The 144,179-nt window shown below is 38.7% G+C and overlaps 7 protein-coding genes and 2 pseudogenes across 7 annotated transcripts; all 9 read left to right on the forward strand.

The window, feature by feature from the left end:
• Positions 1-22,501: 22,501 nt before the first annotated feature.
• On the forward strand, positions 22,502-26,477 carry LOC117672990 (vomeronasal type-2 receptor 26-like). Its single transcript, XM_087893436.1, has 4 exons — positions 22,502-22,686; positions 23,346-23,631; positions 24,735-25,592; positions 26,469-26,477. The coding sequence occupies exons 1-4, from the start codon at positions 22,502-22,504 to the stop codon at positions 26,475-26,477; spliced, it is 1,338 nt and encodes a 445-aa protein (XP_087749562.1).
• Positions 26,478-27,957: 1,480 nt separating this feature from the next.
• On the forward strand, positions 27,958-31,244 carry LOC148113834 (vomeronasal type-2 receptor 26-like). Its single transcript, XM_087894457.1, has 2 exons — positions 27,958-27,976; positions 30,349-31,244. Exons 1-2 carry the CDS (start codon positions 27,973-27,975, stop codon positions 31,242-31,244), a joined length of 900 nt encoding a protein of 299 aa, XP_087750583.1. The 5' UTR covers positions 27,958-27,972.
• An 11,309-nt stretch (positions 31,245-42,553) lies between these two features.
• LOC148113835 (vomeronasal type-2 receptor 26-like) lies at positions 42,554-48,132 on the forward strand. The gene is made up of 3 exons (XM_087893437.1): positions 42,554-42,708; positions 43,820-44,111; positions 47,245-48,132. Exons 1-3 carry the CDS (start codon positions 42,554-42,556, stop codon positions 48,130-48,132), a joined length of 1,335 nt encoding a protein of 444 aa, XP_087749563.1.
• Positions 44,329-45,232, forward strand: LOC117673060 (histone H3.3A-like; annotated as a pseudogene).
• Positions 48,133-50,339: 2,207 nt separating the features above from the next.
• On the forward strand, positions 50,340-58,498 carry LOC117673036 (vomeronasal type-2 receptor 26-like). Its single transcript, XM_087893438.1, has 3 exons — positions 50,340-50,567; positions 56,721-56,847; positions 57,579-58,498. The coding sequence occupies exons 1-3, from the start codon at positions 50,340-50,342 to the stop codon at positions 58,496-58,498; spliced, it is 1,275 nt and encodes a 424-aa protein (XP_087749564.1).
• Positions 58,499-59,368: 870 nt separating this feature from the next.
• On the forward strand, positions 59,369-68,550 carry LOC148113836 (vomeronasal type-2 receptor 26-like). The gene is made up of 7 exons (XM_087893439.1): positions 59,369-59,741; positions 61,720-61,885; positions 62,554-62,845; positions 63,612-64,472; positions 65,068-65,172; positions 66,000-66,126; positions 67,649-68,550. The coding sequence occupies exons 1-7, from the start codon at positions 59,369-59,371 to the stop codon at positions 68,548-68,550; spliced, it is 2,826 nt and encodes a 941-aa protein (XP_087749565.1).
• Positions 68,551-74,229: 5,679 nt separating this feature from the next.
• On the forward strand, positions 74,230-85,492 carry LOC148113837 (vomeronasal type-2 receptor 26-like; annotated as a pseudogene).
• A 4,572-nt stretch (positions 85,493-90,064) lies between these two features.
• LOC117673035 (vomeronasal type-2 receptor 26-like) lies at positions 90,065-108,969 on the forward strand. The gene is made up of 5 exons (XM_087894458.1): positions 90,065-90,718; positions 99,261-100,121; positions 103,669-103,896; positions 106,681-106,807; positions 107,914-108,969. Exons 1-5 carry the CDS (start codon positions 90,395-90,397, stop codon positions 108,813-108,815), a joined length of 2,442 nt encoding a protein of 813 aa, XP_087750584.1. The 5' UTR covers positions 90,065-90,394; the 3' UTR covers positions 108,816-108,969.
• A 1,863-nt stretch (positions 108,970-110,832) lies between these two features.
• Positions 110,833-114,456, forward strand: LOC148113838 (vomeronasal type-2 receptor 26-like). The gene is made up of 3 exons (XM_087893440.1): positions 110,833-110,975; positions 111,912-112,287; positions 113,647-114,456. The coding sequence occupies exons 1-3, from the start codon at positions 110,833-110,835 to the stop codon at positions 114,454-114,456; spliced, it is 1,329 nt and encodes a 442-aa protein (XP_087749566.1).
• Positions 114,457-144,179: the final 29,723 nt, after the last annotated feature.

The raw sequence follows: 144,179 nt of genomic DNA on the forward strand, positions 1-144,179 counted from the left end.
CTCATGAAAAGAAAATTTTAAACCTTTGTCTGTTTGCCTCTGATTAATTATATATACCCAGATATGTTGATCATGCTTGGAAATATTCCTTTGGGGATATATATATATATAGAGAGAGAGAGCTTGTCCGGATAGTTTTTTGAACATCAGTACTGTAGGTGGGAGGGGTAGATATGGCGGGAGCAGGGGGCCATATCGTGTTAGGGGAGTGCGCACTCGCTGTCTACGAGCGGTGGTGTGCTCCGGCCCCCAAGGCTCTACTCGCTCCTCAGGTTGCATAGACCCTCAGGACCCAGGCCTTCGGCTGATGCTGTGCAATGCCAGGTCCGTAGTAAATAAAGCCCCCCTCATCTGTGATCTTGTTCAGGAGGGGGGTGCGGACCTGGCAGGTATTATGGAGACCTGGTTGGGCCAGGAGGGGGGGGTTCCCCTCGTTGAAATGTGCCCGCCAGGTTTCCAAGCATTCCATCAGCCGAGGTCACAGGGGAGGGGCGGGGGGGGTAGCGGTTATCATTAAAGAAGGTCTGAGACCGAGGGAGGCCACTGTTCCTCAGACGGCCGGCTGTGAATCCCTTTTTGTGAAATGGGGTCATGGGGTTCAGATGGGTTTGCTGATCATGTACCTGGCTCCCTGCCACGTGGCAACAGCCCTGCCCGAGCTACTCAACGTCATCGCCGCGGTGGCGGTTGATACCCCTAAGCTGATGGTTATGGGGGATTTCAACCTGCCGTCCGTGGGTGAGACGTCAGAGATGGCTCGGGAGTTCATGGCTTCCATGACAGCTATGGACCTGACCCAGTTAATTCATGGCCCTACCCACACAGGGGGAAACACGCTGGATCTGGTTTTTGTCTCTGGACAGTGGTTGAGGGATCTTGATATAGGGGATATAGTTACTGAACCCTTGTCATGGTCAGATCACTCTCTCCTTCGTCTCGACTTTCAAACCGCTGCACCCCGCCGCAGGGAGGCGGAGCCAGTCAGATGGTTCCGCCCCAGGCGCCTGATGGAACCTGACAGATTCCAGACGGAGCTTGGGCCATTTCCTGAGGTTCTGGCACACGCCTCGACTGGAGACCTGGTGGCCGCCTGGGATAGGGCGGCTGCTGGTGCTCTGGATCGGGTCGTGCCTTTGCGGCCTCTGACCCGGCGCCGATCTCAATTGGCTCCTTGGTTTACCGAGGAGCTGAGGGAGTTGAAGCGCCGGAAAAGACGCCTAGAGAGTAGTTGGAGGGCCAGTCTTCTTGAATCTGACCGGACACTAGTAAGATCCCACATTAGGAATTACTTAGTGGCGATAAAAGCAGCGAAATGTAGTTATTTTGCTGCTCTTATTGCGTCATCAGATAATCGCCCGGCCGCCCTCTTTAGGGTGACCCGCTCCCTGCTCCACCAGGAAGCGCGGGAGGACCCCTTGGAGGGTAGAGCCGAGGATTTTGTTCAGTATCTGTATGACAAAATCACTCAGATTCGGGAAGATTTGGACTCCGACTGGGTAGTCTCAGGGGGAGAGACAGGGGCAGGTCTTGAGAATGTTATCTGGGATGAGTTTGATCCTGTGACCCCTGAGGACGTGGACAGGATTCTGGGTAGACTGAACGCGACCACTTGTTTATTGGACCCGTGTCCTTCCTGGTTAGTACTGGCTTCCCGGGAAGTGACACGAGGCTGGCTCCAGGGGATTATAAACGCTTCGCTGAGTGAGGGTGACTTTCCCGCCGCCTTGAAAGAGGCGGTGGTGAGGCCTCTCCTCAAGAAGCCTTCCCTGGACCCGGCAATGTTGGTAAATTATCGTCCGGTCTCCAATCTTCGCTTTGTTGCGAAGGTTGTTGAGAGTGTGGTCGCGCAACAGCTCCCCCAGCACCTGGATGAAACGACGTATCTGGATCCGTTCCAGTCGGGCTTCAGGCCCGGGTACAGCACGGAAACGGCATTGGTCGCGTTGGTTGATGATCTCTGGAGGGCTCGGGATAGGGGGTGCTCCTCTGTCCTGGTCCTGTTAGATCTCTCAGCGGCTTTTGATACCATCGACCATGGTATCATGCTGCACCGGTTGGAAGAGTTGGGGGTGGGAGGCACTGTGTTGCGGTGGTTCTCCTCCTTTCTCTCTGACCGGTCGCAGTCTGTGTTGACAGGGGGACAGAGGTCGACCCCGAGGCCCCTCATATGTGGGGTGCCGCAAGGGTCGGTCCTCTCGCCTCTCCTGTTCAACATTTATGTGAAGCCGCTGGGCGAGATCATCCGTGGTTTCGGGGTGGAGTACCATCAGTACGCTGACGACACCCAGCTGTACATCTCCATCCCGGATCACCCCAACGATGCCCTTGAAGTGATGTCCCGGTGCCTGGAGGCCGTACGGATCTGGATGGGGAGGAACAGGCTCAGGCTCAACCCATCCAAGACTGAGTGGCTGTGGTTTCCGACGTCCCGATATAGTCAGTTGACGCCATCACTGACTATTGGGGGCGAATCATTGGCCCCCACGGAGAGGGCTCGCAACTTGGGCGTCCTCCTGGACTCACGGCTGTCTTTAGAAGAGCACTTGACGGCCGTGACCGGGAGGATTTTTCATCAGGTTCGCCTGATTCGCCAGTTGCGTCCCTTTCTGGATCGGGACTCTTTACGCACGGTCACTCATGCCCTTGTCACCTCCCGCCTGGACTATTGCAACGCTCTCTACATGGGGCTCCCCTTGAGGAGCACCCGGAGGCTCCAACTGGCGCAGAGTGCGGCCGCGCGGGTGGTAATGGGAGCGACATGGCGTTCCCATGTAACACCTCTCCTGCGCGAGCTGCACTGGCTCCCGGTGGTCTTCCGGGTGCGCTTCAAGGTTTTGGTTACCACCTTTAAAGCGCTCCATGGCTTAGGACCCGGGTACTTGCGGGACCGCCTACTACCACCAATAGCCTCCCACCGGCCGGTACGCTCCCATAGAGAGGGGCTCCTCCGGGTGCCGTCAGCCAAACAATGCCGACTGGCGGCCCCCAGGGGGAGAGCCTTCTCTGTGGGGGCACCTACTATCTGGAACGAGCTCCCCCCAGAGATACGGAGGATCCCGGATCTGCGCACCTTCCGCCGCGCCTTAAAGACCTTACTATTTCACCAGGCCGGCCTGGCCTAATTTTCCCCCTCTTTTATAAAAGATTTTTAAAAATTTTAAATATTTTTTAGTATTTATATATTCAATTTTAAATTGGTTTTAAAAGTTTGGGGTTTTAAATTTGTCGGGGCCAAAATTATTTAATTTGATTTTATTCTATTTTTTAAATTTTGTATTGTATGTGTTTTTATTGTTTGGCTGTGCACCGCCCTGAGTCCTTCGGGAGTAGGGCGGTATAGAAATCTAATAAATAATAATAATAATAATAATATATATATATATATATATATATATATATATATATATATATATATATATATGATTAAATAAGAAATATTCTCTCTGTTCTATGTTTTTGAAAACTGGTGTGTGTGTGTGTGTGTGTGTGTGTGTGTGTGTGTGTGTTTGTGGATCAAACCACAACATGAAGCCAGAAAAATATACAGAACATGTTAATTTACATCTGTCAAATGCAAAGATAGCAGATAGAAATGAAACGTCACCAGTATCTCATATATCACTGTTCGCCCAACAGTGGAAAGAAAAAGACATACCAGCTAGTGCCCAAATTATAAATAAAGTACTAGAGTGCGCTGAAGTGGACAGAATGACATATAGGTTGAAAGAAAAAGAGGATTCTGATTTTTTTCAAAGTTGGGACAGTTGGTATCAGTGGTTAAATAAAAGGATTGAGATGAAGTGAGGGCCTAAGTTAATATGAGGAGAGATATATTTATCTAGATTGAAAGATAATTGTATCAAAACCATATTTGGGGATTATTTACTTTATTCTGTGTTGTGGACATAATTATTTATTAATGAGGGCAGGAATATTATCTGCTGGGATAGACATGTTTGTTTGTTTAGTGTTATGAATGGGGGAGGGAGGGGGAATGTATGGTTTTCGTTTTTATGTATAATCAATGTTTTTGTTTTATGTTAATTTTAAGTTGGAAAACTTAATAAAATTTATTCTTTTTAAAAAGGCAATATTCTCTCTGTTCTATGTTTTTGAAAACTGGTGTGTGTGTGTGTGTGTGTGTTTTCTTGGATCAAACCAAAACATGAAGCCAGAAAAATATACAGAGCATGTTAATTTACATCTGTCAAATACAGAGATAGCAGATAGACATTAAACGTCACCAGTGTCTCATATATCCCATGTACTCTACTACAAACTAATTATTTGGGAACTTATATTTTCTAATTTTTCCATCTCATGCTGCTTGCTTCACAAGTTCTGGTCCTCTGAAAGATGTGGCAGCTGCCCTTTTAGTGAATGCATGTCTTCTACTTCTCCTTTTCCTCCTCCTCCTCCTCTTATTTTCTTCTCCTCCTGCTTCTCCTTTCTCTATCATTTTCACTTCTCTTCCTTCTCCTGTTATTATCTTTATTACAAAATGACTATTTTTCACCATAGTTTACAAATACAGGTTGTCCCCTAATTTATGACTGGTAGCTTAGCTAAAACTTCTCAATGTCCTTTCATTTCATTCATTCTGGTATTATTTCCATGATTTTTAATTTCATGACTCTCATGTCATATTTCACATAAGCATTTCTTAAATAACTCATTCCCGTGACATTTAATTTAGAAAAGAAAGTTGAATGTAAGATCCTCTATTAGATATTTGTGCACATAGGAAGGACAATGATTTAATTGATTTCAGGTATGTTTTTTTTTTTTTAAATTAATCTTTCACACTAGTGGTCCAATTTCCGATATATATAAAAAAATCACCAATTAAAGTTTTTTGTTAGATTGTTTTACTGTATGTTTGTGCAATTATGTGGCAATAAAAATGGTATAATTTAAGACAAAAAATTAAATCAGTATTTAACTAAGATTTGTGAAGGGATAAGCAATCCCTGTTCCTCTTTTTTTTTTCAGTTTAAGTATTTTAATTAAAAGTGTTAATGTTGTTGAAAGGAAAACATTGCTTTTCAGGGGAAAAAAAATACTCCATCCATGATGGCAGCAAGGTCACAATTTGCTGCCTTTGGACCAGGATGGCTTGCCATCATTAATAGAATTGTGAATCCTGAATTGTACCACACTGGTTACTGAAAGCAAAGATTCTAATATTTTTGCCACACACAAATATATAGCTTTGCATCATTTTTTTCAATAAATATATGCATAAATATAATGTTTTTGATTAATTTGTTTAATTGGATTCTCTTTCTCTAGTTTTAGGACTTGTGTCGAAAAGAGATCCATTGGAAGGAAATTTGTCTTTACATTTTTTTTGTAACATTTAAAATAACCAAAATAATCAAGCAATGTCTTGAAAAGCTTGGTATAATTGGGATTGTTCAATATTTAGACAGTGGTCAACCAGAAATTCCAGGAGTATAGCTTAGACCAGTGATGGCTAACCTTTTCGGGACCAAGTGCCCAAAGCGAGCACACCCAAACTCCCAAAATGCAATGCACACACAGCCCCAGTACATGTGTTCCACCCATCCCCAATACCAGAAGTAGAAGATGAAATTCTACTTCTGAAAGAATATAGGAAGTCCTCAATTTACAACCATTTATTTAGTGACCATTCAAAGTTACAATGGCACTGAAAGAAGTGACATCACTGTTTTTACACATACTATGTACATGTTAACTATACTTTATAGAAATTATTATTCTTCTATTTACATCTTGTATCTTTATTTATCTAGGCAAGTCTCTGGGGTACCTGGTATGTTTTCTTTTGAGATGCAATACACTTTTTCTGAGTGGAAGAGCTCAGAATTCTGGGGTGTTATATTAATTAAATACTTGTTACCTGTTTCTCTTTTTTAAACCCATGGGATCCCAAGACAATTGAAGAAATAAAGATTATTATTACTATTCCCATGATATTCCAACCATGGTTGGAAGCCACAAAGCTCTGTGAGTTTATTCAATAGGATGTTGCACTGCCTATTTCTGTTTGAAAAACAGAAGAAGTCAGTGCTGTTGGAACTATTTGGAGACATCCAAGGATCATGTGGCAGACAGGGGTATTTGTATACAGAAAGAAGCCATTCATGGAAGATGCTTATATTCCTGCAATCATTGCTTCTCTTAATGCCTCAAGTGGTATGCAATGAATCCATCCATCATTGTGATTTGGAAGAGCCTCTTCCTATTCATCACACATATCATCAGCTTGGAATTATTAACATTGCTGGCATTATTTCTGTATTCTCAACATATTCTGATCCCCTTGATTTCAGTCAACATCCTTCTCAGGGATTTCATGATAGACTTATGTAAGTACATCATCAATTTATTTTCAAGCTCTGGACCTTGCTGTTCAATCATATGATGATCAAAATGTTATCTTGTAATAACAAAGACTCCAGAAACAAACACATTAAATCGAATTTTCAATCCATTCCAATATAAAGTTGAAAAAAAAAAGACAAAGCTGAATGTCTATTATAATAAATCACATCTAGATATTTATAAAAATAGATGTTGCTGCAGATTAATTTATAAATCTATAACGAAAACTCGGAGTAGGAGGCTATATTTCCCCTGATAACTTTTATCATTTGAAATTTACAGTGCCAAAATTAATCAATTTCCTTTTGGATATAAACAGTTTTTAGAAGATGGAGTTTGATATTGGTCCTTTTTCATGTATTTAAAAATAATTCTTATAATTTCAAGACAGTGTTCATCTTGTATTACAAAGAACTCCAGAATCTGCAGGAGTACATATTTGTTTATATGTTTTGCTCTGAATTATCCAGAATTCTAGGCAAATAGTAAATATTTTTCAGTAAAATACATCAACTACATGAGGTTTAAGCCTATCATATTGTGAAGCAGACCCTTCTAAATATATTATATAATTTTTGCTATAGAATATTGTTTCAGAATTACCAGCACATCCTTGCCATAGCATTTGCTATCAAAGAGATCAATGAAAATACCCAGATCCTACCCAATGTCACTCTGGGCTTCCAGATTTATAACAGCAATTTCAGTCCAAGATGGACTTATCTTGCCTCAATGATGCTTCTCTTAACTCAGGGCAGATTTATCCCTAACTACAAGTGTGGGGTCCCAAAACATTTGGCTGCAGTCATTGGGGGACCTGACATCTCTCTCCATATGGCAACTCTTCTGTGCATCTACAAAGTCCCTCAGGTAAGATACGTTGAGTATGTATGGCACTACGTGAAGTGCCATCATGCTGCAAAGTCCTTTTGCATGGTTCAAACTATGCACCACCTTTTGATCTATACTCCATAAGAAAACTTTAAAGGTGACTAATAGTCCTTGTTGATGAACTAAACGCATTTGGCACACAACAATCCATGTCTTGTAATTCAGTGAACATTTATTACCACCAATGAAGGTATGGAATCCAAGAAATCAAATATTTTCTTGGGTTAATAGCAAAGGTTTAAGGTATTCTAATTACCTAACTTGCGCAAATGATCCATTTGGTTCAACACTCCAAATAAAAGTTAAAAAATAGAAAGGTAAAGTTTCTTGTCCAGTAAGTCTGTATACTTCTCTGGGACAAAGAAATACATTTTGGCCTTTTGGAGAAGGAATACTTTATTAAAAGAAAAGATTGGATGGTGACATCACAGTTGCCCAGTGGTTGCCTAATTGAGGGCTCCTTTCACATACCCAGTAACTTACTCATCAAAGTGGTACCTATTTATCTTTTTGTAGTAGCCCACTTTCAAATGTCGGCAGAAGTTGGACCGTGTGACGGGAGTTCAACCCATCATATAAATCAAATTAAAAAAAAAAAACCACCCCACTCAGCAGCAACCAGGACTCGAACACGAGCCTGCCGATCATCACCCTATCATCCTAACTTCATGAGAACTGTGAACTACGCTCCCTATCATTTATAAAGAATTCTATTATCAAAAGTTGGAAAAAACATATTTCTTTATAGTTTAAATATTTCAAATTATTGTAACGGATTATTTATAGATCTTCACCAATGATATCTATGATCTGCTGCAATTAGTTCTTCCCTAGATTTTATTTTATATTCTGCTTGACAAAATTCGAGTGCTTCATGATGAATTAGCCATTTGTGTTTGCCTATTATTTCTCATCTATAATATCATGTGGTGACAGGCATGAAGGTGTTTCTCAGAACAATATGGCTTTGTATCAATTCCATAGTCTCAACTATGTCTAACATGCATCAGCTGTCAAAGCAGGTACTGACTGAAACAAAAACTTCATAAGCAAGGCATTCATTTTTATAACTGAACTTCTCCCAGTGCACAGTTGCTGTAAATTAAAATGAACTATGTAAAGCAACAAAATTATGAATTATTAACTATGATGATCTGCCAAGGTATATGGAACACTGTTACCTTCCCAATGAACTGCTACCTATTTATCTACTCGCATTTGCATACTTTCAAACTGCTAGATGGATGAGATCTGGGGCAAGGAAAGGAGCTCACCCAGTCATGCAACATTCAAGTATCAAACCTTGAATCAAACATTCAAGTATCAAACCTGGGCTTTCAGCTTTCCACTGAGGCATTGCAGGTCCCCAAAACAACATAAAATTGTGAGAAAGAAAAAGTATGTTAAAATTACAAGAAGGAGAGATTATATGAATGAACTATGCAGCCACACAAAAAGTAATTCATCAATTTTATTTCAAGTTTTATAAATTCTTCCCTATCATTTTTCTTAGCTAACATATGGCTCTGCTCCAGTCATGGATAAAGAGACTCAGGCAGTTTTCTTCCAACAAATGCTTCCAAATGAATCTCACCAACATAGGGGGCTCCTCCAGCTATTGCTCTATTTTAGATGGATCTGGATTGGAGTTCTTGCTGTGAATGATGACAATGGAGAGAAATTTGTACATGAGGTGTTTCCCATGTTTTCCCAGCATGGCATCTGTTTTGATTTCATACAAGAGTTCACCAATGTAGCTTTTTACAGTGATTTTACTGATGTAGTAGATGAAGGAGTCCAAATATACCGAGTTCTGATGAAAAGCACAGCCAATGTGATAATCTTGTATGGTGAAAGTAGGTCCATGTCTACCCTAAGAACATTCCTCCAGTTTTCAGAAGTGGAGGATATTCTAAGGAAGACAAAAATCTGGTTGATAACAGCTCCGACAGATTACACCTCAGTTTCCTTTCACACATCTTGGGATATCCATTTCCTGCAAGGTACTTTATCCTTTGCAATTCACACAATGGAGATCCAAGACTTCCAGAAATTTACTAAAAGCATAAATCCAAGGAATGATCAACAGGATCATTTTCGGAAAGACTTTTGGGAACAGGTGTTCAATTGTTTGTTCTCCCATTCTGTGACAGAGAAGTTTGAGAAAAAATGTACTGGACGGGAGAGGCTTGAGACCCTTCCCACGTCTGTGTTTGAAACACTCATGAGTGGCCAGAGCTACAACATTTACAATGCAGTCTATGCTGTGGCACATGCTTTGAAATCTCTGTATTTATCCAAGTCCAGACACAGAACAATAGTGAAAGAAGGAAGGAAACAATTTCACAATCACGTGTTGTGGCAGGTAAGACTTTCAGCAGAGAAATGCAGAAACCTGGAAGGATTTATATTCTTGCAGTCATTTGGTCTTTATAATTTAAATCCTTCCCTCCTCCACCATTCAGTCAGAACCAAAGAATCTTCTTGGTTGAGAAGCAAAATGTCTTCAAGGAAAAACAGTCCCGTTGCCTTTTGAAAAAGCAACTATTAACTTGGGTCAACTATGTCCGGGATGAGTGATAATCTCCATAGTCAATATTCTGTAAGGGTATCAAAATAAGGTCGAAAAGTTAAATGAAACAATGTCTTAACCAACTGAAATATTTATATCATCGTATTGAAATGACAAAAGGCATTCTACAAAATTATGAACACCTCTCTTAGAATTAGCTTCTGTCCATTCAAGTAACTGCCATTTCAGCCTATAAGTAAATGGAGATACTAAGCAAGCAAGTAAGTAAGTAAATGCTACCTCTTGATCATGGGTGTCAAATTCGCGGTGTCATGTTTCCATCACGTGATGTATTGTGACATTTTTCCCATTCATGGAGATGGGGTGGGCATGGCCTTCATGTGACGCATCTGGCCCATAGGCCACCAGTTTGACACCCCTGCTGCTCTGAATCATTCTTTTGTTCTAAATGTTTTGTTTTTGAATGCTTGCATTTCGTCAGCACAGTTCTTTCTATTGTTGAAAGTATACTCATACCCTCACTTTTGTTGTGACCCAGGCCCAAGTAGGTATTATCAGATGCAATCAGTTCGAAAACAAACAGACTTTATTAGAACAGCTGAGAATTAACTCATTCTCAGCGTAGCCCAAACTAATTCAAAACACAATTCTTCAGCCTTATCACCAACCTTGGTCTACTGTGGCAAACTGCCAAAGGCAGTTCAGAAAGTTCAGAAGCAGAAGATGCCGACAAGAAATAAATGCAGTAGGACAAGAAACAAATCTATCAATGTTGTTTTCCGACAAAGAACTCTAGAGCCATTGGTGGTCTTTTAGGACTTATGGGAGGGGCCAATCATCTCTTGGCCTTATTCCCAAGTCATCCTTTTTGCTTTAGCTGCTTTTGCCTTCTGGCAGCTCTTCTCATGCATGCATTAGGAACAGGCTCCTCCTGTTCCTCTGCCTCTCTGCTGTCAGCCTCTGGAGGCTCCAGAGTCCGCACATCACTCCCAGATGGCCCTGGCCCCATCTCTGCCTCCGACGTAGAGCCCTCATCCGGGCATTCCCCAGCCTCCAGGACTGGCCCATGTTCTTCCTCAGCCTCCTCACTGCCCAACTCCATTGCCAGCTCTGCAGGCTTCTGACGGACCAGGCATTTCCTGATGAGGATCTTCTCACGTAAACCATAAGTGGAGGAGGAAGGGGTGATAATATTTTGACATCCTTACTTAAAAAAGAAGCAGATACTGGAATCGTCCTTTTCCATCAGGGACAATGTTTCATAGGCCATTTGAGACTCACCTGCATTTCTACATATAGATATTCACAACAACAATGTATACTATAACAATGTATAATTTTAGAGCAGATGAATGAAAAAGAAATGGAACAAGTTTATATGCTTTCAGAAACAAGATTCTAGAACAGGGGCATCAAACTCGAGGCCCGCAGACCAGATTTGGCCTGCGGGGTGCTTAGATCTGGCCCCCGGTGCCTCTCCCAGGGAAAACGGAGCTCAAGAGCCTGTTTTTGCTGGCACAGCACTTGGGCCACAGGTGCCCCTGACAAGTGTCAGGGTTCCAAGTAATACCCCCAATGAAATCAAACTCCGAGGCTTGAATTTCCTCAAAGCTAATTTTTTTTATAAGTTATTTTATTTTTATTTTTAAACAAACAAGTCATCATTAATCAATCAGTGTAACATCTGGGTACAATTTTTTGTGTGCCATTATATTCAACATTTATCATCATTTTCTTAGTACATATTTGTCTTTCTTCTTACATTTAAATTTAATGTATTACAACATATTTTCCCCATGTTTCTTATTTTTACATTGTCTATTGTTTATATTCAATCTCTATCCATTGATAAAATTGCCCCCATATGTTGTAATACTCTGATTCTTCCTTCTCTCTAATTGCTAATGTTAATCTACTCATTTCTGCACATTCTAATATTTTCTTAATTAGCTCTCCCTTTGTAGGAATTTTTTCTGCTTTCCAATTTTGTGCAAATACCATTCTTGCTGCCATTATTACATGTATAATCAAATATGTATTTTCTTTACTATATTTCTCTGGTAAGATACCCAACAGGAACAGCTCCGGTTTAAGATCAATGTGTTGCTGTATCATTTTCTCTAACCAAATTTGAATTTTTGCCCAATAATTTTTCGCTTCTGGACATGTCCACCACATGTGATAGTATGATTCCGATGTCTGGTGGCATTTCTAACATTTAGTTGATTTATCTTTGAACATTTTTGCCAATCTTTCCGGTGATATGTGCCATCTATAAAACATTTTATACAAATTCTCTTTATATGCTGTACCATTGTTAATTTGTAATTTCTTTCCTGTAATTGCTGCCATTTACAGTATCTAATTCTATTGTATATCCAATTTTTTTTGCCCATTCTATCATTGTTTCTTTTACTTGTTCTTCTTCTAATTTAACTCCAAGTAAATAACTATATAATTTTTTTTATCATTTTCTTATCTGTTCCTATGAGTATCTCATCCAATTCTGTCATCTCCAAGTAAAAACCATATAACTTTGCATCTTTTTCATATCTCAATTGTATTTGCAGTTGTATATACCACTCCATAATCATCACTTGTTCTACTAGTTCTTGTTTCGTTTTCAATTCCTCCTTTTCTGATAAAATATCTTTATATCTGATAATATTCCCCATATTAATAATATTTGGATGTACTAACGCTTCTATTATTGAAAGCCATGTTGGTATTTTCAAATTTGAGGCCACCAGTACTGTGCCACCAGTAACCTGGTAGCTTTTATTAAATTCAAAACCAACTTAGTCTCTATTACAGTACAATCCGTGATTATTCCCAACAGAAAAAACTGTGGTGTAAATGTAATTTTTTTCCTTAAAATATTTTGAATAATCCACCATATTTTATCCAAAAACACTTAATTTTTTTACATGTCCACCATATATGAAAATATGTAGCATCTTCACACTCACATCGCCAACACTTAGGTTGTAAATTTGGATACAAACAGGCTAGTTTTTTGGGGTCTAAATGCCATCTATAAAACATTTTGTAAAAGTTCTCTCTTAAGTTTTGAGCTTGTGTGAATCTTACATTTCTAACCCATATCTGTTCCCATGTATCCATCATTATTGGTTGACCTATGTTTTGTGCCCATTTTATCATACAATCCTTGACTAGCTCTGTTTCCGAATCTATTTCCACTAATACATTATACAACCTTTTAATATGCATTTGACCTTTATCTCTTATTTGCTTTATCAAATTCTCATCCTGCTGCAAAATGCCAGTTTTTTGATCCTCTCTCCATCTGGCCTGCAGATGACCATACTGAAATCAAGTCCTAATAATTCCTTCTTCTCTTAATTGCTCCATAGATTTTAATTGTAATCTGACTCCTTCCTTATAAAGGAGTTTCTTATATGTAAACTTATCTTGCTTTTGTTCCAAATTTATATTCTCTATCGCATGTCTGGGTACTGTCCATATTGGTAACTTATCCTTTACTTTATATTTATATTTTTTCCAGATACGCAGTAGAGCATTTCTTAATATGTGACTTTTAAAAGTCTTATCTACTTTCTTGTCATACAATAGATAAGCATGCCAGCCGTAGACCAGACCATATCCTTCAATAGTCAGTATCTTTTCCTCCGTTAAATTTATCCAATCTGTAATTGCTGAGAGGGTAGCGGCTTCATAATACAGTCTTAAGTTGGGCATTTTAAGACCACCTCTTTCTCAGGTGGTCTTTTGATTAACTCGTGGTTTCTTCCCTGCCCACACAAACTTGTTTATGCCCTTCTGCCATTCCTTCAGATTTTCATCTTTTTTGAGTATAGGTATCATTTGAAAAAGAAATAAAATTTTGGTAAAATATTCATTTTTACAGCAGCTATCCTACCCAGCAAAGACAGTTGCAATTTTTTCCAATTTTCCATCTCTTTCTGTATTTTTTGCCATAACGGTTTATAATTATGTTGATATAATTTCGTATTTGCAGTCATAATATAAACCCCTAAATATTTAACCTTCTTAACTATTTCAAATCCTGTTAACCTTTCTATCTCTTCTTTCTGGCTTCTGTCCATATTTTTAGCTATTATCTTTGTTTTAGCTGTATTTATTTTAAAACCAGATACTTGTCCATATGAGCAGATTATATCCATTAAGGCTGTAATTGATTGTACCGGTTGGGCTAAGGTAACCACCAGGTCATCCGCAAATGCTCGTAGCTTATATTCATGCTGTCTAATTCTAATTCCCTTTATTATATCAGTCCCACGTATTTTATTTAATAAAATTTCCAGAGTCAAAATAAACAATAACGGAGACAAGGGACAACCTTGCCTTGTTCCTTTTTCTATATTAAAATTATCTGTTAAACCACCATTGATTATTATTTGCGCTGTTTGTTTTTGATATATTGCCTTAATAGATTGTGTAAAATGTTCTCCAAATTGCATCCTTTCTATTAGTTTTAATAAAAATTGCCAATTCAATCTATCAAAAGCTTTTTCAGCATCCAAAAAAACTAGCACTGCGGGGACCTGGTTGTTCCTTCCCAAATACTCTAATAAATTAACAATTTGCCTTACATTACTTTTCATTTGTCTCTCATTTATAAAACCAGTTTGATCATGATGAATCACTTGCTGCATAACTGTCATTAATCTGTTTGCTAAAATTTTAGCAAAAATCTTATAGTCTGTATTTAAAACTGAAATCGGCCTATAGTTTTTAGGATCTGTATAGTTTTGCCCATCTTTTGTAATCAGCAAAATAAAAGCTGTCTTCCAAGTTGGAGGTACCTCTCCTTCCTGTTGTATATTATTGAATAATTCCTTCAATGGTTCAACCATTTCCTCCTGTAAACTTTTATAATAAATAGCTGTCAAACCATCCCTTCCAGGAGCTTTACCCACTTTCAACTGCTTAATTGCAAACATAATTTCCTCGGAAGTTATCAATTGATTTAAGCTATCCCTCTGCTCTTTTGAAGTTATATAAATATTCTCTTTCTGCAGATATCCATCTATATCTGTATCTTGAATTTTATCACCAGTATACAGCCTTGAATAGAACTCTAAAAAAGCTTTTTTAATCAATTCTTGCTCATAAACCTCCTTACCCTTGTATTTTATTTTCCCTATTGTCCTTGCTTTCTGCTTTTTTCTTAACAAATATGCCAACCACCTGCCTGGTTTATTAGCATTACAAAAAGTATTATGTTTTGCATATTGTAAATTGGTTGCCACTTGATCTGCTATTAACATATTAAACTGACCCTTCAATAAATTGATTGCTTCTTTAATTTTCTTATCTGTTGGGTTGGCTATTAAAGCCCGTTCCTGTTTATTAATCTCATCTTCTAATTCTTTTCTTTTTACCCCCTGTTATTCAAATATATCAAAATTCCTCGCATGTATGCTTTACTTGCATCCCATACCATTTCCATAGATGTACCCTTTTGCATATTCATAGCAAAAAACTCTTTCATAAATTTTTTACACTCTTTTACATTTTCTCCATTTCTGAACAAATTATCATTTAACCTCCAGGACCTCCTAGGCCCTTTTCCATACTCCAATTCCTGCCAGACTGGACTACGGTCTGTCAATGTTCTTGAACAAATCTTCGTGTTCTTCACCCTAGATAAGAGATCATTAGTAATTAATATAAAATCAATCCTTGAAAAAGATTGATGTCTATCCAAGAAAAAAGTAAAGTCTTTTTCTTCTGGGTTTCTTTCACGCCAAATATTCCTCAACTCCCAGTCGTCCATCATCTCCCAGAACGGTTTGGGCGATTTTGCTCTTGTTAAAACATTTTGTTTAGGTCCCCTCTTATCTTTTTTTACGTCCAAAACACCATTCCAATCCCCCAGTAGGATACAAGTTTTATATCTCCATTATATCAACTTTGAGTGTAGTAAGTTATAAAATTTTTCTTGTTGTTGGTTCGGGGCATATACTCCAATTACAAGTGTTTTTTCTCCTTTTATTAAAAGTTCAATCACTAAAAATCTTCCTTGATCATCCACTTCAACTAATTTTGCAATTAAGTCTCTTTTCACATATATAACTATACCATTTTTCTTCTCTGATGCTGCTGCAACATAATGTGTACCTAATCTTGCATTTATCAAATGTTTTTGATCTTGTATCCTAACATGAGTCTCTTGTAAACAAATTACTTCATTCTTAAATTGTTTAAGATAGTGAAATATTTTCCTTCTCTTCTGTGGAGAATTCAAACCATTGACATTCCAGGTCAAAAATCTAGTTCCCATCTCTGGGCCTCTGAAGCGTCTGGAGCAATTTCTGATGATCTTGCCTCAATTGACCTTTAGGTCTTGCTCCTCCCACAGCTTCTGTTTTGGTAGTTTCTTGGGTTGTTATCTGCAGTTGTTGTTGTTGTTGTTGTTGTTGTTGTTGTTGTTGTTGCTGCTGCTGCTGCTGCTGTCTTAATTCTTCCTTGCGCTTAGCTGTTGCTGCTCTGGTCTGTCTTTGATCCTTCGGTTCTTCAAATATATCAATTAAATCCACATCTTGAACAGCCATCTGAATTTGTAGTGGTTCTTCTTGACCAGTCAAAGCTCCCCCCTGAACTACTGTCAGTAGCTCTTCTCTCTCTCCTTCCATTACTTCCTTCTTTCTTTTTCCTTCTGGTGATTTGGGTGTCCCAGCCTTTAATATGTTGATGTAAAAATCTCTTGCTTTCCATATTGTGTTAAGCCGATATCTCTCTCCCGAATAAGTCACAACAAGGCCGGCTGGCACCTCCCATCTATACTGTAATTGACGTTTTTTTCAACTCATCCACCAGAAAAGCATACTCCCTTCTGGCTGTCAACATCTTGGGGGTGATTTCTTTCATTGTCATCACTTCCTGGCCTTCTACCTGAAGTTTGTTTTTAAAGGTAGCCTGTAAAATTTTGTTACATAATCTCCTTGTAGTAAAATATATTACAATGTCTCTTGGTAAGTGTTTCTGTCTGGCAACCCAAGAGTTGACACGGTATGCCTTGTCGATCTGCCAGCCCAGCTCAGTTTTTGTCTCCCCCAACAACTGTGCCAATGCCTCTGACATCATTTCTTTCAAGTTCTCTTGTTTATTCTCCTTCACCCCTCTGAATCTTAAAGCAAATTCCATATCTCTATATTGTAACATCGTTACATCAACTTCAGTCCTTTCAAGTCTGTTCTGAGTCTCTGCTAATTTATTGTCCAAAATTTCGGTAGATTGCTTAATTTCTTCCACTTTATCATCCACAATTTCAATATCACCTGCCAAACGTTTAAATGCCAATAATATGTGTTCTCTAATTTGCCGATTCCGAATTAAAATCTCCTCTGAAACAGCCTGTATTTTTTCATTAGTTTCATTAATTTTTTCATTAGTTTCATTAATTTTTTCATTAATCACAGTAGCAATTTTATTTTGTGTGGCTTGTAGGGCTTCTTGTATCATCTCCAATGTTAAAGTCTGTGGGTCTGTTGGGGGGGCAGAGGCTTGCAATCTAGGAATATGAGCTGGGGAGCTTCCAGCACTCCCAGTTCCTTTAATAGGAACGGTCTTTACAGATTTTGAGGCCATTTCAGTTTAAATTGATCATTGTATTTTAATCAGAAGCCAAAAAGAAAATCAAAGGATTTCCCCAATCATAAATTAACGTTTAAAATCCTCCTTCTTGCAACACAAAAGTTCTTCCCAGGCAAGAGGCTACCAGTGAAATGAAACTTTCTGTAACTTTCACTTTCTCCGCCCTTCCCTTTCAAGCTTCAATCACCATTTTGTTGCAAATTGCTAAATTGTTACTTCCGAAGGAGGCTATAAACCTTGGAGTTAAGTGTAAATACTTGCAGTCTGACTTCTCCTGGCTTGTTCTGCCTGCAGCAATTGAAGATATTAAGAATCCCCTCACTTGTTGTCAGCAGAATTGGACGCGGCTTCTAGCTCCGCTAATTAGCGGAGTTCTCCCAGGTCCGGAGCAGAATGACAGGCTTCTAGGGAGCTCACACCCTTTGCGCCCTAAGATTACTTCTAGGGCACTTGGCGGGCTCTATCTCTGCCTGTTGGCTCTTCTCTCTCCCCTTTGCCTGGGGAGAGGGTTTCCAAGTCCCAGACAGCTGTTTTTCGACTGTTCTGGGGCTTTTACGGTACTGGGGATCAGGCGCCCACGGAGGAGCGTCAGCGAAGCTGCGGAGCCAACCGCAAGTCCAGAATCATAGATTCTTAAATGGAATTTAGGTTATCAAAACCAACCCCGGCTCAGCGCAAGATTTCAAATTCCATCACCATCAACAGATGTTGACTCTGCTTTTTCTAAAAAAATAACCAGAAAAGAAATGCCCTTTTGTCATCAATTCCTACTGCTGAATGTCTTCTATTTAGATATCATTTCCTATTTAGAATAATATTTCTATTCTATTCTAAGATTGTTATTCTATTCTAAGTTTCTAAAATTATTTTCTAAGGAGAGAAGCAACCAAGAACTAAGAATAAATTTCCTGACAGAACAATTATCCAGTGGAACAGCTTCCCTCCAGAAGTTGTGGATACTCCATCACTGGAGATTTTTTAAAAGAGACTAGACAGCCATTTGTCTGAAATGTTATAAAGTCTCAATATAGACTCTATAATATCAAACTATAGCCTTATACATACTAGTATTTTATATATATATATTTATATATGATCATCTGGTTTAACTAATTATAGCAATCAGATGATAGATTGCAGTTTTATAAAATTTTCACTAGGGTTATATTTTCTAATCACATATTAATAACATTTTAATTTTATTTCAGTAATGTGAAATTTTGGAATTTCTAATTTGTCTCTTTCTCCCTCTTTACACCTCTATATTTCAGCTTCATTCTTTTCTGAAAGGCATTACATTCAATAACAGTGTTGGTGAAAAGATCTCCCTTGATAAAAATGGAGAATTCATTGGTGGATTTGACATTATCAACTGGATCACATTCCCAAACCAGTCCTTTCTTAGGGTCAAAGTTGGAATGGTAGATCCTACAGCTCCAGCAGAGAAGTTCTTCAATATCTCCATAGATTCCATCATGTGGCCAGTAGGCTTTAATCAGGTGAGCTGTTTGTAGGGTTGCCAGGTCGGCTTCCAAAAAATAACGGACAAGCGGGGAGGGGGGGTTAAGTAGTAAAAAAATTAAAAAAAAATTACAATTAAATTATATATTTTCTTACAAACATTTTAACACGCCATTTTAGGTCAGTCGACACAAGCTACAATGCATTTTAAAAATGTGAACTGTACATAATTTTATAATATATTTTTATTTTAATCTCATCATTAATTTTTTTGGAGAATCGAGTTCAATGGATATTCGACATTTGTCTCATTCTAACTTATGAAAAAAAAAGACAAAACGTGATTCTCCTATCCTTATTCTCTTAGACTGTACAGCTTTAGTTTATGTACCATTTCATCATAAAGCTTTTGAATAAAAAAAATGTCCACTATTTTGTGAAAAAAAATAGTGAACATAATGTGAAAAAAGTGGACTGTCCGCTCAAATAGTGGACACCTGGCAACCCTAGTTTTGAATCTAGATTGCTCAGCATTCATTTATGTAGCATAAGATATCTTTACCAATGAAATTCCCATAGCATCAGTTTTAAATAATCTAATTGCAAATAATCTAGGGAAAGAAAAAAATATATATTTGCAAGAATGCTTAATTTCTAATATCTGGTTTACAATACTGCACCTTTGATTTTGTTCCCCTGTTAATTATGGATAATCAATTCACTGTTTTTGATGTAAAAGATCCAGTTCAGTGTACTAGATTTTATCAATCTAGGGAGATCAAAATTTTAAAACAATGAGAAAATTTATGTAATCAATATAGAAATAGCCTTTAAAGAGTGGGGATGATGGTTATAGGAAAGCCACCAATACCAATTATGACAGATATTCAATGAATTTGTTTGAGAAAAAAATACATATCAAAATAATGTCATCACACTACTTCTGCTTATCAATATATTTTTATTCTGTTGATTCTACAGGAACAGTATCTCACCAAGCAGTTCCTTTACTCTCTGCATCTTAAAATATTCTTTTTCATTTATTGATAGGCATTACCTTTATCTTTATGTAATGATCCTTGTGAGACAGGATACAACAAGGCCAAGAAAGAAGGGAAGTCGTTTTGCTGCTATGATTGCCGTCTGTGTCCAGAGGGAAAAATATCCAAGGTGAAAGGTAGGAACTTTCCAATTATAATGGGACTAGGGTACAACACTGTGCATAATCCGGGTGCACTTCCGGGTGCGCTTCAAGGTGTTGGTGATCACCTTTAAAGAGCTCCATGGCTTAGGGCCAGGGTACTTATGGGACCGCCTTCTGCCACCAATAGCCTCCCACTGGCCAGTTCGCTCCCACAGAGAGAGCCTCCTCAGGGTGCCGTCAGCTAGACAATGCCGGCTGGCGACCCCCAGGAGGAGAGCCTTCTCTGTGTTGGCACCTACCCTTTGGAACAATCTACCCCCAGAGATATGAGTGATCTCCGACCTCCGGACTTTTCGTCGGGTCCTAAAAACTCATCTCTTTCAGTTAGCCGGTCTCTCTTGATTTTATGATTTTATGGTTGGTTTTAAATTTTGATATGGATTTTAAATTGATAAATTTTAATCTATGGGCCAAATTTAATTATTTTAAATCTATTTTTAATCGTACTTATGTATAAATGTTTTTTATTTTGGCTGTTCACCGCCCTGAGTCCGAAAGGAGAAGGGTGGTATAGAAATTCGAATAATAAATAAATAATCCACTATATCAATTCCACTATGTTCTTTTTCAGACATGGATGATTGCTCTCCGTGTCCAAATGATCATTATTCAAACCTCCATCGAAATAGGTGTATTCCAAAGCGGATCAGCTTTTTGTCCTATGAAGAATCTATGGGGATCAGTCTAACTATTCTTTCCCTGTGCTTTTCATTGAAGACAACTTTGGTGCTCACAATCTTTGTTAAATATAAAGACACCCCCATTGTCAAAGCCAACAACCGGAATCTGACTTACACTCTCCTTGTTTCTCTCCTGCTCACTTTCCTTTGTGTGTTTTTATTTATTGGAAGACCTGGTAAGATTGTGTGTCTCCTTCGACAATCAGCTTTTGGACTCATCTTCTCTGTGGCGGTTTCTTGTGTATTGGCCAAAACCTTTGTTGTGGTTCTAGCCTTCATGGCCACAAAACCTGGTTCCAAATTGAGGAAATGGGTGGGTGGAAATATGGTCAGTTATATTATTCTTTCCTGCTCCCTTGTTCAAATATGTGTTTGTGCTGTGTGGCTGATAACATCCCCACCATACCCAGATTTTGATGCACACTCAATGTCTGAAGAAGTCATCCTGGAATGCAATGAGGACTCCTTCATGTTCTGCTGTGTTTTGGGCTTCATGGGTTTTCTTGCTCTGGTTAGCTTCTCTGCTGCTTTTCTAGCTAGGAAGTTACCTGACAGTTTCAATGAAGCCAAATTCATCACTTTCAGCATGTTGGTCTTCTGCAGTGTTTGGCTGTGCTTTATTCCAACCTATCTAAGCACTAGGGGAAAATATACATTGGCTGTGGAGATCTTCTCCATGATCTCCTCCAGTGGCGGCTTACTGGGGTGTATCTTTTTCCCCAAGTGTTTTATCATTCTGATGAGACCCGAATTAAACAATAAACATCATCTCATGAAAAGAAAGTTGTAAACCTTTATCTGTTTACTTCTGATTTTGTGTATGTAGTCATATATTTTGATTGTGCTTGGAAATATTTCTTTTGGGAGAATTTTTGTTGGGTAGAGCTGATTAAATATACAGCATTCTCTCTGTTCTATTTTTTCCAAAACTGGTGTGTGTATGTGGTTATGTGTCTCTCTGTGTGTGTGTTTGTATTTTTTAGGAGCAAACCAAAATATGTAGTCAGCAAAATATACAAAAAATCTTAATTCACATCTGTCAACTACTGCTGAGAGAACTGAAATGCCATCAGTGTCTCATATTTCCTACATAATCTACTAGAAACTAAATATTTGGGAATATATATTTTCTAATTTTCCATCCCATGCTTTTTAGTTCACAAGTTCTAAAATTTCTCAAGGTGTCTCAAATGTTTCTCTAGATATTCATGTTTAACTTTTTTAAAAAGATTTTTTAAAAATATTAGATTGATGTTCATCATTGCTTCTTGATCTGAGAAGTTTTGGTGACAATTGAACTGAATATTTTATTAGTTGCAAAGTTGAAAAAGTTGGGCATATAGTTATCTCCTCTATAATTATAAAATTAACTATGATTATCTATGCACCTGTTCCAAATCCCACAGGATCACAAACCCATGTTGTAAAATTTGATTACCATTCCAATGGCAATCTAAATTATTTGTCAGTTGATCACTGATAAATGGACAATGAAAACCTTCCTTGATAGAATTGAATGACATTAGGTGGATACTGTATCCATATGTGCTCACACTCTGAATGAAGGATTCGTTCCTTAATTATTTATCCACACAACTGGATATTCTGCATTTCACAGGAAATTTATAGGATTTTTAGGCAAGGTCTTGTAAAGTTGCCATTCAATATTCTGATGAATGAGAAGAAGTAAACAGACAAAGAAGTTGATTGATTATTGGGGTATCAACTATAGTTGTTTTCTTGGTATTGTTACTAGTAACAATGCTTCAAGCAGCACATACGGTTCCTGATATTAATTGCAATGTTGATGATCCTCTTCCTATTCTTCACAAGTACTCTCAGTCTAGAGATTTGACCATTGCTAGTATTATTTCTCAAGTTTATACTTTTTCCAGTCCAATTCGTTTTGATCGTCACCCTTCCAGCGAACTTCAGGATGAAGTGATGTAAGTTGTTCATTTCTTCCCATGTAAGATTTCTACACCACCATTAATTCACATGACACAAAGGACAATTTACTTTGAACTGCTAGAATACACTGTATTCCCATATACTGTATCTTCAGCTTTGTAAAAAGGATAGTTTGTATTGTTCTTTATTTTGTTATTCAATTTCTATGATTATTCCAGTATGATGATCTCCCAAAAGTCAACATTCTAAGAGTTATGCTAACAATCCATGAATGAATAAAAGCAAGATCTATTTGTAACAATTCTTAGATGTTGTTCCTAAGCAAAACTTCCTGGAATAGTTTTATATGGCTTAATATTTAGTTCATTGGGCTTGGTTCTCACTGAAATCTAAAGATCCATAGCCAGAAGTCAATTTTTCACTGAGTTCATACAAGTACCTCAAGCATCTCTGTTGATTGAAAATCACTGCTTAAGGTTTATTAGGGGAGCATGAATCCAGCTATATCCTAAAGAATTTCCAAATGATAAACACTGTTGTTCAGGAATACAGATTTGTAATTTTTATGTTTCCATTTTATTTTTCAGTGATAAGCGGAATTATATGTGTATCACACTTTATGAAGTAATGTGATGTAGAACTGAAACATAACAGGTGTTGCAGTGTTTAACAAAGGATTTAATTTTCATGACAGGGTTGTATTTCAGAGTTACCAATATGTCCTGGCCCTGGTTTTTGCTGTAAAGCAGATCAGTGAAGATCTCCAGATCTTGGCCAATGTCACCCTTGGGTTCAACATCTATAATAGCAATTTTAGTCCAAGCTGGACCTTCCTTGCCTCAATGAGACTTCTTTCCATGCACAGCACATTCATCCCAAACTATAAGTGTGACATGGGGAACATTCCCATTGCAGTAATTGGAGGACCTGACATCTGTCTTCACATGTTGAACCTTCTGTCTCTCTACAAAATTCCACAGGTATTCCCAGGATTATATAAATTTCTCTCAGTTCCTATTATAACTAGTTGCAATTCTCTAGAAGCACTGTGTTTTGGACAAGGGAAATATCAGTATGAGGTTAGGCTTTAGGGGTTCAATGAATTCATTATAAGAAATGATTCATGATGTGAATGGACAAACGTCTCTCTTTACGAATCATTAAAACAGCTGCATCTTTTGAGCAGAAACTGCTCAAGGCACAGTATTTGCAAAATATCTGTTGAAAGAAGAAGTATACATTCAAAAAAATTACTTTTTAAATATGTGTTCAGTATCTCTTTTTTTAAAAAATTGAAGGTTGTCATTCATTTAGAGAAATGGATACTACATGCTATTTTTATTAATATAAATCATGGTAAAGTACCCATCCTAACTCAATAACTGTTTCATCTGAGGTGTGACAGAGAGCTCCCTGCCCCCAAATTTGGGAAAGGTGCTCACTCATTGAATTGAAATCAGTTTAGTCATTTGCAATGCAGAAGTGGTCATTTTTCAACCTTAATCTCGTTATGCACATTTTGCAAAAAGGGTCTCCAAACCATTATTCTTAGCTTCTCAGAGGATTGCTGGAGACCATAAAAGGATGGCTAGCTCCCTTATTCCATACTTTGCATGTTTGATATAATGACCCCATTTGGAAGTCCTCTGGAATCTTATATTATATTAGTTAGTTGTTCTTCCACTTCAAGTTGTAGGTATTAGTCTCCAAACCTAAAAGTTTCTGAACAGAACAGAATTTGAGTATATTGAAGAGAACAGTAGTGGCAATGCTAGTGGAAAATATCAAGAATGTTCCTCTAACTTAAAATATATATATGTCAAACACTTAGGTACCAATTGTCCAGTTGATTGCTGTCTGAGTCACCCTTTTTTGGCTCAGATGGGATGTTGAAGCCTCTTGCCCAAAATCTTTACACTGTACCACATTCACACAAGCTCTGAATTGAAACCTGGGTTTGAGCATTCTTGATGTTTAGAAAGCAGCAATAAAATTCAGAAGATATACTTTTATTCAGACCAAGAAAAAAGAGACATTAACACGACTTTTGGTTTGGTGTGGTTTCTTTTACAAAATTCTCTAGCTCACATATGGCTCTGCTCCAGTAATGAATAAAGAAACCCAAGATGTATTTTTACAACAGATGTTTCCCAATGAAGCCTTACAACATCAAGGAATCCTTCTGTTGCTGTTACATTTCAGGTGGACATGGATTGGTCTTCTTTCTGTGAAAGATGAAGCAGGAGAGAAGTTTGTACGAGATGTAGTCCCCAAGTTCTCTCAGCATGGAATCTGCTTTGATTTTATGGAATGGTTCCCAAATGTAGCTTTTTACAGTGATTTTATGGAAGTGATGGATAAAGGACTTGAAATATATGAAGTTCTCATGAAAAGCACAACCAATGTGATAATTATTTTTGGTGACCTTCGGACCATGTTAATTTTAAGAACACTTCTCCGTTTTTCAGAAGTAGAAGATTTAGGATTGAAAGAAAAAATCTGGGTTATGCCAGCACAAATGGATTTTACATCAGTATCCCTTAACAGAAACTGGGATATATGTTTCATCCATGGTGCTTTGTCCCTCTCCTCTAATTCAAAGCAAGTGTTTGGATTCCAGGAATTTCTTCAGAGCAGAAATCCAACAACGGAACCACATGATGGCTTTATCAGAGACTTTTGGGAGCAGGTGTTTGATTGCTCATTTCCCAAGTCTAAAAAACAAATTAAAAGGCCTGAGAACCTCTGTACTGGAGAAGAGAAATTAGACACTCTTCCTACTTCTGCTTTTGAACTTAACATGAGTGGCCATAGCTACAATGTGTACAATGCTGTCTATGTCGTGGCACATGCTCTGCAGTCATTGCATTCTTCTAAACACAAGCAAAGAAATTGGGTGAATTTGGAGAAGCAGAAGTTTCAGGACCTACAATCATGGCAGGTAAGTCTACAGCAGAGAACATCAAAACAATGTATAGTATTTAACTTTTGACTTAGATCTTGAAAAATTCTTCATAACAAAATCTACTTGGTCTTTTTCTTTAAATTCAATCTGCAAAAAGACACTCACTATTCACAACACAAGCCTAAAAGATACAATAAATTATTATATGCATATCCAAACAAACAAGTCTAAATGCACATATATACAAATGGTATGTCTATATCCAAGAACATTGGGGCCCTGTGACTTTAAACATGCTATTATAAAACCCATCAGTGGACATTAGGAGACACATCGTGATGGAAAGATTTCTCTGTGTTCTTCTGTGCAGAATAGAGTTTATTTAACGGTCTCCACCCTGGTATGTTCAATTTGGCATGCCAATCAAGCAATTTGCCAAATGTTTTATATAATTCTTCACACATGCATAAAACAACATACTTAAACAAATCATGCATCTGAAGAACAGACGCATAATACCTGAAGAAAAGCTGAAGAACAATCCAAGATGAAAAAGATATGATGGCCATGTGCTGGGAAACAAAGTCCAATGAGTGTCCTTCAGAGGTGGTATTCAGCCAGTTCGGACTGGTTCAGCAGAACCGGTAGCAGAAATCATGGGTGTAATTAACTAGTGGAACAGCTTGTCTTCAGAAATCTTGAGTGCTCCATCACTGGAGGTTTTTAAGAAGAGACTGGACAGTCATTTATCTGAAATATTATTCCAGCTTGAGCAGGGGACTGGACTTGAAGACTTCCAAGGTCCCTTCCAGCTCTATTCTTATTCTTATTCTTATTCTTATTCTTATTCTTATTCTTATTCTTATTCTTATTCTTATTCTTATTCTTATTCTTATTCTATTCTGTTCTCAGATGTCCTGAACAAGGACTGAAAATTGTCCATGAAGGAAAAGCCTCCTTGAGAGAGCAATGAGAAGATTCAATTTCTACCTATGCAAAAATGCATGTTCTCATCCTGTCATGTCTGAAGAACCACAACTCATCCCAGCTGAAATGTGAATTGTGTAGTTAATGTTTAAGCAATAGCAATAGGATGGAATGCCATTCTCAGTTCCTACATATCAACTTGAGATTTAGCAGAAATGAAATAATTTTACCTTCCCTTTATGATATTTCTATTTCTCTCCAATCTAGCTTTGCCCTTTTATGAGAAGTGTCTCCTTCAACAATAATGTGGGCGAAAAGATCTCTTTTGATAGATATGGAGAATTTATTGGAGGACTTGATATTATAAATTGGATCACTTTTCCAAACAGGTCATTTTCTAAGGTCAAAGTGGGAAGAATAGATCCATTTTCTCCTCCAGACAAAATCTTCAATATCCATCTGGAGTTCATCACATGGCCAAAAAACTTTAATCAGGTAAGAAGATTATGCCTTATTATGTGCAAGGCTGGTTGGAGCTGTGACAATGGGAGCAGGGGAGTAGAGATAGCTGGACTCTTGTATCCAAAATAAAAATTCTTTCTCCTGGAAATCAAGGACATTCCCACCGTGCTGACAAGGCGTGAACTGAACCCAATTGGAGTGGAGACTGTGACCTAGTTGGAACATGTGATGGACATGTGGACTGGGGGGAAGAAACTTTGAAATTAATTTGGGTGAGGAAAACCCAGGGACCTTCAGAGTCAGGTTTTCATCAGATGTGCCAATATGACGTGCCTAATAAATTTGGACCTTGACCTTGGCCTCAGAGTTTTGATTGCATTGGGTCTGTTATTTGGAACCCTGACAATAAATAGGTATGAGTTTAGTGGCAAGTTGACAGCATTCTGTACTCCTTTGGCTACAGATGGAACCTGTAGCATGTCCTCTCTGTTGGATCTTTATACTATATAGTTATACTATATTTGAGATACTGAATTTTGAATATTGCCATGTCCAATCCTAGGAACCCTTTAAAGGAATCTTGACATTTTTGTGTGATAACTTTTTTGCGGAGCAGTTGCGTGATATGTTTCATCAATTGTTAATTACATTGAGAGGCATTCCTTCAAGATGACAACCAGTTTTGACCAAAATATTTATCACGTACATATTTCACCCCCCAAGAATATTGTAGGTTCTAACAGCTATTCTGCAACTCTTTGATTATTAAACCAATAAGTCTTGTCAGTATTTGTCATGCATCCATTTTAAAATGTTGATTTTGCAGCATGGAGTAAATCTCAAATCTATCTATCCTTCTATCCATTTGAATGCTAATATGTTATTTTTATTTTTGCGGGAATAGGCTTACCCCATTTCTTTGTGTAATGATCATTGCCAGAGAGGCTTTCGGAAGACCAAGAAGGAAGGAAAGCCATTTTGTTGTTATGATTGCCTTCCGTGTCCAGAAGGGAAAATTTCAGCTAAAATGGGTAAGAGATATTAGAATAGAATAGAATAGAATAGAATAGAATAGAATAGAATAGAATAGAATAGAATAGAATAGAATAGAATAGAATAGAATGGAATGGAATGGAATGGAATGGAATAACAGAGTTGGAAGGGACCTTGGTGGTCTTCTAATCCAACCCTCTGCCCAGACAGGAAACCCTACACCACTTCAGACAAATGGTTATTTAACATCTTCTTAAAAATTTCCAGTGTTGGAGCATTCACAACTTCTGGAGACAAGTTGTTCCACTGATTAATTGTTCTAACTGTCAGGAAATTTCTCCTGAATTCTAAGCTGCTTCTGTCCTTGACTAGTTTCCACCCATTGCTTCTTGTTCTACGCTCAGGTGCTTTGGAGAATAGCTTGACTCCCTCTTCTTTGTGGCAGCCCCTGAGATATTGGAACACTGTTATCATGTCTCCCCTAGTCCTTCTTTTCATATCATATAATGTGCAGAGGGTTCTTTTAAGAGAAAACTAAGTAATGAAAGTGAATCAGCTTCTGAGCAGTTGTCTAGACAGGCAGCGGTGGGTTTCCAATATTCTTACCGCTGGTTTGCCGCACACGTGCATACTCACTTCGTGCACGCACTTTCTTCGCATGCACCCGGCCTTCCAAACATGCACGTTGCTTGCTCGTGCACCTTCCGCACATGTGCCTGGCCTAGAAAACATGTCTAAATAGGATGTCATAGAGCTGGGGCAGGTGGGTGGGTGGGTGGGTGGGTGGGTGGGCCCACCCCCACCCACAGGCACCGCTACCAGTTTGCTTGAACCGGTATGAACCGGCTGAATACCACTTCTGTAGATAGGTATGCAATCCTCTCACTTGTGAAATTATTCATAATAAAAAAGTGCATGAATTGATAAAGATGCACTTCAGATAAAAGCACAGGGGAGAGGCAGAAATTCACTATGAAGTACAAGGAGAGAATGGGACATAAAATATATAGCAATAGCACTTAGAATTATATACCACTTTATAGTGCTTTGCAGCACTCTCTAAGTGGTTTACAGAGTCATCATATTGCCCCCAACAATCTGGGTCCTCATTTTATTGACCTCGGAAGGGTGGAAAGCTGAGCCAACCTTGAGCCAGTCAGGCTCAAAGGACTCAAACTCCTGGCAGTGAGCAGAGTTAGTCTACATATTAACCATTGTGCCACCAGAGCTTTGAGCTTTGAGTTTCCTATTGAGATTTCAGTGCCTGGATTCTTCCCTGACCAACATGGAGTAAATTTCTAAGAAAAATGCCATTTTAACCAATCTTTACTTCTGCTAACTACATGGATAGGTGCATATATTTTGGGCAATATCTGTGAAGTGGTTTGACTGTGTCTTCTTTCTGAGACTGAGAGGCAGTGAATGGCCCAACGTCACCCAACTGTTTTTCATCTGAAAAGGGAGGACTGGAATTCACATTTTCCCTACTTTTAGACAATCCATCTTTAAGCACTTCAGCAAACTGGCCGTCAAATCAAAGTCCCTATAGTATTAAGTGAATAAACTTGCATTTGACCATCACTGTAAAGTGTCTAGATCAGAACCAGTGGTGGGATTCAATTTTTTTACTACCGATTCTATGGCCATGGCTTGGTGGGTGTGGCTTTGTAGGTGTGGCATGGCTTGGGGAGTGTGGCTTGGTGGGCATGGTAGGGGAAGGATACTATAAAATCTCCATTCCCAGCCCACTCCAGGGGAAGGTTACTTCAAAATCTCCACTTCCTCCTGATCAGCTGGGACTTGGGAGGCAGAGAATAGATGGGGGTGGGGCCAGTCAGAGATGGTATTTACCGGTTCTCCGAACTACTCAAAATTTCCACTACCAGTTGTCCAGAACTGGTCAGAATCTGCTGAATACCACCTCTGATCAGAACTTTCTAGTATTATAGTCCTTTTCAATCATCCCTGGCCAAAATATCTTTAAATCAGAGTTTTTCAGTATTATACATCTTGTATAAATTGCACAGACACAACTCTGTGTCTGGTTGCATACATTTTGGACAAGAGGATAAGTTAGCATGACTATTTTTTATTCCTCCCTTTGATGCCATGGTTATTGGGAGACTGAGAGATTATTTGCCATATTATTTCCAGCAGATTTTGTTTGGGCATTTATTTGTTTCTTTAGTCTCGTTTTCATTTTCACATTTCAGCCTGAGTGCCTTATCATGTTCTGTGAATGGGTCACAGGCTATAAATAGATTTGGGGTGGTTAGTTTAGGCACAGATAATTGTTCTCGAGTTCAAGGTCAATACAATACAAAGTACGTCATTGCCATGTTCCGTCAATACAGGACATATAATGATTAGTGTAACAGATTATAAATTGATTTTTGATTGTTGTTTTTAGATACAACTGACTGTTCTCCATGTCCAGAAGATCAATACCCAAATCACAACAAAAATTCCTGCATTCCAAAAGTCATAACATTCTTATCATATGAAGACCCTCTGGGAATAAGTTTGGCTGTTTGTGCTCTTTCTTTTGCTTTCATCACATCTTACGTGCTCAAGATCTTCATTAAACACAGAGACACTCCCATTGTCAAAGCCAACAACAGGAACCTCACCTACATTATCCTCATCTCACTTCTACTCTCTTTCCTTTGTGTTTTGTTATTTATTGGGAGACCAAATGAAATTGTGTGTCTTCTTCGACAACCAGCTTTTGGCATTATCTTCTCAGTGGCAGTTTCCTGTTTGTTGGCCAAAACCATTGTGGTTGTCTTAGCATTCATGGCTACCAAGCCTGGGTCCAAAATGAGGAGATGGGTGGGGAAGAAAATGGTGAGCTCCATTGTATTTTCCTGCACTCTTGTTCAAGCCATCATTTGTGCTTCATGGCTGATGACATTCCCACCATACCCAGATTCTGATAAACATTCAGTGTTTCAGGAAATTGTATTAGAATGCAATGAAGGATCGGTGACCATATTTTACTGTGTCTTGGGTTTTATGGGGTTCTTGGCCATTGTCAGCTTCTCTGCAGCTTTCCTAGCCAGGAAATTACCTGACAGTTTCAATGAAGCCAAATTCATCACATTCAGCATGTTTGTCTTCTGCTGTGTCTGGTTGTCCTTTGTTCCAAGCTACCTGAGTACCAAAGGAAAATATATGGTGGCTGTGGAGATCTTCTCCATTTTATCTTCCAGTGCTGGCTTACTGGGTTGTATCTTTGCCCCCAAGTGTTTTATCATCTTGTTCAGACCTGATCTAAACAGCAAGCATTTGCTCATGAAGAGATAATTTTTAAATCCTGAAAAATTATTACCAGTAACTAATGCAAATTCTTTTGGAATGGGATGAAGTCAAACAACTCAAAGTCCATCGACTTGTCATCATACCACATTGTGCTGCATTAAGACAAATCAAAGTACTTTTACTACAACTTGATCAGCTCTATTATATTTATTATATAATAGAGAAGAAAAGATATAATCCTCGATTTAGAACCATTTGTTTTGTGATCATTCAAGGTTATGACAGCACTGAAAAAAATAACTTACAAGCGATCCTCACATTTACTATTGTTACAGCATTCCAGACCTTCCCAAGTGATTTCTGACATTTTTGTCTTTGAGGGAAGCTGGCTTAATTTAACAACTTTATGCTTCACAACTGGGATGATTCATTTAAGACCATGGCAAAACTGAGAGTAAAATTGGGAGTGACTCACTTAACAACTGCCTTACTTAGGAATAGAAGTTCCACTCATAATTATGGTTGAAAATTGAGAATTAGTTGCCATGTGACTGCTCTAAACATATTTACATTGATTTTCAATATTCTAAGTAGTGAAGATAATAAGGCATTTTCAAAGTCTGCTAGAATTCTAGTGTCATTATAGATATTGTATCTCTGGAAGGCATCAAGATATTGTCTATGTCTGCACTAATTCAGAAGTATAGGAAGAATTAATTTATATTCCAATTGTAAAGCATACACTTATATAAAACATTTGACATTTGTACATCAGAATGGGAAAATCAACTTTGTAGTAAGATTTTTGCCTGTATTAAAGCTGCTTACAATTATCCAAAGAGCTGGACTAATGGAAACAGACACTTAAGCATCTTTAAGTCAGGATGCTTAAGAGTCTGTTTCCATTAATCCAGATCTTTGGATATTGAGCAAAACTCAAAAATTTGCAGTGAAGTGATGACATGTAGAAAAGAGAGCACTATTTTATTTGTTGTTACTTGTAGTTTCAATCTCCAGAATTGAGAAGTCAGTATTTAATTCTTTGAGTACTCTGAGAATTCAGTAATTAATTATTTAGAAAGCATATGTCTGTATTGTATACAACCTATTAAGTTTACAAGGCACATGTGCTTGCTTTCCTTGTAAATTATCATTTGAGATATTGAAATATCCAAGATATAAAAATGCTCTCAAGATTCCTCAGCATTTTCTCCCTCAGGGAAGGCTTCAAGCCATGATTTTGAAAAGAATACCAAATCCCATTTTTCACAATCTATCTTCTAGATGTGCCAGGTTATGGCTATAACTACCATCATGGCATAGCAGTGATAATCATTATCTACTGTACATGCAATAGACATGATTCTAGTTTATTGTCAATCTACATCTCTTTCCAAATGAAATAATTACAATATTACGCTGCTGGACATTAATCCATTTCAAAACTGTAGATTCTACAAAGTGATTGACACCCCTACAAATTATTATTTTTGTAATGCTCCAATATGCCTCTGCTTCATTTGTAGATAGACATTCTCTTTCTTCGCTTAATACATTAACTTCTCTATAGTAATATATTGCCCAACTTTTGTTGTTGCTCTAAATCAGGGTTGTCAAACTCCCAATCTCACGTCGTCACGTGACATATCACAACTTCCCCCCCTTTGCTAAATCGGGGGGGGGGGAGAGAGATGTCCAGCATGTGACTTTCTTGATTGGGATTCCCTGTGCACAGTCACTCACGCCCTCGTCACCTCTCGCCTTGACTACTGCAATGCTCTCTACATGGGGCTCCCCTTGAGGGGCACCCGGAGGCTCCAGCTGGTCCAGAACGCAGCAGCGCGGGTAGTGATGGGAGCAGCATGGCGCTCCCATGTAACACCGCTCCTGCGTGAGCTGCACTGGCTCCGGGTGGTCTTCCGGGTGCGCTTCAAGGTGTTGGTTATCACCTTTAAAGCGCTCCATGGCATAGGGCCTAGCTATCTTCGAGACCGCCTGCTGCTACCGACGACCTCCCAGCGACCCGTGCGCTCCCACAGAGAGGGCCTCCTCAGGGTGCCATCAGCCAAACAATGTAGGCTGGTGACCCCCAGGGGGAGAGCCTTCTCTGTGGGGGCACCTACCCTCTGGAATCAGCTGCCCCCAGAGATAAGGAGAATCCAAGACCTCAGTGCCTTCCGCCGTGCCCTTAAAACCCACTTTTTCCAGCAAGCCGGGCTGGCTTAGGAAGAAATTTTTTAAAATTTTTAAATGTTTAATTGGTTTGTGGTTTTTTAAATTTTGGGCCAAATTTATATAGATTTTAATTGTTTTTTAATATTTGTATTTCATGTTTTTAATTCTGGCTGTGCACCGCCCTGAGTCCTCAGGGAGAAACGCGGTATATAAATTGAAAAATAAATAAATAAATAAATAAAATAAATTTTTTTTTTTTTAAATACTTTATTGAATTTTCCAATTTTTTAAAAAGACAATGTACAATCACAATCTTGATCCGAGGTGCAATGTTTACTTCCGGTTGGTGACTTGCAGCGACAGGGTGTGGAGTGAGAGCTCGCTGCTCCTCAACACCCTACTATCTGGAACGAGCTCCCCCCCGAGATACGGAGGATTCCGGATCTGCGTACCTTCCGTCGCACGCTGAAGACGTTCCTATTCCAGCAAGCCGGCCTGACCTAACCTTCTCCTCTTTTAAATGGGAATTTTAAATTTGGTTTTAAATTATTGGGGTTTTAAATATGGTTCAGCAAAATTTATCTAACTTGTTTTATTTCTATTTTAAATTTTGTATTTATATGTTTTATTTCATGGCTGTTCACCGCCCTGAGTCCTTCGGGAGTAGGGCGGTATACAAATCTAATAAACAACAAACAACAAACAACAACCTTTAAACATCGCGTTTTGGGGATCCCCTTGGGGGACGCGGGACCCGGAGAGCCCTGCGGGCAAAAGAGGAAGCCAGGCAAGCGGGAAGTGGGTGCGATCACCTCTCGCTGGACCAGGCAGCTCTGCCTAGCCAACGCGGTGAGCCGGCCATTGATGGCGGGCACGAAGCAGCAATAGCCAACAAAGACGGGAAGCTAAGAAGAAGATCGGAGGTGCGGTGACAGATTTAAGCCTATTCCCCTATACCTACGATCGTGCGGCAGAGAGAGGATCAGTGGTGTCGGGAGAGGAGTGCTCAGAGCGGCGAGAGGCAGAGACGGGGAGGGTGGAGCAGCTTGTACTCCCGGCGATCCGACAAGCCGAAGAGCAGACGAGAAAACGGGGAGAGCGGATTGCGTTTGTAAGGAGCTTTGGAGAGTGCGGTGCGGTGAGAGAGTAAAAGAAAAAGGAAAGACTATTGGTGTGGCTGGCTTTTGGTATTGGGATTGAGTGGAAGAAAGCAGAAGAAATAGGCTTTCAGCAAACAGGAAGTGCTTCCATTGAATCGGAAGAGTGGAACAGCAGAGGTTGAACAAGAAGACGCTCTGGCAGAGACTATTACCATCGAGTTTGGTTGGAGCCCAGCAAAGTGGGAAATTGAAGATCTCCTATTTGTATTCTAAAATTCCGTAAATACTATAAATACTATAAAACAATATACTTATACCCATATATTTATATGTCTATATCCTTCCTATCCTTCTCTTGAGTATCTGTGATATTAATAAGTGAACTCTGTTTTTCTCTCTAACTTTATAATGTTATAATTAATATTAATTAGACCTCTTAAGCCATTTTATAGATATATACAAAAAAAAAAAAAGGTTGATTATATATGAGAATTTAGATCTCTATAATTATTACTAGTTAAGGGGGGGGAAAGGGTTGGATTTGTATCTTACTAATTAAATTATTATATAGGATTTTATATTTATTTATATTTATTGTAATTTATTTATACCTATTTATACTTATTTATATCTATTATATCTATTTATATCCAACCTTTATTAAGATCTGAACTTAGAATTTATTAGTTCATTAATTTATTGTGGTCAACTTATATAATTTAGAATATCTATCTGTATTTATTTATATCAATACTACCTATCAGGAACTGAAAATAGAATTTATTAACTTAAAATAATTACTTGTATTGCTAGCCTTTAACAATTTATATATATTATTTACTCTTTTCTAAGATTGAATTTAGATTTTACTAAGTGATTAATTGATTTGTATCGATATTTTGTTTACCTATTTGGAAGAGAACTATATAATTGTATAATTAGTGATTGTTAATTGCTGGAAACTTTATAGTAGCCCACTACAGTACTTTGGAAATTTAGAACCTAGTATTAATTGGAACTTACTGAGAGTGCAGAGAGGACCAATAAAGGAGCGAAATAAAGGTCTAAGAAAGCTCCTCAGAGAAAACGTGGCAAGTGCCACTGGATGAGAATTTGGAGAAAGATAGAGGAGATAATAAGAGACCAAAAATTGGTTCTGAAAGAAATGGCAAGTCTGACCTCCACAATTGCAAAAACTGCTAAAAAAGCGACATCTATACCTACCTTGGCGATGTCTTCCCCAGCCACCCAGAAATCAGTAGAAGGTCTCCAGAAACTAGACAAACCCCCTATAACTCCTACACTACAAACGGTACAAGCATCCCTTCAGTCAATCCAAGAAACAATGCTTGCGATGCAAGAAAAACTTTTGAATAGTCACTCCGAATTAAAATCAGACATCCATGCTCTTGATTTTAAAATGAATGAGATTCAAACTGCTATTGCTAGTAACGAAAATAGAATTTTAAAAGCAGAACAAAGAATTGAAAAAAACGAGAAAAAACTGGACACAGTAGACCAAACTTTGTCGGCACAAAACAAAGAAACGGAAGACGCGCTGATCCAACTTGAGATGGACAAGGCCTCGTTTTTCTTGCGTTTCCAGAACATCCTGGAAGATAAAGATGAGGATTTAGGTGATAAGATAGCGGAGTTGATTGCAGAAACTCTGCAGCAAGACAAGCAGGAAATAATTCGTGAGATCGATGAGGTGTACAGAGTCCAGACAAATTACGTAAGAAGAAACAGACTCCCCAGAGAGGTCCATGTGCGCTTTGCTAGAAAAAAAGTTAGGGATATTCTGTATAATATAGCGCGGGAGGAAAAAATTACCTACGGGGGAAAAGAAATTAATATTCTGAAACAAATTCCGAGAAGAGTGAGGGAAAGGAGGAGAAACTATAGGTTTTTGACAAATCATCTAAACAGGAGAAATATAATTTTTAGGTGGCTTTTGCCGGAAGGACTGCAAATTTCCTGGCAAGGGAGGAAAATAAGAATTGATTGTCTAAGTGATGCTCAAGACTTTTTAGAACAACTAAGGGGAGGAGAGGAGGAACAAACCAGTAAGGAGGATAATGAGATAGCAAATACGGAAGAAGAGATATCCCAAGAGCAAATTACTAGGGAAGACATAGAAGAGGAGAAGAAAAAGGAGGATACTGAGGAAAGAGGGAAAAAATCAAGGCCAGTGAGAGCAGTAACTTTAAAAGGTAAATAAGAACAAGAGTCTAGAAACTAATTTCAGGAATGAACGATACCAAGATCATATCGGTAAATGTGAATGGATTAAACGATTACAAAAAAAGAAGGATAATACTGTCGAAATTGGTGAAACAAAATCCCGATATTATCTGCATCCAAGAGGTCCATATAAAAAAAGATGAAGCCGAATATTTAAATTACTGTAAATTTGGTAAAGTATTTTCCTCACTAGCTGAGAAAAGGAAAAGGGGGGTTGCTATCTATGTTAAGAAAGGAATAACGGCAGAATGTAAATATAAAGATGAAAAAGGGAGAATACTCATAGTTGAAATAATGAGAGGTAACTCTAGACTGTTATTAGTAGGGGTTTATGCACCGAATAAAAAACAAGGGAAATTCTATAGGAAACTGCAGGAACAGTTGGCAAATTGGGCACATCTTGAAATATGTATGCTAGGGGATTTTAATGGAATTGTAGATCCAAAGCTTGATTATAAGTGCGATATAACCAAAAAGAATAAAAGACCTCCCTTACCAAAGATTTTCTTTGATTTGGTGGATGAGATAAATTTAATTGACATGTGGCGTACCTTACACCCCCAGGACAGACAATATACATTTTACTCCATCCCACAGAACTCCTGGTCCAGAATCGATATGGTTTGGGTTACTAGAAAATTGGCATTAGAAATCAAGAAAGTTAACATGGGCATCAATACTTGGGCAGATCATAAGCTCCTTGAAATCAGTTGGTCCCATGATACGAAGAAAATACAACAGAGATGGAGCTTAAGGACCAATCTCCTAAATGAAAAAGAGTTCACACTCAAATTGAATGAAGAAATCAAACGCTTCTTCTTAGAAAATGGAAATCGAGGGACAGCCAAAGAAATTGTGTGGGACACTATGAAGGCCTATGTCAGAGGAGTAGCCATCTCATATACTGCCTTTAAAAATAAGGAAAAAAGAAAGAATAGAGAAGAACTTACTCAAAAATTATTACAAACTGAGGCTGAATTACAGCAACGACCGGGAGATGAGGCGACGAAACAACAGTGGTTGATGATGAGACATAGACTGAATCTATTGGACCAGGAGGAGGTAGCTCAAAAAATAAGAAGATCTAAGCACTATTGTTTCGAGAACACTAACAAGTCGGGGAGATGGCTGGCATATAAATTAAAAAAAGAGAAGGAAAAAAACCAAATACTAGCCTTAGAAGATCCACAGGGCATCCTGTTGACGAAGGAAGAAGACAAATTAGAAAGCATAAGAAAATTTTATGAATGTCTTTACAAAAATGAAGGAATTGAGTTAAACAAGGTAGAACAGTATTTGTTGGAAGCCAACCTTCCTCAAATTCCGGAAGAAGAAAAGGAAATGTTAAATGGGAAGATCACCATAGGGGAGTTAAAAACCGCCTTATCCAAAATAAAGAAGAATAAAACCCCAGGCCCTGATGGTCTCCCCGGAGAATTATATCAAAAATTTGATGACGCTCTGAAACTGGAATTGTTAGAAATTCTAAATGATGTTATTGCTGGCATAACAATCCCAGACTCCTGGAGGGAAGCGTACCTGACGATCATTCTGAAAGAAGGTGCCGACCCGAAGCAGATTTCCAACTATAGACCTATCTCACTGCTTAACGCAGATTACAAATTATTTATGACTATAATAGCGGAGAGATTCAAGAAAATTTTAAATAGATGGATACATAAGGATCAAAATGGTTTTCTCCCAGGGAGACAGATTAGAGACAATTTGAGAACAGTTTTAAATACCATTGAATATTATGAACAATACCCTGGAAAACAGATGGCTTTAATGTTTGTCGATGCCCAAAAGGCATTCGACAATCTGAATTGGACCTTCATGATAAACCAAATAGATCTAATGGGATTCGGGACTAACTTTAGGAGGATGATAGAGAATATTTACCAAAACCAGAGGGCAAATATATTAGTTAACGGAGACAGAACCCAGACATTTCAGATCCAAAGAGGAGTCAGGCAGGGATGTCCCCTATCCCCCTTACTTTACATTCTAGCATTAGAGGTCTTACTCAGAAGGATTAGAACTAATGAAAATATCAAAGGCTTGAAGATTAGGAAGGAAATATTTAAAACACAGGCTTTTGCGGATGACGTTGCCTTCATATTAGAAGACCCATTAGACACCGGCCCAAAATTAATGCAGGAAGTTCAGAATTATGGAGAAGTCGCGGGCCTTAAACTTAATAAGAACAAAACCAAAATAATTGTGAAAAATATGACGAACCCACAAACGAAAGAATTCGAAGATTTATTAGGCCTCCAGGTAGTTAAGAAGATAAAATATCTGGGAATATGGATTACGGCGAGACTCTCTTCATTAAAAGATGATAACTATATCCCTTTATTGCAGAAAATTAATCAAGACCTTGATAGGTGGAGGAGGCTTAAATTGTCCCTGACTGGTAAAATTGCGGCGATCAAAATGAATATTTTACCGAAATTTCTATTTCTATTTCAAAATATACCGATATCACTAGATAAAAATTTTTTTTCGGATCTGAATAAACATATCAGGAATTTTTGTGGGAGGGTAAGAAATCGAGGATTTCTCTCAAGACACTTCAAGGGAAAAGAAATTTGGGAGGGTTCGGGCTCCCTGACTGGGAATCATATCAAAAGGCGGCAAAAATAATTTGGATAAAGGAGTGGATCAAATTACAAGAAGGTAGAATCTTGACACTAGAAGGACACGATCTCCTTGAAGGATGGCACGCTTATCTCTGGGACATAAAGGATAGGAAGAAAACTCATTTCTATAAACATAAAATTAGAGAGACATTGATCCGTACGTGGCTGGAAATTAGACAGAAGATATATACCAAGGTTCCTAGCTGGTTGTCGATTATGGATGCTCTAGTGGCCCCAAATAGAAGAGAGAACTATAAAATGGGCACATATAAGGATATCTTGGATGAAGAAGGGAAGCTCAAGCCCTTGGAAGTGCTGAGGGACCAGGGATTTATTCTGGATTGGTGGAAATATCTTCAGATTAAGTCTAGATTTCAAGAAGATAGAGATAAACGTGGTATTGAAATGAAATATGGATATTTTGACAAAATTATTTGGGGACCAGATAAGAAAATGCTATCGAAAATCTATAACTTTATATTAGATGAGGATAGAGCTGAGAAGATAGCTAAAAATCAGCTAAGCATTTGGGAGAAAAATTTAGGATATGGCCTTAATTTCAATGACTGGGAGATAGCTTGGAACAGAAATCTCAAAATAACGAAATCGGTAACATTCAGGGAAAATCACTACAAAATGCTGCATAGGTGGTACCTAGCCCCGGACAGGCTGGCCAAAATATTTCCAAATTCTTCTGCTTTATGTTGGAAATGTGGAAAGACGGTCGGCACCTTTTACCATCTGTGGTGGACTTGCCCTGAGACCAAAAAGTTTTGGTTAAAGATCCGACTCTGGCTCTCGGAAATAATGGGGCAAGAGATAGCCCTGGCCCCGGAATCCTTCCTCCTAGGTATGATTGAAGATGGTCTCGACAACAATAAAACCCAATTGGCAATTCAAATTATTACTGCGGCTAGATTAGCCTTTGCGAAACTCTGGAAATCCAACTCTACCCCCTCTGAAGAAGCATTAATAAATAAAATTCTAGAGTGCGCAGAGATGGCTAAATTGACGAGCAAGCTAAAAAATGAAGAGAACTTCAAGTACTATGAAATATGGGGAATTTGGTATAACTGGTTAAAGAATAGGATAAAAATATGATAATAGGCTACGATTTGTTAGACACCCGAAATGGACTTAATTGTATAGAAATGTAGAGAATTGTATAGAACTGTATATTGTATAGCTATGGATGAAATTCACTTAATGTTTGATCTATAAATAAAATAAATCTATCCCACGAGCTGCAAGTTTGACACTCCTACTCTAGATTGTTGGCTACAGTCTCCCACAAGTCTGGGTCTAAAATGAGGAAATGACTGGAGGAAGTGAGGTCCATTGTATTTTACTGCTCTCTTTTCAAGCCACCATTTGTGTCCCACAGCTGATCACATTCCCATCATTCCCCACATTTTTATAACCATTTAATATTTCAGGAAATTGTAGTGGAATGCAATGAAGGATTTGTGACCATGTTTTATTGTGTTTTGGAATTCATGGGCTTCTTGGCCATTGTTGACTTCTTGTCAGCTTTTCTAGCCAGGAAATTACCTGACGGTTTCAACATAGCCAAATTCCCTATCCTCAACATGCTTTTGTTCTGCAGTGTTTGGTTTTTCTTTACTCAAGTCTACTTCATCATTATGTTTGGACCTGAACTAAGAAAGATGCATCTATTAATGAAAAGAAGGTACTGAAAACTAAAATGTTGCCATGAACCAAAGGAAGAAACTGAAACTTCACAGTCATATTGAGAATTGTTTTTTTATATCCTGAGAAAATTTTAGGCTGATGATAACCGAAGATAAACTTTTCATCCCTATTCACAGATTTAATCAGAGTCCTCTTTATTTTCTTTGAATTTCAACTCAACTAGATAGAACTGAGAAGATAATTGAGATCTTGTTTCCTTTCAGAAAAGCTGACTAGGAGCATCTTGTTAAGGCTGCTTTGCTAGGAAGGGTGGCCTTCCTCACTTCTAAGAATAAAATAGAAGACAGCTATTGCTTCATCTTGCCTCTCCAATTGCCTCATCATTTGTCTGTGCTTCCTCTGCCATGTTTGTCATATTTCAGAGTTTGAAATATTCTGGTCCCATCTACCCTCTAAAATGACACAGATACAACTTTAGTACCATTCAAAATATGTAACATGAAAGCAAGCTTCTCACTTAGCATCAGTGGTGAAATCTAATTTTTTTTACTACCGGTTCTGTGGGCGTGGCTTGGTGGACATGGTGTGGCTTGGTGGGCATGGTTTGGTGGGCATGGCAGGAGAAGGATACTGCAAAATCTCCATTCCCACCCGACTCCAGGGGAAGGATATTGCAAAATCTCCATTCCCACCCGACTCTGGGGCCATCCAGAGATGGTATTTGCCAGTTCTCTGAACTACTCCAAATTTCTGCTACTGGTTCTCCGAACTGCTCAAAATTTCCACTGCTGGTTCTCCAGAACCTGTCAGAACCTGCTGGATTTCACCCCTGCTTAACATACATTGTTTTGGTTGCTTTCTACAGGAATAAACTTCTTATTCTTGTTCTTCCTTAGTCCATGCACACACAAAAATGACATTTGCTAAGGTAGATTAAACATGTTTTCTTTTTTGATATCTCTTTGTAAAACCTCATATGTTAATCAAAAGAAACATGAACATGATGTTTCTTGTCATTATCAAATTAACATCAAAAAGTTCTCTCCATGTCTCATGAGAGATGCCATAATCATCAAAACTGCAAATCAAAACTGAACTGTGTGCAATTCCCAGCTAGACATGGAGATAGAGGTAGAATAAATATTTCTGTGAGATTTCAGAGAAGTTGTAATTATAAACAAATGAATTGCCTTTCAGGTAATTATCAAATTAATCCCAATTATTTCTGCTTTTTTTACAAGTCCCTGGGCAAGTGAGATATGTCAAACAAAATTGTAATCAAAGACAAAGGTGTACCATTCTTGATCTGAATTTGAAGAAACTGTATTTATTTTTTTATTAAAAATGCTTATTTGACTATAAAGGCCACCTAAGCCAGCAGAGTAGACTTTCAAATGAGGCTATACTATTTAGCAAAGAAGTCAATAAGAGATCATGTGAATCAAAGAAAGCGATTAAAAAAAAAGGAATTATGTCGTGCAAGTTTTGTAACCTAGTTGTCATGTTTTGGCCTCACGTGCTCTGCAAAATTCCTCACATGAATTGCACCATCAGTGATCCTCTTCCAATTCTTCATAAATACTATCAGTTAGGAGATATTATCCTTGGTGGAATTTTGTCTCAGATCTACATATTTTCAAACACAATTACCTTTCAGGAACGACCTTCTACTGATCTTTTCTATGAAACTGAGTAAGAGACATAGAAAATGTATTTGTGAAAGTTTTGCTCTGTTCTGCTGGAACCTTCTTTTGCTAATCTTTCTTCCTACACTCTTTCTCTCATAAAGGCACAGATCAGTAGTGGGTTCCACTTATCTTCACTACCGGTTCAGAATCAGGAGCGTGCATGTGGCACTTCTGCATCTGCCGCCACTACCGATTCGCCTGAACTGGGGCGAACTGGTAGAAACCCACCACTGGCACAGATTGATTGTGCAAGTCCCTGTTCATGAACATTGCAATTGCTTAAGAATGTTTGGATTATGAGATCCAAGCAAACATTTGGATGTAAAATTGCGTGCAGTCTCATCATGTATATACAGTATGATTAAGTTGATTAAGTTTTGGATATTTGTGGTTTAGATGGTGAATTTCTCTGCTCGTTCTATGGTATGGTTTAAAATATTTTATATGTATGTAGTTGGTGAACATTGACAGGATCACCTTGAACCATGAGATCAGTGGCAGAATAGAATAGAATAGAATAGAATAGAATAGAATAGAATAGAATAGAATAGAATAGAATAGAACAGAACAGAACAGAACAGAACAGAATAGAATAGAATAGAATAACAGAATTGGAAGGGACCATGGAGGTCTTCTAGTCCAACCTCCTGCTTAGGCAGGAAACCTTACACCACTTCAGACAAATGGTTATCCAACATCTTCTTAAAAACTTTCAGTTGTGAATGTTGCAGCATTCACAACTTCTAGAGGCAAGTTGTTCCACTGATTAATTGTTCTAACTGTCAGGAAATTTCTCCTTAGTTCTAAGTTGCTTTTCTCCTTGATTAGTTTCTACCCATTGCTTCTTGTCCTGCCCTCAGGTGCTTTGGAGAATAGCTTGCCTCCCTCTTCTTTGTGGCAGCCCCTGAGATATTGGAAGACTGCTATCATGCCACCCCTAGTCCTTCTTTTCAATAAACTAGACATACCCGGTTCCTGATATATGAATCAATATTTATTCAGGGTTATTAAAATTAGATAAAATGGCATTTATTAGCCAGAAATCTTATTACTTTGTAATATATGCCATCTTTTGATCAAATTCTCCGCAAGTCAGTCTTTAAACTTCATTTCAGGGTGGTGACTCAGCTCTACCAACACATTTTGTCTTTGGCATTTGCTATAAAGGAGATCAATGAAAATCCTCATATTTTGCCCAATTTTACTCTGGGCTTCCATATCTATAACAGTTATTTTATCGCAAGCTGGACATATCATGCTTCAATGGAACTCTTCTCAACACAAGGCAAGTTCATCCCTAACTACAAGTGTGACACAGAGAACAATCCAGTATCAGTCATTGGAGGTCCTAATTCAGAAATCTTTATCCACATGGCAGCTATCCTGTCCATTTACAAGGTTCCACAAGTAAGGTATTTTCTTCTCTTTTTTAAATTTTATTTTCATATGCTATCATTAACAAACACACACAACCTTAACTGTTCCCTCCCTCTATAAAAGTAGCATCCCAGCAGAGGGAGGGGACAATTAAGGTTTCTACGAAGGCTGCACAGTACATGTTATTTGTGTATTCAGAGTGGAAGTGTTTTTTTGAAAAAGGATTTGTTCGCGAAAGAGAAGAAAAATGGCCAGTACCAAGCTGACTGCCAGTAAAAAGACTTCAGCTTCAACCACAACAATACACAAGCACATAATAGATACAAACTGATGGTAAACCATGCCAAACTTGATTGCAGAAAATACAACTTCAGTAACAGAGTTATTAATGCCTGGAATACACTACCTGACTCTGTGGTTTCTTCCCTAAACCCCCAAAACTTTTTCCTTAGACTGTCTACTGTTGACCTCACCCCATTCCTAAGAGGTCTTTAAGGGGCATGCATAAGTGCACCTGCGTGCCTACCATCCCTGTCCTAATGTTCCCTTTTATTCGTATCCATTTCATGTATTCATAATTATGTTTATACTTATATCTGTTGTCTAATACATGTTTGACAAAATAATTAAATTAAATTAAATTAAATTATTAAATTAAATTAAATTAAATTAAATTAAATTAAATTAAATTAAATTAAATTAAATTAAATTAAATTAAATTAAATTAAATTAAATTAAATTAAATTAAATTAAATTAAATTAAATTAAATTAAATACCACTGGTGGCAAAGCTCCACGTAAACAGCTGGCTACTAAAGCTGCTAGGAAAAGTGCCCCTTCTACTGGTGGAATTAAGAAACCTCATCGCTACAGACCTGGTGCTGTGGCACTGGGTGAGATTCGCCGTTACCAAAAGTCAACTTTTGATTCACCAGCTTCCATTTCAGAGGCTTGTAAGGGAGATTGCCCAAGATTTCAAGACAGACTTATGGTTCCCGAGTGCAGCCATTGGTGCACTTCAGGAGGCTAGTGAAGCCTATTTGGTGGGTCTGTTTGAAGACATAAATCTCTGTGCCATCCATGCCAAGAGAGTTACCATTATGTTCAAAAACATCCAGTTGGCTCGTAGGATATGGGGCAAAAGGGCTTAAAAGGAAACAGTTTTTATGGTGTTTTGTAGTAAGTTTGTAAAATACTTTAGTTTCAATTTGGGACTTTTTTTTATTTGAAATTGTTTATAATACGTTACATTTGTACTTAAGTCATTCCATCTTTTACTCAGGATGAACGCTAACAGTGACAGTTCACATAGAACTCAGTGACGTGAGCCCTGTTGCTCAGTAGTGACAAATTGCTAATATGCAGAAGGAATGGGTGATCTTTCGTGCTTTTCATGCATATTTCTGTATGTTAATGACTTATTGGGTAGCTAACATTGTAAGGTAGTAGAATTGATATAAATGTCTACAGGGTCTTTTTGCAATAAAACTGGTTATAACTTGATTTAAGTGTTTAACAATTGGAGCTGTTACGTCTGACCATATATCACTGTGACAGAATGTGGACTTTCTGAAGGGGTAAAGTACAAGTCTTAACCACAGTGTAACTTACAGTTTCCTAAAAAATGTAAACCTGGCAGTTATAGGATACACTATGTGCATTTATAATAGCTATTTTATATATTGTAGTGTCAACATTTTTAAGTTAAATGTTTTACATAAGAAAAATAAAATAAACACACACACATACCTTTTTTGGCATGAAGATGTCACACAAATAAGCACTCTAATTAAAATGACACCTTTTTTAATATATTTTTTTCTTTTTATTAATATAAGTAAAAAAGGGCAACATATTTAAAATCCATATAGACAGTGTGTTGTCTGGTTACAGTTTTTTTGAGTAATAAGCATCACAATAACGATAATAGTATTCTCTAATAGTAATCTCATAATAACAGTGCTTTTCCCTCATACCATCAATACATATTAATTGTTAATACTAATCAAAATTAATCAAAGTTAATAAGTTACGGTAAACAATCCTAATAATAAGATTAGTCTTTCTCTTATGGTTTTTGAAGTTCTAACTAATGACACCTTGATCTTTCAGCAACGAGGAAGTATTTATTAAAATATTTTCATATTAAAAATAGTTCTGAAGGAGTCCTTGGTCCATAGCTTTTGATATTAGACAGCATAGGATTTGTCTCTGCTATCATAAATAATGATTTGGGCTTCGGGTAAGTGAATAAATTTGATTGCGGGCATGATGGCTTAGCAGTTAAAGATATTCTGCTTGTCACTTGGGTTTGAGACCCAAGCGCCACACAACAGGGTGAGCTCCCATTCCTGCCCCAGCTTCTGCTCACCTACCAGTTCGAAAGTATGCAAAGTCAAGTCGATTAATAGGTACCACTTCAGTGGGAAGATTACAATGTTCTGTGCGGCTCTGGCATATAGCCATGCTGGCCACATGACCACAGAAAATGTCTTCATGCAACACTTGCTCCATCAGCCAAGACAAAGAGATGAGCACCATGCCCTAGGATTGGACATGACAGGGTAGGGAAACCTTTACCTTTATAAAGTTGATTAGCAAAATAGCATTGAATTCAGGATAAGATGTGGTACCCAAGAGTCCCTCAGTAGAGACATCCTGGAGCTTTTCTGTTTTAGCTTTTCTGTTTTAGCTCACAGTCTAACCAAAGTAAGATTTGTCCCTAATATTGACTGACATGACAAAATCAGGACTAACTTGAACTTGACCTCTTAGATTTCTCTGTAGGAAAAATGCACGTAATTTAATTATTTTGGGACTATGTGATGCACACAGACCCAATTGACATGCCTTTATATATCAATTATTCTAACAACTGGCCCATGGTCAATCAGTGCCTAAGGCAAGACTACAACTCATGGCCTCTTGGTTTAGAGCCTGGTTCCTACACCAAACTGATTATCTAGGATATTTCAACAATTTATAGCCTCCAAATGGAATAATGACCTTCATTACCAAATGGTATATCTAGTAGCCCTGATTCATCCATACTCACTGAATCTAATTGAAATTGAAATATTTAATCAATTTTCAAATCTCTGTTCCATGCCCTCTCTCTCTCTCTCTCTCTCTCTCTCTCTCTCTCTCTCTCTCTCTTTCTTAGTTCACCTATGGTTCTTCTGCTGAGTTAACTAGAAAAACTCAGATTGCTTTGTACCACCAGATGTTCCCAAATGACAACAGACAATGCAGAGGAATTCTTCAGTTACTCTTACATTTCCAGTGGAGGTGGATTGGGGTATTATATGACAATGATGACAATGGAGAGAGGTTTGTCCAGAAAGTTGTTCCCATGTTTTCTCAGAAAGGAATCTGCTTTAATTTCATTGAAAGATTCCCAGTAATCACTTTTGTTGATAACATTGACAAAATGGTGACGGAAGGATTTCAAACATACTATGCTGTAACTGAAAGCACTGCTAATGTTTCTGTTATTTATGGTGATATTAAGACCATGGTGTTTATTAGAATGTTTCCCACTATACTAAAATATGAGAATATTGCAGCAATAGCAGTATGTAAAGTTTGGATTATGTCAGCTCAGATGGAGTTCACATCCCTTCCCTTTCAAAAGCATGAGAATATAGACTTCCTCCATGGTGCTCTCAGCTTTGCAATCCATTCAAAGGAGATATTAGGATTCCAGGAGTTTCTTCATATGAGAAAACCTATCTTGGAAAAAGAAGACAGGAATGGTTTTATTCGGCCCTTCTGGGAAGAAGCATTTGAATGTTTGTTTCCTGGATCCACATTGGACAGCCAAGCAACAGTGACCTGTACAGGTCTGGAGAAGCTGGACGCACTTCTTTCATCTGTTTTTGAGACAAGCGTGACTGCCCATAGCTACAGCATTTATAATTCAGTCTATGTTGTGGCACATGCTTTATACACTATGCTTTCCATGGAAGTCAAGAGGACAGGAAGGGTCCATAAAGGAAAACAGATCCTTCTCAATCAACTTGTCTGGAAGGTAATAGTTTGTGGAAGCTGATATGACTAGGTGGCTCAGTAGCCTGACTTGGTGGCTCAGTGGCTAAGACACTGAGCTTGTCGATCAGAAAGGTCGGCAGTTCGGTGGTTCGAATCCTTAGTACAGGTCTCCTGCATGAGCAGGGGGTTGGACTAGATGACTTCCAAGGTCCCTTCCAACTCTGTTACTGTTATTGAGGGAAATCATTTTGAGAGAGGTACTCTTTTCCCCTTTGGCATGTCATTATGAGGTTGCAGGTTTTTCACACCCTTTTGAAACGGATCAAATTAGGGTTAGGGTTCTAAATATAATACTTTTATTTTAATGTTCCAGTAACAATCTTGCAAGTCTGAGTACGTGTTTTCCGCTGCATGGATTGTGCCTGCGACTATGTAGGGCAGACAGTGTCAGGTGTGCCTTGGTTCAAAACCCAAGAAAGAAAACCCATGACTCCATGTTTATAGAGAAGAGGTACTTTTACTGTGTTTGAAATGAGAGCAACGAAAGAAAAGCAAGATCTGAAGCAAAAGGTGCGAAAGTTCCATATTGAAAGTATCCCCAAATCCCTCCCCCAAGGACCCAGGCTGAATGTCCAATCCCCAATCCATATGGTGTCAGGTGAGGTGCATCTTGTTTTTGCCCATCTGGTATTCTGAAATGGTTGACCTTGACTGGGTATAAACAAGTCCATTCAGCTGGCCAGTAGATCATGAGAGCAATCCTCCCTTTTCATTTACACAGAGCATCTCTCTCCAGCTCACTTCCCCACCCAAATGCCAATCTCCCTCCCCACACCCATTACTATGTCAGCTGATAGCAAGCAAGCATCATAGAAGCTGACAGACAGGGAGAAAGCTAACCACCAGATTGCAAGAACACAAGCAAGCAAGTCAGATGAGGAGACCCAAACTCATTGGTAGCCTCACACTGTAATAAAAAGGACACACATTAAATCTTGCAGTTACTAAGATGGTTGGATGAGCAGGCACAAAGCAGCCAGGGAAGTGATTGAAGCCTGGAACAACTTATCAGTCAACAGGAATGCTGATTACCACCAGTTTATCAAGTTCTTAGGAGACAAGGGCTTGGCAGCACAAGCAAATAGCAGCCAATAGCCGCCATCAACACCCCAATCAACATCTAAAAGCCATGTACAACAGGTACCATATAAATACCACACATAGAACAGCCAAAAGCATACATTCTGCTAGAGAGAAGTTCTCCGTAGGTGGGCTCCAGCATGAGTCTGAAAGTTTGGAAGACTAAACCTCTGGTCTGGTGACCGACCCAGATTGGATTATGGAACATTATCTTGGGATATGTCTATCCACATTCATTCATTTCCTCCCATGCTCACTCTATCTTTGAGAGAGTCAGAGTCATGTCTAAGAATTTTTTTTACCTCAAACTCAAATTTCTTCTATGTGATCACTGTCTTGGTTTTGGCTCTTCCTCCTGTTCCTTCAGGATATTCCTACTGCCCATTATAAAGACATGGATATAAATCAATGACAGTCACCCTAGAATGCTCTAAGTATAATGTCTATTCAAGGGGTCAGGCCTAGCATTCCTGCAAAAGTATTTTTAAGTCATGCTTCATGATCATTTCCTCTTTCATTGCAATACCATTCTGATTCATGCTATTTGCCTTCTTCTTCTGTTTAACATGGAATAGATCCAGGGGCGGGCTGCTCGGGGTTCACAGGGGTTCGAGAGAACCTCTAGCTAAGATTCTGTGCAGTTCAGAGAACCCCCAAATCCCACTCCTGGCTGACCCCACCCTGCCCACCCCACCCAGCCCACCCCTCTCAAGAGTCCCCATGTGGCCCATTTTGGATGCAGGTAAGTGCAGGGCACACATGGAGGCTTTGGGAGGGTGAAAAATGGGCCTTCCAGAAGTTTGGGAAGTCTGGAAACGGGCCTGTTTCTGGCCTCTAGAGGGCCTCTGGAGCCTGGGGAGACCATTTTCGCCCTCCCGGATGCTCAAGGAAAGCCTCCGGAGCCTGGGGAGGTCAAAACACCTCCCTGCCATGGTGCAGAAGCTTGACTAGGCCACGCACACCATGGCCACGCACACCCAGCAACCGGCAGAGAACCCCTTGCTAAAAAAATTTAAGCCCACACCTAAATAGATCTTCTTTAGGGAGATCAAATTCAAATGGGAAAGATTATTTTATTATATACTGATGAAGTGCTCACTTCCCTTCCCTTCTTTTTCCCTTCTTAAGATGAACCATTTTGTGAGACATGTCTTCTTTAATAACAGTGTTGGGGAAACACTTTACTTCACTCCAAATGGGGAACTGGAAACTGGATTTGATATTATCAATTGGGTTATATTCCCCAACCAATCCTTCTTTAGAGTCAAAGTTGGAGAGCTACAACCCCTGTCTTCTGAAGAAGAAATGTTCACTATTTCAGAGAAAACTATAATGTGGGCACACCGGTTTAATCAGGTAGGCTTATGTCTCACATTGCCCTCTTCCTCATATGTGTGGCAATGTGCCTTTCACCTGTCTTTGATTTGGGAGGAAAGTATATTAATATGAAAAATAGTGCTCCCACATTCTATATTTACTCTGGCTTGGAAAAAGATAAGTCTTGCTTGCCACATTAATTGTAAGGAGAACAACAAGTGGAATCTCTCCTTTCTATCACGCATCCTATCTGTAGGAAAACTAAATTTCAATTGCTCTGCTAGATAGGGATATGAGACAGAGAAGTATATACCAGTGATGGCTAACCTTTTTTTTGTCGTGTGCCGAAAGTGCGTGTGCACTCCTGCACCCATAATGCAATGCATGTGCAACACCCCCCATGCACCCCACCCCCCTGCGCATGCATGTGTGACCACCCTATGCTCCCCCGTGCATGCCCACATGCTCCCCCTGTGCTTCCCCTGTGAAACGATTTGGTCTAGTAGGCCTCCCTGCAGCCAGCTGGGAGCAAAATTGGACTGCAAGAGCGGGCCCGTGCCGCACCCCCTGTGCCCCATTTTGGACCTAGTAGGCCTCCCTGCACTTATAAACCATAATGCAATGGATGCGTGACCCCTGCATGTGCCCTGTCCACCCACACATGCACTTGTACCCGCTTCCACTGCCCCTGCGTGTCTCCTGCATGCCCCCCATGATTGCGCACACATCTCCTGCATGCCCCCCACACATGTGCACGTGTCTCCCACATGAACCCGACACCCTGCACATGCGTGACAGAGACCCAAAAATCAGCTGGCCAGCGGGAGGCACATGCATGGTGGAGCTGAGCTGGGGCAATGGCTCACGTGCCCACAGAGAGGGCTCTGCATGCCACCTGTGCCATGCATGCCAAAAGTTCGCCATCACGGGTATATACTATAGTCAAAATAAGAGTTTTGCTAAACTGAGGTTATTACAATGATTGTCTCCCCTTTGATAGACTAAAACCAGTCAGAACAAAACTATAGGAAAGAAGCTTTATAGCTGCATGAATACAATTTGAATCCTACTGCGGAAATGTTTTCTTCTGGGATAAAAATGCAAATCATGTTGCATTTTTCTAAGAAATTCATAAGCACATCAGCCGTTTAATGTTACTAGGAACAGACATTTAAAACAAAAAACTGCATGACTTCTATCCTCAAAGAAAAATGCAGCAATGGAAGAAGCATTAAAAAAAATCAGCCAGAGTTCTAGCAAAAGTGTTTCTGATTACAGTCATAGCCAATTCATATAATACAAATTCATTTCTTCTAAGGGAGATTAGAATGTTTCCGATTTGGAAAAAAATAGTGATATAGTTGGTAAAATCCTACATGTGTGATTTTACATTGACTCATTAAAGTCTCCAGAAACACTTGAAAAGGATTTTAATTTTGTGTACCAGTGGGACCTATATTTACATTAAATATTATTTATATTATGTTATTTATAACAAAACAACATATTTGTCAGATTCGGGTTAATGTCAGGGTTCCAAGTAACACCCCCAATGAAAGAAGACTCCCGAGGCTTGAAGTTCCTCAAAGTTCCATTTTATTAGAGATGTCATATTGGCACATCTGGGAAAACCCGAATCTGAAAGCTTCCAGGTTTTCCCCACCCAAAGGAAAGTCCAAGTTCCTGCCCAGAACCCACAAGTCCATAACATGGCCCAATCAAAGCACTGTCCTAACTGGAGATGCCTGACTAGGTGGCTCAGTGGCAAAGACATTTTTTTTTCTTGAAAAGTTTTATAAGAAATACAAGCATTTTCTCCCCCCAACCATTTCCCCCTCCCCTCCTTCCCCCCCACCCCCCTCCCTAGACTTCCCAGAACAGGCACAGGCTATAGCATTCACAAACATAAAGCTAAAATATGCTAACAAATTATTGCATTCATATTCTCCCTAAATCTTTAACTCCTTATAACTCAAAAACTATAAACATAAACTACTTAAAAATATTTCATTTATAAGCTATATGAATCTTCTTGTTCGGATACTTTTTTTGCATATAGTCAATCCATCTTCTCCATTCTGATATATATCTTTCATTCAAATGATCTTTAAGATATGATGAAATTTTTGCCATCTCTGCCAGATGCACAACTTTTAAAGTCCATTCCTCAATGGTAGGTGGATCTTCTTTCTTCCAGTATTGTGCCACCAGTAATCTGGCAGCTGTTATTAAATTCAAAACCAACTTGGTCTCTATTACAGTACAGTCCGTGACTATTCCCAACAACAACAAAAAAAAACTGTGGCGTCAATTTAATTTTTTTCCTTAAAATATTTTGAATAATCCACCATATTTTTATCCAAAAAGACTTAATTTTTTTACATGTCCACCGTATATGAAAATATGTAGCATCTTCACATTCACATCGCCAACACTTGGGTTGTAAATTTGGATACATGCAAGCTAATTTTTTGGGGTCTAGATGCCATCTATAAAACATTTTGTAAAAGTTCTCTCTTAAATTTTGAGCTTGTGTAAATCTTACATTTCTGACCCACATCTTTTCCCATGTATCCAACATTATTGATTCACCTATATTTTGTGCCCATTTTATCATACAATCCTTGACTAACTGTTTCCGAATCTATTTCCACTAATATATTATACAACCTTTTAATATGCATTTGATCTTTATCTCTTATTTGCTTTATCAAATTTTCATCCTGCTGCAAAATACCAATTTTTTGATCCTCTCTCCATCTGGCCTGCAGCTGACCATATTGAAACCAAGTCTTAATATATTGTATTTTATTTTCTCTATTGTCTTTGCTTTCTGCTTTTTCCTTAACAAATATGCCAACCACCTGCCTGGTTTATCGGCATTACAAAAAGTATTATGTTTTGCATATTGTAAATTGGTTGCCACTTGATCTGCTATTAACATATTAAACTGACCCTTCAATAAATTGATTGCCTCTTTAATTTTCTTATCTGTTGGGTTGGCTATTAAAGCCCATTCCTGTTTATTAATCTCCTCTTCTAATTCTTTTCTTTTTGCCCCCTGTTTCTTTCTATATTTATTATTCAAATATATCAAAATTCTTCGCATATAGGCTTTACTTGCATCCCATACCATTTCCATAGATGTAACCTTTTGCATATTCTTAGCAAAAAACTCTTTCATAAACTTTTTACACTCTTTTACATTTTCTTCATATCTAAACAAATTATCATTTAACCTCCAGGACCTCCTAGGCCTGTGATGGCGAACTTATGGCACGCGTGCCACAGGTGGCACGTGGAGCCATATTGGTGGGTACGCGAGCTCAGCTCCATTTTTGGGCCTTCTGGGCCCACCAGAAGTAGGAAAACAGGCTGTTTCCAGCCTCCAGTGGGCCTCGGGGGACTGGGGAAGGCCATTTTTGCCCTCCCCAGGTTCCTAGAAAAGCTCTGGAGCCTGGGGGGAGCAAAAAACAGGCCTTCCGGTCCCACCAGAAGTCGGCAAATGGGCCGTTTCCAGCCTCTGGAGGGCCTCCAGGGGGTGGGGAAGGCCGTTTTCACCCTCCCCAGACTCCTAGAAATGCTCTGGAATCTGCGGAGGGCAAAAAACGGGCCGACCGTGCCATCACATGCCAAAAGCGGGGGGAGTGGGGGGGTCATGCACGCATGCATAGGAGGGCAGGGCGCATAGAATTATGGGTGTGGGCACGCACGCGCGCAACCCTCCCCTGCACTCCCCCTGCTTTTGGCACGTGATGGCAAAAAGATTAGCCATCACTGTCCTAGGCCCTTTCTGATACTCCAATTCCATCCAGACTGGACTATGGTCTGTCAATGTTCTTGAGCAGATCTTTGTGTTCTTCACCCTGGATAATAAATCATTAGTAATTAATATAAAATCAATCCTTGAAAAAGATTGATGTCTATCCGAGAAAAAAGTAAAGTCTTTTTCTTCTGGGTTTCTTTCACGCCAAATATCCCTCAACTCCCAGTCGTCCATCATCTCCCAGAACGGTTTGGGCGATTTTGCTCTTGTTAAAACATTTTGTTTAGGTCCCCTCTTATCTTTTTTTACATCCAAAACACCATTCCAATCCCCCAGTAGGATACAAGTTTTATATCTCCATTATATCAACTTTGAGTGTAGTAAGTTATAAAATTTTTCTTGTTGTTGGTTCGGGGCATATACTCCAATTACAAGTGTTTTTTCTCCTTTTATTAAAAGTTCAGTTGCTAAAAATCTTCCTTGCTCATCCGCTTCAACTAATTTTGCAATTAAGTCTCTTTTCACATATATAACTATACCATTTTTCTTCTCTGATGCTGCTGCAACATAATGTGTACCTAATCTTGCATTTATCAAATGTTTTTGGTCTTGTATCCTAATATGAGTCTCTTGTAAACAAATTACTTCATTCTTAAATTGTTTAAAATAGTGAAATATTTTCCTTCTCTTCTGCGGAAAATTCAAACTATTAACATTCCAGGTGAAAAATCTAGTTCCCCTCTCTGGGACTCTGAAGCGTCTGGAGCAATTTCTGATGATCTTGCCTCATTTGACCTTTAGGTCTTGCTCCTCCCACAGCTTCTATTTTGGTAGTTTCTTGGGTTGCTATCTGTTGTTGTTGTTGTTGTTGTTGTTGTTGTTGTTGTTGTTGCTGTCTTAGTTCTTTCTTACACTTAGCTATTGCTGCTCTGGTCTGTCTTTGATCCTTCGGTTCTGCAAATATATCAATTAAATCCACATCTTGAACAGCCATCTGAATTTGTAGTGGTTCTTCTTGACCAGTCAAAACTCCCCCCTGAACTACTGTCAGTAACTCTTCTCTCTCTCCTTGCATTACTTCCTTCTTTCTTTTTCCTTCTGGTGATTTGGGTGATTTGGGTGTCCCAGCCTTTAATACATTGATGTAAAAATCTCTTGCTTTCCATATTGTATTAAGCAGATATCTCTCTCCAGAATATGTCACCACTAAACCTGCTGGGACCTCCCATCTGTACTGTAATTGACGTTTTTCAGCTCATCCACCAGAAAAGCATACTCCCTTCTAGCTCTCAGCATCTTGGGATGGATTTCTTTCATTGTCATCACCTCCTGGCCTTCAACCTGAAGCTTGTTTTTAAAAGTAGCCTGTAAAATTTCATTGCATACTTTCCTTGTAGTAAAATATATTACAATATCTCTTGGTAAGTGTTTCTGTCTGGCCACCCAAGAATTAACACTATATGCCTTGTCAATCTGCCAGCCCAGCTCAGTTTTTGTCTCCCCCAGCAACTGTGCCAATGCCTCTGACATCATTTCTTTCAAGTTCTCTTGTTTATTCTCCTTCACCCCTCTGAATCTTAAAGCAAATTCCATATCTCTATATTGTAACATGGTTACATCAACTTCAGCTCTCTCAAGTCTACTGTGAGTCTCTTCCAATTTATTGTCCAAAATTTCCGTAGATTTCTTAATTTCGTCAACTTTATCATCCACCATTTCAATATCACCTGCCAAACAATTAAATGCCAACAATATATCATCTCTGATTTACTGATTCCGAATTAAAATCTCATCTGAAACAGCCTGTATTTTTTTATTAGTTTCATTAATTTTTTCATTAATCACAGTAGCAATTTTATTTTGTGTGGCTTGTAGGGCTTCTTGTATCATCTCAAACGTTAAAGTCTGTGGGTCTGTTAGAGGGGCAGAGGCTTGCAATCTAGTGGCAAAAACATTTAACTTGTCGATCAGAAAGGTTGGCAGTTTGGCGGTTCGAATCCCTAATACAGGTTTCCTGCATGAGCAGGGGGTTGGACTAGATGACCTCCAAGGTCCCTTCCAACTTTGTTACTGTTACTGTTTGCCTCCCAGTTCCAGCCCTCCAGGTGCAGGGCAAGATGGCCTTGATTCTCTGAGAAAAGAATGTTACTATGACTATATATCACCCATGCTCCATACAATCCTCCCTCCCAGTTTCCCACAGTAGTAAATGTGGCAGGCCTGAAGGCCCAATGCAAAAGTTGGCTTCCAGGCCTGACAATATTTATTCATGCAAGTTTATTCTCAAAGACTTTAAATTTGATATGTGGAGCTAGAAATCCTAAAGAATTTCCTTCTAAGAAACTACAGACAACAAGAACTATAGATACTGTTGATATACACATTTATAACAGAAGAAAAATGTTTTTTATGTCTTTTCTGAATAGACACAGCCCTCTTCTCTTTGCAATCCCAGTTGCAATTCAGGCTATAGTAAGGTCAAGCAAGAAGGAAAGCCATTTTGCTGTTATCATTGTATACCTTGTCCCGAAGGAAAGATTTCGAACCACAAGGGTAAGCAATATCATGGACAGAAATGATTCCCAGTCAGTGGTGGTATTCAGCAGGTTTTATCCGGTTCGGGCGAACTGGTAGTGGTGGCTGCAGGAGGCTCCACCCACCCCCCCAGATGTCCTCATATCCCATTTTTGACGCTCTGCACATGCTCACTCACATTTGTGAACCAGTAGTGAAGGTAAGTGAATACTAGCCCTGCTCCCAATCTGTGCTCCAGGCAAAAATCAATTTGGACTCTGAATTTATCTTCAAATATCTCATGAGAGGAAGTCAATGGTGATTCTCCATCATCCAAGTTATGCTTGTCCCAAAGGTGCTTTTCAAAAGACACCTGGTCCTCTCACCAAGAAAGTCCAGTTGCTTTTTGAAAAGCACTGTGGGTCACGAGAAGAAGCTTTTATAGATAAGTGACTAAAATGGAAAAGAAAAAGGGAAGAAAGTTGCTAGATTAGACCTTGGATCATTTCCTAAACCAAGTAAGGTCATGTGATCTTCTTTTACTTATTTAAAATGGACATTCATTTAGTCTGACTGTGGAAGTTCATAAATGATATGAAACAAAAAGACAAACAAATAAATGTACAAATAAATTGTTCAGAAGAGAAGAAGGAGGATCCATTTCTTTATTTGGCCCCATTTTTAAGTGGAGTGGTATTATTCAAGATTTTGTAAAATCTGAATTTGATTGGTTTAATACAATATTCTAGTTCTGGGTTTTTTTTTTCCAGACATGGACAGCTGCTTTCAGTGTCCACAAGATCATTATCCCAATGAGGAACAAAATTTATGCATTCTAAAATATGTAACATTTTTGTCCTATGAAGAAACTTTGGGGATCACCTTCACCAGTTTGATTATTATTTTTTCTATCATTACTATTTTGCTGCTCTGGCTCTTCATTAAACACAATGACACCCCTATTGTGAAAGCCAACAATGAAACACTCACATACATTCTTCTCATCTCCCTCCTGCTCTCATTTCTCTGTGCGTTGCTATTTATTGGTCAGCCTCATCAATGGACATGCCTTCTTCGGCAAGTTACTTTTGGCATCATCTTCTCCGTGGCAGTTTCTAGCATTTTGGCCAAGACTATCATTGTAATTCTTGCTTTCATGGCTACCAAGCCAGGGTCCAGAATTAGAAAATGGATGGGGAAGAGACTGGGTCTTTCTATTGTCCTTTCTTGCTCTTTTATTCAAACTATTATTTGTACAGTATGGCTATCAACCTCTCCCCCATTCATAGATGTTGACATGTATTCCATGCCAAAGGAAATTGTCTTGATGTGTAATGAAGGGTCAACTGTCATGTTCTACTGTGTCCTTGGTTTTATGGGTTTCCTGGCAACTATCAGCTTCGTAGTGGCTTTCCTGGTCCGGAAGTTACCTGACACCTTTAATGAAGCCAAATTCATCACTTTCAGCATGCTGATATTTAGCAGTGTTTGGTTCACCTTTGTTTCCACATACTTGAGCACAAAGGGGAAATATACGGTGTCCATGGAGATTTTTTCTATTTTGTCCTCCAGTAGTGGACTACTGGCTTGTATTTTCTTCCCCAAATGTTATATTATGATAAGAAAACCAGAACTGAACAGTAAGGTACAACTAAGAAGAATAACAATGGAGCAACTGAAAATTTTCTGATTTTGTGATGAACAAACAGCGTGTAATAAAGGGATACAATTTGCAAATAACTTTGTCATTGTTAATGTGGATTTTTTTAAAAAAAAAATGATGTTTTTAACATATGTAGTAAAAGCTAATTTATTTATTTAGAAATTTTATATGGCCGCCACTCACTCTCCATGAATCTGGAAGGCTTACAAAAAAATAAAAACTTAATATACAACGTATCTATGGAGATTCTCAGTTATCCTGGTCATAGTTGTCCCAAAAGTGTTTTTTTTTCCCAAGAGGCAACTGGACTTTCTGGTTTTTCTTAGAAGACATTTTGCTTCTCATCCAAGAAGGTTCTTCTTCAAATCACTGTTTGAAAGAGGGGTTAAAGAGGCCATCTATGTCAAAATTGAACTGCCCTCTCTCAACACAGGAGGTGGGATACGATATCATCTATCTTCAATCTACAACACAGTCCTTTAAACAGTTCCAAGAAGGCTCCACACAATTTGCACCACTCAGGTGATCCTGATCACATAGATAAACCTCCTGGTGGCCTTAACAACCTGCTAAAAGAATACAAATGTCTAACTGTCTGAAAGTATAAATCCTTCCATTCCCCAGCATCCAGTCAGAGCTGAAGAAGCTTCTTGGATGAGAAGCAAAATGTCTTCAAAGAAAACCAGAAAATTCAGTTGCTTCTTGAAAAAAAAAAAAGCAACTTTATATCAATATACACAGGGGTGGGACTCTACTGGTTCAGACCGGTTTGTGCAAACCAGTAACTCCGATGATCAGGTCAGCCCGCCCCCTGCCCCTGCTCTTTACTTACCTTTATCTTCTCAGCTGATTGGTGCGGTAGAGCAGATTGCCGCGCCTCAGCTGTGTTACTCCCAAATGGTAACACAGAAGGTTAGTATTCACAAAACTGTGCGCATGCAAAGTGTGCGATCACCAAACCAGTTGTTAAACCAGCAGCATCTCACCACTGAATATGCAACAATAAAAACAATAACCCCCCACCCATTCCACCCCGGCAACAGCAAACAGACAAACAAGCCATTTACTGGGCTCCATCCCACTCTGGTTCCTCAGGCCCATTGTCAAAACCAGATCTTCAGGGCCTTGCGAAAGAATGTCAAAGTGAGGCCAAATCTAATCTGTGTGGGAGGGAGCTACACAGAGAAGGCCCTTCTTCTAGATCCCAGAGTCCCCCTTTTTAGGAGACAGGACCCACAATATTCCCTGCCTCCCCAGTCTGGTGGATCAGGTGAATGTAACTAATGTAAAATAAAGTATGAGAAAATAGAAAAATAAAAGTTCAGAAGCTACAGGAAAATGAAAAAAAAAAATAGAGAAAAAGGAAAAAAAACAACAAAGACAATAATAAAGTAGCTTCTAACCTTCATTCTATTGAGCATAAGATAGTATAAGAACCTTTCACCCTCTGTTAAAGTTAGAACTATTTTTTAAATGTATCTTGCATAAATATTGTGACGTTCATCCAGTAATCCTAACCTGACAAGGTAATTTTTATTCAGTGCTTTTGGCAGGGAGAACAATCAACAGATGGAACAGAAGTTGCCTTCAGAAGTTGTGGGAGCTTCATCACTGGAAGCTTTCGAGAAGAGATTGGACTGCCATCTGTCGGGGGGTTGGACTAGATGACCTACAAGGTCTCTTCCAACTCTGTTAATCTGTATCTGTATCTGTGTCCAAACAAATGTATATTACAAAACAATGTTCCCTAGAGAAATTCAAGAAAGGAAAAGTCAGTGGGGTGAGTCTGACTTTATAGTGGGATGTAGGAGTGATTACAAGAAATCAAGTTCTTCAACTCTATATGTATAGTGACAAAATTTGAGGTAATGTTAGAAGATGATTCATCCCATGCTTATGATATTAACCTAAACAGACAATGAAACACATTTTAAAAACGGTTTTATTTTCATCGAAAAAAAGATTTGTGCTAATCAGTTCTGACTTAGCTTATAATATTATGTCAAATATTTAGAATTAGAATTAGAATTAATTAGAATTATTAAAATAGAGGTGGAAGGTACTTTGGAGGTCTTCTGGTCTAGCCATCTGCTCAAGCAGGAGAACCTATACCCATGATGGTGAACCTATGGCACGCGTGCCACAGGTGGCACACAGAGCCATATCTGTGGGCATGCGAGCATTGCCCTAGCTCAGCTCCAGCATGCATGCGTACGCCAGCCAGCTGATTTTTGGGCTTTTTGGATCCACCGGAAATCGGGAAATGGGCAGTTTCTGGCCTCCGGGGAGGTGGGGAAAGCCGTTTTCGCCCTCCCGGGCTCCTAGAAAGCCTCTGGAGCCTGGGGAGGGCAAGAAAACAGGCCTACCGGGCCCACTGTGCCATCATGTGCCAAAAGCGGGGGAGCGCAGGGGGTCGCGCATGCATGCACGGGGGTGGGCCACATTGAATTATGGGTGTCGGCATGTGCTCGGACCCCCCCGCACTCCCCCCTGCTTTTGGCATGTGATGGCAAAAAGGTTAGCCATCACTGACCTATAACATCTCAGAAAAGTGACTGTCCAGTCTTTTCTTAAAAACTTCCAGTGATGAAGCACCCACAACTTCTAAAGGCAAGCTATTCCACTGGTTAATTATCCTCACTGTTAGGAAGCTTCTCCTTAATTACAGGTTGCTTTTCAATTCACATTTCACTCCAATCCCATTGAAAAGAAAATGAAAATCCCCAAAGTTTGATATGGAACACAAGGAATACCTTGTATCTTTATTTATTTTTATTTTCTAAGGACCTTTGGATCTTTTGCTAATCCAGCGAGCATGGATGGAGATGGCTTTTGATGAAAGATACTGAATATATTCCTATGATATCTCATAGAACGTGTGATCTTGAATAGGGGGTTATTTTTTTGGCAATTATCAAATTAACTCCAATTATTTTTGCTTCATTTCCAAGTCTCAGGGGAATTTCATTAACCACCAGAAAAAATAAAGCAAGACACAGAACCATTGTTTGCTCTATAATGTAAAGAAGCAGTGCATATGCTGTTTATATGTTGGTGCTGCTCTGTAATGCATTGCAAGGGTGCTATAAAGCAACCGAGTGGTCATCCAAGTTAGACTATGCTATTCAGCCAAGAATTTATTACAAGACAAAATTGGGCAAATGAAAGACTGCAAAGAAGGAATTCTATCATGCAAATGAATGAAGCTTTCTGTATTGTCTTAATTCTTTTGTCTGGGGTACTCACAGAGATTCCTCACACGAACTGCATTGTTAGTGATCCTGTTCCAATTCCTCATAAACACTATCAATCAGGAGATGTCATTGTTGCTGGCATTTTGTCTCAAATCTATATATTTTCAAAAACAATGGACTTTCGTGAAAAACCTTCTGCTGACCTTTTCTATGATACTGAGTAAGATGCTCATTAATCTAAAACTTATTAATCAGAAGACGGGTTTCATGGATTTGTGCTGATTCTATATTGTATTAACCATTCTTTTGTGAAGACTGAAATTGTTTAAGAATATGTTGGATGTAAAAGTCAATTCAGCAATGCATTGAAAATAAATGGTTCTATTCAATCTCATTCATGTAGATGAATTCATAATTCTGATAACAATCTTCCCAAATATTTTAAAATATCTTTCATCTGATCATTTATACTCAGATATAAACTTGCTCTGATTTCACTATTTCTAAAATGAACAGATTTAATTTATTATCAATAATTTCCTGGAAATTTAATTATTCATAATAATATACTGCTTATCTATCTGTCTGTCTGTCTGTTCATCCGTCTGTCTGTCCACCCATCCCTCCCTCCCTCCTTCGCTCCCCCCCCCCTCTTAATGTCTGAATTGTGTATGGAACTCAGCTGTATACTTGCATTCTTGGCAATTTTCTGTTCTTAAACAATGTTTTTTTTTAAAGTAGTACCAGTATTCAATAACATTCATCAGCAACCATATGAGGGTAATTATGATTTCATTATGTTTAAAGCTGTGAATTGAATGAAAAAATATCTTACATCTCTTTTTCTGAAATCAATGTGCTCAAATCGACATATAATTTTCATTTCAGGGTAGTAACTCAGCTCTACCAACACATTTTGTCTTTGGTATTTGCTGTAAAGGAGATCAATGAAAATCCCCAGATTTTGCCCAATCTCACCCTGGGCCTCCATATCTACAACAGCAATTTTATTGCAAGCTGGACCTATCATGCCTCAATGGAACTCTTCTCAACACAAGGCAAATTAATCCCTAACTACAACTGTGACACAGAGAACAACCTAGTGTCAGTCATTGGAGGACCTGATTCTGAAGTCTGTATCCACATGGCAGCCATCCTGTCCATTTACAAGATTCCACAAGTAAGAATTTCTTCCCAGTTTTTAACTCACTCTATATGTCTAATTGCTGTCTATCAGCTATGTATCTATCTCACACTGAAACATGCACAGAGATAGTTTTGTTCAATAAAATTTAAAAATGACATTTGAATAAATATTTTATAGAGATAAGAAGAAGCATCACTTTTTAAAGGACAATTCATTTTCAAATACATGTTTCTTTCTTTTGATTATTAAATTATACTGTAACTATTCACTGAAGGGTAAAGTGCAATTTTCACCAACTTATTAATTGCTTTTTGGCATACATCAATAATAGCCTCATTGTCATTCAATGACAAATAATGTATTTATTCAATGTATTTCAGATATTAATTCATAATTTTTAGGACAATTACATTTCAAGCTCTATTGCTGTCATTCACAATGATTCTAATAATTCATAAGATGGTCTTATAGATATTGATCACTGTTGAATTTGGTTAATCAATGTATTTTTGGGATACTTGTTGTTTGAAATCATGATAAAGTGCATTTGCATTGAAGATCACTATAATTAAGCATTTTTATTTGAGATGTTTTCTAAAAACTTAAAAACAACTAATGTTCTGCTATGTCTTCTGTAATGATAGAAACAGTATGAGGAGCAAAAATGAATAGCGAACTTGGTTTCATAATCTTTTTATATAAAAAGGAAATTTTATCTCGGTCACATTCATGTAAAAAATCAGAATAAAGATTTATCTAGATATAAATACTCTAATATATTTTTCTTTAATTTCTATAGTTGACATATGGCTCTGCTTCTGAGATGAATAGGAAAACTCAGGCTATTTCCTATCACCAGATGTTTCCAGATGTACAGAGACAATATAAAGGGATTCTCCAGTTACTGTTGCATTTCCAGTGGACATGGATTGGGGTACTCTATGACAATGATGACAATGGAGAGAGATTTATCCAGGATGCTCTTCCTATATTTTCTCAAAGAGGAATCTGTTTTGATTATATTGAAAGATTCCCAGTAATTACATCAATTACTGACATTGATAAGATGGTGACAGAGGGAATAAATCAGTATAATGTTATAATTAAAAGCATTGCTAATGTATCCATTGTTTATGGGGAAATTGAGACCATGATATTTTTCAGAATGTGTTCCACATTGTCAACATATGAGGATGTATCAATAATGGCAAAAGGTAGGGTCTACCTTATGACGGCTCAGATGGAATTCACATCATTCCCTTTTCAAAAAAATGAAGACATAGATTTGCTTCATGGTGCCCTATCCTTAGCAGTTCATTCAAAGGAGGTCCCAAAGTTCACTGAATTTCTTCAGTTGACAAATGCTACCAATGAAATACAAGATAGCTTCATTCAGGTTTTCTGGGAAGAGGCTTTTGGGTGTTTCTTTTCTGGATCTATGGTAGACAGGCAAGAAAGGGTTTCCTGCACAGGTGATGAGAAACTGGAGAATCTTCCAACATCATTGTTTGAAATGAGCATGACCTCCCATAGCTACAGCATCTACAATGCAGTCTACGTTGTGGCACATGCTTTGCATAACATGCTTTCATTTCGATCAAAAAAGAAAAAGAGTGTCCATGAAGCAACCCAAAGCCCACTGGCTCAATATCTGTGGAAGGTAATGTCCCAGACAAACAGATTTCAATTAGGTCACTGTGGTTCATGGACAAGATTCTAGACTAAGTAGAAAAGTCTTATACTTCCATATTTCTTAAGACCATAAAAATTGCAAAATAGCTGATACCAGCTATTTTGTTTCACATGTGAACCCTATCCTCACAGTGTATAACATGCTTCTCCTAAATGGGATGCATTTCTATTTAAGTCTTCCATAGTAGTTCTATACAGATTGAAATTGTGATTGCAAGCCGCTCCAGTTTTGCATGGAGAAATCTGCTCAATAAACCATAGTAAAACATTGATGCAGCTTCAACATTAATGCAATATTGTATCCAATGTTGGACATCTGATAGGCTATTTGTCTGAGAGTTTTCTATGAACTTAACCATATAGGCACAATTCACATTTAATTAGGGATATGCATGACCTTGAGGCCTTCTCAGAAGTTGCATTTATTCATTCTAATTTCTCCTTTTTCTCCAGAACACTATTCTAATCCCTGTTTTCTGCCTATTTGTTACATGTGAAACAAATTTAAATGGAAAAGAGCAATGTCATTAAATATATCCTGATATTTCATCTTCTCTCTTCAGCTCAACCATTTTGTGGAAATCATTTCATTTAACAACAGTGTTGGGGAAATAGTTTTCTTCAATCAAAATGGAGAAATGGAAACTGGATTTGATATTATCAACTGGGTAACCTTCCCAAACCTTTCCTTCCTAAGAGTCAAAGTTGGAGACATACAACCCTTGTCTCTCACAGAAAAAACATTTACCATTTCAGAGGAATCCATAATCTGGCCAAAGTGGTTTAATCAGGTATTTCCTGTAACTCTTTGAGTTCTATTCGAGAATTATACAGGTTGGAAAAAAAAGAGTTTTTTGAAGTAACTCTTCTTCTAATATCTCAGAAAGCTATCTGAAAATACAGAGAAAATGTAGAAAGAAATGTCAGATAATGATAACATAGGAGAAAGTATGTAACAAAACATGAAATGTTCAAATATTTCCTTTTACACAGAGTATCAATAAGCAGGTATCATATATTTCAGGATCAGCATGTCACCTCTCTTGGCTTAATACATCCATGCAGATGTCAGATTTATTAGATTGCATTCATCTATACCACAGATTCTATCCAAAATCATGATTTAGATATAGTTGGAAGCTATATTTATTCATATGAGTCATTACCTACAATTGAAGAATTTCTAATTGTAAATGTGAGGGAAAAATCTAAGAAATTCAAAACGTGACATTTAAATGGCATTCGATTAGTGCTGACATATGTCAGATTACTTATATATTTTTTCTCTGATTCACTATCTATCTATCACTCTCTATATGAACTTTTGGATTTGCAGAAACAATTGATAAACTATTTTTCCTAAAAGATTCTGCATTATACAGTAAATGATCATATATGAATTCCTTCGGAATGATTCCTCTATAAAAGCACTTACAACTATGATTATTTGTATATATGCACATTTGCAGTATTCTTCTCTTTCTTTTATATTTAGACACAGCCTTTTTCTCTCTGCAGTGACCATTGTCATCCAGGTTACAGGAAGGCCAAAAAGGAAGGGAAACCATTTTGCTGCTATGACTGCCTTCCTTGTCCAGGAGGGAAGATTTCTAATCAGAAAGGTAAGTGATCATTTGTAGTGGAATAGTTGTTTACTGTTGTCTGTGATCACAGCTGACTATCTGCTGATTGATGATTGATTCAATTTCTATAGTTACCCAACTCAACCAAGTGAGTCTGGGAGGCTTACAATTCTAAAATTTAGACAATTTAAAAAACATTAAAATAATAAAAACACCCACCAAATAAAGAGTACAAACAGCACCTATGATGATAGTGGCAGCGGGGACATTTCTGGTGCTAATATTATGTAGTTCGACATAATAGCATTCTTCCCTTCGGTCAAAGTCATGGTGTTTATGCATCTAGAGAAGGAGTGATTGCAGGGATGGCTCAAGTTGGGACGGATGATGATTGGACCATGTGACAGACTGATGGGTGAAGGGGCTGGATTTGGGGTTTTGATTTACTGAGGGAAAACCCGGAACCCTCAGATTTGGGTTTTCCCAGATGTGCCAGTGTACCTACTCTAATAAAATGGAACCTTGAGAAATGCCTGCCTCAGAGTTTTTACTTGGAGTCGGGGACTTTCTGGAACACTGACATATAGTAATAATAAAGCCAGGTAACAGGGCTTCTAATAGTAGCCTAATAGTAAACCCAAGTAACAGTGCCATTAAAAAATTCCATATACATAGTCAAGCATTTAAAACTTTGCAAGAAGCCAATAGGATTGGGGCCATTCTAATCTCTGAAAGGAGAATATTCCATAAGGCAGGAGCAGCAACAGAAAACCTTCTATTACCTGCCAGCTGACATTCTTTAGCTGGTGGGATCTGTAGCATGCTCAATCTGTTGGATCAAATTGGATAGGTAGAAACTCTTGGAAAAAGACAGCCCCTCGGGTAATCCTATCCCAACCCATGCAGGACTTTAAAGATGACAACCAGAACCTTAAATTGCACTGAGAAACACAGTGCAGGTGGTGTCATTAATTACAAATATAGCTGTATTTTGTACCAGTTGAACTTTGCAAATGCTATTCATGGGCAGCCCCATGTAGAGCACATTACAGCAATCTAAGCGGGAGGTTACAAGACTGTGGGTGATGGCAAGGAAGGCCTCCTGGTCAATGGTGAAATTCAATTTTTTTTACTACTGGTTCTGTGGGTATGGCTTGGTGGGCGTGGCTTGGTGGGAGTGGCAGGGGAAGGATACTGCAAAATCCCTATTCCCTCCCCACTCCTGGGGGAAGGATATTGTAAAATCTCCATTCCCACCCAACTCTGGGACCAGCCAGAGGTAGTATTTGCCGGTTCTCCAAACTACTCAAAATTTCCACTATCAGTTCTCCACAACCTGTCAGAACCTGCTGGATTTCACCCCTGCTCCTGGTCCAGGAATGGATGCAGCTGGTGCTCCACCCATAGGTGTGCAAAGACTCTACTAGCCACAGCTACCACCTGCTCATTGTCCATCATGCAGTTGTGTATAAGTTTAAAAAGTTAATTAGATCGGATTCTTTCAGTATCATTTTCATGAAAGCTGTTAATAGAATAGAAGACTGCTTTTCTTTTTTCACAGACATGGACAATTGCTTTCAGTGTCCACAAGATCATTATCCCAATGAGGAACAAAATTTATGCATTCTAAAATATGTAACATTTTTGTCCTATGAAGAAACTTTGGGGATCACCTTCACCAGTTTGATTATTATTTTTTCTATCATTACTATTTTGCTGCTCTGGCTCTTCATTAAACACAATGACACCCCTATTGTGAAAGCCAACAATGAGAACCTCACCTACATTCTTCTCATCACCCTCTTGCTCTCATTTTTCTGTGCTTTGCTATTTATTGGTCAGCCTCATCAATGGACATGCCTTCTTCGGCAAGTTACTTTTGGCATCATCTTCTCTGTGGCAGTTTCTAGCATTTTGGCCAAGACTATCATTGTAATTCTTGCTTTCATGGTTACCAAGCCAGGGTCCAGAATTAGAAAATGGATGGGGAAGAGACTGGGTCTTTCTATTGTCCTTTCTTGCTCTTTTATTCAAACTATTATTTGTACAGTATGGCTATCAACCTCTCCCCCATTCGTAGATGTTGACATGTATTCCATGCCAAAGGAAATTGTCTTGATGTGTAATGAAGGGTCAACTGTCATGTTCTACTGTGTCCTTGGTTTTATGGGTTTCCTGGCAACGATTAGTTTTGTAGTGGCTTTCCTGGTCCGGAAGTTACCTGACACCTTTAATGAAGCCAAATTTATCACCTTTAGCATGTTGATATTTTGCAGCATCTGGCTATCATTTGTTCCAACATACTTGAGCACAAAAGGGAAATATATGGTGGCTGTTGAAATCTTCTCCATTTTGTGCTCCAGTAGGGGGTTACTGGCTTTTATCATCTTCCCAAAATGTTACATCATTCTGGTGAGGCCTGATTTAAATAACAAGGAACAGCTAAGAAGGGGAAGAATTTAAGAATGTAACATTGGGTGCAAATAAATAGATTTCCTTAAAGCTATTCTGTTTTCAAGTAAATATCTTGTATTTTATACAGCTTGGTTTCTGGGTTCTCATTATATCATCTCCTTCTCTAAAACTGAAATTGAATAAAATTGTCAGCTTATAGAACATAGGTGTGAAATGTCCTAAGTGACTTGCACCTATAACTGTCCAGCCACAACTGTCTATGTAGAATGAGCTGAAAATTTGAATACTCTCCATGGATAATCCATTCAAGAAATGACTTAAATCATGTGCTGCAATTCTTCCCTCTTTTTATATTACAATGAATTAAGGAGGTTTCCCTCTTGATCTACTTCCAACTGTGATCTCATCACTCTGGATTAAAAAAAATCAATCCCTTATGCAGTTTTGCATATTTCTCTCAAGATATTTTCTTTACTCTTTACACTACTAGTAGTTCAGAACCTTCCATCACTACACCACACAAGCTGTCATGTGAAATGGCATTTAGTATAATGTGAATAAGGTTGTACTCATGGCAATGAGTGTACAATTGGGAGGCTTGAGAGATAAGATTAAAGATAGATGGAGAAAATCTACCTATGTGGTCAATATGAGTCAAAAACAGCTTGATTGCTTGCATATAATCAATCAATCAGTCAAAATAATGAGCTTCCTTGTAAGGTATTTGCACCAAAGCTTTCTAAAACTAAAACCTTGTCCATCCATCCCCCACCAATAGACATGCATTTATAGTAGCATCACACAATTTGAGATGATGGGATAAGACAGCATGTTTGTATCTATTCCACACAGATGATGCAGACACTATTGGCAGATTGAGAATTTATTTCCTATTTCTCAGTAAATATTTTGTAGGCATAACTTAATTGTTTTCTGTTAATTTGTTTCTTTGGCCTCATTTTCATCTTCATGTTTCAGACTAAGTACTGTTTCGGATATGCTTTTATTAACGAAGTAAAACTAACAAACAATGCTTATAAAGCGTCTTCAAAGGCAACACCCAGGAACTGGAAACACCTCATAGAGGCACATAGAGATAAAGATTAAAAGCAAACACAACCCCATAACATCTCCCCTTTTCTAATAACAGCAACACTTTCTACAAATTGAGTCTGTCAGGGGGGCGTGAACATCTACCACTCCGAGTAACGACCGGCTCTCTCACACCTGACTCTCTCACGCAGGCCGGATCTCTTTGCTTGCCATTTTCTGAAGCCTCAGATGTTTGGCTATCACCAGACACACCAACTTGCTCAGGACTGTCATCAATGTCAGACGGGCATTCTTTATTATCCTTAAGTAGGTTTGGCTTGGCAACTGGTTCTAACCCACCCACTGGATATGAGGAGTCTGGTTGCTCAGCCACACGCAAGTCCACACGGTTCCGCCGATATCGGGTTCCTCCAACCTCCACCAAATAGGAGTGAGGTGCCACTTGTTGTAAACAGGTACCCTTTTCCCAATGGCCAATCCGATCTCCAGGCAGTGGTCTCATCCAAATTCGTTCTCCCACCTTTAACTCTGGCAAGTCTCTTGCAGATCTATCATATTTGGCCTTCGCCACTTGCCTCTTCTGCCGTAGCCTTTCCAGGTCCCCTTGTATCATCACGGGCTCAAGCAACTTATTTGCCACGGCTAAGGACGTCTTTAATCTCCGTGACATTAATCTTTGTGCTGGGCTACTGTCCATACCTTCGGTTGGCGTATTCCTCCAATGTAAAATAGCCTTCCATGGATCACTACATTCGCCATATGCTTTCCTACATAAGTTCTTAGCAATCTTTACAGCTGATTCGGCTTTTCCATTCATTTGCGGATAATGTGGCGATGAAGTAATATGATCAAACTCCCATTCAGCAGCACATTTCTTGAATTGCAGACTTACAAATTGAGGACCATTATCTCTAATCACTATATTTGGTTGCCCGTAACGTGCAAACTGAGACTTACATCTCTTGATGGTGGTCTCAGCTGAAAGGTCTGGAAGGAGGTCAATTTCCCAAAAATCTGAATAATGGTCCACTATTATCAAGTGCTCTTTCCCTGCATAATTAAACAAGTCCATACTAATGATCTGCCAGGATCGGGATGGTATCTCGTGTGACATCATAGTTTCTTTCTGTTGCCAATATGCATATTCATTACAGATGGTACAATTACTGACAAAATCCTCAATTTCGCCTCGCATATTCAGCCAGTACAATGTGTCACGGGCTTGTCTATAGCATGCCTCCCCACCAATGTGGCTTCAATGGATGCGCAATAACATCTCCAGTCTCAATAACTTTGGCACTATAACTCTTGGACCCTTATACAGAATGTCATCTTGTACAGCGATCTCATCTCTGAAGGACCAGTATTCTCTTACAATCATGGGAACTGCCTCTTTCACATCCAGCCACCCACTCAGCATGATATTCTTTAATGTCTGTAGGGCCACGTCAGTGTCCGTATATTGCCTCAACTGCTTTAACCGCTGATTCGTAACATTAAGATAATCTGCTTGGTTAATTTCAGCAAAACATATTTATTCCTATCGCAGCCACCAAACCATCTGATATTCATGTTCTCCTCCCGTAGCTGTCTGATCTACTGTGGCTCTACTCAGGGTATCGCTGATATACATTTCACGTCCTGGCTTAAAAATGACATCAAAATTATAATGCTGTAAACTGAGCATCATGTTTTGCAAATGCTTAGGGGTACACAGAAGAGGCTTTTTGAATATAGTTATTAACGGTTTGTGATCAGTTTCAACTGTAATTATATCTCTACCATAAAGGTAATAATGGAAACGCTGGCAAGCAAATATGATACTTAAACATTCTTTCTCGATCTAAGCATAGTTTAACTCTGCTGGCAAAAGCGCTCTGGACGCGTATGCAATTGGCTGACCTTCTTGTAACAGACAGCATCCCAGACCGTTCTTACTTGAGTCGCTTTGAATAGTAACCGTCTTTGTGACATCATAGTATTTTAATATTGGAGCAGTAGTAACCAAGCGTTTTATCTCTTGCACTGCCTGGTCATATTTAGGGAGCCAGTGCCAAATTGCGTCTTTATCCAACAGACGTCTCAATGGCTGGCACACCTCAGATAAGTGTGGCAAGAATTTTGCTAGATATGTGACAAAGCCAATGAATCTCTGCACTGCTTTAGCATTAGTAGGCAGTGGCATGTTCACAATAGCTCTGATCTTGTCTGGGTCTGCTTTTAACCCCTGTGATGTTAAAATATGTCCATGAAAGTGGACTTCTCGCACCTTAAACTGCAGCTTCTTTATACTGAGCCTCAGCTTCACCTGCTTACACCGCTCCAATAGTGCCATCAATTTCCCGTCATGATCATGCTCCTTTTCATCATCAGTGTTGCCACACCCAAATATAAGAATATCATCAGCTATAGGCTGAATTCCGCTGAGGCCACTCAATAATTCATGCTGCTTCCTTTGGTACGTCTCTGGTGCTACAGAGACAACAAAGGGAAGTTTAAGCCACCTCTTTCTACCCCAAGGAGTCCAAAACGTAGTCATATAACTGCTCTCTTCATCCAGTTTACACTGTAAGAAGGCATCCCTGGCATCAACAAGTGTAAAAACCCGTGCCTTAGGCAGCTTGTGCAAAACATCCTCTAATGTTGGCAATGCGATCGTTTCAAGGCCATATTCAAAAACTTAGGATCAATGCAAATTCGGATCTTTTCCAACTTCCTAATCACCACCATATTACTTATCCAGTCGGTTGGCTGGGCTACTGAAACAATATGTCCCTCTGCTTCATATTTATCCAACTGTGCTTTAACCTGTGCCTTAATGGCTATAGGGACATTGCGCGGGGCACTTTGTACTGGAGGGACAGTGGGATCAAGTTGAAAATGAACCTCTCTGGGCACAGATGCAATAGGGCCCTCAAACACCTCCCTATAAACTTGGAGGACTTGGTGCTTTATCAATGGTCTCCCCAAGGCTTTGGAGGAATAGGTTTCAACCTTATGCAACTCCCTCAGAATCTCCAATTCCTTGCAGACTACATAATTTATTTGCTAGTGAGTTTAGCTAACAGTTGGTGCTGAATGTTCCATTTAGGTCACACTTTACATGATGAAAGATACTAGTTTTACTCCAATTCCATTGAAAAGTAAATAAAAACCCCTGAAGTCTGATATGGAACGCTAAGGAATACCTTGTATCTTTATTTATTTATTTATTTATTTCTAAGGACGTTTGAGTCTTTTGGTAATCCTGGGAGAATGGATGGAGATGGCTTTTGATGAAAGATGATGAATATATTCCTGTGATATCACATAGAATTTGTGATCTTGAATAGGGGGTTATTTTTCTGGCAATTATCAAATTAACTCCAATTACTTTTGCTTCATCCCCAAGTCTCAAGGGAATTTCGTTAATCACCAGAAAAAGTAAAGCAAGAGACAGAAGCATTATTTGCTCTATAATGTAAAGAAGCAGTGCATATGCTGTATATATGTTGGTGCTGTCCTGTAATGTGTTGCAAGGGTGCTATAAAACAAGTTAGGCTATGCTTTTCAGCCAAGAATTTATTACAAGACAAAATTGGGCAAATGAAAAGAAGGAATTCTATCATGCAAATTAAAGAATTTCTGTATTGTCTTAATTCTTTTGTCTGGGGTATTCTCAGAGATTCCTCACACGAACTGCATTGTTAGTGATCCTGTTCCAATTCCTCATAAATACTATCAATCAGGAGATGTTATTGTTGCTGGCATTTTGTCTCAAATCTATATATTTTCAAAAACAATGGACTTTCACCAAAAGCCTTCTACTGACCTTTTCTATGATACTGAGTAAGATGCTCATGTATCTAAAACTAATTATTCAGAAGATGGGTTTCATGGATTTGTGCCGATTCTATATCGTATTAACCCTTCTTCTGTGAAGACTGAAATGGTTTAGGAATATGTTGAATGTAAAAGTCAATTCAGCAATGCATTGAGAATAAATGGTTCTATTCAATTTCATTCATGTAGATGAATTCATACTTCTGATAACAATCTTCCCAAATATTTTAAAATATCTTTCATCTGATCATTTATACTAAGATATAAACTTGCTCTGATTTCACTGTTTCTAAAATGAACAGATTTAATTTATTATCAATAATTTCCTGGAAATTTAATTATTCATAATAATGTATTGTCTGTCTGTCTGTCTGTCTGTCTGCCTATTTATCTATCTATCTATCTATCTATCTATCTATCTATCTATCTATCTATCTATCTATCTATCATCTACTATTATCTATTCTCTGTCTCTCTGTCTGAATTGTGTATGGAACTCAGTTTTATACTTGCATTCTTGGCAATTTTCTGTTGTTAAACAATGTTTTTTTTAAAGTAGTATCAGTATTCAACAACATTCATCAGCAACTATATGAGGAAAATTATGAGTTCAACATATTTAAAGCTGTGAGTTGAATGAAAATGTCCTGCATTTCTTTTTCTGAAATCAATGTACTCAAATCGACATGTAATTTTCATTTCAGGGTAGTAACTCAGCTCTACCAACACGTTTTGTCTTTGGTATTTGCTGTAAAGGAGATCAACGAAAATCCCCAGATTTTGCCCAACCTCACCCTAGGCCTCCATATCTACAACAGCAATTTTATTGCAAGCTGGACCTATCATGCCTCAATGGAACTCTTCTCAACGCAAGGCAAGTTAATCCCTAACTACAACTGTGACACAGAGAACAACCTAGTGTCAGTCATTGGAGGACCTGATTCTGAAGTCTGTATCCACATGGCAGCCATCCTGTCCATTTACAAGATTCCACAAGTAAGAGTGTCTTCCCAGTTTTTAACTCACTCTATATGTCTAATTGCTGTCTATCAGCTACGTATCTATCTCACACTGAAACATGCACAGAGATAGTTTTGTTCAATAAAAATTAAAAATGACATTTGAATAAATATATTTATAGAGATAAGGGGAAGCATCACTTTTTAAAGGACAAATCATTTTCAAATACATGTTTGTTTGTTTTTTTTCTTTTGAGGTGAATTGTATAACATGATGCCTTTCCTTTAAATTCAGGATGAATTCTCTCCCTTTTGGAAACAACAGAATAGGAAAAAATACAGCAGTTGCATTTTCCTTTACTATAAATTGGTAATGAAAATCTCTGAAGAACATAGATTTTCCTTTAGTGAGAAATGAGCAAATCTGTAAAATATTGGGGAATGTTTTTGTTTGGCCATAAATGAAACAAAGATATTATAGTATTTCTTTACAGTATATGCAATGCTATAGTGACTGAAATCTAACTCTGGCTAAAGGTTGAGTTCATGGTCTCCTGCATTCTAGCATGATTCCTTAACCTCTAGACTAAACTCGTGCTTTTATCATTTTCATTTTTAATTCAGTTCACTCTGTTGGAAGTTCTGTGTTTATCCCTCTTTATCCTCTTCCAATGGGGATGTGGTGGCTCAGTGGCTAAGACACTTGTTGATCGAAAGGTCGGCAGTTCAGCAGTTTGAATCTCTAGTGCCGAGTAAAGGGGTGAGCTCCCATTATCTGTCCCAGCTTCTGGCAACCTAGCAGTTTGAAAGCATGTAAAAAATGCAAGTAGAAAAACAGGAACCACCTTTGGTGGGAAGGTAACAGCATTCCATGCACCTTTGGTGTTTAGTCATGCTGGCCACATGACCCCGGAGATGTCTTCAGACAGCGCTGACTCTTTGGCTTGGAAATGGAGATGAGCACTGCCCCCTAAAATCGGGAACAACTAGTACATATGTGCGAGGGAAACCTTTACCTTTATCTACTTCAAAAGGTTTTTTTTTTTTTACATTCCTGTGGTGTGAGCTCATTGATTACATTCAAGCAATCACCACTGTAATATACAATTGTTCTTGAATCTCTGGTTGAGTAAATCACTCTCTAATCTTATTCTGCCCATTCATGGACAATAATATCTATAACTATATTGCAATCATTCACAATGTTGCACAATTTCCCACAAAATATACATCTTTTATTAAGTTATGAAGGGTAAAGTGCAGTTTTCACCAACCTATGAATTGCTTTTGGCATACATCAATAATAGCCTCAATGACACTAATTTATATATTCTGATATATATTTTATTATTTCCATTCATAATATTTATACCTTAATTTCCCGAAACACAGCTATCAACTGCACAAAATTCAGCTTCACTTTTTTCTTTTACTCTCAATGATGAATAATGTGTCAAGCACATGCACATGTGTGCATGCTCATTACACATCAAAGGCGCACTATGCACGAGCATACATAGTACACACCAAAACGAGGCTTCAGAAGGTAAGTAAAACAGTTGAGGGGGGGAATTAGATGTGGCATACGAGCTTGGGAACCTTTTAAAAAACTTTTAAAAATATTTTTTACTACTGGTGCTCCGGAACCGGTAGTAAAAAAATACTTTTAAAAAGTTAAAAAAAGGTTCCAACGATCACGCGTTGCTCAGCTGATATTCAGAACTTTTTTTAAAAAAAACTTTTTTTTTGCTACCGGTGAACCAGTAACATCTTTTACTACTGGTTCAGGCGAACTGGACTGAACCAGTAGCATTTCACCCCTGTTTTTTCCCCTGTCATTCACAATGACTCTAATGTTTCATCATAAAATGGTCGTATAGATATGGATCACTGTTGAATTTGGTTAATCAATGTATTTTTGGGATACTTGTTGTTTGAAATCATGATAAAGTGTGTTTAAATTGAAGATTGCTATAGTTAAGCATTTTATTTGAGATTTTTTTCTAAAAACTTAAAAACAGCTAATATTCTCCTATGGCTTTTGTAATGATAGAAACACTATGAGGAGCAACAATGATTAGTGAACTTGGTTTCATAATCTTTTTATGTAAAAAGTAAAGTTTATCTCGGTCACATTCATGTAAAAAATAAAAATAAAGATTTATCTAGATATAAATACTCTAATACATTTTTCTTTAATTTCTATAGTTGACATATGGCTCTGCTTCTGAGATGAATAGGAAAACTCAGGCTATTTCCTATCACCAGATGTTTCCAGATGTACAGAGACAATATAAAGGGATTCTCCAGTTACTGTTGCATTTCCAGTGGACATGGATTGGGGTACTCTATGACAATGATGACAATGGAGAGAGATTTATCCAGGATGCTCTTCCTATATTTTCTCAAAGAGGAATCTGTTTTGATTATATTGAAAGATTCCCAGTAATTACATCAATTACTGACATTGATAAGATGGTGACAGAGGTGTTTAACATGTATGAAGTCATAATTGAAAGTATTACTAACGTATGCATTATTTATGGTGAAATTGAGACCATGATATTTGTCAGACTGTTTCCCATGATATCAAAACATGAGGATGTAGCAATAAAGGAAAGAGGAAGGGTTTACATTATGACGGCGCAGATGGATTTCACATCATTCTCCTTTCAAAAGAATGAAGACATAGATTTGCTTCATGGTGCCCTATCCTTAGCAGTTCATACAAAAGAGGTCCCAAGATTCACTGAATTTCTTCAATTGACAAATGCTACCTATGAAATACAAGATAGCTTCATTCAGGTTTTCTGGGAAGAGGCTTTTGGATGCTTCTTTTCTGGATCTACGGTAGACAGGCAAGAAAGGATTCCCTGCACAGGTGAGGAGAAACTGGAGAATCTTCCAGCATCATTATTTGAAATGAGCATGACCTCCCATAGCTACAGCATCTACAATGCAGTCTACGCCATGGCATATGCTTTGCATAACATGCTTTTATTTCGATCAAAAAAGAAAAAGAGTGTCCATGAAGCAACTCAAAGCCTGCTGGCTCAACATCTGTGGAAGGTAATGTCCTGGAAAAACATATTTCAATTAGATCAATGTGATTCATGGAAGAGATTCTAGACTAATTAGAAAAGTCTTATACTTTGATAGTTCTTAAGACCATTTTGGAAAATAGGTGATACCAGCCATGAAAGCTAGTACTGCTTCATATGTGAACCCTATTCTCAGTGTATAACATGCTTTTCCTAAATAGGATGCATTTCCTTTTTAACTCTTCCATTATTAGTTCTATACAGATTGAAATCATGATTCCAAGCAGCTCCAGTTTTGCATTGAGAAATCTGCTTGATTAGCCACAGAAAAACATTGATGCAGCTTCATTGTATCCAATGTTTTACCTCTACAAACAGCCTATTTGTCTGATAGTTTGAGTTTGAGTTTGAGTTTTATTAAATTTATATACCGCCCTTCTCCCGAAGGACTCAGGGCAGTGTACAGCCAGGATAAAAAACCAACAATATAAAAGTTAAAAACAATTTAAAATTATTAAATAGTTTGGCCACAATCTAAAATAACATAAAATAACCCATTAAAGATAATATTTTAGTCCAACCCTGCTTGATGGAATAATAGTGTTTTAAGGGCACAGTGAAAGGTACGAAGGTCAGGAATCCAACGAATCTCCGTGAGCAGCTCGTTCCAGAGGGTAGGTGCCCCCACAGAAAAGGCTCTCCCCCTGGGGGTCGCCAGTTGACACTGTCTAGCCAACGGCACCCTGAGGAGACCCTCTCTGTGGGAGCGTACTTATCGGTGGGAGGCTATTGGAGGCAGAAGGCGGTGTCGTAAGTACCCAGGTCCTATGCCATAAATTCATAATTTTCCTATGAACTTAACCATACTTAACCATAGGTCAAGGTAGTTGTGATACTGATAACTCAAATAAACAGGGGATCGTGCTCCGAGATGAAGAACTTACTTTGGAAAGGGGAAAGTGTGAACCAGGTGTTACACATTGGTCACACAAGAAGAGCACGGTATCCAAAAAGAGAAGCCACCTTCTGGTTGGTGATTCAATTGTAAGGGATGTAAATTTAGGAAAAGATATGGAGGTTTTGAAAGACAGCAGTGATGAAATCCAATTTTTTTTTACTACTGGTTCTCTGGGCGTGGCTTGGTGGGCATGGCAGGGAAAGGATACTGCAAAATCTCCATTCCCACCCCCACCTATGGGTCAGCCATAGGTGGTATTTGCTGGTTCTCTGAACTACTCAAAATTTCTGCTACCAGTTCTCTGAACTGCTCAAAATTTCCACTACCGGTTCTCCAGAACATGTCAGAACCTGCTGGATTTCACCCCTGAAAGACAGGTGTCTTCCAGGTGCTACTGCCAGCAGAGACAAGAGGCGTATTCTTAAAATAGTCAAGAATGCCATTAAAGACTGTGATGTTGATGCTATTATACATCTTGGCACAAATGATCTGTCCCAAAAGGATGTACTTTCTGTGCAGAATGATTTCCAGAGCTTGGGGTATGAACTTAGTAGTATAGGTTGTAGGCTTATCTTTTCAGAGGTTTTACCGGTATATAAGGAAAAAAAAGGGAAAGGCCAGTGTGTAGCGGAGTTTAATGTGTGACTAAAGGAGTGGTGTAGAAAGGAAGGCTTTGGTTTTATTAGTCATGATGTCTGCAACTGAATAAAAGTTTTTCCAATGAAAAACATTGGAAAAAGTTTTTCCAATGAAAAACTGTACAAAAGAGCTGAATTGCATCCATCAAAGAAAGGTACTGAGTTACTTAGCAATAAATTCACAGACTTTCTGGATAAACATTTAAACTGAACAGCGCGGACAGAGAATTAATTGATACAGAACATTTCTGTCCCCAGCAATCAAAAATTAATAGAGTTATCAGTGCATGTAACATAGATGTCTGTGCGGGTAAGATTATCAGTCCTGCTGTCAAGCAAAACCAAGCATTTAATAGTGAGTGCCATACCATGTGCACTAATCAAACAGGTGGCAAGAAAGTAGGGGCAGTCAGGCAGAACACAGGTTATGTAAACAGTAAACACAGGGTCAATCAAAATGGACTCAAATGTCTATACACCAATGTACACAGTATGAGGGATAAACAGGATGAATTAGAAATTCAAGTAAATGAGGGCAGATATGATATTGTTGCCATTATGGAAACTTGGTGGGATGAAACCCACAAATGGAACATACAGCTAGAGGGATATAAATTATTTAAAAGAAATAGACCAAATAAAAGAGGAGGTGGAGTTGTACTATATATAAGAAATAACTACATCTCTACAGAAATAGAGCACAACAATGATGAAAATTATCTGGAATGCATTTGGGTCAATATTAAAAGGGGGGGATGATGTTGCCATATATAGGCTATATATGTTGCCATATATAGGCCACCCAACCAAACAAAGGAAGTAGATGAACTTTTTGCTAGTCAGATAACTAAGATATGTAGGAAGCACATCACAATAGTAATGGGGGATTTTAACTATCCTAACATCAACTGGGAGACAAACTCTGCACCAAGTGGAAGATCCAACAGGTTCCTAACAAACCTAGCAGACAACTTTGTTTCCCAAAAAGTAGAGGAGGGAACAAGGGGATCAGCCATATTGGACTTAATTCTCACTAACAGAGATGAAATGATAGAGGGTGTTGAAGCTACAGGAACCTTGGGGGCAAGTGATCATGCAATATTGGAATTCAACATTATGCAAACACAAGTAGTAGAACAAAGTCAAACTAGAGTCTTGGACTTTAAGAGAGCTAACTTCAATAAACTTAGATCTTGAGAAGGATTCCATGGATGAGAATCCTCAAGGGGAAAGCAACTCAAGAAGCTTGGGAAATTTTGAAAAGTGAGATTCTAAAAGCCCAATCTAGCACAATACCAATGAAGAAGAAAAATAATAGATCTCAAAAGAAACCAGCATGACTGCATAAAGAACTCTCTGACAAATTGAAAGACAAAAATGATAAGTATAAAAAGTGGAAAGAGGGGAAAATAACTAACGCAGAATATCAGCAAATAGCCCGAGCCCGTAAAGATGAAGTGAGGAAAGCTAAGGCTCACAATGAACAAAGGCTTGCAACTAAAGTAAAAAATAACAACAACAACAAAAAAAGCTTCTTCCAACGTGTTAAAAACAAGAAAAAAGTCAAGGAAACAATTGGCCCATTGCTGGGAGAAAGTGGCAAGAAGGTGACAAACAACAGGGAGAAAGCAGAACTACTTAACTCATTTTTTGCATCTGTCTTTACACAAAAGGAAAAAAATAATCCAATTTATCAAAAACAGCACCACAAAAAATAGATTAGGAACACAAGTTAAAAAAGGGAAAAATGGTAAGTGAACACCTGTCTACCCTAGATGAGTTCAAATCACCAGGACCAGATGAATTACACCCCAAGGTTCTGAAGGAACTGGCAGACAAGATCACAGATCCACTGAACTATATCTTTCAAAGATCCTGGAGCACAGGGGAACTACCAGAGAACTGGAAAAGAGCTGATGTAGTTCCCATCTTCAAAAAAGAAAAAAAAAACAGATCCAGGAAACGACAGACCTATCAGCCTGACCTCAATACCAGGGAAGATTCTGGAAAAGATAATCAAGCTACGAATCAGCAAACACCTAGGAGCAAACAAAGTAATAACCAAAAGCCAACATGGGTTTGTCAAAAACAGATCATGCCAGACTAATCTTATTGCATTCTTTGACAAAGTGACAAAATTAGTGGACCAGAGAAATGCTGTCGATATAATTTACTTGGACTTCAGTAAAGCATTTGATAAAGTAGACCATAATCTACTACTAGATAAAGTAGAAAAATGTGGGTTAGACAGCATCACCACCAGATGGATTCATAACTGGCTGACCAACCACACTCAACGTGTAGTCCTCAATGGAACTGCATCTACATCAGTGGTGGGTTGCCACTGGTTTGTACTGGTTCTATAGAACCAGTAGTAAAACCGGTGGGAGGCTCCGCCCACTGACCCCGACATCATCAGAACACTTCTGCATATGCCCCGTTGCAAACAGGTAGTAAATGTAAGTAGAACCCACCCTTGATCTGCATGGAGGGAAGTATGCAGTGGAGTACCCCAAGGCTCTGTTTTAGGTCCAGTACTCTTCAACATCTTCATCAATGACTTGGATGAGGGGATAGATGGGGAACTCATCAAATTTCCAGATGACACCAAGCTGGCAGGAATAGCCAACACTCCAGAAGATAGGCTTAAGATACAGAAGGATCTTGACAGACTTGAACATTGGGCGCTATCTAACAAAATGAAATTCAAAAGTGAAAAAAGTAAGGTTCTACATTTAGGGAAGAAAAACAAAATGCACAGGTACAGTATATGTGGTACCTTGCTCAATAGTAACTGTGAGAGGGATCTTGGAGTCCTAGTGGACAACCATTTAAATATGAGCCAGCAGGGTGCAGCAGCTGCCAAAAAAGCCAACACAGTTCTGGGCTGCATAAACAAAGGGATAGAATCAAGATCATGTGAAGTGTTAATACCACTTTATAATGCTTTGGTAAGGCCACAGTTGGAATATTGCATTCAGTTTTGGTCGCCACAATGTAAAAAAGTTGTGGAGATTCTAGAAAGAGTGCAGAGAAGAGCAACAAAGATGATTAGGGGACTCAAGGATAAAACATATGAAGAACGGTTGCAGGAACTGGGTATGTCTAGTTTAATGAAAAGAAGGATTAGGAGAGACATGATAGCAGTGTTCCAATATCTCAGGGGTTGCCACAAAGAAGAGGGAGTCAAACTATTCTCCAAAGCACCTGAGGTTAGAACAAGAAACAACGGGTGGAAACTAATCAAGGAGAGAAGTAACTTAGAACTAAGGAGAAATTTACTGACAGTTGGAACAATTAATAAGTGGAACAACTTGCCTGCAGAAGTTGTGAATGTTCCAACACTGGAAATTTTTAAGAAGATTTTGGATAACCATTTGTCTGAAGTGGTGTAGGGTTTCCTGCCTGGGCAGGGGGTTGGACTGGAAAACCTGCAAGATCCCTTCCAACTCCGTTATTCTATTCTATTCTATTCTATTCTATTCTATTCTATTCTATTCTATTCTATTCTATTCTATTCTATTCTATTCTATTCTATTCTATTCTATTCTACTCTACTCTACCCTACCCTACCCTACCCTACCCTACCCTACCCTACCCTACCCTACCCTATCCTATCCTATCCTATCCTATGCAGGCACAATTCACATTCAATTAGGGATATGTATGACCTTGCGTAGCAACGTCTATCAAGCAATCAAATACTTGAGGCCTCCTCAGAGGATCCATTTATTCATCCTAATTTCTCCTTTTTCTCCAGAACACTATTCTAATCCCTGTTTTCTGCCTATTTGTTATACATGAAACAAACTTAAATGGAAAAGAGCAATGTCATTAAATATATCCTGATCTTCTCTCTTCAGCTCAACCATTTTGTGGAAATCATTTCATTTAACAACAGTGTTGGGGAAATAGTTTTCTTCAATCAAGATGGAGAAATGGAAACTGGATTTGATATTATCAACTGGGTAACCTTCCCAAACCTTTCCTTCCTAAGAGTCAAAGTTGGAGACATACAACCCTTGTCTCTCACAGAGAAAACATTTACTATTTCAGAGGAATCCATAATCTGGCCAAAGTGGTTTAATCAGGTAGGTCTTGTAGCTGTTTGAGTTCTTTTTGAGAATCATACAGGTTGAAAAAAAATATTCCTTCTGAATGATTCATCTATGAAAGCACTTACCATTATGGTTATTTGTAGATATGCACATTTGCAATATGGAAAGTATTCTTCTCTTTCTTTTATATTTAGAGACAGCCTTTTTCTCTCTGCAGTGACCATTGTCATCCAGGTTACAGGAAGGCCAAAAAGGAAGGGAAACCATTTTGCTGCTATGACTGCCTTCTTTGTCCAGGAGGGAAGATTTCTAATCAGAAAGGTAAGTGATCATTTGTAGTGGAATAGTTGTTTACTGATTGTCTGTGATCACAGCTGACTATCTGCTGATTGATGATTGATTCAATTTCTATAGTTACCCAACTCAACCAAGTGAATCTGGGAAGCTTACAATTCTAAAATTTAGACAATTTAGAAAACATTAAAATAATAAAAACACCCACCAAATAAAGAGTACAAACAGCATCTATGATGATAGTGGCAGCGGGGACATTTCTGGTGCTAATATTATGTAGTTCGACATAATAGCATTCTTCCCTTCGGTCAAGGTCATGGTGTTTATGCATCTAGAAGAGGAGTGATTGCAGGGATGGCTCAAGTTGGGATGGATGATGATTGGACCATGTGACAGACTGATGGGTGAAGGGGCTGGATTTGGGGTTTTGATTTACTGAGGGAAAACCCGGAACCCTCAGATTTGGGTTTTCCCAGATGTGCCAGTGTCCCTAATCTAATAAAATAGAACTTTGAGAAATGCCTGCCTCAGAGTTTTTACTTGAAGTTGGAGACTTTCTGAAACACTGACATTTAGTAATAATAAAGCCAGGTAGCAGGGCTGCTAATAGTAGCCTAATAGTAAACCCAAGTAACAGCGCCATTAACAAATTCCATATACATAGTCAAGCATTTAAAGCATTGTAAGAAGCCAACAGTGTTGGGGGCATTCTACTCTCTGAAAGGAGAATAAGGCAGGAGCTTAAGCAGAAAATCTTCTATTATCTGCCAGCTGACATTCTTTAGCTGGTGGGATATGTAGCATGCTCAATCTGTTGGATCAAATTGGATAGGTAGAAACCAGGGGTGAAATGCTCCCAGTTCGGATCGGATCGCGCAATCCGGTAGCAATGGTGGCAGGTGGTTCGGAGAACCAGTAGCAAAAATCTCTGCATGCCCCCCCCTCCCACCATGCCCAGCTGAGCTGCACGATCATCAGAGGCTTTTTTTTTTACTTTTAAAAGCATTTTTTCTACAGCTTCTTCTGACGAAAAAATGCTTTTAAAAGTAAAAAAAAGGCCTCTGATGATCGTGCGGCTCAGCTGGGATCTCAGAGGCTTTTCAAAGCATTTTTTTCTGCAACCTCTTCCGGGGAAGAGGTGGTTAAAAAAATGTTTTGAAATGCAGTTGTGTATATGTTTAAATAGTTAATTAGATGTCATTATTTCAGTATCATTTTCATGAAAGCTGTTAATAGAATAGAAGACTGCTTTTCTTTTTTCACAGACATGGACAACTGCTTTCAGTGTCCACAAGATCATTATCCCAATGGGGAGCAAAATTTGTGCATTCTAAAATATGTAACATTTTTGTCCTATGAAGAAACTTTGGGGATCACCTTCACCAGTTTGATTATTATTTTTTCTATCATTACTATTTTGCTGCTCTGGCTCTTCATTAAACACAATGACACCCCTATTGTGAAAGCCAACAATGAGACCCTCACCTATATTCTTCTCATCACTCTCTTGCTCTCGTTTCTCTGTGCTTTGCTATTTATTGGCCAGCCTCACCAATGGACATGCCTTCTTTGACAAGTTACTTTTGGCATCATCTTCTCTGTGGCAATTTCTAGCATTTTGGCCAAGACTATCATTGTAATTCTTGCTTTCATGGCTACCAAGCCAGGGTCCAGAATTAGAAAATGGATGGGGAAGAGGCTGGGTCTTTCTATTGTCCTTTCTTGCTCTTTTATTCAAACTATTATTTGTACAGTATGGCTATCAACCTCTCCCCCATTCGTAGATGTTGACATGTATTCCATGCCAAAGGAAATTGTCTTGATGTGTAATGAAGGATCAACTGTCATGTTCTACTGTGTCCTTGCTTTTATGGGTTTCCTGGCAACGATTAGTTTTGTAGTGGCTTTCCTGGTCCGGAAGTTACCTGACACCTTTAATGAAGCCAAATTTATTACCTTTAGCATGTTGATATTTTGCAGCATCTGGCTATCATTTGTTCCAACATACTTGAGCACAAAAGGGAAATATATGGTGGCTGTTGAAATCTTCTCCATTTTGTGCTCCAGTGGAGGGTTACTGGCTTTTATCATCTTTCCAAAATGTTACATCATTCTGGTGAGGCCTGATTTAAATAACAAGGAACAACTAAGAAGGGGAAGAATTTAAGAATTGGGTGCAAATAAATAGATTTCCTTAAAGCTATTCTGTTTTCAAGTAAATATCTTGTATTTTATACAGCTTGGTTTCTGGGTTCTTATTATATAATCTCCTTCTCTAAAACTGAAATTGAATAAAATTGTCAGTTTATAGAACATAGGTGTGAAATGTCCTAAGTGACTTGCACCCATAACTGTCCAGCCATAAGTGTCCATGTAGAATGAGCTGAAAATTTGAATACTCTCCATGGATAATCCATTCAAGAAATGACTTAAGTCATGTGCTGCAATTCTTCCCTCTTTTTATATTACAATGAATTAAGGAGGTTTCCCTTTTGATCTACTTCCAACTGTGATCTCATCACTCTGGATTAAAAAAAATGAATCCTTTATGCAGTTTTGCATATTTCTCTGTTCAAGCTGACTGTTCTCCATGTCCAGAAGATCAATACCCAAACCACAAAAAAAAATTCCTGCATTCTAAAAGTCATAACATTCTTATCATATGAAGACTCTCGGGGAATAAGTTTGGCTGTTTGTGCTCTTTCTTTTGCTTTCATTACATCTTATGTGCTCAGGATCTTTATTCAATACAGGGACACACCCATTGTCAAAGCCAACAACAGGAACCTCACCTACATTATCCTCATCTCCCTTCTACTTTTCTGTTTGTTGGCCAAACCATTGCAGTGAAGTGTGGCCATGTAGAAAAGACAGCACTGTTTTATTTCTTCTTTCTTGTAGTTTCAATTTCCACCTCTGAGAATTCAGTACTTAATTCTTTGGAAAGCATATGTGTATACTGTATACAACCTAATAACTTTACACATGGCAGGGGTGAAATCCAGCAGGTTCTGACAGGTTCTGGAGAACCGGTAACAGAAATTATGAGTAGTTTGGAGAACCGGAAAATACCATCTCTGGCTGGCCCCAGAGTGGGGTGGGAATGGATATTTTGCAATATCCTTCCCCCCAGGAGTGGAGTGGGAATAGAGATTTTGCAGTATCCTTCCCCTGCCATGCCCACCAAGTCACACCACGCCCACCAAGCCACGCCCATAGAACCAGTAGTAAAAAAAATTGGATTTCACCACTGACACATGGGTACACGTTTGCTTTTCTTGTAAATTATCATTTGAGAAGTTGAAATACCTAAGATCACATTTGTAGATAGACATTCTCTTTCTTCGCATAATATGTTAACATTCTCTATGGTGACATACTGCCCAGCTTTTGTTGTTGCTCTATATTGTTAGCTACAGTCTCCCACAAATCTGGGGAATGAGGAAATGACTGGAGGAAATAAGGTTCATTGTATTTTACTGATCTCTTTTCAAGCCACCATTTGTGCCTCATAGCTGATCCCATTACCATCATTCCCACATTTTTAAAACCATTCAATGTCTCAGGAAATTATAGTGGAATGCAATGAAGGATTTGCGATCATGTTTTCTTGTGTTTTGGGATTTGTGTGCTTCAAATCTGTCAAGGAATCTTAGTCACAAAGCAATTTTAAATCTTTATCTGAAAACAAAATATATGATGTTCCTTGGGGGGGTAATAAAATGTCTGCAGGAAGGAGAAGAAGGTCAGAGAATTAATGACCTTTGCGATCATATTAAAAGCAACTGTGTTCTCTTTGCTGATGATGTAAATCTATTCAACATCACCGACAATGCTACTACCCTTAAAAAAGACCTTGACTATGTGTCAGATTGGTCAAACAAGTGACAACTTCAAATCTCAACCAACAAATGCTCTGTCTTGCATATTGGCAAAAAAAAAATCAGAACATAAAATACAAGTTAGATGGACATGACCTTGTAGGCGACCCTCTCTCTGTCAAGGACCTTGGAGTACTCATTTCTGAAGATCTAAGTGCCAGAGCCCACTGTAACAACATTACCAAAAAGGCATTAAGAGTTGTTAACCTAATCTTAAACTCATCTGTCTGCAACCCGCACTGCATATTGGACATTAATACAATTGAGAGAGTCCAGAGATATTTCACGAGAAGAGTATTCCACTCCTCTACCCACAATAGGATACCTTATGCCAGCAGACTTGAAATTTTGGGCTTAGACAATTTAGAACTATGCTAACTACGGTCCAACCTAAGCATAGTACATAAAATTATCTGCCACAATGTCCTACCTGTCAATGACTACTTCAGCTACACCCACAACAATACACGACCAAACAATAGATACAAACTCAAGGTAAACTGCTCCAAACTCGATTGCAGAAAATACAACTTCAGTAACAGAATTGTCAATGCCTGGAATGCACTACCTGACTCTGTGGTTTCTTCCCCAAATCCCCAAAACTTTCACCTTAAACTGTCTACTGAAGACCTCACCCCATTCCTAAGAGGTCTGTAAGAGGCATGCATAAGCGCACCAACGTGCCTACCGTCCCTGTCCTAATGTCCCTTTTTATTCGTATCCTTTTCATGTATTCAAATCATGTCTATACTTTTATCTGTTATTTTATATATGCTTGACAAATAAATAAATAAATAAAATAAATTTCCATGCAGTATTTCCTCCCTTTAAATTAAAAACAATGACACAAAGAGATACAAGATCAACCAAGGATTAGATTAGTAATTAACTAAATGCAGACTAACAGCAGCAAATGAATTCTACATGATGATCAATATCCTGGTCAATTAAAAATAAAAAAGAAATAAAAAAAATAAAAATAAAGCTCCTGGCCATATTCTCCAATTCCTTGCAGACTACATAATTTATTTGCTAGTGAGTTTAGCTAACATTCAGTTGGTGCTGAATGTACCGTTTCTGTCACACTTTACTTGATGAAAGATACTAGTTTTACTCCAATTCCATTGAAAAGGAAATAAAAACCCCTGAAGTCTGATATGGAATGCTAAGGAATACCTTGTATCTTTATTTATTTATTTATTTATTTATTTAGGAGTCCAAAATGTAGTCATATAACTGCTCTCTTCATCCAGTTTACACTGTAAGAAGGCATCCCTGGCATCAACAAGTGTAAAAACCCGTGCCTTAGGCAGCTTGTGCAAAACATCCTCTAATGTTGGCAATGCGATCGTTTCAAGGCCATATTCAAAAACTTAGGATCAATGCAAATTCGGATCTTTTCCAACTTCCTAATCACCACCATATTACTTATCCAGTCGGTTGGCTGGGCTACTGAAACAATATGTCCCTCTGCTTCATATTTATCCAACTGTGCTTTAACCTGTGCCTTAATGGCTATAGGGACATTGCGCGGGGCACTTTGTACTGGAGGGACAGTGGGATCAAGTTGAAAATGAACCTCTCTGGGCACAGATGCAATAGGGCCCTCAAACACCTCCCTATAAACTTGGAGGACTTGGTGCTTTATCAATGGTCTCCCCAAGGCTTTGGAGGAATAGGTTTCAACCTTATGCAACTCCCTCAGAATCTCCAATTCCTTGCAGACTACATAATTTATTTGCTAGTGAGTTTAGCTAACAGTTGGTGCTGAATGTTCCATTTAGGTCACACTTTACATGATGAAAGATACTAGTTTTACTCCAATTCCATTGAAAAGTAAATAAAAACCCCTGAAGTCTGATATGGAACGCTAAGGAATACCTTGTATCTTTATTTATTTATTTATTTCTAAGGACGTTTGAGTCTTTTGGTAATCCTGGGAGAATGGATGGAGATGGCTTTTGATGAAAGATGATGAATATATTCCTGTGATATCACATAGAATTTGTGATCTTGAATAGGGGGTTATTTTTTTGGCAATTATCAAATTAACTCCAATTACTTTTGCTTCATCCCCAAGTCTCAAGGGAATTTCGTTAATCACCAGAAAAAGTAAAGCAAGAGACAGAAGCATTATTTGCTCTATAATGTAAAGAAGCAGTGTATATGCTGTATATATGTTGGTGCTGCCCTGTAATGTGTTGCAAGGGTGCTATAAAACAACTGAGTGGTCATTCAAGTTAGGCTATGCTATTCAGCCAAGAATTTATTACAAGACAAAATTGGGCAAATGAAAGACTGCAAAGAAGGAATTCTATCATGCAAATTAAAGAATTTCTGTATTGTCTTAATTCTTTTGTCTGGGGTATTCTCAGAGATTCCTCACACGAACTGCATTGTTAGTGATCCTGTTCCAATTCCTCATAAATACTATCAATCAGGAGATGTCATTGTTGCTGGCATTTTGTCTCAAATCTATATATTTTCAAAAACAATGGACTTTCACCAAAAGCCTTCTACTGACCTTTTCTATGATACTGAGTAAGATGCTCATGTATCTAAAACTAATTATTCAGAAGACGGGTTTCATGGATTTGTGCTGATTCTATATTGTATTAACCCTTCTTCTGTGAAGACTGAAACTGTTTAAGAATATGTTGGATGTAAAAGTTAATTCAGCAATGCATTGTGAATAAAAGGTTCTATTCAATCACATTCATATAGATGAATTTACTATGCACTATGAAGCGGTATATGTAAGTCTAAGTGCTATTGCTATTTCAGATTTTGCAAGACTTCTGTAGCTAGGAGCATTTAATGATGATGATGATAATGATGATGATAAATATTAATTCATGATCTTAATTAAGGGGAAGGGGAGACCACAACTTGATGCAGGTGACCTATCTATCAGTTATACAATTGTTCACAATTGCAGAAAGGTTCTGTAGAATATAGATATAATTGCAGCATGAAGCATAAAGGCAATAATGATATTGAATTGTGTACGGAACTCAGTTGTATACTTGTATTCTTGGCAATTTCCTGATGTTAAACAATGTTTTTAAAGCAGTATCAGTATTCAACAACATTCATCAGCAACCATATGTGGGTAAATATGACTTTGTTATGCTTAAAGCTGTGAATTAAATGAAAAAATATCCTACATCTCTTTTTCTGAAATCCATATGCTCAAATTGACACATAATTTTCATTTCAGGGTAGTAACTCAGCTCTACCAACATATTTTGTCTTTGGTATTTGCTGTAAAGGAGATCAATGAAAATCCCCAGATTTTGCCCAATCTCACCCTAGGCCTCCATATCTACAACAGCAATTTTATTGCAAGCTGGACCTATCATGCCTCAATGGAACTCTTCTCAACGCAAGGCAAATTAATCCCTAACTACAACTGTGACACAGAGAACAACCTAGTGTCAGTCATTGGAGGACCCAATTCTGAAGTCTGTATCCACATGGCAGCCATCCTGTCCATTTACAAGATTCCACAAGTAAGAGTTTCCTCCCAGTTTTTAACTCAGTCTATATGTCTAATTGCTGTCTATCATCTATGTATCTATCTCACACTGAAACATGCATAGAGATAGTTTTGTTCACTAAAAATTAAAAATGACATTTGAATAAATATTTTTATAGAGATAAGGAGCAGCATTATGTTTTAAGGACAAACCATTTTCAAATAAATGTTTCTTTCTTTTGAGATGAACATTATGCCTTTCCTTTAAATTCAGGATGAATTCTCTCCCTTTTGGAAACAACAGAATAGGAAAAAATACAGCAGTTGCATTTTCCTTTACTATAAATTGGTAATGGAAATCTCTGAAGAACATAGATTTTCCTTTAGTGAGAAATAAGTAAATCTGTAAAATACTGGGGGATGTTTTTGTTTGTCTATAAATGAAACAAGAATATTATAATATTTCTTTACAGTATATGCAGTGTTGTAGTGACTGAACTCTATCTCGGGCTAAAGGCTGGCCTTGAACTCATGGTCTCCTGCTTTACTCGCATAATGCCTTAACCCATGGACTAAACTGGTGCTCTTATCATTTTCATTTTTAATTCAGTTCACTCTGTTGGAAATTCTGTGTTTATCCCTCTTTATCTACTTCCAAGGACTGACTTTCTTTCTTTCTTTTTTTTACATTCCTGTGGTGTGACCTCAATGATTATATTCAAGCAAACACCACTTAATATGCAATTGTTCTTGAATCTCTGGATGAGTAAATCACTCTCTAATTTTGTTGTGCCCGTCCATGGAGAATAACATCTATAGCTATATTGCAATCATTCACAATATTGCACAATTTTTTATAAAATATTCTCTTTTTTTATTTATTTTTTTATTGTAAACACATTAAAACAAACACACAAACACACAACATTTATATACATAAACTCTTTTTATAGTGCTTTCATAGTGATCCTTTCTTAATATTTACTATTTATACAGATTTTAGCTTTATCTTGTTCCATATTGCTATCAATGTTCTTTATTTCATCTACATTTTACTTGACCTTTACATTTTAGTCATTTATGTTGTAATTTACCAATTTCCCCCTTGATTTTAACATTTCTTTCTCTCTCCTTTATTCCTCTTTCTCATTTTTCCTATCCTCCAACCACTCATACCATCTATGCCAAATTTTATAATATTCTGTATCCTCTTTTTCCTTGAGTTCTTTTGTCAGTTTGTCCATCTCTGCACATTCTAATTTTTTTTTAATTAACTCCTCTTCTGTTGGTGGGTTTTCCTTTTTCCAATTTTGTGCATAGACTATGCAGGCTGCTGTTAGTATGTATAGTATTAAATATTTTGTTTCCTTTGTATAGTTTTCCATGAAAATCCCTAGCAAGAATATCTCTGGGTCTCCCTTTATTGATTTATGTGTTATTTTCTCTAGCCACTTTTTGACTTTGGCCCAAAATTTCTTTGCCACTGGGCAAGTCCACCAGAGATGGTAATATGTTCCATAGTTGCTTTTACACTTTTCAGCATGTAAAAGCAACTATGGAATTTCAACTTCCCTATTCAAATCCTGTTCCAATTCTTGTTTTGTTTTTAATTTTCCCAAATCATTTAAAATATCTCTGTATCTAATTATCTTGGTTCAGTCTATTAAATTTGGAAGTATTAATGTTTCATTAGGCGAGATCCAAATAGGTATTTTTATATAGTGTTGCTTTTTTATTTTAGTCCAAATTGATAATAATGCATTCCTAATTATACAGTATGTCTTCTAAAATATTCATGAGTTTTATATTTTTCATCCCATAGGAATGCATGCCATCCTACCTGTAGATCATGTCCTTCAATTGTTAATATTCTTTTATTTCCCAACTCCATCCATTCCTTTAACCATGTTAGGCATGCTGCTTGGTAGTAGATCTCCCATTCTGGAAGGGCGGCTACTCCTTTGTCCCTGGTGTCTTGCAGAATTTTTAATCTAATTCTAGGTTTTCTCCCTTGCCATATAAATTTTGAAATCAATCTGTTTAATAAATCAAAAAAACTTTTTATCCTCTTCCTGGAAGAGGAATAGAATTTTGGGCAGGATGTTCATTTTAATTGCAGCGACTCTTCCCATAAATGAAATTTGTAGATTATTCCAATTTTCCAAATCTTTTCCAATTTGCAGTATTAATTTATCATAATTGTCCTGTTTGATTGAGGAACCTCTTGCAGTTAGCCAAATCCCTAAATATTTTATTTTTTTAGTTATTTGAATCTTCATACTATTTCCTAATTCTATCTCTTGTTTTTTTGTGAGGTTTTTAGTTAGTAATTTAGGTTTATTTTTATTAATTTTTAATCCAGCCACTGCGCCAAGTTCTTCTATTTTTTGGATCAATTTAGGGCCTGATTTTAAAGGTTCCTCTATTATGAAAACCAAGTCATCTGCAAAAGCTTGCAATGTATATTCTTCATTTTTTATCTTCAATCCTTTTATCTCTCGATCTTCTCTAATTTTTTTTAAGAGTGGTTCCAATGACAATATAAAGAGAAGTGGGGAAAGTGGGCATCTTTGTCTCAGACCTTTTGTTATCTCGAATCTATCAGTCATATCTTGATTTATAATTACCCTTGCAGTTTGTTTTGAATATATTTTCTCAATAATTTTTTTCAAATTTTGACCTGAATTCCATTTTTTTCAATTGTTGTATCATAAAACTCCAATTCAAATTATCAAAAGCTTTTTGGGCATCAAGGAAAACCAGTGAAACTTGTTTCTCTGGGTGTATTTCATAAAACTCTAATATATCTATTATGATCCATGTGTTATTTTTGATTTGTTGGCCTGGCAAAAAACCATTTTGATCCGAGTGTATATGTTTATCTAAAATTAGAGTATAGTTTGGAGTATAGTTTATTGAATAGCCCGAAGGCCTTTTCAAACAAAACAGAAAAGAAAAAGGGAAAAAGATAAACAGTTACAAAAATAGCAATCTAAAAATATATGATAGATGACATTAAAATTTTACCATATCAAATTTCAATAGCTAAGTTGCCAAGACTAGATAACCCAAATAGGATAGCTCCTCTCTAACTGAGCTCATCTTTCTTACAATCGATAAAATTTTCCTTGATATAACTGGCTCGTATTGCCGTCAACCTTTTAAGGTATCGAGTGATCGCTCTTACCAGGGGAGGAGAGTCAGCCCTCAACAGAAATGCTAATTTTTGGCTTATATTCCAGTGGGGAAATTTATTTATAATTGGGGACAGATATTTATTTCTAACTTCCTGATAGAGACTACATTCGAATATTATATGCGCCGTGTCCTCCACGACGTTTACCCCACATATGCATATTCTTTTGTCATACGGGATTTTCCGATAACGGCCGAATCTAACATTGGTATCTAGAAGTTCGAATCTAAACTTAACAAATAACTGTCTCTCCACTGATGGCATTTCTAAATATAAATACTTTTCCAGGGTGAAAGTTGTTTTAACTGCTGTCAGCAGTTTAAGGGAACGATTAGTTGAAAGGGTTGCCATATCCATTTGCCCATGTATATCTTTAATCCGTTGTTTAACTTGGTTCAGTGTGTCACACAACGGGAACCCTATGCCATATCGGTTCAATATTTCTGACAGCCGAGTTAGCCAGGAATACCTTTGAGGATTTGAAATCTGCTGTTCCTCTAGACATATTTTAGGGAGTCTGCTGGCATCCATCTGGGTCATTTTTAGCCAGTAGGCTACCGCCCTAGTGATTGTATAGGTGTACAGTGAGAAATGTCCCAATTCAGTTCTGACGGCTGCAGCTGAAGTGGAATTGTTTACCCCAAGCATCCTCCTTAACAAATTATTTTGAGTTCTCTCTAATATGGGGGCCTCTGTAAGACCCCAAATTTCAGCACCATAGAGCATGATCGGAACAAGTTTAGCCTGAAAGACTTTACGAAGAGGTAAAATGGAGGTTGGTTGGATTCGTTTACTTAATTTAGATACAAGGCTTGCTCCTGCTCTAACCTTTTGAGAAAGGTATTGATGGTGCGGAATCCAACCTCCTGCACTGGAAAAAACAATTCCAAGATAAGTATATTTGGTAACTTGTTCAATTTTTGTGTCGTTAATCTGCCAATTGTGCTTTTTATTCTTGTTGCCAAAGACTAAAACTTTTGATTTAGCTAAATTTATAGTCAAGTGGTTTGCAGTACAGTAACGTGTGAGCTTGTCAAGAAGTCTCCTCATTCCTATTTGGGTTCTAGAAAACAACACTAAGTCAAAACTGGCAAAAAACCATTTTGATCTGAGTGTATATGTTTATCTAAAATTGTTTTTAACCTCTCAGCTATAATTGACATGTATATTTTATAATCAGAATTTAACAAAGAGATTGGCCTGTAGTTCTGTATTGACTGCTGGTCTGCACCTTCCTTATGTATGAGCGTGATTAATGCTTCTGTCCATGTTTTGGGTATGTTCGTTTGCTCTAGTGCTTCATTGAATATTTCCAGCATTAATCCTCCGTTCTTGTATACGCCTATATAACTCAACTGGTATTCCATCTGGTCCTGGCATTTTGTTATTTTTTTGCCTTTTTATTGCAATTCCAAATTCTGTTTCAGATATTGGTCAATTTAATATTTCTTTCTGTTCCTCCGTAAGTTTACATATATTTGTTTCCTCTAGGTAATTTTTAATTTCTGCTTCTATTGTTTCTTCCTGTGCGTATAATTTAGAAAAGAAAGTATGTATAATTTGTTTCTTATCTTCTCTTTTGTATTGGATTTTCCCTTCTTCATCTTTCAAATGCTGTATCATACTTTTGTCTCTTTCCTTTTTTGGTTTATAAGCTAATCATCTGCTCACCTTGTTTGCATGCTTAAAATAATTTTGTTTTGCCATCTTTATTTTCAGTGCCACTTCCTCTTGGGTTATTAAATTTGGTTTATGTTTAATTATTCTTCCTTCCTCTTTTACTTTTTTTGGGGGGAGATCTTTTTGTAGGTTTTCTTCTAATGTTTAAAGTTCTTCCTGAAGTTTTTCTCACTGGAACCTTTTCTCTCTTCTTTTCTTTGCCATATATACAATCGTCACTCCTCTGATATATGCTTTTAATGTATCCCAAAGGTTTTGAATCGACGTGTCTTCTTTTTATTTACACTTAGGAAAATCTTTAGCTCTTTTTCCAACAATTGCTTATATTCTTCCATCTTTTGTATCTTTTTTGTCCTTTCCAATAAATAATTATCGGGTTATGATCAGCCCATTCATTTATTCCTATTTGTATTTTTTCTAATTCTGATTGTAATTGTGCTGTCATCCAGGCCATATCAATCCTGTACCATGATTGATGCGGGTGAGAATAATATGTATATTGCTTTTGTTCTTTATAAATTTCTCTCTATGTGTCTCTTAAACTTAATTCTGATATCATATTGAAGAATTCTTTAGGTAATATTTTCTTCTTTTTTTAAAATTTTTCTTGTTACTGTAGTAATCTTTTTTGCTATCAGCTATGGTATTGTAATCGCACTCTATGCCTACATTTTCAAGGCCTTGTTCTATTATTCTGTTGTGTAATTTTTTGAAATATTCCTGTTGGTTTTTGTTTGAGGCATATACCACTACTAATAAAATTTGTTTATGTTCTGTGTCTAATTTTAACATCAAAGTTCTACCCTCATCATCTGCATAGACTAATTTTGAATTTATTCTCTCTTTTACATACACTGCAATATGTATAATCTTCCTAATTTAGTGTTCTCCAATATTTTTTGAAATCTTTTTTTTTATATGTACCTCTTGCAGGCAGATCACATCTATCTCTAATTTTTTTAATTTTGTAAATATTTGTGTTCTCTTTTTCGCTGAATTTAGACCATTAATATTCACGAAGAATAAACATAATGTCTCTTCCATCCCCTATTGTATCTGTTTCTTGGTGTTTCTTGTCTCCCTTTTTACTCTTCTTCTTGCTCCTTCTCTTTTGTCTCGTTCTTTTTCTTGAGTTTTTCTTATCTCTCTCTCTCTTTCCAGCTCCTCTTGTTGATCATCCTCTTGACTTTTACTCTCTGGTTTATCTTTACTTTCTTGTTCTTCTTCAAGGTAGTTTTTGTAGAATTCTTGAGCTTTTTCTATCGAATCCACCTTAAGTTTCCTATCCTGCCATGTAATGAGAATGCCTTCAGGGCAGGGGTGAAATGCTCCCAGTTCAGACCGGATCACCCGATCTGGTAGTGATGGAGGTGGGTGGTTCGGAGAACTGGTAGCAAAAATCCCTGCCCCCCCCCACATGCCCAGCTGAGCCACGCAATCATCAGAGGTTTTTTTTTTTTTAGTTTTTAAAAGCATTTTTTCTACAACCTCTTCGGCGGAAAAAATGCTTTTAAAAGTTAAAAAGAAAAGCCACTGATGATTGGGCCGCTCAGCTTCAGAAGTTATAGAAAAAATGCTTTTAAGAGCTTCTGACGATCCAAGCTGAGTTGCCTGATTGGCAGAGGCTTTTTTTCTTTTAAATGCCTCTGACGATCCAAGCTGAGTTGCCTGATCAGCAGAGGCTTTTTTTCTTTTAAATGCCTCTGACGATCCAAGCTGAGTTGCCTGATCAGCAGAGGCTTTTTTTCTTTTAAATGCCTCTGACGATCCAAGCTGAGTTGCCTGATCAGCAGAGGCTTTTTTTCTTTTAAATGCCTCTGATGATCCCAGCTGAGTTGCCTGATTGGCAGAGGCTTTTAAAAGAAAAAAAACCTCTGCCGATCAGGCAACTCAGCTGGGATCGTCAGAGCCTTTTGAAAGCATTTTTTTACAACCTCTTTGCCAAGAGGTTGTAGAAAAAATGGTTTTAAAAGTAAAAAACAAAATTGGCCATGCCCACCCAGTCATATTACCCCCCCCCACTAAGCCACGCCCACAGAACCGGTAGTAACAAATTTTAGATTTCACCACTGCTTCGGGGATAATCTATCTGAACATTACTTTGTATTTTATAAGATGTAATGTTAGGAATTGTTACTGTTGCCTTTGTGCTCGGATTCTACATGGGACTTCTTTTAGAATTATAATCTTTTTCCCTTTATATGTTTTGGTCTCTTCTCTTGATTTTTTGTAGATTTCATCTCTTATTGTTTTTCTTTTGTAAATCTTGTGCACTTCTCTTGCTAAACTATGTCTTCTTATATAATTGTTGTGCACTTGATAAATTTCATCTATAGTGTCTTTTATCTCCGTCTTATTTCTCTGTTAACTTTGCTATTATTTCGACCATTTTCCCCCCAGATCTTCCTCTTTCTCCTCCGATATTCTGAAAATATAGAAATTATGAGGCTTTCTCCATTTTCAGGAATATCATTGAGTCCGACAATTCCTTGTTTGATTTTAATACTTTCTACTCCGCCTTTCTAACTTAAGGTCTAATTGGTCTACCTTGGTTTCTATTTTTTTAACTTTTTGCTCATTTTCCACGATTGTTTGTTGTATATTTTCCATCTTTTCCTTCATATTTTTTTAAATCTTCCTTTACTTCTCCTATCTCATTTTTGATTTCTTAATGGTGTTTTCAGGCCTCTTCTTGATTATCCGCCATTCTTTCTTGTGACTTCATCAATGTCTCTTGGATCATTTGGAGCATATTTTGCATACTATTCATTGTCGACTCTGTTTTATCTTTTTCCTTCCCTAACATATTTTCTATTGATCGTTGGGTTGTGGGAGAAGCCATGGATGTTGGGTTAGAGATAGGATTTTTTCTGGTTTTGGCTACTGTTACTGTGGTTGACATTGTTAAATTTCTAGTAAAGTCCTTCCACAGTATTATAAAAGTAAAATATTCTATTTAATTTAAAACGTTCTTCTATACTTACTACTTTCTGATTTAATTGTTTAATTTCTTGCAAACTTAATTTAACTGATATCACTCTTATTTACTTTTGATTACTAGTTCTATTCAATATATATATATATATATATATATATATATATATATATATATATATAAATTGTATTTATATTGTTTCTCTGTGTATCTCTCTCTCTATATATATATATGTATATGTAAATTTCTATTTGTCTATATTCCCCTCCCTTTTTTTTTTGTTTTCCCTTCTTTTTTCTCAATTTATAACCACAATTTTCTTAGTCAATATATTAGTCAATATATATTCTATATTTACCTTTTACCACCAGTTCTTATATATTAATCCCTTTAATTTATTCACTACTACTCAAATCAAATTTTACCATTTACCATTTAATTATTCTTTAACAATCATTCCCCCTTTCCCCCAAAATCAGATTAATTAATTAATTAAGTATTTATTCTTTTTCAAATATTTTCACTATAATTATTGTAAAATACCAAGTTTTCAGATGTTATCTAAAAACTTAAAACAGCTAATGTTCTCCTATGGCTTATGTATTGATAAAAACACTATGAGAAGTGAAAATGATTAGCGAACTTGGTTTCATAATCTTTTTATGTAAAAAAGAAATTTTACCTCTGTCACATTCAGGTAAAAAATCAGAATAAAGATTTATCTAGATATAAATACTCTAATACATTTTTCTTTAATTTCTATAGTTGACATATGGCTCTGCTTCTGAGATGAATAGGAAAACTCAGGCTATTTCCTATCACCAGATGTTTCCAGATGTACAGAGACAATATAAAGGGATTCTCCAGTTACTGTTGCATTTCCAGTGGACATGGATTGGGGTACTCTATGACAATGATGACAATGGAGAGAGATTTATCCAGGATGCTCTTCCTATATTTTCTCAAAGAGGAATCTGTTTTGATTATATTGAAAGATTCCCAGTAATTACATCAATTACTGACATTGATAAGATGGTGACAGAGGGGTTAAACATGTATGAAGTCATAATTGAAAGTATTACTAACGTATGCATTATTTATGGTGAAATTGAGACCATGATATTTGTCAGACTGTTTCCCATGATATCAAAACATGAGGATGTAGCAATAAAGGAAAGAGGAAGGGTTTACATTATGACGGCGCAGATGGAATTCACATCATTCTCCTTTCAAAAGAATGAAGACATAGATTTGCTTCATGGTGCCCTGTCCTTAGCAGTTCATTCAAAAGAGGTCCCAAGATTCACTGAATTTCTTCAATTGACAAATGCTACCTATGAAATAGAAGATAGCTTCATTCAGGTTTTCTGGGAAGAGGCTTTTGGATGCTTCTTTTCTGGATCTACGGTAGACAGGCAAGAAAGGATTCCCTGCACAGGTGAGGAGAAACTGGAGAATCTTCCAGCATCATTATTTGAAATGAACATGACCTCCCATAGCTACAGCATCTACAATGCAGTCTACGCCATGGCATATGCTTTGCATAACATGCTTTCATTTCGATCAAAAAAGAAAAAGAGTGTCCGTGAAGCAACCCAAAGCCTACTGGCTCAACACCTGTGGAAGGTAATGTCCTGAACAAACAGATTTCAACTAGGTTAATGTGGTTCCTGGAAGAGATTCTAGACCAGGGGTGTCAAACATGATTTCATTGAGGGCTGCATCAGGGTTGTGTTTGATCTTGGGGGGCCAGGGGGGCCATGGCCAGAATGAGTTTGGTCAGCTCAATGTCATTCGTGTCGGGGGCACCTGTGTTAGCCTGAGAACTCTGCCAGTGAAAATCCATTTCACAGCTCCATTTTCAGCTGTGATGGCCTCCCGCAACCCTTTGCCAGTGAAAACAGAGCTCAGAACTGCTAGAGGCACCGTGGTCCAGTCTTTTGCTGTTTTGAGGGCAGCTTCCCAGGCCTGATCTAAGCAACCCCTAGGTCGGATCCGGTCCGGGGTCCTTGAGTTTGACACCCCAGATCTAGACTAACTAGAAAAGTCTTATACTGCCATATATCTTAAGACCATTTTGTAAAATACCTCACACGGTTTGATGTTTCAAAAATAGAAGGGCTGAGTTGGAATGGGAAGCTGGTTCACAAATGTGGCTGACATCTTCAGAAGCAAGGTGGCCTGCCTCATAACAGTTGACATTAAAACAATCTGTTTTCTATATCATGGCACTAATTTTATTATTTATTGATATTATTTAATTTATATGTCCCATGTCGCTACCTCAGGGTGTCAGTGGCCGGAAATAGTATAAAAGCATAAATATATAAACATTAATCACATTAACATTAAGATGAACAACAAATAAAAGGTGAAAATCAAGAGCACAGATGGTACGGAAATGGACTTTTGTCTCTCATTCAATCAATCTCCTTCAGCATAGCACACCCCCATAGGGTTCTCAAGCCAACTGCCAGAGCCAGTTTTTAAGCTCTTCTGGAAGGCCAGAAGGGTGGAGGCAGATCTAACCTTGGGAGGCATGATGTTCCAAAGGACAGGGCCATGTTAGAGAAGACTCTTTTCTTTGACCCCACTAGCTAAAGTTCCTTAACTGACAGGATCCAGAGAAAAAGTCTTCTGCTGGCATGAATGGAATGGGCAATCCCATTGGAGCAAGATGGTACCTCATGCAATCTGGTCTCATATCATGAAGGGCTTTAAAGATGATAAATCAACACCTTGAATTGGACCTGGAAGCCAACCAACAACCAATGCAGCTTACCTAACAGCATGTTGCTACCCTAGAGGCTCCAGCTTCTGAATACTCTTCACAGATAGTCCCATTGTAGTAATCCAATTGGAAGATTACTAGAACATGATTTATGAACACAGGGCCTCACAGTACAAGAAATGATGCAACTGGTACACAACATGAAGTTCTAGCCATAACCACCACCTACTCTTTTGAGCAGGAGTTATGTATCTAAGAGAATCCCCAGGTTACACAAAAGATCTGTCTGTGGTAATGTGACTCCCTAACCCTATCCCCAAAGCCTCTAGGCACTGTGAAAGGGCAACCACAACAATACTTAGATAACCCAGAATGTAGATGGAAAGTTGAGTATCATCAGCATACTGATAGTACCTCATTCTTGGTGTCATATAATCTCATTCAATGGCTTTATGTAAATGTTAAAAAGCAGTGGAAGGTCAGGGTTAGGTTCTGCAGCAGAAATGTGGAGTGGCCACATGTGGACTTCTTGCTCCCTATCAACACCAATTGGGGCCAGCCTTGGAGGAAGGAGTTTATCCAGCACAAAACTTCTTCCTAGAACCCAATTTCCTCAGCCATCTGAAAAGGATACCATAGTTAGTGGTATTAAAAGCCATCAAGGAGTCAAGGAGGACAATGATAGATACATTACACTCAACCTGGTCTTGCCACAAATCATCTATAAACATGACAAATGCTGTTTCTGTTCCATAATGACCTGGAACCTGACTTAAATGGTTTTAGATATTCAATTTCTAAAAAGGGAAGATAAGAGATTGAATGAAAATTGTCCAGATGGTGTGCATGGGTGATATATTATTTATTTATATCATTTATAGGCTGTCCATCTTACCTCAAAGTAACTATCATCTTAAGGAGGGAGTAGCTCAAAGCCTCCTTAATTAATGCCAGGAACACTCCTTACTGTAATGAAGTTATTATTAGGACCCACCTGTAAGTTACCAATTCTGGAACTTTTCATTGGGCAACAAGGACATGAATCTAATAAAGCAGTACTTGTGCTAATAGTTTCGAGGTCCCAGGCTACTCCTTCAGGGGCAACAAGTGCCCAGATAACCAAGTAAGTACAAACTCCAGGGAACTCTAATGGACCTGCTCCACACTTCATTTCCAATTGTGAATAGATCCAAGCAATTTTATCCTTCAGTTATGCTACAAATTCCTCCACACCAGCTTTAAGATGTCATTTGAGCCATTTTTCCTTAAATATCAGTAGGTGATACTAAACAGGGTCACAGAGTGATCATATAGATGCAATAAGCACATAAAAATAATGGTATTTCACTGCTTTTACTGCCATAAGGTAGGGTTTTAATAGTGGCTCTAACCTGTGAGTGGTTGGATTCATCCCTTGTTTTCCTTCAATGGAACTCCAGTCATCTCTTGGTCCTTTTCAACATCCGCAATTCCTCCAGAGCCTCCAGAGAACCTACTGACAGATCTCCCATCATATCATGTTGCCACAGCTCCAACAACAAGATCATATCCAGAATGTGACCACTGTCCTGAGTCTCGCTATGAAGCTGAGATAGGTTCATTGCTGCCATGGTGACCATAAACTCCCAAGTATCTTCCAATGTCATCCCAAGGCCATAAGGCTGGGGAACCCCACCACCCACTGCCTTCCAGCAGCTATGGCAGAGAGGTTGCTAGCTATGCAGCAGTGAGGCTGGTACAATAACAACCGTCCCAACTGATCCTATGAGCCCAGCTTGAGGAACAGGTTCTCACATCTGGAAACTCTGAAAGCAGAAGATATTTCCAGATGTGACAACTGCTACACCCCCTCCTGCCCTGGGTACTTTGCCAGTGCCAAACCATAAACCATGAAGCCCAACATCGCCCAACAGATACCAGCCATGAAAGCTAACATTGCTTCAAAGACTGTTGTGTGAACCCTATTCTCACAGTGTGTAACATGCTTTTCCTAATTAGGATGCATTTCTACTTAACTCGTCCACAGTAGTTCTATACAAATTGAAATTGTGATTCCAAGCAGCTCCAGTTTTTCATGGAAAAATCTGCCCGATCAGCCATAGAAAAACATTCAGGCAGCTTCAACATTGATGCAGCATTGTATCCAATATTGAACCCCTGATAGGCTATTTGCCTGAGAGTTCATATGAATTGACACTTAACCATACAAGCACAATTCACAACCAATTATTGATATGCATGAGTTTGCATACCATCATGTATCAAGCAATCAAAAACTTGAGGCCTCCTCAAAAGATGCATTTATTCATTCCAATTTCTCCTTTTTCTCCAGGACATTATTCTAATCCCTGTTTTCTGCCTATTTGTTCCACATGAAACAAATTTAAATGGAAAAGAGCAATGTCATTAAATATATCCTGATATTTCATCTTCTCTCTTCAGCTCAACCGTTTTGTGGAAATCATTTCATTTAACAACAGTGTTGGGGAAATAGTTTTCTTCAATCAAAATGGAGAAATGGAAACTGGATTTGATATTATCAACTGGGTAACCTTCCCAAACCTTTCCTTCCTAAGAATCAAAGTTGGAGACGTACAACCCTTGTCTCTCACAGAGAAAACATTTACTATTTCAAAGGAATCCATAATCTGGCCAAAGTGGTTTAAACAGGTAGGTTCTGTAACTCTTTGAGTTCTTCTTGAGAATTTTTTCTTTTTTGTAATCAAATTTTATTAGAAATTTTCTTTCATCATACATATTTTATGAACAGAGTGTTGACCGGGTCACATCATACATCTTATACATAATAATCTTTATAATCTATTCTAAACTTACCATTTTTCCATATTATCTCTTTTATATAATACTTTATCACAAATTAATCATTTTTCACCATATCTTATTATTTCAACATCTGCCATGTTGTTCTCTTTTCAAATCCATTTTACATCATATCTCTGTTTCCAGTTTCAGCCGTAATATTCTCTTTCCATATTTCTTTATCTTATCTTATTTTCTTCTTTGTACATATAATGTACAACAATATGTACAACCCTTAATTCTTAATTCCTAATCTCTTACAATAACATCAATTAATTATCTTATTTCTCCATTGCTAAATATATTTCTCAAATTCCCCATCCCACTTTTTTAACATTTCAACTTCGTCTCTTAATTTAAATTGTCTTCAAAATTAAACCAAATTGCCATTTCACATTTCATCTGCTATTCTGTTTTACTATGAGCAATATACATCATCATATTCAAATCTTACATAAAAACCCTTTAACTTGGTTGACCATCCACAATTAATAATATTAATACAGTTCCCTTAAATCTACTAATATATACCTCATTTTCCTTCCTCTTTTCCACTAATCTTCCCCTCTTTAACCATTTTCCCTTGGTCTCTCCAAAATTCCAATTCTTGGTAATTTCCTCCTTTTATCCCATTCCCTTAATTTCTTTTTCTTTTCTTTTTTCTTTTTATATGTATTGTATCTTTTCTTCTGAATCCTTTTTCTCACTTTTAAATATATTATTCAAGTAGTTCTTCCCAAGCTTTCTCCTATTCTCTTCCCACTATTTTCCTCTTTACCCTTTGATTGATTCTTTTTGGGGGACATTCCTCCCTGTCCACTCTTTTTGCACCATTGTAAATCCCAATGAAATTATCTAACTGCTTTTTGTTTTCAATTCCTTTTCCTTCAGTATTATTTTCTTGCTTTTCATTTATGCTCTTTTCTACCACCTTCTCTCCTATTTTCTGCTCTGTGTATTCTAGCAAAATTTCTGACTTTTAAAGATTCACACATATTTTAAAACATCTCAATTAATTCTTCATACATCCAAGACTCCATATTGCCAATTTAACAAATTGTTAAAACTTTTAAATTATATCACATTTAATTAGAACTTAAAATCAATATACAGGTAGTCTCTTTTTATTTTCAAATTCTAATGTCCAATTCAAATATTTGTCCAGTCCAGTCCAAGTTGAAAATTTATTATCTTCCACAGCCGTAGAAAATCAAAACCAAGCAATGTAGAAAGACAAACTCTCCTTAAAATTTCAAACAGTTTCCAAATTATCTTTTCTAGTAGTCAAGGTCACAGCTGTACTTTCTCTTCTATCTTCCACCAAGTATTGCAGTACTCTCTTTCCACCAGCAAATGTCTCTCTTAAATTCACAATACTCTTAAGCCAATTAATTATCAAAACTGTCAAAAATACTTTAAATCCACATAAAAAATACTTTTTCTCAGGTTCTTTTCTTTTATTATTTTTAGTTTCTCCAAATCCAATTGTAAATACAAGAACTTTCTTGGGCTTTGATGTTTTAGCCTCCACTTTGTCCTTCTCCCTCCATGGAATTTCCGAAATGCCAATTAGCCACTCATTTCAGCTCTGGGACACCTTTTAATGTCCAAATTCAAAATTTTCTTTTAACTGTGAGTTGGCCAATCACTCACCTGGTTCCAGCACTCCATTCAAACACCGCTCCTGTACAAAAGCTTAGTCCAGTTGCCCCAGCTTCAGAGCGGTAATTTTGCAATGGCTGCCACCATTGCCGCTGGTCCAAAGAACTGTCTCTGACCTATTGAGGAACTTGCCTGTTCCTTTTGGTCATCCAAGATGCCTCTCCTTCTTCGCCGTCCCTACAGGACAGTTTCGGTCCGAAGATCCCCTGACAGCGGTTTGTCCAGCTGGATTTTCACGGAGCTCATCAGAGTCCGGTCTCACCATGACACCTCTGGTCTCTTCAGTTTTTTTTTAGAATTATACAGGTTGGGGGAAAAAAGAGTTTTTTGAAGTAACTCTTCTTTAAATATCTCAGAAAGTTGTCTGAAAATACAGAGAAAATGTAGAAAGAAACGTCAAATCAAGAGACATAGGAGAAAGTATTCAACAAAATATGAAATATTCAAGTATTTCCTTTTACACAGAGTATTGATATGCAGGAATCATATATTTCAGGATCAGCATGTCACCTCTCCTGGCTTAATATGTCCATGCAGGAATGTCACATTTATTAGATTGCATTCATTTATACCACAGTTTCTATCCAAAATCATGATTTAGATATAGTTGGAAGCTATATTCATTATCTACAATTGAAGAATTTCTAACTGCAAATTTGTGAGAGGAAGATCAATAATAAACAAGGTATCACCAAGGAATGCTAAGAAATTCAAAGTATGACATTTAAATGGCATTCAAATAGTGCTGACATATGCCAGATTACTTTTTTTTTCTCTATCACTCTCTATATGAACTTTTGGATGCACTGAAACAATTGATAAATGGTTTTCCCTAAAAGATTCTGCATTATAAATGATCATATATGAATTCCTTCTGAATGATTCATCTATGAAAGCACTTACCGCTATGATTATTTGTATATATGCACATTTGCAATATGGAAAGTATTCTTCTCTTTCTTTTATATTTAGATACAGCCTTTTTCTCTCTGCAATGATCATTGTCATCCAGGTTACAGGAAGGCCAAAAAGGAAGGGAAACCATTTTGCTGCTATGACTGCCTTCCTTGTCCAGGAGGGAAGATTTCTAATCAGAAAGGTAAGTGATAATTTCTAGCGGAATATTTGTTCACTTTTTGTCTGTGATAATAACTGACCATCTGCTGAGGTACTCAGATTGATTGATTGATTGATTGATTGATTGATTGATTCAATTTCTATAGTTACCCAACTCAACCAAGTGAGTCTAGGAGGCTTACAATTCTAAACTTTAAACAATTTAGAAAACATTAAAATAATAAAAGCACCCACAAAATAAATAGTACAAATGGCACCAATGATGATTAATCAACTAATAGTAAACCTAAGTAACAGGGCCCTTAACAAATTCCATATACAGTATAGTCAAGTGTTTAAAACTTTTAAGAAGCCAACAGAGTAACATTCTAATCTGAATATTCCATAAGGCAGGGGATGCAGGAGAAAATCTATTATCTGCCAGCTGACACTCTTTGGCTGGTGGGATATGTAGCATGCTCAATCTGTTGGATCAAATTGAACAGGTAGAAACCCTTGAAAAATGACAGTTCCTTGGGTAAACCTATCCCAAGCCATGTAGGACTTTAAAGATGACAACCAGAACCTTAAATTGCACTGGCAATCAGTGCAACTCATCAAGCAGTGGTCTCACATGTGCCATGCAGCTGGTGTCATTAATTACAAATATAGCTGTATTTTGTACCAGTTGAACTTTACAAATGCTCTTCAAGGACAACCCCATGTAGAGCACATTACAGCAATCTAAGCAGGAGGTTACAAGGGTGTGGGTGATGGCAAGCAAGGCCTCTTGGTCAATGGTGAAAATTGGGTTGAGAAACATGATAGTCAGTGCAACTCATTGAATAGTGATCTCATGTGCTATCAGGCTCGTGCCATTAATTACACATGTGGCCAAATTTTGTATAAGTTGAAGTTTCTGAATTGTCTTGAAGGGCAGCCCCATGTAGAGGGCATTACAGCAATCTAAGCAGGAGGTTACAAGGGTGTGGGTAATGGCAAGCAAGACCAGGAATGGATGCAACTGATGCATCACTCGTAAATGTGCAAAGACTCTACTAGGCACAGCTACGATCTGCTGGTTGTCCATCATGCAGTTGTGTACATGTTTAAATAGTTAATTAGATTGGATTATTTCTTTTTTCACAGACATGGACAACTGCTTTCAGTGTCCACAAGATCATTACCCCAATGAGGAACAAAATTTATGCATTCTAAAATATGTAACATTTTTGTCCTATGAAGAAACTTTGGGGATCACCTTCACCAGTTTGATTATTATTTTTTCTGTCATTACTATTTTGCTGCTCTGGCTCTTCATTAAACACAATGACACCCCTATTGTGAAAGCCAACAATGAGAACCTCACCTACATTCTTCTCATCACCCTCCTGCTCTCGTTTCTCTGTGCTTTGCTATTTATTGGTCAGCCTCATCAATGGACATGCCTTCTTCGGCAAGTTACTTTTGGCATCATCTTCTCCGTGGCAGTTTCTAGCATTTTGGCCAAGACTATCATTGTAATTCTTGCTTTCATGGCTACCAAGCCAGGGTCCAGAATTAGAAAATGGATGGGGAAGAGACTGGGTCTTTCCATTGTCCTTTCGTGCTCTTTTATTCAAACCATTATTTGTATTGTATGGCTATCAACCTCTCCCCCATTTGTAGATGTTGACATGTATTCCATGCCAAAGGAAATTGTCTTGATGTGTAATGAAGGGTCAACTGTCATGTTCTACTGTGTCCTTGGTTTTATGGGTTTCCTGGCAACAATTAGTTTCATAGTGGCTTTCCTGGTCCGGAAGTTACCTGATGCCTTTAATGAAGCCAAATTTATTACCTTTAGCATGTTGATATTTTGCAGCATCTGGCTATCATTTGTTCCAACATACTTGAGTACAAAGGGGAAATATATGGTGGCTGTTGAAATCTTCTCCATTTTGTGCTCCAGCGGGGGGTTACTGGCTTTTATCATTTCCCCAAAATGTTACATTATTCTGTTGAGGCCTGATTTAAATAACAAGGAACAGCTAAGAAGAGGAAGAATTTAAGAATTTAACATTAGGTGCAATTAAATAGATTTCCTTAAAGCTATTCCATTTTCAAGTAAACATCTTGTATTTTATATAGCTTGGTTTCTGTGTTCTCATTATATAATCATCTATTCTGCAACTGAAATTGAATAAAATTTGTTAATTACAAGAAAGACAATGTATGGTTTGATTCTTTTCAACCAGGTATCTGTAAAAAATTGATAGCTCTTATGTCATCAGTTGAGAAGCAGCAACACATAATTTTCAGCTTGCACCTATAATTGTCCACCTATAACTGTCCATATTGTATGGAAAATTTGAATAGTGTCCAAGTGGTGTAGGATTTCCTGCCTAAGCAGGGGATTGGACAAGAAGACCTCCAAGATGCCTTCCAACTCTTCTCTTCTCTTCTCTTCACTTCACTTCACTTCACTTCACTTCACTTCACTTCACTTCACTTCACTTCACTTCACTTCACTTCACTTCTCTTCTCTTCTCTTCTCTTCTCTTCTCTTCTCTTCTCTTCTCTTCTCTTCTCTTCTCTTCTCTTCTCTTCTCTTCTCTTCCCTTCCCTTCCCTTCCCTTCCCTTCCCTTCCCTTCCCTTCTCTTCTCTAAAAATTGAATTGCAGTAATCCACTCAGAAAATGAATTAAGGCATGAATGACTATGAGCAGAGCCTCCCAGTCCAGGAATAGACAAAACACAAAGCATAAGTGCCACCTGCTCATCAAACAGGAGCCACAAATCCAGGTGGATCCCCAGATTGTGCACAGGATGTGTCTGGAGCCATTCAGAACAAGAGATGGAAGGTTCTGGAAGAGCCAGGGGACCAGAAACCCAAAGCCACTTGGTCTTATTAGAACTTTTGCTGAAGTCTGTTGTTTCCTCATCTAGAGCCTCACAAATTTCAAGACAGAAACTGGATGGTCCAGGGTAGGGATATATATATATTTGGGAACAAACAAAGGCAATGAATGATGATACATCATCCCAGACTGATCAACCTCCTGAGCAATTTCTTGTAGATGTTAAATAGGAGAACAGAGAACACTGAGCCTGTAGCACCTGTGAGCTGGGCCATTCCTCCCCTATAATATCAACAGGGACCAGCATATGTCCCTATCATTGTTGAAGCATGTTTTGGAAAGAAAATGTAACCATTACTTATTTACATTCAAAATTATTATACTTCTCATTTTGGTGAGCCTTAATATTACAACATTGAAATAGCATTAAACAATTTGTTTACAAAATAATATTAAAATTTAATATTAACACTCTGACAATCTCCAGATTTTCTGTAAACTTAAAATATGCACACCAACATATCCGATGCAATTTTTAATCATATGCTTCCCACAATACACAGAGAACCCTACTTTGTAACTCAGAAAAATGGATACCGAAGAAATGCTACAGTGTTACATTTCTTTCTTAACTTCTTGCTCCTTTCTTGTTTTCTAGAATTTTTTGGGTTATTTTGGGTAATATTTCCACTGCAATTACTAATTTAATTAGTTTTATTTCAGTGTTATCTCTTAATTCCAAGAGAATTGTTGTACCCAATTAGATAGGAATAACTATCACCTTGTTCTTTGAAAAATAAAAATAAAAGGTGTCCAATGGACTTTGGGGAAATATCCAATGGACTTTTATATTCATGATTTTGTTTTATCTGTAGAGTCTCAGTTAGGGATTCCTTTCCTACAATTATCCATTTAAACACGACAACTTCTGAATTACCCAGAGATCTCAGACAAGGTGCAAGAACCGCAAACCCAGAAAAGCAATACAACCAAATAAAAAGTTATGAGGAAACACAAGGTGATATTGTAAACTGGGATTAGAATTCTGAATTTTGACATTTGAGTTTACATAGGGACCTATATTAGACTGAATTGATGAAATACAGTTCTGAGTGGGATGAATTGGCTTAAAGAAAGAACTGCTTCATTCAGGATTGTAGTATTTGAAGCATTAATTATAGTGCTTTTACCCCAAGTGATGTGCATGATTCCTAATACTAAATGCAGCATGAGTGAGCCTCTGCCTTTTCTTCACCAGCACTATGAACCTGGAGACTTCATTGCTGTTGGCATTTTGTCTAAGATCTATATATTCTATACAGTGATGGACTTCAGCGAAGCACCGTCTAGTAATCTCTTTGATGAAATCCTGTAATTTTATTTGAAACACAGAGACATTTGTTCATTTGTAATTTATTTCAGATAGTTTCCTCATAGGCAATAAATAATATTCTAAATAATGAGATATAAATATTATAATGTGTATTTATTGAGCTGTGATTTCCATCCCATTAACATTTTGTGGATCCAAGAAAAACTTTCAAAGGGGGGGGGGATAATATAGGTAATATATTATATTTTATGGAATGCCAACAAATGTTCAATACATTTGGGCTAATTTTCATAGGGTTTTTAAAAAGACTGGCACCTTTATCAAGTATGTTATTCACATGTTTCCATATTTTTATTGTAATAATGGTAAGGATAAAATTAAAAACTAAAGAGATGAAATTAAAAAGTTTGACTAAATTGTGTGTTCAGGGTAGCGAGCAGAAAAATGAAGATGCAAAATATTTTTAAAAATTGCAAAAACTCTTGAAGTTATGTCAGTGGTGGGTTTCTACCGGTTTGCCCTGGTTCAGGCAAACCGGTAGTGGTGGTGGCAGGAGACTCTGTCCACCCACCCGGACATCATCACGGATGTTCTATGCATGCACAGAAGGTTCTGCGCACGCACAGAAGCGCCATGCACGCTCACACTTCCAAACCAGTAGTGAAGGTTAGTGGAACCCACTACTGAGCTATGTGCTTCAGCATAATTGATTTCAACTATTTCAGACTCTGAAGTCATTTTTCCTTGAAAATTGTACTACAAAATAATATATTGGAGAGGGATAGAAATCATTCTTTTCACCAATATATTTATAATATATTTAGAGTAGTGGGCTTGTAAAAACTGGTGAGAAATATCCAACTGAAGTACATATTTTATGTACTTTAAAATGTGTTGTAATAAACTCTGTCATTGTTCAAGGCATAAATGTTATGCCTTGAACAGTGTGAAAGAATATATATTTTTCCTTTCAGAGTGATGACACCAATCTATCAGCAATTCCTCGCTTTGCAATTTGCAGTCAAGGAGATCAATGAAAATCCCCACATTTTGCCCAATCACACCCTGGGCTTCCATATTTATAACAGTTATTTCACTGCCACATGGACTTACCGTGCCTCGTTAGAACTGTTCTCTACCAAGGAGAGATTCATCCCTAACTACAGGTGTGATATGAAGAAACGACCAATAGCTGTCATCGGAGGACCAACATCTGCAGTTGGAGCCCACATGAGCACCATCCTGTCCCTATACAAGATGCCACAAGTACAATTGGCTACATGGAAAACAGGAGCTTTTGAAGTGTCTTATGTCTTTCTTCCAGTAGTGGGTGCTTCTCATGGGATGAAGGTAGGGTGAGAGGTTTAGGGAGTAAATGGAGCCATTGTATCTTGCAAAGTCTTTAGCTGTTTATTTTGCTTGACTTAATTAGTTACATATTATTTATTTGGTTTGTTGATATGCAACCATTTTTTTAGGGTTAGAGCTGCTTTGGCTTCTGATAGTCTGTCTTAATTGATATTCCTTTATTTTCACCTCTGCGTAAATTTCAGTGGTTGCTCTTTAAAAAAGGAAGGAAAGGGAAAGGAAAACTTCATATGCTTTGTAAATTGAATTGTAGGGAAAGAAACCAGATAAAATTCAGAGGGTATTCATTATGCCCACTGGACAGCCTATTGTCTTAGGCAGTGGTGGGATTCAACATTTTTTTACTACTGGTTCTGTGGGCATGGCAGGGGAAAGATATGTAAAATCTCCATTCCCACCCCATTCCAGGGAAAGGATACTGTAAAATCTCCATTCCCACCCCACTCCAGGGGAAGCATACTGCAAATTCCCCATTTCCTCCCGATCAGTTGGGACTCAGGAGGCAGAGAATAGATGGGGGTGGGGCCAGTCAGAAATAGTATTTACCAGTTCTCCGAACTACTCAAAATTTCTGCTACTGGTTCTCCAGAACTGGTCAGAATGTGCTGAATACCACCTCTGGTCTTAGACCATAAACATGTTAGTGAATATACTAGACCAGAACAAGCTATGAACAGTTTGTTATTTCTGAAGGTAATTTTATTTTTCAGCATATATCACATTTGATACTATAGGGTGCACTGTAAGTTCTGCTTTATTAATAAAATACAGATATAGCTGTTCTATGAAATGCAAGGAAAGATTAGCATTTGATAAGAGCCTTGGTGGCACAATGGTTAGGGTGCAGTATTGCAAGCTACTTCTGCTGACTGACGGCTGCCTGCAATTCAGCAGTTCAAATCCCACAAGGCTCAAGGATGACTCAGCTTTCCATCCTTCCAAGGTGGGTCAAATGAGGATCCAGATTGTTGAATATGGTGATTCTGTAAAGCGCTTGGAGTGGGCTGTGGAGCACTGTGAAGTGGTATATTGTGCTAGGTGCTATTGCTATTGATCAAGTGTACCAAAGCAACCCTACATATGAAGGAACTGATCAATTATTTCAACAAATAATGACATTCTAGATACCTTCTGCTCATTTCTTCCCACTGAAAAATAGATAATTCATTGCATCTCAGCTACTTTCTTTAATATTTTCTAAATTCACATGTAAACTATGGCTAGAAAGGAAGTAATCCTTCATTTTTAATTTCTGGGCTTTTGTTTTCTCTAACGTTTTCTTCATAAAATTGAAAACTGTTATTTTTCCCCCCAATCCCATTTTTCCATCTATCTCCTCAGTTCATCTATGGCTCAACTCCAGAGATAAATGAAAAAACACAAGTGGTTTCATACCAACAGATGTTCCCAAATGTGCACCATCAATACAATGGAATTCTTCAATTGATGCTACACTTCCAGTGGACTTGGATAGGGATGGTCTATACAAATTGTGAGAATGGTGAAAAGTTTGTACAAAATGTGGTTCCCATGTTTTCCCTGAGTGGCATTTGTTTCGCTTTTATTGAAACTTTGCCAGCTATTACTTACTCAAATAATATTTTGACTTCCGTGGAAGCTGGGATTGAGACATTCAAAGCTGTTATAAGAAGTTCTGTCAATGTAGTGTTAATCCATGGCGAAGCTGAAGATATGATTATTTTGAGGATCATTCCCACCATATCCCAAGTGGAAGATATAGCATTGCTGGCCAATGTTAAAGTGTGGGTGCTGACAGCTCAGATGCATTTCACATCACTTCCCTTCCAAAGGAATGATGACCTAGACTTCCTCCACGGTGCTCTCTCCTTTGCAATTCACTCAAAGGAGGTGTTGGGATTCCGGAAGTTTCTTCAGATGAAAAAGCCTAACATGAAAAAAGAAGATGCCATTATCAAGCTCTTCTGGAGAAATGCATTTGAATGTTCGTTCTCCAACTCCATGACAGAGGAGAAAGATGCAGTCATCTGCACTGGTGAAGAAAAACTGGGAAATCTTCCTTCATCTGTATTTGAAATGGACATGACTAGCCACAGCTACAGTGTCTACAATGCAGTTGGTGCAGTGGCCCATGCTTTGCAAGGCATTCAGACATCCATATTCAGACACTGAGCAGGAGCTCGTGAAGCCAAACTAAACCTTCTGAAACAACATCTATGGAAGGTAAAGTTCGAACCAAGTAAATTGTAAATGACAGAGGGCTGGCCATATTTGCAGGTAAACTAATAGAGCCTAGATTGTGGAGGGTCACTATTCTCCTAAATTTTTAAATTAAAATAATTAAAATTAAATTAGATAAGCACACCACACTGCCATCATGTGAGATGTGCTGTACTTCCCATGACTAATATGCCACAGTTCCTAGGAATTACTAAGTTCCAAATTCTTTGAAATGAAATCCTTTAAAAAAGAGAGAGTGAAGAAAATGAGTGCCACTTAATGCTAGAATGAAATTGAAATATGTATTTATCCTTAAAGGTAAAGGTAAAGGTTTCCCTCGCACATATGTGCTAGTTGTTCCTGACTCTAGGGGGCAGTACTCATCTCCATTTCAAAATCAAAGAGCCAGCGCTGTCTGAAGACGTGTCTGTGGTCATGTGGCCAGCATGACTAAACGCCAAAGGCACACAGAATGCTGTTACCTTCCCATCAAAGGTTCCTATTTTTTCTACTTGCATTTTTTACATGCTTTCCAACTGCTAGGTTGGCAGAAGCTGGGACAAGTAACGGAAACTCACCCTGTTACATGGCACTAGGGATTTGAACCACTGAACTGCCAACCTCTCGATCAACAAGCTCAGTGTCTTAGCCACTGAGCCACCATGTCCCTCTATTTATATTTATATATATTTATCCTTAGCTGAACTCAAAAAGGGATTGGACAGGAATTCCTAGGAAAAGCCAGTTTGGTCTAGTGATTAAAGCACAAGGCTACAAAACAGGAGACTGAATTCTAGTCTTCCTTAGAAATGAAAACCAGCTGGGTGACTTTGGGTGAGTCACACTCTCTTAGTCCAATTCAGCTCACAGGGTAGTTGTCAGTAAAAGAGGAGGAGGAAGGAGTATGTTCTTCTGCCTTGACTTACCACATTTTTCAGAGTATAAGATGCACTCCCCCCCCCAAAAGAGACTAAAAATTTGGGTGCATCTTATACTCCGAATGTAGCTTTTTCGAAGCTTTTTTTCAACCCTAACAAGGAGCTAGCGAGTGAAGCAATCTTCCATGCTTTGCCTGCTTTTCTCATTGCTGCTCCCTCTGACAATCAGCTGTGCTTTAGAAGCTTTTTTCAGCCCTAACGAGGCGCTAGTGAGTGAAGCGATTTTCTGTGCTTTGCCTGGTTTTCTCATTGCTTCTCTCTCTGACAATTAGCTGTGCTTTAGAAGCTGTTTTTTATCCCCAACCAGAGGATAAAAAGCACACACGTGCACTCAAAACTAATGTGCTGAATCTGACCAGACTATGGACAATAACCAGATAAATACCTGGTAGATGATTTTTTCCCCTATTTTCCTCCCCAAAAACTAAGGTGTGTATTATACTCTGGTGTGTCTTATACTCCAAAAAAATATGGTATTTATAAAAATAATGAAGGTGGGATAAAAATAAGAAAACAAAAATAGGTGTTGTATACTGATTGGGAACCTGAAAAATAGCTTCTATATTAATAGGAATAGCATTTGGGCTTATACAGTATACTGCCACATAGCACTTGACAACACTCTTGGATTGGTTTACAATGTAGAAACATTATTTTCATATTGCCCGCAATGATCTGGGTCCTCATTTTACTGACTTTGGAAGGATGGAAGGCTGAGTCAACCTTATTTATTTATTTATTTATATTTAAATTTATATACCGCCCTTCTCCCGAAGGACTCAGGGCAGTGAACAGCCAAAGGTAAAAAACATAAAAATACAAAAATTTAAAAGCAATTTAAAATATATTAAACAATTTGGCCCAACAATTTAAATACCCCATTTAAAATTAAAATTAAAATTAAACAATTAGAAAAGTTAGGCCATCCAGCTTGTTGAAATAAAAAAGTCTTGAGGGCCTGACTCTGCTCCCACAGAGAAAGCTCTCCCCTTGGGGGCTGCCAGTTGACATTGTTTGACCGAGGGCACCCCGAGGAGCCCCTCTCTGTGGGAGCGTACTGGCCGGTGGGAGGTTCTCGGTGGCAGAAGGTGGTCTCATAGATATCCAGGTCCTAAGCCATGGAGCACTCTAAAGGTGATAACCAACACCTTGAATCACACCCGGAGGACCACCAGAAACCAGTGCAGCTCACGCAGGAGAGGTGTTACATGGGAGCGCCATGACGTTCCCATAATCACCTGCGCAACCGCATTCTGACCAGTTGGAGCCTCCAGGTGCTCTTCAAAGGGAGCCCCATGTAGAGAGCATTACAGTAGTCCAGGCGGGAAGTGACGAGGGCATGAGTGACTGTGCATAAGGAGTCCCGATCCAGAAAGGGATGCAACTGGCGTATCAGGCGAACCTGATAGGAAGCCCCACTGGCCACGGCCATCACATGTTCTTCTAAGGACAGCCGTGGATCCAGGAGGACACCCAAGTTGCGAGCCCTCTCCATGGGGGCCAACGACTTACCCCCAATAGTCAGAGATGGCACCAACTGACTATATCGGGACGCCAGGAACCACAGCCACTCGGTCTTGGATGGGTTGAACTTGAGCCTGTTTCTCCCCATCCAGATCCGCACGGCCTCCAGACACCGTGACATAACATCAAGGGCATCATTGGGGTGGAGATGTACAGCTGAGTGTCATCAGCGTACTGATGGAACTTCACCCTGAAACCACGGATGATCTCACCCAGCGGTTTCACATAAATGTTGAACAGAAGGGGTGAGAGGACTCACCCTTGTGGTACCCCACATACAAGGCACCTCGAGGTCGACCTCTGGCCCCCCTGTCAACACAAACAGTCAGAGAAGAAGGAGGAGAACCACCATAGCATGGTGCCCCCCACCCTTTACCCCTCCAACCGACGCAGCATGATTCCATGGTCGATGGTATCAAAAGCAGCTGAGAGGTCTAATAGGATCAGGACAGAGGAAGAACCCCTGTCCCGAGCCCTCCAGAGATCATCAACCAATGCGACCAATGCCGTTTCCGTGCTGTACTTAGGTCTGAAACCCAACTGGAATGGATCAAGATAAACTACTTCATCCAGGTACTGGGGGAATTGTCGCGCCACCACACTCTCAACAACCTTCGCCATGAAGCGGAACCTTGAGCTCTGTAAGGATTGAACTCCAGACTATGGGCAAAGTTTGCCTGCAATACTGCACTCTAACTTCCAGGGCTCTTGTAATTTATTTATTTGATTGATCATGTGCTGTTATTGCATTTATTGTTACTGTAACTCAGTCCATAAACCTTGCTGTTGGTCTTCTTCTCTTTCTTTCCACTTTACCTAACATTAGAACCTTATCTATGGAGCTATGCCTTCAAATAATGTGTAATAATTTGTAAATTATCCTCCACAAAAAGAAACAGTGATATTTTCATCAGTTCATAAGGAGTTGAACTTATCTTCAAGGAAATGTTGACTTTATTTTTATTTTAAATCTATAGAATGTTGAGATAAAGGTAAAGATTCCCCTCACATATATGTGTTAGTTGTTTCCAACTCTAGGGTGCAGTGCTCATCTCTGTTTCAAAGCCGTTTCAAAGCTGGATTCAAGCGGTTGTCAACACTTCTTTGAGGGAAGGGGTCTTCCCTGCCACACTCAAAGAGGCGGTGGTTTGTCCCCTCCTCAAGAAGCCCACCCTGGATCCAGACTCTCTTAATAAGTATCGTCCAGTCTCCAACCTTCGCTTTATAGTGAAGGTTGTTGAGTCTGTGGTGGTACAGCAGCTCCTGCAGTTCCTGGAGGAAACTGACTACCTAGACCTGTACCAATCGGATTTCAGGCGCGATTACATCACAGAAACGGCATTGGTCGCTCTAGTAAATGATCTCTGGGGGGCCAGGGATGGGGGTTGTTCCTCCATCCTGGTCCTTCTTGACCTCTCAGCGGCTTTCGATACCATCGACCATGGTATCTTACTGCAGCAACTCGGGGGGTTGGGGGTGGGAGGCACCCTTTTATGGTGGTTCTCCTCCTACCTCTCGGGTCGCTCACAGTTTGTGTGGACAGTGGGAGAGAGATCCACTCCGAGGCCCCTCACTTGTGTGGGGTTCCTCAGGGGTCGGTTCTCTCCCCTCTGCTCTTTAACATCCACATGAAGCGTCTGGGTGAGATCATTCGTGGTTTCAGGGTGAGGTACCATCAATATGCTGATGACACTCAGCTTTACATGTCCACCCCGGATCACCCTGGGGATGCTCTTTTGGTGATGTCCCGCTGCCTGGAAGCGGTGCGGGCCTGGATGGGAAGAAACAGACTCAGACTCAACCCATCAAAGACCGAGTGGCTGTGGATACCGGCATCTCTTGATCTAGTGGTCCCTTCACTAGTGATGGGAGGGGAGATCCTTATTCCCTCAGAAAGGGTCCACAATTTGGGGGTCCTCCTGGATTCACGGCTATCCCTAGAAGATCATTTGACGGCTGTGACTGGGGGGGGGCTTTGCACAGGTACACCTTGTGCACCAGTTGCGCCCTTTCCTAGATTGGGATGCCCTTGCCACAGTCACTCATGCCCTTGTTACATCTCGGTTGAGACGCCCTCTACATGGGGCTGCCCTTGGAATGCACCCGGAGACTACAATTAGTCCAGAATGCAGCTGCACGGGTTGTTACGGGGGCTTCTCGGTACTCCTGTGTGACACCTCTCCTGCGCGAGCTGCACTGGCTGCCGGTGGCTCTCCGGGTTCGTTTCAAGGTGCTGGTGCTCACCTATAAAGCCCTACATGGCTTAGGCCTGGGGTATCTGCAGGATCATCTCCTGCCTTCCTCCCACCATCCGGCGCGCTCACACAGAGCGGGCCTCCTCAGAGTGCCGTCAGCCAGACAATGTTGGGTGGCAGCCCCCAGGGGGAGAACGTTCTCTGTGGGAGCGCTGACCCTCTGGAATGGGTTGCCCACTGGCCTCAGGACAGCCCCGGACCTCCTCTCCTTCCGCCGCGAATTGAAGACGTAGCTTTTTCATCAAATGGTCTGAATCCATAGGGGTGATTTCAAATAATTTTAATAATTTTTAATTGATTTTAATTTAACTTTAAACTGATTTTAAATTGTTTATGTAATTCTTTGTTCCATTTTGTAAGCCACCCTGAGTCATATGGGAGAAGGGCTGCATATAAATTACATAAATAAATAAATAAATAAATAAATAAATAAATAAATAAATCTGATGAGCCAGCGATGTCCAAAGGTGTCTCTGTGGTCATGTGGCCAGCATGACTAAATGCCAAAGGCACACGGAACGCTGTTACCTTCCCACCAAAGGTGGTCCCTATATTTGTACTTGCAATTTTTTTTACGTGCTTTCAAATTGCTAGGTTGGCAGAAGCTGGGACAAGTAACGAAAACTCACCCTGTTACATGGCACTAGGGATTTGAACCACTGAACTTTCGATCGACAAGCTCGGGTCTTAGCCACTGAGCCACTACTTCCCAATCCCCAATAACATTGAAATATTCAATGTTAAATGTAATTGCAATTTTTTTCTCCTTACCAAACTATGATTGAAAGTAATCATTTTAATGTTTTCCTGAAATAAAATCGGGAGGTTTTTTTAATTCAGTTTTCAGTCAATCGTTCTTCACGGATGTAGATCTTTTATTAATTTGTGCTGCTTGTTATATGTTTTATTCTGTTTGAAAGTGATAATTGTCCTAAAGAAGACAAAGAGAAGGGAACATTATTTTTAATGTACTGAAATGTTTACGGTACTCTTTTTGCTTTTTCTTCTTTTAAAAAATGTAGTGCAATCAGTTTGTAAGGAGGGTGTCTTTCAATAACAGTGCAGGGGAAAAAGTTTCCTTCAACCAGTATGGAGAGTTGGAGGTTGGATTTGACATTATGAACTGGATCATATTTCCAAATCAGTCTTTTCTGAGAGTCAGAATTGGAGGGATCAATGGCATGGATTCTCAAAAAATAATGTTTTCTTCTCCTGAAGAATCTATTGTGTGGCCTAGGAGATTTAACCAGGTATGGTCCAATTACAGTTTAGATTATTTTTCATCATTATTCCATTGTTAAAAATATTTATAGATCCAACATCCCACCCTCCTATTATATTCAGAAATAAAATCCTCCATGGCTTTTTCCTACTCCCGTACATTTTCCACGAGTCATTGTGTGTATGGAGAGACCATGAAAAAGCATGGTGGCCAGGGGTGAAATCCAGCAGATTCTGACAGGTTCTGGAAAACTGATAGCGGAAATTTTGAGTAGTTCAGAGAACTGGCAAATACCACCTCTGGCTGGCCCCAGAGTGGGGTGGAAATGGAGATTTTGCAATATCCTTCCCCCAGGAGTGGGGAGGGAATGGGGATTTTGCAGTATTCTTCCCCTGGAGTGGGGTGGGAATGGAGATTTTGCAGTATCTTTCCCAAGCCACGCCCACCAAGCCACACCACACCCACCAAGCCATGCCCACAGAACCGGTAGTAAAAAAAATTGAATTTCACCACTGATGGTGGCATATGTGAATTTGATAAAAAGGTAGTTTGGGATCCCATAAGTCACATGCATAATTTGTATGTGTTATCCAAAGACCAAAGAATAAAGATAATTAAAAGGTTTAGAATAACTTTTTATTCTAAATGTTAAATAGTTTAACTGATAAAATAATTTCACAAATATTACACAAAGCCTTAAGAGATAATGAACAGCTCCTTAGGAGTTCAACAATATCTGCTTTTTTTCTCCTTTTATATATAGCAACTCTGATTTATTGAAATAACTTACTGAACTGGAATATCATAGTCAACCATCTAAAGATGATTTTGCCACTTTTACAAAAAGTTGTGTTGTGTTCCAAAAAAGGGAAACAATGGGATAAAAAGACACACAAAAATATCTTCTCAATCTGTTATGAGATGTCAGGGGAACATAAAGAGAATGTTTTCCATAGTGGTTCCCAGTGTGTAGAATATCTTGTCCCAGGATGTTTTTGGACATTTGAAATGAAATCTTTCACAGTGATTTATACTATGTCTTCTTTCTGTCTACCATGTTTTCCCAAAAATATGACTTACCCTGAAAGTAAGTCCTAGCTTGATTTTTTGCACATGCGCCCAATATATGCCCTACCCCAAAATAAGACCTAATTAAGACCCTGCCCATTCCGGGGTGTAGGGGGTGAGGCGATGTGCACAGGTAAAAATTAAGCCAGGGTGGGGATGGGGTGTGTGGAGCTGCCCTACTTACCAGGCTTCACAGACTCCGACACCTGCCTCGACTTGCAGTGCCAGTTCTGCAGTCCCATCAGAAGCCTTCAGGAAGAGAGTGCTGGCCATGGCCCACACAAGCTCTGTTTTTGGCAGTGATGGCCTCCTCCAACCCTCTGCCAGTGAAAATGGAACTAGGGAGGGCCGCACGCAGCCCTCCCAACCTCTGTTTTTGCTGGCAGAGGCACTGTGGGCCGGTCCTTCATTATTTCCAGGGTGGCCTCATGGGCCAGATCTAAGCATTCCATTGGCTGGATCTGGCCCTTCAGGCCTTGTGTTTGACACCCCTGCTCTAGAACCAATCAGCAAACTTCATCTCCAATGGAGTGATAATGTTACTTAGTCTGGTAATGAAATGTCTGCAGGAACAGAAGAAAGTTCAGAGAACCACAACAACCCAACCACATAAACAGCTGGAATAGTAAACTGGACATATACAGAGTTAAAAGCCCTAGATAGGAAAACCAAAAAAATAGTAGCAATGAATCTTGCCCTTCACCCATGAGGTGATATTAACCGACTCTACTTACAGTATTTTTCAGAGTATAAGACGCACCTTTCCCCCCCAAAAAAGAGGGTGAAAATCTGGGTGTTTCTTATACTCTGAATGTAGCCCCTCCCAGCTTCTCAAACAGAGGTTTCAGAGGCTGAAAAAAAGCATCAGAAACAAAGCTTCAGAAAAGAAGCCCCCAGAGTTTCAGAAAAAAAGCCTCCAAACAGAGCTTCAGAGGCTTTTTTTCTGTTTCAGAGGCTTTCAGAGGCAGAAAAAAAAAGCAAAAAAAAAAAAAAAAACAAACAAACCAAGGCACAGAGCTCACAACCAAGGAACCTGTTGTTAAAATTCACCTCTGGAAACAGCTGATTGGGGGTATTCCGGGTGACCAATCCACCTGCCAATCAGCTTTTTTCTTATTTTCCTCCCCAAAAACTAAGGTGCGTCTTATACTCTGAAAAATATGGTACCAGGAAAATAGGTGACTATGTAATCTATGTATGTACCAATAATAATAGATGCCTTGGGTTCACCACTTAAACACCATTGACAAAATCACCATTGATCAATTGCAAAAGGCAAGTTTACTCAGAACAGCTTATATCCTGTGACAATACATCTAACACCATCAAACATCAACATCTGTCTATTCCAAGTCCATAGGAAATGCCAATAGATGGACAAAAATATGTGGCTATTTGATTGTTATTAATGACATTATTTGTGATTATTTTATTTGTGGTATAACTGGATATAGCAAGTTTGTCTTCTCAACTGTTTTAGAAATAGACATATAAAATTGATTATGCAAATTAAAATAAAAGCAGAGATCACATTGGACTTCTTGATCTCTTTCCGAACTCCTAAATGGTAAAATCATTCTTAATGTTGTGATTATTACTTTATGAGTTAAGACCAATTAATTGAGATAACATTTGGAGTTCATTTACTGTCAAACTTACCTGCATCTGGTAGCATCATCAGAAAGGGTTTGTATGCAAATAGTCTCAAGGTGTCATAACAATTTTTAATCTGCCTTTGAAAATTAAAACAAACAGTGCTGTAAAATAGTGCATATTCAACTGCAGGAGTAATAATTTTAGACTGTGTCTCCATGATCCCCAGCTGTCAATTAGTAATTTTTTATGTGTGATTTTCAAGAGTAACAGTGAGACTTCAAGATAGAAAGCCATGTAAAAACAAGCATTTTTACAGATTACAAAATAAAATTCCAGTTACAAATTTCAATTGCAAATGCCACAAGTTCACAAACCACGGATATATCACGTCTGCTTTTTAATATACAAGAAGCAAACAGAATAATTTTGTTTGTTTTGTTTGTTTGTTTGTTTGTTTGTTTGTTTATTAGATTTGTATACCGCCCTACTCCCGAAGGACTCAGGGCGGTGAACAGCCATGAAATAAAACATATCAATACAAAATTTAAAATAGAAATAAAACAAGTTAGATAAATTTGGCTGAACCATATTTAAAACCCCAATAATTTAAAACCAAATTTAAAATTCCCATTTAAAAGAGGAGAAGTTTAGGTCAGGCCGGCTTGCTGGAATAGGAACGTCTTCAGCGTGCGACGGAAGGTACGCAGATCCGGAATCCTCCGTATCTCGGGGGGGAGCTCGTTCCAGATAGTAGGTGCCCCCACAGAGAAGGCTCTCCCCCTGGGGGCCGCCAGTCGACATTGTTTGGCCGACGGCACCCGGAGGAGCCCCTCTCTATGGGAGCGTACTGGTCGGTGGGAGGCTATTGGTGGTAGCAGGCGGTCCCGTAGATAACCAGGTCCTGAGCCATGGAGCGCTCTAAAGGTGATGACCAAAACCTTGAAGCGCACTTGGAAGACCACCGGGAGCCAGTGCAGCTCGCGCAGGAGAGGCGTTACATGGGAGCGCCACGTCGCTCCCATCACCACCCGCACGGCCGCACTCTACGCCAGTTGGAGCCTCCGAGTGCTCCTCAAGGGGAGCCCCATGTAGAGAGCGTTACAATAGTCCAGACAGGAGGTGACGAGGGCATGAGTGACCGTGCGTAACGAGTCCCGATCCAGAAAGGGACGCAACTGGCGAATCAGGCGAACCTGATGAAAAATCCTCCCGGTCACGGCCGTCAAGTGCTCTTCTAAAGACAGCCGTGAATCCAGGAGGACACCCAAGTTGCGAGCCCTCTCCGTGGGGGCCAATACTTCGCCCCCAATAGTCAGCGATGGCACCAGCTGACTATATCGGGATGTCGGAAACCACAGCCACTCGGTCTTGGATGGGTTGAGTCTGAGCCTGTTTCTCCCCATCCAGATCCGTACGGCCTCCAGGCACCGGGACATCACTTCAAGGGCATCGTTGGGGTGGTCCGGGGTGGAGATGTACAGCTGGGTGTCGTCAGCGTACTGATGGTACTCCACCCCGAAACCACGGATGATCTCGCCCAACGGCTTCACATAAATGTTGAACAAAAGGGGCGAGAGGACCGATCCTTGTGGCACCCCACATATAAGGGGCCTCGGGGTCGACCTCTGCCCCCCTGTCAACACAGACTGCGACCGGTCGGAGAGAAAGGAGGAGAACCACCGTAGTACGGTGCCTCCCACCCCCAACCCCCCCAACCGGTGCAGCATGATACCATGGTCGATGGTATCAAAAGCCGCTGAGAGATCTAATAGGACCAGGATAGAGGAACAACCTCTGTCCCGAGCCCTCCAGAGATCATCCACCAACGCGACCAATGCCGTTTCCGTGCTGTACCCAGGCCTGAAGCCCGACTGGAACGGATCTAGATACGTCGTTTCATCCAGGTACCGGGGAAACTGTCGTGCCACCATACTCTCAACAACCTTCGCAACAAAGCGAAGGTTGGAGACTGGACGATAATTAGCCAATATTGCCGGGTCCAGGGAAGGCTTCTTGAGGAGAGGTCTCACCACCGCCTCTTTCAAGGCGGCGGGAAAGACACCCTCACTCAATGAAGCATTTATAATCCCCTGGAGCCAGCCTCGCGTCACCTCCCGGGAAGCCAGCACTAACCAGGAGGGGCACGGGTCCAACAAACATGTGGTCGCATTCAGTCTACCCAGAATCCTGTCCACGTCCTCAGGGGTCACAGAGTCAAACTCATCCCAGATAACATTCTCAGGACCTGCCTCCGTCATCCCCACTGGATCTACCCAGTCAGAGTCCAGATCTTCCCGAATCTGAGTGATTTTGTCATACAGATACTGAACAAAATCCTCGGCTCTCCCCTCCAAGGGGTCCTCCCTCGCTTCCTGGTGGAGCAGGGAGCGGGTCACCCTAAACAGGGCGGCCGGGCGGTTATCTGATGACGCGATAAGAGCAGCAAGATGAGTACATTTCGCTGCTTTTATCGCCACTAGGTAATTCTTAATATGAGATCTTACCAGTGTCCGGTCAGATTCAGTGCGACTGGCCCTCCAACTACTCTCTAGGCGTCTTTTCCGGCACTTCATCTCCCTCAGCTCCTCAGTAAACCAAGGAGCCAGGTGAGATCGGCGCCGGGTCAGAGGCCGCAAAGGCACGACTCGATCCAGAGCTCCAGCGGCCGCCCTATCCCAGGCGGCCACTAAGTCTCCAGTCGAGGCGTGAGCCAAGACCTCAGGCATTGGCCCAAGCTCCGTCTGGAACCTATCAGGTTCCATCAGGCGCCTGGGGCGGTACCATCTTATCGGTTCCGCCTCCCTGCGGCGGGGAGCAGCGGTTCGAAGATCAAGGCGAAGGAGAGAGTGATCCGACCATGACAAGGGCTCGATAACTATGTCCCCTATCTCGAGATCACTCAGCCACTGTCCAGAGACAAAAATCAGGTCCAGTGTGTTTCCCCCCATGTGCGTTTTGTTTTTGTTCTGAAGAAAAATTTGAGAGTTACCTAGTAATTGTATTTATTTGAAATGCAACACATGTCCCGACTTGTTAGTCATTTCTGGTGATAGACCTTTATGCAAATGGTAGAAAGTTTTTTCGTTCTCAAATTCTAACTAATTATTATTTGATGATGCTCATGTTCACATTTGATTAGTGAAAAGAATTTCAGAACCACCCTGTATTTAAACTAATCATTTCTTTTCTAGATATGGATGTCTGTTTTCATTGTTCAGAAGATCAGTACCCAAACAATAGCCAAGATCTGTGTCTCCCAAAAGCATTAACTTTCTTGATGTATGAAGAACTTTTGGGGACCATTTTAGCCAGCTCTGCTATTTTCTGTTCTTTCATTACAGCTGTAGTCTTCTGGATTTTTATTAAACATCAGGATACTCCTCTAGTCAAAGCCAATAATCGGAACTTGACCTACGTTCTCCTGGTCGCCCTCGTGTTATCTTTTCTTTGTGCTTTGCTATTTATTGGCCAACCATCCAAGATGACATGTGTCCTTCGTCAAACTGCTTTTGGAGTTGTCTTCTCAGTGGCCATATCTTGTGTTTTAACCAAAACTATCATTGTGGTTCTGGCTTTTATGGCCACCAAGCCTGGGACCAAGATCACCAAATGGGTGGGGAAAAAACTTGCCATGTCTGTAGTATTTGGCTGCTCCTTTGTTCAAGGGATTATTTGCATGGTGTGGCTGATAACATCTCCTCCATTCCCTGATGCTAATATGAGTTCCATGGCAGAAGAAATAGTCCTGGAATGCAATGAAGGATCCACCTACATGTTCTACTGTGTCTTGGGCTACATGGGTTTCCTTGCCTTTATTAGCTTCACACTGGCTTTCCTAGCAAGGAAATTACCTGATGCTTTCAATGAAGCAAAATTTATCACTTTCAGCATGTTGGTCTTCTGCAGTGTCTGGTTGTCCTTTGTTCCAACATACCTGAGCACAAAAGGAAAATATATGGTTGCTGTGGAGATCTTCTCTATCATAGCCTCCAGTGTTGGAATATTGATTTGCATCTTTTCCCCCAAATGTTTTGTCATTGTATGGAGACCTGATCTAAATAAGAAAGAAAAGCTAAACACCAAAAATCATTAGTAGAATATAAACCTGGATGACCCTTAATTCTTTCGAATTAGTCAATGGTGTTTTAGCTATGCATTTGATATGTTTGTGTGTGTCAGTGTGTCTAATCTGTTTTGAAAGCATAGGAGTCATAAAGCCCTTTGTGCTCCTACGACTACTGGGACCATTTTGCCTTTTACTTTTCACATGCTCTTTCATGCTCTGATACTTCTCCAGCTTCTCGTATTCCTCCTCCCTGGTGTTGTGTCTTTGTGCCATTACATCTATCACTTCCTCTGTCTTCTCCTCCTTATCTTTTCCCATGATCTCTAGTTGATTAATTGATTAAACCTGCCTTTCTATCTGGATCTGGAAGTCCAACAGGATCTTAGCCCTATTATTCTCCACAACCTTCTCTAGAACCTCATTTATGAGGTTATGAGGTCCTTGGGAGGGACTAATCCATACATTGTACAGATCTTCCTATACACAGCATCAATTACTTGGTTGTGCCATTCAGGTTATGCTGCTCCTGCCTACATTTTACATCTGCCACTATGTTTTGGACTGTCTCTGAAGTCTCTGCACAGTCTGTACCTTGGGTCCTGTCTAATGCAATAGATCCTGCTTCTATTGAGCTGGTGCTTAGTGCCAGTTCTTATGCTGTTATGATGAATGCCTCATTGTTGTCTTTTAGTCCACATCTTTCCAGCCACTGGTAGGATTTCCTAGTGTCAGCCACCTCACCCATCTGTCAATGACACATCACATGCAGGGTTTTGTCTTGCCATTTCATTTTCTCTGCTTGATCTCATTCCCATGCCTGCTGCTGCCTCTGGCACTTTCTCAGTAGCTGATCTTTGGGTGCCATCTTTACTGCTGAATCTCTGGGTTTGCCCAGGACAGTGGTTTGTGTGTCTGTGTCTGTGTGTATACATATATATAATAACTTGACAAAAGAACCTCCAGTGCCCAAAATACATTGGTTCAACTCAGCTACAAAAACAACAGTTCCCATCCACTCCTTGACTCATAGGCCTGGGAAATAGCAAGGCCTTTAAAGTTCAAGATATTGTGCCATCTATCCTCAACTCAATACAACTGTGAAATCCATCCCCAATGTTAGAATCTACCATAAAGCAGGGATCCCCAATCTTTGGGACCTCGGGGACTTCTAAATTCATAATTTTAAATCCCACAGACCACTAATATGATCTGCCTAATGACCTGCTGGGTGGGCGTGGGTAGGTGGTCATGTGACTGAGTAGGCATGGCTAACTTGATGTCACTCACATCAAGGGGTGCCTCGCCGGCCTCTACTCACCCCTCCCCTCCCAGCCACTCCTCCCCTCCCCGCTGGGCTCCTTAGCCCCCTACAGGAAGCAGTTGTTGGAGCTAAGCAGCCACCATGAGAAAGAGTTGGCAAAACAGCTGGCCCTCCATTTTTTTGCCACCAACGGTGCTTCCCTCCAGCCTTCACCTAAAACCCTGCACCAGGAGGCTGAAACAGATCCAAGTCAGAATTTCTTCCCCCCTCCAACCTACACAAAAAGACCCCAAAGGGGGAGGCTCTCTGCAGCAACACAAGCATTCATTGCACATATCTGTCCCAGGGGTTGTAGTTTGAGGACCCCTGATTTAGTGCAATATAAAAAATGCAAATAATTTTTCTGCGGACCCCCAAAATTTTCTCACAGACCACCAGTGGTCCACGGACCACCAGTTGGTGACCACTGCCCTTAAGCATATCATTATCAAGATGAAATGTCAGAGTGCACACAGCTTTACTACGTGAGACAACCCAGGAGCAATAACAGCAAACAGAGGTTTGTAATAAATAGTGGTTTTTACCTACAAAAGAATATATACTATACATATACGTACTATAGGCAGAAGTCAAATAATCAGTAAATTATGGCAGGGAAGAATGCATGGCGAGAGAGAGATGCCCTAATAGGGCCTCTTCTTATTATATAGGCTCTTAAAGGGATAATAGCCAAAAAACCTTGCTGACTCATTCCCAACATTACATCATTGCATCATTGCAGCTGGTCAGATCTTAAATAATTACCCTGACATGAGAGGTGATAAAGAGCCAGGATAAATATACTATCCCCATTCCATTCCCAACAGAGGTCATCCAAAAGTGTGTCCAATGATGTTTGCATTTCATTTTTGGGCTTGTGGGATGATACAGCAGAGCCTCAGTAAAATAAAATAATTAGATATAAAAATATAATTGACTATCAAGGCAAATTAAAGACAAAACAACAATTGGAGACAGATTTACACAGAGAAATAGACTGGTGGACTTACACTCAAATACAATCCAAATACAGAGAACATATAAAAACATATGAAATTCATAACCAAAAACAAGAAATAGATAAAATTATATTAGATTCAGAAAATAAATTAATTAGTAGAATCTACAAATTTCTTCTACGCTATAAATTGGAAGAAGAGACAGTCAAAGAAACGATGATTAAGTGGGCTCAAAACATCAAACACACAATACCTTTGGAAAAATGGGAAAAGTTCTGGCAGGTAAATCTAAAATTAACGAAAGCAATGGCGTACAAGGAAAACCAACTGAAAATGTTTTATAGGTGGCACATGTCTCCAACCAGACTGGTAAAAATACAGCCTAAAAATAGCCCGATCTGTTGGAAGTGTAAAAAGACACAAATTTTGGTCTAACATTAAAAAATGGTTAGAACAAATAACAGAAACACAGATAGAAAAAGAACCAGAAACATTTTTATTAGGAATCTTTAACAAATCATACCCTAAAGATATTAAATATCTCACAATTCACATATTAACTGCTGCAAGAATAACTTACACAAAAAATTGGAAGCAAGTAAGAACACCAAATGAAATAGAAGTAATAGAAAAAATCTTAGAATGTGCTGAAATGGATAGGTTAACCAAAGAAATACAAGAAAGAGAAGAATCAGAATATTATAAAATATGGAATAATTGGTATAATTGGTTAAAAATGAGAAATAAACAAAAAAACATAGGGGGAAATATTACCGATTTAAATATATAAAAAAAATGTTATTAGATTAAGGAGAGGTGAAGGAATATATTATAAGTATAAAAATTATTTTTAAAAAAACAAAAACAAAAGTGTGTCCAATGATGTTTGCATTTCATTTTTGGGCTTGTGGGATGATACAGCAGAGCCTCAGTAACAATCCCCAGCTCCCTTTGGAACACTACAGCATTCACCTGTTGCTAGGGAGGACTGATTGAATAGGACCTGCCTCTTTGGAGAAAGATATAACATAGGAGAATCTTATATCAGGGCATGATGTTGACCATGACAAAGGAGGCAAAGAAAACACCCCCTTCAAATCATATTGTCACTGCTCTGACAAGCAGACCATGTGACTACAGTTTTAAATCAGGACATGAATAACCTGGATAGGCCCATAACCAACATGGGGCCATGAATTCCTGAGCTGCATATGAGGCCCCCCAGGGGTAGCAAAATAAAGTCCCACACACAATAAGCCTGGAGAACACCACAGGTAATCCCATCAGAGAGAGATGTTGTTACCCAGCAGGGAGCCTGGGTACCTCATCAGGTAAGACATTTTCTAGTTTTCTACACACACAAACAGACATAGATAGATAGAGTAGGATTAATTTTTCTCCAATATGCAGACAACTTTATTGTGAGTTGTGAAATTCAGGAGTAGAGATTCCTTGCCTTGCCTTGCCTTGCCTTGCCTTGCCTTGCCTCGCCTCTCCTCTCCTCTCCTCCCCTCCCCTCCCCTCCCCTCCCCTTCCCTTTCACCTGCTTTGTTTGAAATACATGCTATTTTTTTCCCTAACATTCTTACTGGAATGACAACTATGATATTGCCCTTAATAAGACTTTTCATTATTATAATGGTGGAGAATATCAGGTCAGGAGAGATGTGACTAGTACGTTGCCTCCTACCTATTATTGAATTCTAAATTGGACATTTCTCATTTGTAATTACGGAGATATTTTTCAACTGCATGTTCTAATCCCAAATGAGTTCTTCTATCAACTATGGTATCTGCCATTTCTTGTTATTTCACCAGAAGAGCATTAGCAATATTTGTACTGAAATATAACCATGGCATTTTCTCATTTATAGTGCATTTCATCTGTACTTTGGAATTTGTTATTGCCTTCTTTGAAATTATCAAATATCTATGCAAGAATCACTGTTTCAGAATGGCAATGCAACAAATCAAAGAATCTGAGGATGTGCATAGCAACATCCCCTTGCCTATTTCAACTTGGGGATACTTATACGGTAGTTAGGTAACTGAAGTTGAATAATTGTTACTGACAACTAGTAACCTATTGGCCAAGGCTGGGAGACTGAACTTCAAAGAGGAACTGATTCATTCAGGATGATGGTACTGGAAATCATATTTTCAATGATTTTGGCCCAGGTGGTATGTAAGAGTCCCATTTCTAAATGCAGTGTCAGTGATCCTCTACCTTTTCTACACAAGGAATACAGACCAGGAGACCTCAACATTGTAGGCATTCTGTCTAAGATCTATATATTTTACAACATGATAGACTTCAGGGAACCACCCTCTAATAATGTTTTTGATGACATTGCGTAAGTTTATTCTACCATTCATGATATAAGATAAATGCAGTTGATTGTTCATCAGTATGTATTTATTTCCCTGGGTTTGAATATTCATTCAAATATAATCTTGCATTTGAATTGATTCTGGTTTATGTGTCAAGCACTCATAAAGGTTAACTCTTTATGGTCTTTGTGACCATAGAGACAGAGACAGAGTGCTCCAGGATGATCTATTGTTAATCTGTCCATTCAAAACTTCCAACAATACACCTATCACTATTGTAATGGAACGTTCCAGTTTGCTGCTGCCGGACATCTTCTTTTTCTCTTTCTTTCCATCTTTATACACTTCTTAAGAGTGGTAAGTTTAGTGTGAGCCTGATCATTACATCACCACGATTTAAAAAAAGATGTTGAGACTCTAGAAAGAGTGCAGAGAAGAGCAATAAAAATGATTAGGGGACTGGAGGCTAAAATGTATGAAGAACTGTTTCTGGAATTGGGCATATCTGGTTTAATGAAAAGAAGGACTAGGGGAGGTATGATAGCAGTGTTCCAATATCTCAGGGGCTGCCACAAAGAAGAGGGAGTCAAGCTATTCTCCAGAGCACCTGAGGGCAGCACAAGAAGCAATGGGTGAGAACTAATCAAGGAGAGAAGCAACTTAGAACTAAGGAGAAATTAGTTAGAATAATTAGGTCAGTGCCTGGAATGCACTACCTGACTGTGGTTTCATCCCAAAACGCCCAAAATTTTAACCTAAGACAGTCTACTGTTGATCTCACCCCATTCCTAAGAGGTCTGTAAGGAGCATGCATAAGAGCACCAGCGTGCCTACCGTCCCTGTCCTAATATTCCCTTTATTTGTATTCTTTTTATGTATTCAATTCATGCTTATACTTATATATATTATATAATACGTACTTGACAAACAAATAAAAAAATAAATTAGTCAGTAGAACAACTTGTCCCCAGAAGTTATGAATGCTCCAACACTGGAAGTTTTTAAGAAGAGATTGGATAACCATTTGTCTGAAGTGGTGTAGGGTTTCCTGCCTAAGCAGGGGGTTGGACTAGAAGACCTCCAAGCTCCCTTCCAACTCTGTTATTCTATTCTATTCTATTCTATTCTATTCTATTCTATTCTATTCTATTCTATTCTATTCTATTCTATTCTATTCTATTCTATTCTATTCTATTCTATTCTATTCTATTCTATTCTGGCTTTGAGTGAGCATTTTGGATTGAAATATTTTATTACCCTTTTGTTTCTTTTCTCAGCTGTCCATGAGATTCTCAGGAGTCTACTAAAACATCAAATTTCAAACACTTTCTTCTTGCTTCTTCAAATTCCAACTCTAGCAGGGATATTTTCAATATTAGAAGGAAAACCATTCTTTGTAGGTATAGATGCATCAGTACATCTGGACATCTTTTTTTTGCTTTAATTTATATGCCGCCCTTCTCCGGAGACTCAGGGCGGCTTACAATGCATTAAGCAATAGCCTTCATACTTTTGTATATTTATACAAAGTCAGCTTATTGCCCCCACAATCTTACCCATTGTTCTTGTTATTACACCAAGCTTCTTTTCTGACACACATTCCTTGATCTATAGTTCTTTTAGACAGAAACGATCTACTACTTTAGCATCTACACTGTCAATTTGAAGATTGGTTGTTGGAAATGTTTGCTTGCATTGTGCTCTCTGTTTTATATATTACATTTTAATCCGATTTTTATTCTGCTCTTTGACTTTCATTACTAGAGATTACAAATCATTTTTCTTTTAAACTATTCAAATACTGATGTCAGCATAGTGCATGTTGCTGTCTAATTTTAAACGTAAATTTTCTTCCAATTTGTCTTCCCCAGATAATAATCAGCATAGAGTTTGAAAAATAATGGGACAATAGAATGCTTGACATGATTTCCTTGCTCACCTCTTCTTTCAGTATATCCTATCCAGACTATGACAGTATATCCTATCCTAACTTGTCTATAGCTTTGTCAGGAGATGAACTCTTCTGGAATTCTCATTGACCAGCAAAGGTCAATGAGATTCTCATTTTGACTTGCAAAGCATCTCTGGGCTGCTCTCAAGTTGCCATAGGCCAGGGGAATGGGAAACAGGCAAAACTGCACAGCAGCCAAAGACAGATGTACATTCCATACTTGTCTCTCTCAAGGCTGTATCCCAGATAAACATGCAGCAGCCAGAGGGGAGTGACCTCTACAACCCACAAAATTGTGCTGTTGGTGAATGTGATTGATGACACACCCTGGGGGGAGGGGGGAAACAGGGTCATAATTGGAGCCATGTCATAATTGAAACCAAATGCTTTTGGTTTCTCAATTACCTAGGATCTATCAGCAATTATTCTTTCCTAGGCTCTTCTGGCACTAGCTTGAATATCTGACTTCTCCCTTTATATGTTGAATGTTAATCAGCATTGGATAATCCTAGTCATTATTTTGCTAGCAAGTGAAATTAAGTATATTGTTTATACACTCCATTACACTCCTTTTTTCATGTTGATATGTAGCTAGGCTTCTTCCAATCAGTTTCTCATTCTTCAGATTTCCTGACAAAACAGTTACAGCTTTTATTAATTCTTCTTCTGCTATTTGTTTGTTTAATTAATTGATTAAATGTATATGCCAAAGCTTGTTATACAAAGCTTGCCCTATGTCTCTATGAGTTCTTCCCTAAATTAGTAATAACCCAGAGTAGTGATCTAACATCTTCTTCAATTACTAAAGAGTTGGTAAGTGAGAATTTCTTCTAAGGCCATGATGGTGAACCTATGGCACACGTGCCAGAGGTGGCACGCAGCACCCTCTCTATGGGCACAGGAGTTGTTGCCCCAGCTCAGCTCTGCTGTGCATGCATGCGTGCATCCTGCCAGCCATCTGGTCTTCGGGTCTCTGCTGCACATGCATGCAGGGCACATGTGCGGGGGCCACACACACATGCAAGGGGGGCAGGGCGCATGCAAGGGAAAGCAGGCCACATCCCCAGGGGCCACACATGCATGCACAGGGGCAGCGCACACATTGCATTTTGGGTGTTCCGGCACTTTGGGCACTTGGTCTGGAAAAGGTTAACCATCACTGTTCTAAAAGATCTTGGAGGCAGTGCATAATTTCAATGTATCTATTTTTTTTAAAAAAAAAATCCCCTTGATTCCATTTACTATCTGTAAATTTGTATCATTTAGTGGAGCAGTTCAAAGTTAGGACCTCCTTTTGCATTTTGAGATCTTTGCAAACACTTTTCATTCCTCTTTTTATTTTTAATGCCATCACAGATTTAATTGTAGTATTGCTTCTTGTCTTTACTGATAGCTTACTGAAAGCTTTTGTACAATTTCTTCCAGAGATCCTTAATTTTCTTGGTTTAGGCTTTTTTCCCCTTCTTAGCTATTTCTACGACATCCCTTTTGCTCTCCTGTTTCTTGATCTTTAGCAGTCTTTTTTCACATTCATCCGTAACAACTGATTTTCCTGAGGAAACTTGAGATACTGAGAGAAATACAATATTCTAAATTGAAAAAAAAAAAATCTGATAAGAAAAGTTTATTGAATTTGAATATAATTGTTGAGTTTCACCTATATCAATAAAAATGCTTTGCATTTTGCTAAAATGAAATATTCTAAGTATGGAATTATGAAACAAGTGCTAAAATATTTACTTTTAGGATCATGACACCTCTATACCAGCAGTTTCTGGCTTTGCAATTTGCAGTCAAGGAGATCAACGAAGATTTGCATATTTTACAGAATCACACCTTGGGCTTCCATATCTATAATAGCTATTTTACTACAACTTGGACCTATCGTGCCTCGCTGGAGGTATTTTCTTCTAAAGACAAATTCATTCCTAACTACAGCTGTGACCAGCAGAACAGACCAATAGCTGTTATTGGAGGACCAACCTCTGCAATTCAGGCTGATATGACCACCATCTTGTCTCTCTACAAAATACCCCAGGTACAATTCTTGCTTGGAATCTTGCGGGGGGAGGGAAATACATGGGCTTTTTTTTCCCAAGCATTTTTTTATGGTACAGAATAATATGGTACAGAGCAGAGGTAATTTGATCTAGTGGTTAAGGCACTAGGCTAGAAACCAGGAGATTGTAAATTCTAAATAAAGGTAAAGGTTCCCCTTGCACATATGTGCTAGTCGTTCCCAACTCAAGGGGGTGGTGCTCATCTCTGTTTCAAAGATGAAGAGGCAGTGCTGTCTGAAGACATCTCTGTGGTCATGTGGCCAGCATGACTAAATGCCAAAGGCGCACAGAATGCTGTTACCTTCCCACCAAAGGTGGTTCCTATTTTTCTACTTGCATTTTTTTATGTGCTTTCAAACTGCTGGATCAGTCACTCTTACTCAGCCCATGACATCAGTCTCAGAACACAAGCTGGTCAATCAATTCCTGTCACAACGAAAGGATCAATACCATTAATCTGAAGAGAAAAAAAAGCAGACCCTCCACTTTTGGGGAAAATGCTGGGAAGAAGATTTATGTTACAGAAATAAACAAATTCTGTGACCAGAAAAAAAAACATATGAATGTTTTGTAATCAGAGACATTGAGAGTGGTTAAAATGTAGTACGAGTGGAGAAACTGAAATGACTGTTCCTCCCAGGTAGATGAGTTTGGGGCATCCTCCTCTGTCACTTTTAAAGTGCGAAGTTGAAAAACATCTACTTAGTAACCTTCTCTTCAGGAGCATCTGAATTGTAATCTCAGGTAGAAAACCAGGCCATGGAATAATGAATGAATTAATCAGTAGATAGGAAGAGAATACCAGATTTGAAAGATGAAGGTTCAGAGCTTCAAAACACATACAGTATAATCTGTTGTCCCAGAAGTTAGCACATTTTCGAAGGATAGTTCAGTCAATCTATTTCCCCAGATAGTTTTACCCAAAATATAATTGATTCCTATAGTGGTGGGATTCAACCGGTGTAACAATCGGTTCACTGAGACAGCACTTCGTCCATGCATGCTCGCTTTGCTCACATACGTGCCAAACGCGCACTCCACGCATGCACGGTTCTTTTGAAAACAGCTCTAAAAATTACATTGTATTGCAGCCCCAATCCGCTCTGCCACCCCTATCAGCTAGCCTTCAAACAAAGGAATTATAGGTCAGTATAGTGCAGGGGTGAGCAGGAAGGCCCACCTGATTGTTGGAGGTAGGGGTTCACCCGAACTGGTTCAAAGCAGCAGAATTTCACCCATGAATTCCTATCCCTCTTCTTTCTGTGGATTACAAGTGATTCATAAATCTGGGACCCATACTGAGATTACTATTAGGATTTTCCAAATTATTTAATGAAGTGTGGATTTAAATTTCTAATAGCCTTTGATGCTGAAATTCTAGTTTTAGACTCTTCAGCTTGTAATAAATATCACTACATGCACTCTTTTTTTTTCATCTGCTCCACATTTCCATGTGATTTCTTCAGCTCATTTATGGCTCAACTCCACAAATGGATGCAAAAGCACAGAATGCTGCCCATCAGCTGATGTTTCCACACATGGACCATCAGTACAAGGGCATTTTGCACTTATTGCTACACTTCAGATGGACTTGGATTGGGATGATATATACAAATAATGACTATGGTGAAAAGTTTATACACGACATGGTTCCCATGTTCTCTCAGAATGGCATCTGCCTCGCTTTCAGTAAAGAATTGCCAGCAATCTCTTACTCAGATGACATTTTGTCTTCTGTGGAAGCTGGATTTGAAATGTTTGATGTCATTATGGGAAGCACTGTTAATATAGTGATGGTTTTTTGTCAAATTGAAGACATGATTCTACTGAGATTATTTCCCACCCTGTCCAAACAAGAAGGAAAACCACTATGGAAAAGAGTCAAGGTGTGGGTTATGACAACTCAGATGGATTTCACCTCACTTCCCTTCCAAAGAAATGAGGACACAGATTTCCTCCATGGTGCTCTGTCCTTTTCAATTCACTCAAAGGAAGTAGTGAGATTCCGGAGGTTTCTTCAGACGAGAAACCCTACCTTGGAAGAAGAAGATAGCTTTATGAGACTTTTTTGGGAAAATGCATTTGAATGTTCATTCTCCAAATCCTTAATGGATGAAGAAGATAAGGCCATCTGCACTGGAAAAGAAAAGCTTGACAGTCTTCCTACATCTGTGCTTGAAATCGACATGACCAGCCACAGCTACAGTGTCTACAATGCCGTCTATGTAGTGGCACATACATTACATAACTTCCAGTCATCTCTTCCCAAATGCAAAAGAGGAGAGCAGGAAGCCAAAGAGAAACTTCTAAAACAACCACTCTGGAAGGTAATGTGTTGATCAAACAAAGAGCAGAGGGCCCATCATACCTGCATGCATTGTAACAGAATCTAGATTGTGGAATACATTTCTCCAACATTACCTTTTAGAAGCTGAATCTCAATTTGTTCAATGGTATGCAAGCACTTCACTTCCCTTTCAAAGAAATGAGGACACAGATTTCCTTCATTGAAGATATAACAACCAGTTTTGTCAGGAGGTTAAGGCACCAGTCTAGAAACTGGGAGACTGTGAATTTTAGATCCATTTTAGGCATGAAACCCAGGTGGGTGAATTTGGTTCTGTCTCAACCCAACTCTTCTCAAACAGTTGTTTTTGTAGTCTTTGACTTACAAGAGTTCATTTAATGACCATTTGAAATTACAACAGCACTGAAAAAAGTGACTTATGGATCCAAGTGGTAGGATTCAATTTTTTTTACTACCGGTTCTGTGGGTGTGGCTTCTTCAGCATGGCATGGCAGGGGAAGGATACTGTAAAATCTCCATTAACTCCCCACTCCATGGGAAGGTTACTGCAAAATCCCCATTTCATCCCGATTAGCTGGGACTTGGGAGGCAGAGAATAGATGGGGGCAGGGCCAGTCAGAAGTGGTATTTACCGGTTCTCTGAACTACTCAAAATTTCCACTACTGGTTCTCCAGAACTTGTCAGAACCTGCTGAAATCCACCCAACTGGGCTCAATTGTGGTTGCAAGTTGAGGAGTACTTGTATTAGATATATTTGCTGCCTTGAGTTCTTTATAAAAATAATACAGGTATAATTTTTATTTTTGTATAATATAGGTATTATACAATTTTAAAATCTATGTATTTGCAGTCAGCATTATTGACTAGAATTAGTGTGCTTACTGGCCTTCTTAAAAGTTCATTGGTTATGTATATTTATGATGGTTTTAATCTTTGTACACCATTCAGATGGGTAGTTCTATAAATAATTTAAGCAAATAAACTATATCTTTCAGAACAGTAAAAAAGCATTACGTTTTTGTATATGAATGAATGAATTCTATACTCCTTTTCTTTGTTTTGCAATTAAGCTCAACTATGTTATGAGAAGAATCTCATTCAACAATAGTGTTGGAGAAAAAATTTCCTTCAACCAGTATGGAGAGTTAGAAGTTGGATTTGATATTATTAATTGGATCACTTTTCCAAACCAGTCTTTCTTGAGAGTCAGAGTTGGAAGGATAGACCTGGTAGAGTCCCAAGAAGAGATGCTTACCATGGTTAAGGATGAAATTGTATGGCCACGGAGGTTTAACCAGGTATGATCTAACTATCTTCTAACTATACCCTATTAGGAGTCAATTACTAAAAGAATTCAAAAAGCAAATGTTTCATTCAATAAGAACATTTGGAAAGAGAAATCCTGGTGCAATATCTATCACTCTTCTCTTTCTAGCAGGGGTGGGATTCAGCCAGTTTGGACCAGTTCGGGCGAACTGGATGTTAATTTTAATCTGGTTTGCCGGACCAGTTGTTCCAAGGACTGGCTGACTTCTGATCCCAGGAGTCTCCACGCAGCCGATTTTGGATTTCAGGTAAGTGCAGGGCATGGGTGGAGGCTCTAGGAGGGCAAAAGTCTGGAAATGGGCCTGTTGCCAGCTTCCAGAGGGCCCCTGGAGCCTGGGTGAGGCTGTTTTCACTCTTGAGAAAAGCCTCCAGCACCCGGGGAGGGTGAAAATCAGGCCTACCGGCAGTACTGTCACTCTTAAAACAGGCCCATTTCCGGCCTCCAGAGAGTCTCCGGTGCCCGGGGGACACCATTTTCGCCCTCCTGGAGGCTCGAGGAAAGCCTTCAGAGCCTGGGGAGGGCAAAATCACCCCCCCCCCGCCGCAATGGTACAGGAGGCCGAGTAGGCCACACCACATGGCCATGTTCACTGGGCAGTGAACCGGTTGTTGAAATTTTTAATCCCACCCCTGCTTTCTAGGTAAGTGTATCTGTCTCCCAGTGTCTCTTAGATATTGTCCAATAACTGTGGCTAGCATTAGGAGATGTTTCCTCTTGCTTATTTGCTGGGATTATCTTACTGTAATTTTCTATGAATTCAGGGATAAGAATATGTGAGAAGAGCAACGGATGGTTTGTGGTTTTTTTAGAAATACTTTGAAGGAAAAGGAGTATGAGTTTCTACAAGTGGTACCATTGCCAGATTTTGCCAATATCCAAAGATTTTGCAACATGTTTTGGTTAACAATTATATTTTGATGCCCCAAGAATGCAGTATATATACTATCATAATAGATGCAACATTATTATCCCATGAATTCATCAATCAATAAAGGAAACATAACCTTATATGATAATTAAATTACGGGGCCAAATTTATATATATTCTTTTAATACTATTTTAATGTTTGTAATTTATGTTTTTATTCGGCTGTACACTGCCCTGAGTCCTCAGGGAGAAGGGCGGTATATAAATTGGATATAAAATAAAAATAAAAAAATATATAGTTAAACACAGGGGTGCTATTCTGCAGGTTCTGACAGTTCTGGAGAACAAGTAGCGGAAATTTTGAGTAGTTTGGAGAACCGGCAAATGCCACCTCTGGCTAGCCCCAGAGTGGGGTGGGAATGGAGATTTTGCAATATCCTTTCCCCAGGAGTGGGGTGGGAATGGAGATTTTGGGATATCCTTCCCCTGGAGTGTGATGGGAATGGAGATTTTGCAGTGTCCTTCCCCTGGAGTGGGGTGGGAATGGAGATTTTTGCAGTATCCTTCCCCTGCCATGCCCACCAAGCCACACCACACACACTAAGCCATGCCCACAGAACCGGTAGTAAAAAAAAAAATGAATTCAACCACTGGTTAAACATGCATATTGGAAGGTACGGCATGCTTGATATTTATGTTCAAATTGTTTAGAGAAATACAGTCTCTCTTTTCATTACATACAGACCCAGCCACTTTCTCAGTGTAATAACAAGTGCTCTCCTGGCTATAGTAAGAGCAAGATAGAAGGGAAGCCATTTTGCTGCTATGATTGTCTCCGATGTCCAGATGGAAAAATGGCTATCCAGGAGGGTAAGAGACCTCATTTGTATAGCTTTTAGGCATAGTAAAAATAAAATACATTGACATTCCTGCTATCATGCCTTAATCTTCTGTGGATGTAAATAAAGACATTTCTTGTCTAAGATCCTAAAACCGATGTCATCCATAATAATGAAGAGATACACATTTTGATCTTCAGGAGGTTTTTTTTTTTTTTTTAATGGATAATTTCCCATGTCTTTTACTCCTGTTGTTCTTTTATTGACTATATTTAAATTTAAATGATCTTTTGCCCAGGGAAATCTTTTATATCTAGCTTTATTTTATATAAATAAAAACACCAAGTACCTTATTTATGGAGGACATACTGTATTTTTTGGAGTATAAGACGCACCGGAGTATAAGACGCATCTTAGTTTTTGGGGAGGAAAATAAGAAAAAAGCTGATTGGCAGGTGGATCAGCCTCCCGGAATACCCCCAATCAGCTGTTTCCAGAGGTGAATTTTAGCAACAGGTTCCTTGGTTGTGAGCTCTGTGCCTTGCTTTTTTTTTTTTTTTTCCTGCCTCTGAAAGCCTCTGAAACAGAAAAAAGCCTCTGAAGCTCTGTTTGGGGGCATTTTTTTCTGAAGCTCTGTTTGGGGGCATTTTTTTTCTGAAGCTTCGTTTCTGATGCTTTTTTCAGCCTCCCGATATAGCCAGCTGGTGCCATTGCTGGTTATCGGGGGCAAATCATTGGCCCCCATGGAGAGGGCTCGCAACTTGGGCGTCCTCCTGGATGCACGGCTGTCCTTAGAAGAGCATATGATGGCTGTGGCCAGGGGGGCTTTTTATCAGGTTCGCCTGATACGCCAGTTGCATCCCTTTCTGGATCGGGACTCCCTACGCACGGTCACTCAGGCACTCGTCACTTCCCGCCTGGACTACTGCAATGCTCTCTACATGGGGCTCCCCTTGGGGTGCACCCAGAGGCTCCAGCTGGTCCAGAATGAAGCCGCGCAGGGGATTATAGGAACGACGGGGCGCTCCCATGTGACACCTCTCCTGTGCGAGCTGCACTGGCTCCCGATGGTCTTCCGGGTGCACTTCAAGCCCTTTAAAGCGCTCCATGGCTTAGGGTCGGGGTATCTACGAGACCGCCTTCTGCCACCAATAGCCTCCCACCGGCCAGTACGCTCACACAAAGAGGGCCTCCTCAGGGTGCCATTGGCCAGACAATGTCAGCTGGCAACTCCCGGGGGAGAGCCTTCTCTGTGGTGGCACCTGCCCTCTGGAACGACCTACCCCCAGAGATACGCACGATACCAGACCTTTAGACTTTTCGTCAGGCCCTGAAAACTCATTTATTTCATCTAGCTGGGCTGGCTTGATCCCATCCTTTCGGTTTTAATTTGAAATTGGTTTTAAGTGGATTGCTTTAAATTGTGGGCCGAAATTATTTAAAATCTTTTAAACTGTTTTTAAATTTTATATGCTATGTTTTATCTCGGCTGTTCACCGCATTGAGTCCTGCTGGAGAAGCGGGGGGTATAGAAATTAAATTAAATAAATAAATCTGAAACCTCTGTTTGAGAAGCTGGGTGGGGCTACATTCGGACTATAAGATGCACCCAGATTTTCACCCTCTTTTTTTTGGGAAAAAGATATGCCTTATACTCCAAAAAATATGGTACATACTTGAATCTTCTTAGACAATTGATCATTTTTATGTTTATTTTTTCCAATATAAACATAAAAAAGAAAAATTTTTCAAGAACGAAGTCTTCGTCCGGTCACAAATGGGTATACTAATTTAACAAATGAGAACAAACAATTTTAACATAAATTCCAACATCTTAATAAATCTTTCTATTATCTCATCATACATCTTAATCTCCTACTAAAACAGAGCTCATTTTTATATTCAATTATAAATTCAATTATAAATCAAAATTCAATACCGCTCTATCTAAATTTTTTCCCTTGCTCCTTTTAACATCAACATTAAACACAAAAACAATCTATTCTATTAACCTATATATTTACCTTACAATTTTATCACCACAAATCTTAATTTCCAAATGTATACAACTCAATTTTTATTTCAATTTATTAATCAAAATTTCTTTCTATTTTTCTCGTTTTCTAAACACAATTCATCCTATCATGTTCTTAAACTTTTACACAGACATCTCAAAATTTACCATTTCATTTTAATTATCACCCAATGTTTTCTTTTTCACCCCTTATTAATAATTATTCTTCAGTATATTCTCCTCATTCTCCTCCATAACTCCCCCTGTTATTTGGCTGATTACCAGCATTTCAATCGTTTTGGCTGATTTCCAGCATGCTTTATTTTGGCTGATTAACAGCATTCTCCTCCTTAACTCCACCTATTATTTGGCTGATTTCCAGCATTTCATTATTTGGCTGATTTCTCAGCATATCCTCCTCCATTAACTCCAACTTCTACCCTGCTAACTTATTAAAAATTCCTTTTTCCATATGTTGTCTATTAATCCACTGTTTCCAACTCTACTCTTCCAGGGTGTGTCCCCATTTATTTCTTAATATTAATCATTTCCAACATGTGTTAAATGCAATCACAGTTATAACTTCCATCTGTGTACCTTAGTGTATCATCTAAAATCATTAACAATTAATCATACTTATCATCCACCACTTTGTTATCAAATTAAAACTAAAACATGTTGCAACAAATTATGCTTTTATGAACATATCACTTTTAGTCACCTTAACTTCCCACTTCTATTTTTATTATATTTCTATCTTTATTTACCATGAGCACTTCTTGTTTTTATTTAAATCTCGTTTAAATTTTGAAACATTTAAACAATTAAACATTCAAACATCAAACATCTAATTTATCTATTTTGCTTCTTCGTTTCCTTATCTGTCCATATGCATTTCAATTCAAAGTCAATACTTCCACACTTAAAACTCTGCATATCCTTTTTAATTCTATTATAAAATCTGTTTCCAGTAAAACATCAGCTTCTCCACTTCTGTTCCTGCACCAAGCCTTTTGTTGCTGCACCAGTTAGTTAAAAGTTTATTAGT

The sequence above is a fragment of the Pantherophis guttatus genome, chromosome 4 (assembly GCF_059756535.1).
Source record: "Pantherophis guttatus breed Tessera chromosome 4, ASM5975653v1, whole genome shotgun sequence".
Classification (NCBI taxonomy): Eukaryota; Metazoa; Chordata; class Lepidosauria; order Squamata; family Colubridae; genus Pantherophis; species Pantherophis guttatus.

Excerpts from the sequence above, each read along its gene's own strand:
- LOC117672990 (XM_087893436.1), top strand. The coding sequence starts at position 22,502 with ATGCTTCAAGCAGCACATACGGTTCCTGATATTAATTGCAATGTTGAT. Across the intron at positions 22,687-23,345 it reads GAACTTCAGGATGAAGTGAT|GGTTGTATTTCAGAGTTACC; the intron begins GTAAGTTGTTCA and ends TTTTCATGACAG. Across the intron at positions 23,632-24,734 it reads CTCTCTACAAAATTCCACAG|CTCACATATGGCTCTGCTCC; the intron begins GTATTCCCAGGA and ends AAAATTCTCTAG.
- LOC148113835 (XM_087893437.1), top strand. The coding sequence starts at position 42,554 with ATGAATTGCACCATCAGTGATCCTCTTCCAATTCTTCATAAATACTAT. Across the intron at positions 42,709-43,819 it reads GATCTTTTCTATGAAACTGA|GGTGGTGACTCAGCTCTACC; the intron begins GTAAGAGACATA and ends ACTTCATTTCAG. Across the intron at positions 44,112-47,244 it reads CCATTTACAAGGTTCCACAA|TTCACCTATGGTTCTTCTGC; the intron begins GTAAGGTATTTT and ends TCTCTTTCTTAG.
- LOC117673036 (XM_087893438.1), top strand. The coding sequence starts at position 50,340 with ATGAACCATTTTGTGAGACATGTCTTCTTTAATAACAGTGTTGGGGAA. Across the intron at positions 50,568-56,720 it reads GGGCACACCGGTTTAATCAG|ACACAGCCCTCTTCTCTTTG; the intron begins GTAGGCTTATGT and ends TTTTCTGAATAG. Across the intron at positions 56,848-57,578 it reads AAAGATTTCGAACCACAAGG|ACATGGACAGCTGCTTTCAG; the intron begins GTAAGCAATATC and ends TTTTTTTTCCAG.
- LOC148113836 (XM_087893439.1), top strand. The coding sequence starts at position 59,369 with ATGGTAACACAGAAGGTTAGTATTCACAAAACTGTGCGCATGCAAAGT. Across the intron at positions 62,846-63,611 it reads CCATTTACAAGATTCCACAA|TTGACATATGGCTCTGCTTC; the intron begins GTAAGAATTTCT and ends TAATTTCTATAG. Across the intron at positions 64,473-65,067 it reads TGGCTCAATATCTGTGGAAG|CTCAACCATTTTGTGGAAAT; the intron begins GTAATGTCCCAG and ends TTCTCTCTTCAG.
- LOC117673035 (XM_087894458.1), top strand. The coding sequence starts at position 90,395 with ATGCTCAAATTGACACATAATTTTCATTTCAGGGTAGTAACTCAGCTC. Across the intron at positions 90,719-99,260 it reads CCATTTACAAGATTCCACAA|TTGACATATGGCTCTGCTTC; the intron begins GTAAGAGTTTCC and ends TAATTTCTATAG. Across the intron at positions 103,897-106,680 it reads GGCCAAAGTGGTTTAAACAG|ATACAGCCTTTTTCTCTCTG; the intron begins GTAGGTTCTGTA and ends TTTTATATTTAG.
- LOC148113838 (XM_087893440.1), top strand. The coding sequence starts at position 110,833 with ATGAGTGAGCCTCTGCCTTTTCTTCACCAGCACTATGAACCTGGAGAC. Across the intron at positions 110,976-111,911 it reads AATCTCTTTGATGAAATCCT|AGTGATGACACCAATCTATC; the intron begins GTAATTTTATTT and ends TTTTCCTTTCAG. Across the intron at positions 112,288-113,646 it reads GTGCTTCTCATGGGATGAAG|TTCATCTATGGCTCAACTCC; the intron begins GTAGGGTGAGAG and ends CTATCTCCTCAG.